Source organism: Manacus vitellinus, unplaced genomic scaffold (genome assembly GCF_001715985.3).
Source record: "Manacus vitellinus isolate BGI_N305 unplaced genomic scaffold, ASM171598v3 scaffold_40_pilon, whole genome shotgun sequence".
Classification (NCBI taxonomy): domain Eukaryota; kingdom Metazoa; phylum Chordata; class Aves; order Passeriformes; family Pipridae; genus Manacus; species Manacus vitellinus.
In genome coordinates this window covers 4919392-5023761 of record NW_021940541.1, presented here as the reverse complement: position 1 = coordinate 5023761, position 104370 = coordinate 4919392, and the positions used below count along the sequence as shown (strand labels likewise).

At 41.8% G+C, this 104370-nt stretch overlaps 1 protein-coding gene across 5 annotated transcripts; it reads right to left on the bottom strand.

The window, feature by feature from the left end:
- Nucleotides 1-21719: 21719 nt before the first annotated feature.
- On the bottom strand, nucleotides 21720-100390 carry FGFR2 (fibroblast growth factor receptor 2). Of its 5 annotated transcripts, none has more exons than XM_018078452.2 (17): nucleotides 100127-100390; nucleotides 84584-84850; nucleotides 83817-83891; nucleotides 76623-76792; nucleotides 70469-70592; nucleotides 52638-52828; nucleotides 49898-50042; nucleotides 47528-47730; nucleotides 39291-39442; nucleotides 36069-36190; nucleotides 35343-35453; nucleotides 34370-34560; nucleotides 31336-31458; nucleotides 30002-30072; nucleotides 28118-28255; nucleotides 27174-27279; nucleotides 21720-23521 (listed from the first exon to the last, which is right to left on the bottom strand). In XM_018078452.2, exons 1-17 carry the CDS (start codon nucleotides 100299-100301, stop codon nucleotides 23357-23359), a joined length of 2529 nt encoding a protein of 842 aa, XP_017933941.1. In that variant the 5' UTR covers nucleotides 100302-100390; the 3' UTR covers nucleotides 21720-23356. The 5 variants fall into 5 exon arrangements, with proteins under 5 accessions (XP_017933941.1, XP_017933942.1, XP_017933943.1 ...); XM_018078453.2 differs by having other exon boundaries at nucleotides 47534-47730; nucleotides 100127-100378; XM_018078454.2 differs by lacking the exon at nucleotides 84584-84850 and having other exon boundaries at nucleotides 100127-100301.
- Between the last annotated feature and the right edge of the window lie 3980 nt (nucleotides 100391-104370).

The following is a 104370-nucleotide window of genomic DNA, read 5'->3' as shown; positions in this document are numbered from 1 at the left end:
GTGCTCAGCATTAAAACACACTTGTTTTAATGAGCCAACCGTCTAGGTATGAGAACACACGACTGCTGAGAGGGAGAAGATAAGACAAAGCACCCTGCTGCATCCCTGACGTAGTCCTGATGGATACTCTTCTAACAAAGCACGTAGCTGGTACTTAAAGCTGTTTATAAACTTTAGGCCAGCCAGTTTCTGCTTGTGAAACAGCCTGAAAAATGAAGCCCAAAGCAGCCCCTGATGCACCGAGGTACTTCAGAGGAGATGTAATTTCAAGTGCACTGCCTTCATTGGTCTGAGATTTAACCATGGAAATACTACAAGACTCTTCATTTAGTCTATGAAAATAACATATGAAAAGTAATTGGTTTTGCACTAAGACAACATCATAGAAATGCAACCACCACTTTCATAGGAACAGGTGTAAAGACAAATGAAATCTATGTGAGTAAAAGGAACTCCCACCTCTGGTCTCACAACCTGAATTCTTCTAAACCCAGTGATCCTCTCACACCACTGTGATGTTCCTGAAGCCAATTTATGCACAGTCCTTCACCACAACAGGTCATCCCATAACCTGCATCTCGTGTTCATCCCCTCAGGCCCTTTGATGACACTAACACCCAATCCCCTGAGCAGGGCACCAGTGGTGACTGTCCCAGTGTGATGGTCTCTCTGGGGTCACAGTTGCCAGGAGAGGGGGATGCCTTCAGGACATGTCACTTGCCCTTCCTCAGCCTTGGATTTGCCAAGTAGATTGGGAGAAACAAAAATCTCACCCACATTTTGGGCTTCTCTCGCAGCAGATCCCAAACTTTTTGCCCCAAAATTGTGCTCTAGGCACCTGCAGACCAGTCCCTTTCCCTTCTCCAGCTGCACCAGCTGGATCCAGCTGCAAGCCTGTGAGGCTGATTATTAAATCTGCTTTTTGCAGTGCCTGTAAATACAGGGTTAGTTAGAGTGTCATCAACATCTCTGGGCAATCCAGTAACTGAAGAATATTTGTTTAAGGTATGTGTTTGCCACCAATTGGGCAAATGGATGTCATCCTTGCTTTGAAGGATCACATTTTTCACTATAATCTGCCCCCATAATTGAGGAGATAAAGTGAGATTCAAAAGTTACATGAGGTGTTTAAGACCCTTCATCAGTGAGCACATTCCCACAGAGACCAACCAAAACCAGTAAGGGACTGGGACCAACACTTCAACAAAATCCAGTATGCCCATCAGCACTGTTTTGCTTTCCTAGACCAATATTCCTTTTTCCAGTAGTCAAAATGGGACTTAGCAAGAACAAACTTGAAAAAAAAAAGCTCCCTTCCTACATTAACTTGTACACAAGAAACTCTGAAATGTGAATGTAAGTGCTGCAGCTGGGATGGTGGAAGGACAAAGGCAGGAGGCAACATCTACCAACTCTGTGGCTTAAAAATCAACCAAGGAAAATTTTCAAAGCCAGAAGCACAAGAAAACCACTTTCAAACCTTGTTTTTGATGATTTTCTAGTCACTGCTCCATCAAACATCCAGGCAGATCTGCACTGAAGCAGAGGTTGCCCCAACCAACAGTAATACTGCACAGTGCAGGGTGCCCTTCTTTCTTTTCCTCCCTGCAACATTCTCATTATTGTTGAAATTTGTGGAACTTAATATTTTACAGCAAATTACTCTTTGGAAGGTGTAAGACCAATCATATGTATATATACACCAAAAATGCAAGATGCAATGACTTGTCACACCACGTATTACTAATGGTAGAATATTTTCTCTGTTTTTTCTGAAGAGGTGCAGCAAGAATTTCAGAGAGATATTCAGTCAAATGAAAGTTCCATGTCTTGCAACATACTTTTCTATGACAGAAGAAAAAGAAAAGAAGAAAGTACTGCTGTACTCACAGCACCCAAGACTGCAGAAGAAAGAAGCTGGCCAAGACCTACATATTTATTTTGTTTTCCCCCACCCCCTTCATTTTTCACTGAATAAAATGCTTCAAATTCAGTGCAAAATATTTCAGCTTGGGTCCTGAAAACTGAAAAATCTCAATTTTCTTTTTTCCTCTCCCTTCTGTTATTCCTTTCTCTCTCCAGAAAGGATGAAATAATATGAGATAGTAGAAATACAAGGAAGTTCACCTTCGTTATTTCTCTAAGATTTTTTAGTTAGAAAAAATTACAAACATTGGGATGCTGTGAAAGTGGGATTGAAGAGACCTGCTTTTAATGCTTAACCTCTAATTTAGAGCATTTTTAAAAGCCAAGTTCTTTATGTGTAGATACCTTTCAGTAAGATATAATCTCTCAAACAGCAGTCACAGAACAATAAAAGAAATATTCAAGCTGATTATTTTATTCAATGAAGTTTTCATTAATCTCTAAATAGCACTGAGGCCTTGGGGGAATAACTTGTTTATTTTTCCATTCATTGTGACAAATGGTTGACTACATCATGGTTCTTGTTGTTGATACTAATAATTTATGTTTCAGATTCATATACTGCTGCTTTAGAAACAATGGGCCTGACCTTTTCAGTTAAGAACTATCAATGAAATAGCAATGCTTATTTATTTAACAGAAAAACAGCCTTGTCTCTAACTTGCTTTGCTCGAGATAGAGCAAGATGTCAGCAGTGCTTCACAAACTGCATTCACATTAAAAACTCAGAGTTACAAGTTAATCTAAATCAAGGTTTGAGTTTTATTCAGAGAAAGAAAAAAACCCCTAAACTGCTTGAAAGATACTTCTGTTATATCAGGGCTTTTCCAAGATCAGCCTTTAAACTGAATTTTCAGCAGCCTGCAAACAGGACTCCAATGATATTTACCTGTGACTCTGAACCAAAATACCAAATGACTTTTCGATTTCCCCATTTAAGATTGAATCCTTGTGAAATTTAAAGGAACTCTAAAATGAGGTCTCATACCTGGTGTCTGTATAATTTCATCTTAGTTGGGTTTTTTTTAAGAAGAAGCAGCAGGGGGACACAAAACACGTGCAGGTTTTCTTTTGAATTCAATAATTTTTTATCATGTTTTCTTTGGTACCTTGGAACTACATTCAGAATGCAGCAGAAAATGAAGAATCATGTGCCAAAACACAATAGAGGCTGAGAGTGCAGGTTCAGAGGCTTTGGAGAGCACTGAGATTTTCAGAGCAGAGATTCAGTATCTTGAAAAAAGAGCATCTCTAGTAAGTAATATAAGGAGAGGCTGCTTTCTCTCTGAGATGAGCCATGAGAGGGGACAGGGACATACATATATATGTGAGTTTGGATCCCCATCCAGATCAGGCTTTTGGCTGTGATACTATTGCCCATACACAGGAGTGGGTAATGATATAGATTATGGTACCTTCTGCAAGTTCATAATACTTAAACATTGTGTTTTGTATTTATGTCCTACCTACACCAAATAAACATAAAAAGAAATAGAAATAGAAATAGAAATAGAAATAGAAATAGAAATAGAAATAGAAATAGAAATAGAAATAGAAATATACTAGATCTGGATTACCTAGGTAGCCTCCCAAGCCAGCCATGTACAAAGTTAAAATTCCTGCATTCACGGATTTATCATGAGCTAAAACAAAACTAGTGCTTTTAAGAAAAAAATATATTGTTTCTATAAATACATAAAATACATTATTATTTTTAAAAAGCAATTTGCAAATAAATCAGAATTAAATATTTAAGGAGCCAGGGATACTGTCACTTTTGGAAACGCTGTGAGGAAAGAAACACCGCAGGCTGGGAAAAACCTGCCCGCTTCTTAGGAAGGGAAACCGTTAAAGTAAACAAGATTCTCTCACTCCAAAAGTATTTGAACAATGGACAGTTTCAGTTTAGCTGCTGAACTTTTGAAAGACTGGGTGTACTCATAGCACAAGGTGTACCAGCCCTGCAAAGCCATCCATCAAACCGAGCGGTTCTGCGTTTGCTGCTTGAGCTTTTTGGACTCCGGCTGCACAATTTTAAATCAGAAAGTGTCAGAGCTCTGGTTTGAAGCCTGGATCTGCAACCTTGAAAGCTGAGTATAATTTCCTGCATCCCACCACCACCATCCCCCGCACCTTTCATAAAACACAAACTTCACTTTTTACTTTGCCAGTGCCCCAAAAACGCTGCAGTGCACATTTCTGGCTCCCAAGGAAAACATCAGGGAGTGGGTGTACTTCCTCAAGATTGTATTGTGCTTAAAGATAAGCCAAAGGGAAAACAAAGAGCACATTATAAGCAACTGGAATAGCAGCTTCTGAGGTTTCCAGTGCTTAAGTAAGTTTAAAGTAAAGTGGATATTAATGACAAACAGCCACTTGATTAGCAGCTCTACCTTTGCCTTTTACTGGATGAATCTGGAGGGGACAGACCTTACTGATAATGCTGCATTTGGCTGTGTTTGTGAGGTTAGTGAGGTGAAAGTCAGTGATGCTGTGGTGCACAGCTACTGTAGGAAATACAGCCTAGGATACAGATATAGGGATAAATTTACCGAGGTTTGTTGCTTTTCCAAGCATTCCAAGAAGGTGGTCCATGCTCCAGGACATGCTCCAAATGGGAGCATATCATGCATTTACCTTCCTTGCATAAAATCTTTCGTTATAAAGGAGTCCAACAGGTTGTTCTCAAAAAAGCTCTCCCACTTCTGATGTTTGCAAAAAGCTTCTGATGCTTGGCAAGCAGAGCATCTTTGAGTTAGAAAAAGCCCTTTTATTTGTCTCATCAAATTCTTTTTGGTCGGTGTTGATATGAAATTGTTAAAAATCTCCATTTCCCTCCTCTAGCCTGCCAAAATAGCAATTAACTGCAAAAGGTGGCTGATTAAAGTCTCAAAGCAACACAGACTTTGGCATGATTTTAGCTTTAAGTGATAGTCTCTGCAAGGGAAACCATTTGTTTTAGATTCCATTTTCTGGAACACACAACGTAAGAGCAGCTTGTAACACACAGGGGAGATTAAGAGCAATGGTTTTGAAAAGAACTATGCACCTATGAAGACCACATTCAAATCTGAGGGTTTTTTAAAGGAAAAAGGAAGTACCATAGAGAAGTATTCAGAACTTTACTATGAATAACTTGGCATCAGCTGAATAATTGCTTATTAAGGCAGCACGGAAATTCAGGGTAGTATGGCTCTAAGGGGCTACTTGGTTAGGAAGTATAGTGACCCTAAAAGAAAGGATAGGAGTTCACCAGGTTGTTTTTTCCCCCAATATAAAAGTTTGGACAACTGTAGAATTACCACTCTGAATGATCTAGTGGCTTCTAAAGGTGAGGATACACCAGGACTGACCTCTGAACACAGTTTGTCAAAGCTGTCCCCAAATCTATACTAGCAGTGCACATGATGTAGCATTTGCTTAGTGACAACAACAAATCAAGCAATGAGAGATGTAGATATTTCTAAAATTACTGCAGAAATACTTGCCCTGAAGCACTCATCTGGCTAGTAATACCTCCAGAGTTTTAGGGTCTCTGGATCCATATTTGAGTTACATCAGGTACATGAAATTACATAAAAGTCATGGAAGTCATTCATCAGCCACTGATTAAAAAAAATTCACATATATTGGCAGGCACAAGATATGAAAACCCAACAGTCCAGAGCAACTGTGCTGCCCTGGGTTCAAATACAGGAAAGGATGAAAGCCCACAAATTGACTCTTATATTTACATTATTTACATAGTCTAAACCAGCACAGAAACATAAATCACTTGTTTCGGTTTGTTGGATTTTTTTTAAATAACAGTTCAAAAATGCAAACCATGAAGAAGAAAAAACCAAGGGAGAATACAAAACCAGTCAAATAATTTGATTACATGCCTTATGATTTCTCATAGTACATTTTATATCTTGTAATTCAGGTAATTAAGTATCAGATAATCCCCACAGGCTCTGCTTTGGCCATAATACAGGGATAATATTGTCACAAGAATGATTGAGAACAACTGGCATAGTGCAACACGTGGCTCTTTGCAGCCTGCCAGGACCCAAAAGTGGGGAAAAGACCCAAAAACGCATATTTAAAATTGAAGGCATAGGAAATGTAAAACAGCCTGGATTTAACTGTGTTGGGAGGAACAAAAGGAAAAACATTACTAATAACCTGTGTTTCAAAGGTCTGCTAGGCTAAGACAAAACCTGACTTTGAGAAGCAAGGTACCACAGACAATGCAAGAAGGAAAGTACTGGGATTAGAAGGAAAACACTTTGTCCCAACTACAAAAATGAGTTTTTGTCCAAACAGTTATCATGGGCCATGCAGGAAGACTCTTTCTTGCCACCACGCACCAGTTCCCCTAGAAAGCCAAAATCACTGACATGATAAAAGATGCTGGATCTATCCTTTTTAGCAAATCCTAAAGAAAACACACCTCTATAAAACAGCGTTTAAATATGGTTGGGTTTTGAGCTTTCTTTGACACTCACTTGGTTCTTTCACATCTGGAAATTTTTCTAATTTCATCCTTTTGGATAACCTCCCATACTCCTAATTCTAAGGAGAATTTAGTACTTTTTCTTAACATATCATTGATACTTTAGAATGATCACATGAGAACTTCAGCCTTCATCAGAAAAAAAGTCTTCTAAACATAAACTCTAAAGGTCCAAACCCCAGAATTTTAATAAAAATTACCTCAAATTTTAGCTGGTCTAGCACATGGTTAAATATTAGGGATAGGAAGGACAGATAAGGGGTTTGATATATTCAGGTTTAGCAATACTGAGCTGCAGATTTAACTTTTATTCTCAGAGTAGATAATGTCAATTTTAACTTCAACACTGCTCAGTTCAGATCCTCATCATGCCATAAGGTAGTGACTTTGCAAAATGGTGTCCTTCCAATAAGTATTCTACTGAAAATATTTATATAAATGAGAATTAAAGTCATTATAAGGCAGTTAAATACCTAAATCTAGTGTTTGGGATTGTTTTGGAATTGGACTATCAGTAAGATTAGAGATAGTATGCAGAAGAAAATTCAGGCTGGCAAACAGAAGCCACACTGGGATTTGCCATAGCTTGAAACCAGTTAAGAAAAATGTCCAAAGCTCACCTTGAAGGCCAGTGGAGAGCTGAGCATCACTGAAAAAGCCTGAAAACTGTTGGTCAGCTTGCTAAATGCAGCTCATCCAATATTCCCTTTACATTTCCATGCACCACAAACATCAGTCTAGACCCCTGAATCACTGTTTTGAGCCTCCCCAGTTCCTCCCAGAGGGATAGTTAGAGCCCCATCTACTCCAGGAGATACATGGACAAGTTCCAGTCAGCTCCCCTAACCAGCCTGGTCAGAGCTGGCAGAGGATTTTAAAGGCATGGCACATGTGCACATCTCCTGTGGAGAAAAGGTCTTTTGTCTAAAGCTCTGCTGCCTCTTCTTCCTCTCTCCAACTATCTGCACACAGCTTTAACTCATGGTGTGTGTGCTCTTTGCACATTTCCTCTGCTTAGAGAAAAAAGAAACCAAAACTCCTCTGAAAAAAAACCCCCCACACCCAACAAAACCACCACTTTTATGGCCATAAGCCAGGTCTTACACTAATAATGAGATTTGTATTAAAACCAGCAGTCTGGTACATAGATTCCTAGTTTCTAGGGTCCTGTGATGTATAGTATAGCCACAAGCTATGCTACATTTGGGTTGCAATACTGTCTTATTTCACAGGACAAAGACTGAATGCACCTTCTCTGCCTTGATCTGGGGGTTCCATTTTGCTACATATTTATTCCAAGTCCCAACATAGAACAGAAATGGGAAAAAGTAGAGGCAAGGATTCAACTCAGAGTATGGAGGGGGAAATTTGAAGTAGGATCTACTCAGGAGAGGCTCACAGGAAGCATAAAGGAATGATCAAGGTATGGAACATCCTCAGGACTTGGTTTGTTAATGTTATCACAGGTTGGTGAACATGAGGTATTAAAAACAAACAGATCCTTTAGCCACGTCAACAGATTCCAGGAAAAATCACCCAAATTGAGCCTCTGCACGAGGCAGATTTCACAGTTCCACACTGCTGCTCGTCCCATGTGGGCAACTCCAGGTTGAGTTAGAAAATATCCACCTCTAGAACCTTAGTGATTCCAAATGTTTTATGGCTTTATGTGAGTAGGATGGCATTCCTCATTTTAACTTCCTCCACGGCAAGAATCAGACTTTTGGACATGGAGAACAGCAAGATTTAGCCTTTAGAAGCTTAAAGGAAAGCAAATTTAGGGAAAAGCCACTGAGAATGGGGCGGAGAGAGACAGTGGTGGTGATTGTTGCACCTAAACATCAGCAGCTCATCCTTTCTCTTCTCAGGTATCCTTGCATGTATTCCCACAGTAGTCCCCATCCCCATGCTCAGCTTTTCCAGGAATGATGAGAAGGAAAGACAATTACAACTGCTAACCTCCTTTGTGAAAGAATTTTAAGAATTCAGGCAGATATTCATCAGAAACAAGCCAGTAAATTTAGTTTGTCTTAGCCATTGGGAAGAGGGAAGGAGAAAGGTCCCAAACAGTGATGTCTCAACAGTTCTTGAAATATAAAGAGAGAAAAAAAAAAAGGGGGAAAAAAAAAAGAAAAAGAAAATAAAAGGACCTGAAGGACACAGGTTTCAAAAATAGCTCACATATTTTTCTATTTGCCTATAGTAAGTACAAACCACAGGAGCAAGTTGAAACCCTGCTTCTTTCTTTGCCCAATTATTCAAGTGAGGTAAAAATTTTCTCTCTCCAAGGTGAATAAACTTCAGCCATAAGTAAAGTCCTGCTTAAATATTGACACAGACCAGTATATTCTCCACTACCCGCTGTTTTGATAGCAATTAAAGTATTAGATAACCAGGCACATGTACACAGCTGGATGAAGAAACCTCAAATTTCTGAACAGCGTCCCAGTTTCAAGAGTCGGCGTGGAGTCAAAATGACCTTTATCTTGCCAGTGTTAACAAATTTAGATTAAGTACACAGATACCAAATTCCTTGCATGATTTATCGACTATGTAATGCTAATTTTTGTGCCCATGCCATTTGTACAGGCTCATTTTATTAGGAACTGTATGCAGCAACGTGCCAGGCATATGGCAATATTGAAGATGAATGGGGTCGTTGTTTTTTTTCTTAGATTATTTCGCCCTCCCCCCACATAAAATAACCTGTGAACACCCTGATAATTGGGAAAGCACACAGTTCACCTTGCAGATCAGATTGGCAGAGGACTCACCAAGATGTTGCAGAGGAGACAGGCTGAGGTCTGGAGCGAGTGAACTGCTGTGAGTGGAGTCCCCGTGGGAAGAAGGAACTGCTTGGATGCTGCCTAAGGGCTGAGACCTGGGTCCATTGGTATTTTTGGGAGAGAGAAAGACAGATGGGAACAGTAAGTTTCATTCTGTAAGTCAGAAAGGAGTGGAAAGGCTAACATTGAAAACACATATCTGTCCTGTTTTATTTAAAGCAATGCTAGGCACAAAGTAATTGGCATCGAGATGCAGGTAAAAGTGAAACTCAGAATATTGCTCTCACTTTCCTATGTTTAAAGCTCTTGTTAGAAGCCCTGCCATAACATGAAATTTAAAACCAAATGTATCTATTTCTAGATGTCCACCAGTAGAACTTCAATTACATTTGTATTTGTCTATGCACATTTACATCTTCCTGTTCAGTGTTCTGAAGAGATTACATTTTCATTTGTAGGTTTAGTATGGCAATGAGGATGGAACAATATCAGTCTTCCTCCAAAAATAAAATGATTTTTAAAGGTTTCTACTTTCACACCCTCCACACATCAGCCCAACATCCCTGTTCACTGCCCACCACGTGCACTGGTGCAGCATTTTGCCATGGTCTGCTAGAAACTGGATTAGTGAAGTCATAAAAGTTATAAAACATAAAGCAAAAATGTGGGTGCAATCACCATCCAGACCCATGCCTGTAGAATGGGATTCTCAAAGAGCCCTTGCAGTAATTAGGTGATTGCACACCACTCACTGCAAAGGGAAGCCTGCCAGATGATCTGATGCCACACTACATAAAAAACCTCCTTGTATTTCAGAATAATTCATCTGACCCTCTCAGCCTTAAAGCCTTTGACACAACACCAGTGTATAAAACCCTACTGAAGCTCTATTTCATGGCATATTACTCTTAAAGAGCAGCAGCAGCACTGTAGTTAAAAGTGGCATATTTAACCATACTCAGAGTGATAAGGAGGGGCAGTAGTAAATAACATTCATATCATGATAAAAATAAGGTTTTTAACTAAAGTGCTTTTAGTAGCTGTCTTTTGTAGGCTGGAATGTGCTGCTGCTCTGACTCTCATTTCTACGAAAACTCAGAATAATTATTTTTAAAATTAACCAAACACAGGTTTGTATAAAGAGAAATCATTGAAGTATACAATTCCCTGAGTACAGCTGTGAGGTCAGGAGGTCAGACACATGCTGTGTGCCAACAGCAAGAGGTTAGAGCGGATTTTTAAATCCATTATGCTCAAGAGTGGGTTCAAAATCATGAAAAAAGGTTTGCTTCTTACTTGATATCCTCACAGCACATAAAAATCCTGAACTCTAAATATAGATTTGTATTAGAAGATAGCCTCTTTTTTTTTATGACAAAATTATTATGTAATCAAATGCCACGACCAGATACCACGAGAATAACTTAATGATGTAGGAACACAGAGCTGGCACAAAACAAAGTACAGCTCACAACCTCAAGGCTGTGTAAATTGATGCAACTTCCTTGGTTATCCATTTATATTTTTTTATTCATTTACTTTGGTAATTCAGAAACTCAATTTAAGATTTAATATGATCTCAGGAAAGAATCCATAACCCTCAAACATCTGCAGTGATGGTCAACTGATCAATACAATGATGGCATTCACATGAATTTCAGCAGAGCACAATCGAGGGCTTGTCCTTAGTGCTGGGATGTGTGTGATAAAATATTTTGGTTGAAATCACTCTCTTCTGAAATGTAGCAATTCAGGATTCTAGCTACTCCAGAAGGATAAAGGAAAACAGATTTACCAGACTGCAATTGGGAATCTCAGCTTCTGGCCTTAGGACAGTCAGCTATTCTAGATATGCACATTTATCTGTTGGTTTAGGAGCTTATTTAGGAGTTGAATGAACCCCTTGACTGTTCAAAAGAATGTTTGAGACAGTAAAGTGCTTGACAGGTTTAACTTTTCCTTGAATGCAGAGACTCCATGAACAGATTACAGCCTGTTTGGATGCTCTCCATAGTGAAACCACGACGGGATTTCTTTTCTTGTATTTCGTTACTGCCCTTCTTTCATCAATTGTTCACAGAGCTGCTAAATACTCTGTGCTAAAGCCATTTTATCTGGCACTGCCTCCCCAGTTGTATTTTCCAGCCACTGCTACCAGGTTGCTGTGCCCCATTCCCTTAGAGCAATACCCACATTTACCATGGATGTGAGACAGCCTGGGGGACAAACCCTCAACACAGCTTGCACACAAGCACACAAACATCATCTACAATAACACAGACTCTCAGCAGTGACAGCAAACAACCTGCTGTAGAGCCCCAGGTGTCCTTTTCCACTCCCATCCCATCACCTGACACCTCCCTCTCCTTTGGTATCACAGCCTTGTCTGCAGGCATAGTGTCCATGCACCTCATCAAACTCGAGGGAGGAATTAAAAATCCAGCAAAAATCAGTTTTGTCTTAGATACCTGAAGCACAAAACAAGTGGCCTATAGCCACTGCAATAATACTGCTGGGAAAGAATAAGAAAAATAGTATGTTTTATCCTCCAATAAATAACTTGCAGTATGATCAGGAGTGACTTAAGAGTTAACAGGAGATAATCATTCCCCTTCTGCATTAAAACACGCTTGCTCCCTCTCCACATCCTCATAGTTCTGAATAGTTTAGGATAAATAGATTGTTCAGCAGGAGATAAAATAAAGACAACACCTTCAAGTTATATGTCTGGTTTATAACCTTAACCATTTACTTTTGCAACTACACTCTGTTATTAATGTTCCCTGATCTCAGTTTGCATGCCGTGTTATATTAAAAAAAAAAAGACAACTCAAGAAAACCACATACCAAAAAGCCTGTCAATATTGTGACAATTGCAGTCGTGGCTAAATCATTTTGGATGCCTCTTTAAACTCCCAAAAGTCCTCGCTGGAGTTTCTTTATCGCTGCTGGCAGAGAGCAGGATGCTTCAGCCCCTGGATGCTTTTAGACTTCTGAATTTGCTGACATTCTCATTGCATTATGTGCCAAGTTTGTATTACTATATCTGTAACTAAAAAAAAAAAAAAAAAAGGTTTTAGGCATCCAGATACCCTGCTGGTCAGATGTGCAATTTGAAAGTAAACATCCAATGAGAAGAGTTTATCTAAAGGCAGCTCCAGTAAGTTTGCCAGTGAACTCATGGTAGGGACACTACTGTGCATATCCAAGATCTCAAATTATCTGAATCTTAACTTCTCCAATCAAGTGTAAATAAAACATGACAAAAATTGTCTAGCAAGTTCAGAATGGTTTGGAATGGGCAGGGGCCTTAAACATCAGCCCATTCCACCTCCTGCCATGGGCAGGGACACCTTCCACTAGCCCAGGTTGCTCCAAGCCCGTCCAACCTGGCCTTGGACACTTCCAGGGATGGGGCAGCCACAGCTTCTCTGAGCAACCTGTGCCAGGGAATGCTTGTGTTTCTTTAATTAGATCTCTGTTTTAGGACAAGTTAAGAGCCCAATACATTTGAAGGAGTAAGCCCTCATTTAATGAGCAAGTCATCCAAAATCTTTCTTTACAGTGTATTTTTCAGTAAGTCTCATTAGAGGAGCCGAGAAGAAATTAATTTCTCTACTAGACAAAGTCATTATTCAGATATGGCAGTAATGGCAAGGATGTTTTGGTGATACATGGAGCTCATAGGAACCCTTCATAAAGCATGGAATAAAAAGGGAAACAGGACTTTTTTGTGCTCTACCTGCATAGCCAAGTGACAGATGTACCAGCAGCAAACTATACTGGTCAGAGAAGGCTGAGCTCAAGTGGGTCCTTTTCATTGCCTGCCAAAATAGAGCCGCCTTGAAACGCTCCTGTAGGAAATGGAAGAATTAGAAGTGTCTCTCTGAATCCTGCTGTTCCAGCTGCTTCTCAGACTTCTGACTTCAAACTACAATCCAGCTGCTGGTATTTTCATTCCAATTAAGTTTTGAGTGTTTTTTAAACAAAATATTTTCATAGAGCGACTATTAAGCGATTTCATCATGATCTGATTTCAAACAACAAATGCTTACTGAACTGCAGAGACAGAGTCTGAGAGATGAAGAAACGTGTGTTTGGAGATTATAAAAATGCTAAAAGGATTTAACTTGGCAAGCAGAAGCCTGAGAGCTCAATTTGACTCAAGGGATGCCAAAGTATTGAGGGCTGTGGTAAACAGTAACCCAGACCTCCTCCAGAAGCTGTCCATTAATAAGGGACCTGAGGGACACATTAGAAAATTAACAATTGGAAAATTTAAAACAAATCCAAAATCCAGCTGAGTGTGTGCAGTGTCCAGGTTATATGGTCAATGCAGTAGCTGTCTTTAGAGGATCACACTGCAGAGACACTGGAAGTGGGGATTTTCTTCCAAAATAAAAGTGAGATGCATTTTTTTAGGAGGTAAAGTGGCAGCCAGCAAGACCAGCATGAAAGCTGTTTGCTACTGCAGCCAGTGGTGCTGATGTGTGGGTCAGGACCTTTAACAAGGATGGGGTTCCCTTTTGGGGAAAAAAATCAAATGTGGGAGAACACACCTTCCCTCCATCAGCTGCTTCTTCCTCTGGTGCTGCTGCTGCAGCCAGAGAAGCTGTGGGTGGGGGGTACTGCAGCAAAAAAGAGAGAAGGTGCTCACAGAGAGAAGATGAATCTTACAAAGAAATGTTCCTCTCAAGGACATGGATTTGGGGTTGCCTTTCTCCAAAGTCCCTCAGCAGCCCTTCTGGAGACAGCAAACTGCCCCAGGTACTGAGCACCCGCAGCAGCAGCTGCTGGATTGGGTGGTCCAAGAATCTGGACCAGAATTGCAACCAGCAAACTTCTTAGCACGATGTGAACACTTACCATACCACAAAATTAGCACAAGATTTCAGAGAATCCAACATTTCTCTATTAATTATGGGGGAAAATCACAATCTAGATGTCCATGGTCTTTCCATCATCAGAAGAATGTCACTGGCTCCCTTTTTCAGAGTGGTGTGCTTAAGTCAAGCATCTCACCCTCCAAATACTCCTTGCCTTTCAAAGAACAGCATAAAGTGGGGATTTAGAGATGGAGACAACTTCCTCACCACATTACTTTGGCACCATGAGAAACTTAATCATGTGGCTGCTGGCAAAAGGCCTACTTTTAATGGCATCAAATACACATGGACTTTGTTGAGACAGATCCTTGTTACTTTTTTATGGTGGGTTTTGAGTGCTGGCTCAAAACAGAAGTATTTTAGGTAATGATGGGCTTGTAAGGAAAAACAAATATGCAAAAATGGATACTGGCCTTCATTGACTATCACACACAGGATTAGGTGCCAGAAACCCAAAAAGGTTTATTAAGTGACCTAACACATAGAAAAAGGAAAAAGACAAAGGCTTATTTTCTCTTTTAACTTTGCTTATTGCAATGGAAGTCGAATCCCTTTTTTTTTCATTGCCAGAATTTTTTCATTGTCAAGATTTTTTTCATTGGGTTAAAAAGCTCTGGGGACATTGCACCTTCCCAGGTGTGTACAGGAATACATTCTTTATCTTTTTTGTAAGAATCGACCCAATATTTGGAGTGCATATGAGCACAGGAACTAATATCTGAATGTCTTTCTCTTTTCATATGATATGAAGAGCACACAGTAATTTACACATGCTTGTAGTTGTAACAGATATAACAATATTGACATTTGTTAATGTAAGCCCAAGGAATAGCAAGCATTTCTCATCAAAGGATATGCAGTGGATGGAAGAATAAAAATTCTTTTTTTTTTTTCTGTTTCATATATATTGTAGCTGCTTTGATGAAAAAGGATCACATGCAATAGCAAATAAATAAATAAATAAATAAATAAATGAAATTAAGCTGCTTCTACCTGATGGTAGTCAACTTCCTGGAAGTCAGTTGGTGGATTATGTCTTTACATAGAAACACTGTGGAAATCAAGTACTCCAGAGTTGTTTAAGGAAGTCTTTACAGATCCAGCAGGGAACTTTGTCATGTTTGTATCGTATCTCTGCTGTTAATTAATGAAGTGGGAACGTTTCCCCCTGAAAAGGAACATACCATTCATGACTGCTGTGCTGCTCAGAGTAAAAGCAGACATTGAGCCTGCAGAAACCAGGCAAATTTAGGGACTTACCACTTTGTCATCCGATGCTCCTTTTACCCCCACTTCTACCCCAGGACCTAAAGTAAACTCCTAGATGCTTGTCTTCCCCTTGGCTCTTTATTTCTTAAAAAAAAAAAATCCCTTTAAACCTTTGTGGGTGTAATTTTAGAGACTGAAAATACCTTGGAAAAACCTGGAAAAACAGCCATCTTTTCTTTGTTTTCACTCCAGGTTTCTCGAAGCCCTGACTCTAATGACGTTTGAAAAGGATTTCACGAGCAGTATCTGGAAACTTCAGCTGAACTGATGGATTGTGCTTAATTACCTTTTGGTTTCATCAATGCAGAGCCATAAATCTACTGCTTGTCAAACAGAGGGAGTTGATTAATGGAGCAATGGCTGACTAGTCGAGTTGCAAAGAAATCTCCACCAAATATGAGTCTTTGAGGATGTATGTTTTTTAACTACTGATCTGGGGTGTACCAAAATCAGGGCAGGAGGTGGTGGAGGCTCCAGCAAGACAGATAACGAACGTGGCTCTACAAAAGGGAGGCTCTGCTGCCTCTTCCCTCCTCATCTGTCTGCAATGAGTGAAAAAAAAGCCTGAGGAAAACCACAGCAGATTTTTCCCCCTCCTTTATTGCAACACCGAGGAAAAAGGGAGCTCAGCACACGTACTGTGTAACTGTGAATTCAACACTTACATACATAGAAAAACAGAGATTACAAGATAACAGTCTGGATCCAAGTGACATCCTTCATACTTAGGGCACTCACTATCCCAAGAGACACCAGGCATGAAATTCTGGAGGGTTTTTAAGGCTGGTTGGAAGTATCCTGAATGTAGCTGTTGTTTCCCAGCTATTAAGCCAGATGAGAATCCAGAGCATTTGCGAACAATGGAGCAAAAAGTCAAATGAGGAGCAAGCAAACGCTGCCAAATAATAAAGGAAAAAAAAACCCACTACTTTTAACTCACAATAAAAACATTTTTTCCTTCACCATTTTTATCTGGTTAGTAACATTTTTAGTGACTCTTCCAGAACCCTGTCATGATTACGTCTATTATGTGATTACTGAACATTTATATGGCATTACCTTCATGATTGAGCAACCTGTAAGGCTGGACCTACAAAAAACCTTGTACAAATCTAGTCTGCATACATAATCAGAAATAAATATACTATTTTGACTGAAAAATAGTATTCAAGGGCTACTTACCTTTAAAGAACAAAACAACAGATTCTTCATTGACCAGCTGATAAGTAAGCATTACATCTCCTCTGACATGAAGGAAGACTTGGATTACATCAGCTGAAGAAGCCCACCATTTATTATAGCAGCTGTCAGGGAAAAAAGCCTTGGAAATTTTAAAGAAGAGGGAAAATATGAACTTGAAAAACTATATAGGGAAATTTTTATGACTTACAATTCTCAGAAACACAAAATGATTGGTTTTTTTCTCAAATCTGTAACCTGAAAAATGCAAACAGTTTAAAAAAAAAAAAACTTACCGAGAGGTAAATGAAATCTCTACTCTAGAAAACTAGTAAGAGGGGGTATTCATGACAGAAGATGCTTCGGGAGGTTTGGATGTGCCAGGCAAGTTGCCTGCCAGCAGTTCTGCTCAAAACCATCAGCAGCTGCACAGGAGAGAAGCACACATGGGGCTGATGGGGAGAAAATGAACAGTCTCATAAGGAAACACCTTGAATTAAGATCCAGTGCCAGCTGTGCAAGTTCTCTTCTCTCCCCTCCTTTCTGGCTGGTGGTAGACCCTGGTTGAAGGCCTCTGTGTGCATCTTCTGTCAGCAGGAAGGTTGCACCAAAAGGTTCCTAGTCTTCAAACTAATTCAGCACCAGCAGAAACTGCACATTGAGGGCTCTGTCCTATCCACTCCAAAAGCAGCTGGTTGAGCAAAAGAACAAGGGCCTCCTTCTGCCACGGGGCTTCACTGCTCTCCTCGTGAGACCTCATCACAGCCCAGCACTTCCTCAGGAGCTTTCGTGCTGGCAAACTGTTCTCAAGAGCTCTTGGCACTTAGGATTTGGCACATACCACTTGGAATTCAGGCACCATGCAAGAAGATGCAGCTCCATTTACTCCAGTGCTGTCACAGTCCCTCTGTCCAGCCCTGGGTGTGGCTGCTCCTCTGAACACCCAAAGCATCATTGCCACTAACTGAATTTAGCCAAACAGCAGCGTTCAGCTGGCAATTTGTGCACCTCTGTGCCAACAAACTTTTGGAAAAGAAAGCCCTGCCTGCTGCTGAACAGCCCTAAAAAAAAAATTATAGTTGTGCCAGGGACACATGTCTAGACAGAATGTTGTACCTCAGCTACCTTCTCTCAGATGTCTTTAAAACAGTCCTTGGCAGTATTGATTTTTTTTCCATAAATTGTATTTCACATAGGTTCCAGTGTAACGGGCCACAGATTTCCCCAGACAGAAGTGACATCAGGGCTCTCATCTGATGCCCTATCTCTACCTTCTCCTTATTGCCTCAGACAATTCAAATGCCACAGCAGAAGAGAAGAGTTGCTCCTCTGCCACAAAGAAATATGAGTCCTCCCTGGAAATCCTTTGAGGTTTTGGAAAAGCTTTCCCAGTAATTCATTAGCACACAGTGCTGGGCAGTGGAAATGGTACCAGGCTCCTTACAAACCATCCCAAGATATCCTGGCCCCTGGCCTCACTCACAGCCTCTGGTGGGAAGGGACAACAGCGGGTGCATCAGGAAAAAGCCTGTCAAAATATTAGTAGGCAGTCTGAGCAATATAAACACCTTTGATACTTAAAAGTGTATTCTTCAAGGAAACCTCATCTTCAGCCTGAACTGGAAATAAAACATTATAAAAGTGCAGTTATTTGCAGTACCTGGATGTCACTTTGGGTTAGTCTAACCATTCTGTTTTGATAAAATCGAAATATTCCATTCTTACTTTGACTTTATATGCTATTGTCTACTATTAAACACCTGCAACATAAAATGACTTCATTTCCTTCTGACAAGATGACTATGACAGGGTCATGTCATTCTGATAAAGTCAAAACACTTCATCTTCTGCAGGACACTTATGCTTTAGAAAGCTTTTGACAAAACAGTGTTTCCCATTGCATAGGAATCCAATCACAAAATTTTTAGCCAGTTGTGATAATCAAAGCAAGCCAGAACCTGACTTTTAACATCCTTAATAGAGGGGGACATCTCCCTTGTTAAGTGCATCACTAAATTGAATTTACTGAACAATACATCCCACTGACGACCTCAACCACATGCCAGTGCAGCTTTCCAGAACTCTGCTGCAGATCTGGGTTTCCTTTGGCCAGTAACACAGATTTGCAAAACCACAGAGAATCTGGAACCATCACAGAATCATCTGGAAGGGACCCCGGAGACCGTCTGGGCCAACCTTGTGTTGGTTATCCAGATGAGGTTATCCACAGCCCTGTCAAGCCAAGTCTGGAATATTTTCATCCAGGCTTCTCTAGGCAGCTTATCCCAGCATCTGAGTGGGCCCAAAGTGAAGAAATTGCTTCTAAAATTCACATAGAAATAGCCTGAAGCAACTGGTGCCTCTTCCCTTGTTCTCTCTCTGCATTCCTGTGAAGAGAATGACCATGTCCAGCTTCTCTCTCCTTTAGGAGTCTTACAGGAAATCTGGTTAAAAGGTAAACCTGGTAAAGGGGGACAAAAAAGAAGACTTGCTCCACAAAGTCTATTGCATTTAAGGTGCTCGGAACATTCAGGACTCCCAGTGACAAAAGCTCAGTACAAAGACACACAGGCCTTTCCAAGCACAAATTATTGGAAGTAACTTATGCCTCATGACAAAAAATTTATTACATTTATTGTGGAAAAATCAATGAAATTTTTCCAATTATTAGATCAAATTATGCAGCTACAGAACTTCCTGATTACAGAATGGACAGATGACCTTTCAAAAACAAGTGTTGGTTGGTTGGCTTTTTTTCCCCCCTTCTATTGCTTTTTTCTTCTATGAATAGCAACTCTTTTACCTTTTTTTTTCCCCCCTCAAGTATGTTAGGCTGCTTAAAAAAAAATGCAAATGAAATTAAAACACATTAAAGTCTCTTGGAGGAGGTTTGCTAAGGGATTTGTCTTCTAACAGTTCTTTACCTTTCCTGAACAGGCATTGATTTGAGCAGCCACTCCCTGGACTACAGAAAATCTCCAAAACTTATTAATGGGGATCTGCAGGACATGACTTGGAGGATGGGAGGAAACATGAAAACCAGCTGCCTGATGGATTTTTCTCAGTGTTGAGCCACAGGAGAGGATGTTTGCTCCAACTGGCAGTGGAGCTTTTAGGGAAGAATTGTTAAAGAGCGTCTTTAACACCTTGATCAAGGCAACTCTTAACTTTCTCTTGGTTTAATTAATTACTTAGAGATCACTGAACCTTTCACTAAAATGATGGTCTCTAAATCTCAGGGTTTTGTACTGCTCTTTTCTCAAGGGCTAGACATGAGAATTACCGGACTGAGCACACAGCTTGGCTCCTGTTACTTCCAGAAACAGAACAGTAAACTTATTTGTCTTTAGACAGATTCGAAACTCAAGACACAGCTCAACTCTTACTTTTGCAAAAGCATAATGAAGCAGATATTGAATGGTATTAAATCATCAGAAAGACAGAACTGATGCTATATTCTTACCTGATGGATAGAGCCCATGCTACTTGCTATATTATAGTAAAACAGTGAAAAAAACCAACAAAATAGACAATAAGAACTTGTTTATGGATTTGAGCCATAACAAACATTATTTCCACATTCATATTTTCTCAGATATTATGCAGAGTTGATTCAAGTCAATATTTTAAGAGGGGTCAAGAAACAATTAGGTGCTGCAGGAAACTGATTATCGACAGAACATAACCCTCATTATCCATATCAATATAAATCCATTTCCTGAAAAAATGCTACTCTTCATTATCACTCCTGCTATTAAAGGCAACTTCATTTTTAGATGAGATAGCAATCCAAATTCCTAACCCTTTCTTCTCATGAAACTTCCAAAGGTAGGCATGGATAAGGAATATTTCCCCTTTGAACAAATTTCAGTGGCAGATTTGATTTTCTGCTTCCTTCTTTCTCTTGCAACTCCACACACAGAGGATATTCTGCTTCTACCCCAAAAACTGAGACCTCTGTGCCCTGCTCTAGAGCCAGGGTTTTCAGAGAAGGAAATTGGTCACCACTCAATGGACAAGAAAGTCTCCACATAGCAGGAAAGAATAAAAATAATCCAAGGATTATGCTATAAAATTAGGGAAATGGTGTAACAGAGCTCAACCAACATCTGTGAAACTGTGAGCTATCACCAAGGTGCAAATCTAACTCTTGGAGAGCTAAAAAACAAACGAAGGAAAAACAAACAAACTGTTTAAAACAAAATCAGGGTAACCAAATAAATGAAAATTATTTAGCAGCACCTTTCACCATGTTTTTCTGTGTGTTTCCATACTGTTATTTTAAAGAGACATCAAAGTAGGAAAGATGCATTTAAATCCATTTCAGTACAAGCAGAGCAAGATTCAAGATCTTCTGAGAGCCTCTAAAAGAACTCTATAAAACCAGAGGTGTGTCATTACAAATATTGTGCTTTTTGTCCAACAGTAGCCACCACTGATGCTAATTAATAGATGTTGTGGGGAAAGGGAATATGTTTCTTAGTGAAGTCAGTGGGAATTTTGCAATTAGATAATTCTTAGTAGAAAAATCTAGTGTTTAACACGAACTTTTTGAGAAAGTTTCTTGGGATTGGTATGGGATTTTTAGTCAAAGCAGAAAGGGACAAAAAACCCCGAAAGAACAGTTTAGTGTCTGAAGAACTTTTACAGCATGTGGTGGAAGACCACATCCAAAACCTCTTTCCTGGCTAACCTGCAGCAACATGCCATAAAGTCCCATTTCTGTCTCAAGCACTAGCTATTTTGGTGTGTCTTCCTTCTGTTTTCAAGTAAAAAAAAAAAAAATAATAATAATAAAAAAACTCTTTCCATGTTGTCTCTTTCCATCTGTCACAATTTTTTTTTACTTCTCCCACGCAAATGGTCCTTCAGCCTCTCCAGTATGAATCAGAAATCTCACTAATTAAAAGGACATAGCCTGACTAAAGAAAAAGAGAACACACTTTATGTCTACATTATGAGCACTTCAAACCATTTTCCACCAAAGACTGTACATATGTTTACTCAAAGAACCCATGCTATTCATGAGTGGGCATTTTACAAGACAGAGGCAAAAGCACTATTCCTGAAAGGATTGCTTTGTAATATAGGATCTATGATAAGGTCAAAAGGAAGCATTTCTGGACGTGTTCCATCACTTGATGTTCAGGAAACCATTTTGTATGACACAAAGGATTAGGAAAAATAAGCTGCATGACATTTATTTTGTAATTTTAACATTAAGATCTGTAGAAACATTTTATTGTCAGTACAAAAGTTAACAGATTTTAATACTTATTTTACCCAATTTAAAAAAAAAAATATTTAAAAAAAAAAATAAAACAAAACAAACACACCACCACATAAAACAGTGTAATTTGCATTCATATTCCATGGCCACATCAGTGTGAGTGTTCTGAAAGTAAAAACACGAGACTTCCGTAAAAAGATACAAACAACAGTGATATTTTAGCAGAGGCCAGTGCTATACCTACTGTTATGGAATGGATCAGAAGGAAATACTGGAGTCAGCATGAATTAATCCCTTAAAAAGACGCTGATATTCCTATGGCAAATTGTCATTATAAACAACTTCTCTCTCTTTTTAACTTAAGTTACAATAGAGGGATAGTCTAAAAGGCAAAAGATCCAGGCCAAAAGATCTGGAACCTATTATCCAACTCAGGGAAGAGAATTGTAGTTAATTTGATGCATGTGCAACTCAGGGTAGAGGCTCAGTCCCTTTTAGAGCAGCATGTTCTGCTATGGTTATAGACAAATTCATGTCTTTCCTTTCTTTAAGAACCCTTTTTAAAATTTTCTTTTTTTTTTTTTTTTTGGTGTGGAATGACTCTGCTTTTTGGCCATGGGAAACCTTGCTAAAGAGTTAAATTGCTAAAGTGACAGGTATTGAGAATAAAAGACTTTCTTGTTAAAGGATTTGGTTTTGATAAGAATAATCATCTGACACTGCAGTATTTAAACACAAATAAATCAAAAGTTTAATTCCCCAAAATTAGTTATATACTGTAAATATTTCTTCTTTTAAGATCTGAAAACTAGTAAAGTCTGAGCATTATATCTACTAGTTCTCTGTGCTGCCTGCATAGAAATGCCATTTAAATTACAAAAACACAACAACCCTATAAACGATTAACTGTTTTGTACATTACCAATTAGTTAATAAATTAATGATATACCATTTTCCCTGAAAGCAAAGTATTTTCCACCCTTGGATGGTGAAAATTAAGAAATTCTGTGTAAGAACAGCATTTAGCAAATAGCTGTTAAAAAAAAGAGACTAATTTGCTAGGTGGATTGGGACATCCATTTTTTAAATCAATACAAAAAATAATTCATTGTAAATATATATAATATATATTTATACATATTTTGAATATATTTACATACATCCAGCACCTATATACTGCATTTTGTGCTCTGTAAGTGTGTGCCAACATATATTTTCTCCAAATATTACAAAATAAACAAGAAAGGCAGACCCCCCCGAGTTTGCCTCAAGTCCAACTGGGTCCATTGTACAAACAAAAGTCTGTTGCAGCTTTTCAGGAAGCCAGAAAATTCCTGGGAATGGGTATCTGGACACAGCCCACAAACATTCTTTGTTGGGAACGTTTCAAAGTTGCAAACGATGAGATTCTTTACGCAGATTCTGACTGCTTTCCTCCAAGCTGGGTTTTGTTGGTTTGGGCTTTTTTTTCCCCCCATATTTCATATGTACAAGCAGAAACATTTAAGATCCTGGAGGAAAGCTTTGGTGTGGTAGGTGGTAGGTAGCTTGATGTTTCTTTATTCCTCTGCATGACTCCTTTTCATGTTTTAACGCTTCCGTTCATGTGCTGGTACTTGGGAAGGCAAGGTTCATAAGGCATCGGGTCGGGAGAGAACACCGAGTCATCACCCGAGGAACACGAGCTCCTCGTGTCGGGGTAGCTGGGTGAATACTGCTCCAGAGGTCCACTGAGGTCCAGATACTCCTGTAACAGAACAAATCAAGTGCTTTTTTCAGACAGCGAGCAAAGCCGACAGCAACACGTCACCCCTGCTCAGATTTGGGTTGATCATCCAGCGGGCAAAACAAAGTAGCTTAAAAACTACACTGGTTTCTGCAAATCAGCTGCATTCAAAGCTGCCTGTTGCTCAAACATCTCCTAAAACAAGGAGCTCGAGCAGAGGAAGAAAAACCAAACCAATAACACGGTATTTTCTGAAGTCCAACATCACCAGCATTAGCTGTGTCAGCGGGAATAAACATGGCAACCACATCAAAAGAGGACTTTTCACTCGCAATGATAAAAATGAAATTTCATCCTAAATAGAACCACTTTTTCTTTAGCACATGGTAGTGATTTGGAGAGGGAAAGACACTTCCAACTTTATATTCCTTTGGTCACTTCGAATATCTGTTTTATATTTCGTGATATTAAATTTGTGTTTAAACACGCAGTGGCGTACGTGCAAAAAAAAAAAAAAGAACAGAAAGAAAAACAAAATTAAACTCACAAGATTTGGGTTTTTTACACTGCATATTTGTGTGTGTGTGTGTGTTGTGTGTCCCAGAGTAGCCATGACCAAAGCAGTCGTTAAAAAAGGAAATATCATCTGCTGAATCCAAGTTTTGGGTTAAGGCTCTTTCGCTAGAAACAACAGTTTTGGCAAGAGAATAAAGTTATTTTTCCCCTTGAAATGTTCCTTCTCTTTCAACTTCTAAAGGCAGCTGCATTCATTTAAATGCAATCTCTTCATTTGCTAAACCACAAGTTATGATCATACTGACGAGACAAGTCTTCCACCTCAGTCAGTATTTTATGCTGTTGTGCTTAGGTTTGGGGTAATTTAGTTGTTTGGCCAACATCCTTTTTTTTTAAGTCAGACATTCAATCATTACCATATTATAGTTAAAAAATGGTCCCCATTTTGAAAGGAGGGTGTGGAATGCAAGTTTTAAAATGCTGAGAAATACAACAGGGAGCAAAAGAAGGGAGTTTGGATCTATTGATTGCTGCCCGTCTGGTTGCCAAGGCTTTTGAAAAATCTACAAGGGTAATTCTGACACGTATTCATGGATTAGAAAATCAGTCCTAAATGACCAGAAATAATCAGCCACTTTTTAGACAGACAGAATGGGAAAGTATCCCAGTATTTGAAGCAAGAGGGCTTTCTCAAGGGCTATCAAGATGTGGCTTGTCATATTAAAAGACTTGATGTAATTCAGTCATGAATTCAGTATGGAAGGGAGGATCCATATCCCCTCTCCCACATCCTTATCCAGTGTCAATGGTCAGAGTCACATCAAGGGGTATAAGAACTAACACCCAAGTTGGCTCCTGGTGTTGATACAACAACACAGCCAGGACACTGACTCTTGGTGACTTCTGCTCATGTGGCTCACGGAAACTTGGGAAATAGGGTCTTTTGGGGAAAAAACCTAACAAGAAAACCCATTAAAAACTCAACAGGTGACGATTCAACACAGAAAAGAACTTCACTATTTAAGCAGAAATAATTACTTGCACAAACACAGAAGAAGATATTATTGGCTGTCCTAGGAATTCTTTAGGTTGTTGGGTATACTAGGTTGACCCTATGTCAAGTGTGATTCTGGGAGGAAAGGTAAAGTGCCACTGTGGAGAGGATAATCAGAAGTGCTGTCACAGCAAAGCATGAAGGACCTCCACTTCTGGAAAACTGTGCAGCTTACACAAAATCAGAGATCTCAAAAGCTATGGAGGAAAATGTTGGAGTTCTCAGGAGACACTGAGATGACGACAAGCTTTCAGGAACGTGAAATGCGCCACAAAGACAAGCAAAATAATTTACTTTCTGTGTCCAGAGTAAATAGGACAAAAGCAATGCCTGATGGTGAAAGATTAGAGGAACAAAGCAAGGGGCTGTCAAGGGGCGATGCCGAAACACAGCAGTGGAGATCTTTAAGGACAAGTTACATAAACATCTGTCAGGAATGACAAACCTATAGTGGATCCCGCCATAGGCCCGTCAGATGGACTGGACTTGTTCCTAAGCTTTTTCCATCCGTTTTTCCTATGATTCTACTCTTAAGTAATTTACATAACCCCAAAGGCCTTTTCAGGTTACCTTTGAGATCATTCCAGGTCTATGAGCAGTACGGAATTGGGAAGGCGAGGTGGTTAAACACACACAAAAAAGAAAGCAAGCAGTATCCTTTCCCAGGCTTAGAATTGCAGCCCAGAACCTCCCTCTTGAATTTGCAAACACGTATCCAGTCCAAGCCACCCAGCAGTCCGCAGTGGCAGCCAGCCCATCCAAGTGGTCTTGTGAAATCATATATAAACCAGGCAGGAAAAGAGGCAGCCAGCACTGGAGGAGGTGAAAATGGTACCAGGACCCAGAGCTGCGTCACCGACTCCATGAGGGAGCACATATTCCTGCCCCACCTCTGAGCCATTCCTGAAGATGCCACTTTTTAGAGTAAGCCTTTAAACCAGAACCAAGATAAATTTATAGCTGCTGCTGAAGCCAAAGAATCTTTTTCAACCACATCTACTGGGCAAATGATGATTACAAAAAAATGGCATCTCTTGACTCGGGTTCTCCGGTCATCTCCATTGCATACAGGCTTTCTTAAAGCTCCTCCAGAATCCACTCTTTGTTTCTCTGATAATTCTAAAAAATTAGAATGTAATGTTGAGAGGCCATATAAAGTGATTCAAATTTTTCTCCTATCCTTCTCCCCTTATGAAGAAGCAACAAAAAAAATCTGAAAATCTCATTTTGAAATGAGTCAAAATGAGTTGTTGCAACTTTCCTGTGTAAGTGCTTTGTTCTTTTTTTTCCTCCCATTATACATATAATTCTTCAGAAGTAATAGGAGTTTGTAGAATATTTATGGGACACCAAGTATTTTCTCTTAAAAGAAGTTTCCACCAAAAGAATCAACGTTTCCATCACTTGTGATTTTCCTCAAAGGTGCATGTGGTTTAGTGATAAGAGAACTGATTCCTGTGTGAATACCCTAATCAGTGTGTTCCTTGCTAAAACTAATAATATCTCAGACCTCTGAAAGAACGCTCTTCAAATAAAACCTTTTTGCATTCACATACCCCAACCTGAAGCAGTGTTAGGCAGGACCTTTGGATAATTGGATGGCTGTTTGCACGTCCCCCGTGGGTCCTCGTTCCCTCCACAGAGAGCTATTTCACTGAACCTAATTCACTCTCAGACATCATCTGAAATCTGCCATTGACAATCTCTCCTCTTCTGACCTACATATCGTGGGTGGGGATCGAACCGAGCCGATAAATGGAAAAGCACCACGGACTCTCCGTCTCTCCTTCACGTGAAATTCACATTGAAACACAAATATTGCCTCTCAACCTCTCGCCTGCAGTCCCTCAAAACATCAAGAGATGCAATAAACAAAACCAGTTTAGTGGTGTGTTTCTTTTTAGTTACATAAATCAAGGCATAATGGCAAGAGACCGAGGATTTCACAGGATACATAGTTTAGCTGTGTGTAACCTCGGAGGACACAACGACAAACAGAACAAGAAGTGAGCTTGAGCAAGATTTCATAATTAAATAAATTCCATCTGCCTTCTGAACCATTTGTCCTGATCAGCGGCTTATGGAGGGGAACAATTTACCTACCTCATTAGTTGTGAGGGTGAGAATCCGATCCAAGTCTTCTACCAACTGTTTAAAAGTCGGTCTCTGTGAAGGCACAGCATGCCAGCAATCTCTCATCATCATATAGCTGCAAGAAATACACATTTGCCTGGCTTAATTAAAATCACGCATCCTCCTCACAAACCTTTGCATACACAGCCCACGTTGTTCTTCACCAGCAAAGCAGGGAGCACACGCAGCCCTACACACGGACCACTCAATTCCCAAACTCGTGCAACACTCCCCTGCCCTCAAAGGTGCTTTCTGCTTCTGTCTCTCCCCAGCTCAGTGCCTAAATTGCCTTGTTTTGGACTCAGTTCTGCAGCCTTCTGTGCCAGCAATCTCAAAGGTACTAAATTACACATGGATCGGTATTTTTTGCATGTAAGGGACTGCAGTCTTTGTGAAGAAATTAAAATGGTAAAATAATTAAAAATAGTTAAGGTCTATATTGAAATACCAGAAAGGGAAAGCACACTCCCCTCATCACCAGGAGATAATGCTGTGTTAACCACCAGGAGATAATGCTGTGTTAACACACAAGTTCCCAGATGTGTTTTTTGGTGTACAAAAGCAGCCTGATGTGCCTTACATATGATCAGTGGTATGTGTAGCATTTATGAATTTTCATGTTAACAATATTAAAACAAATATGGGCGTAAAAACACTGTCAGAGACTGGCTTGCAGATAATTTCTTCTTTTTTCAATAGGATCACAGCAGGGTGTGCAAAGAAGCCTCCTCTTCCAAACATTCCTTGAAATCCTTTTCATATTCTTTCTTTACATATCTATACCCACACATATATCCACAATTTTAGAGTCAAGCACTTCTGAAAATGTTTGATTCTGCTGGGGGCAGCATTAAACATGTGAATTCAGTGCAACTGTGCCCTTCAACCCTGGTACAGCAAATCAGGGTCCTTACAGTTCATTGGTGCAGTTGGCAGGTTTATCCATCCGGTGCCCTTCTTTAAGCAGCTTAAAAAGTTCCTCCACTGGGATTCCTGGGTAGGGTGACCCTCCTAATGTGAAGATCTCCCACATTAACACACCAAACGACCAGCTGCAAATCAAAGAGAAAACTGCATTAGTAGATCTGCCTGACTGCTGGAAACAGAGAATTCCAGTCCCTCCTAGGAGATGCTTAAATGAGCCTCTGCCCAGCTCTGACTGCCCGGAGCAGGACAGCGATCTGGGAAGTACATCAGCTGCATGGACAGCATATAGAATGGGGACTGACCCCAGCATGTTCCCAAACACACCCTTTGCCTTTGTCTGATGTGCTCTGAGCTACTGCAAAGAACTGCATCTTCACAGCTTAATGACTTACAGAACACTCACAGCTCAGCTGGATCGCAATTATGTGGCAGGATATTTTGGAAAAAGCAGGCTGTTCAAAACAAAAATATTTTGCATCACCCTGCTCTTCTTTTTTTTTTTTTTTGTCTTTTGTTGTTAACTTCTGCTAGGAAATGAAGGAGGATAATTTTAAGGCAGTTTTCCTGCCTGCTTGCCTGCCTCATCACGTCTTGCTGGCAACCTGGGGCTCTTTGGCAGGCAGCTCTGCCAGGTGAGTAACAGCACACAGCTTGCACTGGCTCCTGAGCTCCTCTGCAGCTCCCCAGCTCTGCAGCAGGGCATTTTAGTAAACTGTTTGCACAAACTTACAATAATATTATCTTTAGCCATCTTCAAAGCCACCATGGGGCCAAGAGTCTCCAAGGCCCGGCACTGAAATCCTCGTGCTGAGGAGCTCGGACTGACTTTCAGTCCCGAACCAGTGAAGTGGTTTACTTCGCATTCACCTAAATATTTTGCCAAGATGTTATTTTAAAACACAAGTTTGATCCACCCTTAACCTGTGTGTATAGTTTCCTCTGTAAATGATGTAAAGATTGCAGGAAACGCCTCAGTAAATGGTTTTCATAAGGAGAGAGCAGCTCGGGAAGTGCACACGGGTTAAAGACAGAGGAGATACTTCTTATTTTCTCCATCCTGCCTTTTCTCTTTTTAACCCTGCACTGACATGCATAACCTTTTACACCCGTGCTGGGAAGCATCCAGCCCTTTACAGTTAACAGCTTCTCTTGGAGAAATAAAAAACTTAAGATCTTCATCTGTATTGCATAAGAAATACACGTCTACTTCAAGCACAATGCACACCAAACTCTAATAGCAAGCAGAATAAACCCTGAGCAGTTGCATCAGCCAGCAACTCTGTGCTCACATGAAAAGATTTTGGAGTGTCAGAGTCCAATGATTTCCTACTACCTATGAACTACTGCTGGGAAGCAACACCCCTTCTAAAAACCAGCAAAATCTTTTCCAGTATGCCCAGCCTATGTTTTATTATACCTAATCTTAGCACGGATTTTTATAAGAAGTTTTCATGAACTTTCCCTTTTTTTTTTACTTTCTTTTCTCTCTCTCTCTTTTTTTAAACCTGAAGGAAGTCCAGAGTATGTCAAAAGCCAAGCAAATTAGATAGACTCTTTGTAGCTGCACATCCGTAAATAAGTTCAAGGGGGGAAACTTCCGCAGTGACAGAAGGAGGTTAGCATTTTCCACCTTTCATGTGCTTTGAAGCTGGGCAGATTAGTAACAGAGCACTGGTTAGCAGTCTACCATAAAATCCTCACTTTCTAAGGGCCAGTCCTGTTCCATCTATTAATATGTGAAGCAGAATGAAAACTCTTAAAGGTAAAGGACAACAGCAAAATACATTTGAAATATCCCGAACTTTTACAGATACACACCAAAACAACCTCCCTTCCCACCCCCCAAACCCCATTCAAATCAGACCACTTACACATCACTTTGATGTGTGTAAACTCTGTCAAACAGAGCTTCTGGAGCCATCCACTTTACTGGAAGCCGTCCCTGTGAATTTGGAGAGGAAGGGAAGAAAAAATTACAATGGCAGTGATTTCCAGGACGATTCCAGCACCATAATTTTTTTTAAAGATTAATCAATTCTCAAAGAGAAGTCTGTTAATGCAAATCAGCACATAATTTACCTCTAACATATTCAGAAATATTAGTAAAATGTGCAAAAGTGGGGACGCTGTTAAGTTAAATGGATATAAACACTGAAGATAAAATTAAAAGCATTGAGACTTCCCCAAAACATTCCCAGACTGCTTGCTAGGAGAACGATAGGATCAAAACAAAAAATACCATTTTACTACAGGCTCCTTAAAGACAAAAACACCACAATTAATAAACCTCTGAAAACCAGGCCTGCCTGCAAAAATAAATTGATCACTAAACCCAAGAATTTTGTTTTTCTGTTCCTTTTGCAGTGATCCAAAGCTCACAGTCAGAGCTGCCTGTTGCTTTGCACACAAAGTCTGCCTGGAGCTCAGGAACTGTGCTAAGTGTGACATGAAGAAGATTGAATTCCCTCCAGTACTGCTGTAACCGGTTCTTCTTCTGGCTTTTGGAAGTAGGCAAATATTACCAGCAAAATGCCACTAATCACTTAGTGATTTTCATAGACAAGCCACTTAACATGATTGTTAACATTAAGTCATATTCATACATAATGAAGTCTGAAGAACTCCATGAGTTCTGCAGAGTTCCCATCAAAACCCAAATGCAGCTCAGCAGGACCTTAAGAGATCCCCTGAGGGGGTGCAAGGAATTCAAACTAGGCACCAATACCACATCCAAAACGTTTTATCTTCTTGATTTGGAACAGGTTAAACAGCAAACCAGTGACAATGTGGGGAGGACAAATCCATTTTCTCAACCTCTAGCCCCACTTTGATATCACCACCACAGTTTGTACATATCAAACTAAGTACAGGCAAAGGCATGAAGCTGTATGTGGCATCACCACACATAAACAGGATTTTTATTATTAATTTCCACTTATTTCAAGTGGCTGGAGTCAGGGACACAGGAAAAAAAAGTTCTTGGATTTTAGCATTTCTAATCCTATAATATACAGCCTCTTTGCTTATCTTTTTAGCTGTCACTGTAAGAGGGGACAGAAATGCTTATGTCCTTGATCCCTGTTTTCTGTCAGCGATGAAAAGTGAGGCTGCTGTACAAGAAGCCCATTAAGTTTACAACCACAGTTTTGAAATGAATCACTGAAAGAAACACTTGTTTCCAGAGATTAGAAAACCATCCACTTACATTAGTAGTCTTTTTATAATAATCTATATTGTTGATGTCTCTGGCTAAACCAAAGTCTGCTATTTTCATGACATTGTTTTCTGTTACCAAAACATTTCTTGCAGCCAAGTCTCGATGGATACACTGGAAAGAAAGAAGAAAAAAACAGGCCACTGAAATAAACTGCTGTAAAAAGTGAAAGCACTTCCAATGTTTCCAGCACCATAACAAAGTCTCCTTTGCAGATTTAACCTGAATAACAAGGTGGGAAAGCCACACATTGATAACAAGCCCGTGAAATATGATTTTCTTAATTATTGCAATCCATCCCCTCAGCTGCTGTTTCCAAGCTGAACACAGGCCCTAAGCAGTGTCTTAGAAAATCCTGGTCTACTTAAGACTTTTATTTTGGCTAAGGCTGAAAGTTTGGGAGGTGACCCAAATTGTGCCAAGCGATCCACTCTCCATTACATGTGCCCAGGTACAGGTATTGTAGCACTTTCACTACAAATACTGTTAATGAACATTTTATTGTGTTGCTTCTCTTAAATTATATTGTCTTACCAGAGCTCAAACTTGACAACCTGGATCAGTGCAACTGTTCTTAGCATTAAAGATATTAATATAATTGTAAACTAGATGTCTAGGGTGTGTATATTTACTTCAACCATGAGACTGTAATAATTTAATGATGAAAAGAAGAAAAAAAAAACCAAAACAATTGGGGCTTGGCTGTTTGCTTTTAAAACAGCCTTGATACTGAAACTAAACATGTTATCTCCTGAGAGATGTTTCCTTATGTCACCACTACCCTGACACTGAAAGGACTCTGTGGTTGCTCTGGATATTACTTCTGTTTAAGTAGCATTATTAGGGTTGATAGAATGTGGCAGTGGAGCATGGGAAGAAACGTGGCATTTGGAATCCCACCAGGATATTCTGCTTATTTTCAAGTTAAACATATATTTTTCCCGCCCTCCTCAGTTTTGGGTCACTCTATGTTGTACTCTTTATTTCAGTGTGTGCACAGACACGCTGGACCAAAAAGCCACTACAAAAAGCAACACAACAGTCAACTTCTTTCTTGCATTGTAATTTGCCCCAGGAATCTGCTGAGATCTCTTATCCCACATGGGCCAAATGAGCCTGTGAAATTTTTGATCCTCACTCAGTTAAGCCATGGGGAACTGCCAGGAAAATCCTGCTCCAGCAATGCCTTCACGTGCCCAGGACCAGACAACAGTAGATGATTTCAGCATCCAATCAGCCCTCTAATTCAGCCTCAGCAGTGCTATGGTAGCAGAGACAACATGGGACACCCTTTCTACTTTCAAAAGCACCCAAACAACTTTGCAAATGGGATATTGTTTCGAAGTAAGGCAAAAGTATTGTTGCCTTGTAAGGCAAAAACTTTCTGTAAAGGCAAAAAGTAGGTGCACAAACACCATCTTTTTTTTTTTTTTTGAAGTCTCAGTGAGACATTTATTGGATTGAAATAACAAGAACACTGGCCTTCTCACAGCTCCTGCTTGATGGAAATACCGTGAGAAGACCAGCTCTCTTATTATTCCAGCTCAGTAAATGGATCCCTAAGGGGAAAAGGACTCGTGAAACACAAACAGAAATGGTGGGATATCTGAGGCACCGGAATGCACAGTTCTGCTCCGTGCTGCCTTTGTTTTCCCTCTGCCTCACACTCTGGCAAGTTCAGCACAGCACCAATCAAGTGTTTTTGCAAAGGAGTTGCACCAAGGATGCTGTGTGTCCATCTGTGTGAGCACACACCTTCTTGGCAGTGTCCTACAACAGCACCATTCTCAAGATCTGCCAATCAAAAGATTTATTTTTGCCTTTCACATCAGCTCTATTTTCTTGAGACATGGCTCAGTGCCAGGCAAGAGTTTCATTAATCTTAGATGGAGACATCCTGAGATGTGTCACCTAATCAATACTCCTGCTTACTCCATTGGAAGAGTTTTGGTGTCATGCACGTCACCCTGTTGACCCTACTACGCTAAGATTTATCTTTTCAAAACAAAAGAATAAAAAGCAAAATTAAACCTAGATTCCCTCTCTCCCCCAACCTCTACAAGTGCAGAAAAAAACAGTAACAAAATCATGACTCCACGCAACAGGAATGGAGAGTCACTCTCAACTCTGGTCTTCGGTTAAAAACAACTCCATGCTTGGGAGTGGGCATGACTGGAAATCAGTATAAATCCCACTAACCACTCCACACCCTGCAGGAAGCACTTATCATCAATATCTGCTGCTCTGGTTTAACCATTGGGTCCCAAACACCACCCAGGGTATTCATGACTGCTTGTCCACCAAGCCACAGTATGTTTACAGAGTTAGTTATACAGGGCTATTTAAGGTTTCATAACTATAATTTAATCAAATTACTGGTTAAAAAAATAACATTTGAAGACCAAGTTTAAGAAATAAGTGTCTGGGGATACGACAGGATAAATAAATTCTTTCAACAAGCTTGCTCTCCTGGCAAACACCAGTTTAAAGTAAAGTGCATAATTTAAGTGACTAATACACTCCATTTATTTTTGCCTCTTCTGTTGACTATTTTTGCCCTGGTGTCTTGGGCCTTCTTAACTCTGCCTGTTATTATTCTGTAAATCCTTTCAGTAACTGAATTCATTTGTTTTACATCACTGTGTGAATGGACCTGGTTGATTTGACTGGAAACAGAAGGCAAACAGAGCCTGCTGTCTCATGGGTGGAGTAATGTGACTTGTGTAATCAAGTGACCACCTGCGCTTATGAATTCAAACTGCAGATATGCATGCAATATTTACTTTAAATGATCCATTCCGGGCCTCATTTTAGCAATACTGTTAAACAAAAGATGAAAAACTTAAAGTGCACGAATTTTCCCACTGATCTCCGTGAGCATGGATTATGCAACTTGTTTGAGAAAGCTCACTCTGCCAGCAAATTCTTGAACACAGACGAGGCGAGAACAAAACTAAACCGGAAAAAAAGCGCCCAGGAAACACACGTCAGGTGCTTCGTGAGGTGTTTGCTGAGCTCTACCCACTTTTTGTGAAGCCAGGTACTCCATGCCTCTTGCCAGCTGGTACGTGCAGGACACGAGGTCCTTGAATGTCATCTGCTCCTCTGGCACCCTGTTGATGTCAAAGGAGTACTCCATGCCCGGGGGGCGGCGAGCTCGCAGGTACTCCCGCAGGTTCCCTTTGGAAGCATATTCCACTATCACGTACAACGGGCCTGGGGAGGAACAGAAACGGGGGGAAAAGGGGAGTCAGGTCCAAGGGGAAAAGGTTTTTTTTATGTAAAGAAGTTTTTTTCGGCGTTCTGTAATAAATTCACTGATTCAATAAATGTCACGCGGGGAAATCAGTAAACACCATTTGAAGGGGAAAAGAAAAAAAGAGGAGGTTTGGACCTGGTGAAGTGACTGGCCCAAAGCTCCACAGCAGGATGGTGGCTTAAAGTACCTAAATTACAATACAATTAGTGGCTTAAAGAACCTAAACTTTGACCCCGTGCCTGTTCCTTTCAGACCACGCCATGTACTGAAAAATGAACATTTTCAATCAAAAAACATAGTGAGATCTCAAACACGGGGAAAGTGCTCCTTAAATTTTTTTTTTTCATTTCCAGAGTCTTATGCCGTTCTGCACGGCTTTACGTGGCATAATTAGCTTTCCTGGACTAAAAGTGTTCGTTTCAAATTCATGGGATAAAAGTTCTCCTAAAGCAGGACTGACTATTCAGAACAACAGGCGTGGGTAAAGCCCCTGCAAAAGGTCATTTGTTCCCTACAGCAAAGGATTAGAGAGTTTTCATATGATATAGTACCCCTTCTCATATTAAGGCTACAGCTATAATGAGACACAGAAGTTAAAATATTGCTGTTAAGCTAGAGAAATACCTAAAAATCCCATCACTGCATGACTGCTTCCTTAAAACCTCTCGAAAAATTATGATTAATGAGACTTTCGCAGACCCGTTGGAAAGTCCTGGTTTGCTTTCTTTTCTCTACTTACCATCCTGGGTACAGGCTCCAAGGAGATTGATGATATTTTTATGCTTCCCAATCATCTTCATCATCTCCATCTCTGACACCAGGTCAGACAGATCTTTTTCTGTGGCATCATCTGTAGAAGAAACAGGTTCAGTTCATATTTTCTAGCATGCCAGCCTGAACTTAACTAAGGCTCAGCAGTTGGTGTAAAAGACACGACTTAAAATGCAGAACACATCATATGTTATACAAAGTCATATGTTATGTTTTAAATAAAATAGTATCAACCTCTTTGATGGACTAACCAAGTCCTCAGTGTTTAATGTTAAAAGGCAGCAGAGCAATATCAGACATAAAAAAAGCTGTCTTTAGCTATCAAACCTCCAATAACTACACGTCTCCTGCAAACTACCCTCACAATTAAATTCAAAATAAATAGGCACCAACCACCTGGACTGAATGGGGTAGGATCTACACATGGATAGCCTCTGACATGAAATAAACTAAAAGCAGAGAGACCCACACGATGTTAATACATCTCCTGGCTCCTAAATACTCACTGCTCAAGATAAACAGGCTGTCAAGGGCGCAGATTTACACCCCAAACTGCTGAAGGCTGAGGTCAGCTATGTGCTCTTTGACCCCCCCCACAACGATGACAGAGTTCAGATGCCACAAAAGAAACTTTCTGTGGATATGAGAACAGCCATATCGCCCATTCTGATCCCTAATCACCCAATTTTCTTACCTTTCAACATCTTCACTGCCACGGTCACTGCTTCTTTAGGCCTGTCTTTGTCAATCCCCACCGCTTCGGCCATGACGACCTGCCCAAAGCAACCCTCTCCCAGGGGCTTGCCCAGCGTCAGCCTAGAGGTGTAAACAGCAGATTAACACACAGCAGCTGGGCAAGGGATGCAGCCAGTGAAATTCCAGGGCTAAAACATAAAAAGCTTTCGGCAGCTTGCAGCAGCACGAAGCGTTTATCACATGGAAACAATAAGGCCCCGGGCCCGCGTTGGTTTTCGTGGGCGCCCGAGAGTGTTTTCTTAGGGATGGGAGAGCACCTAGAAAGGCACATCGGTCACCAAACCCAGCTTTCAAGCTCTCCCTCTCCTTGTAACAAGAGGCTGTACTCGATGGCTTGCAGGGAGACACAGCATGGAGGGGCAGAGCTTTCAGAGAGCATCAGACCACGGCTGGAATTCAGGAGCAGCCAGCAACAGGACAGCTTTTCCTGTCACTGCAGCACGGCCACTCATCTTCATTTTCACATGGACTGCAGGGACGTGGAAGAAAAGTTTCTTTGTGTGTGTTGCCCTGTGGTTGCTTTCAGGCAGCTGATGACTGATAATATTAATACAGGTAGAACCATGATTATTTATCAGTTAGTACTAACTTTAAGAAGTCTCTTTAGGTGGCTTTGAGAAAATAACACCTTTTGTCATGGACAGTTCTCTGAGAAAGTTCAGAGTTGTAACTTTTGCATAGAAGAACTGTAATTTTGAGCCTTCTGACAACTGTTCTGGAAATTGTTTTATTGATGGAGCTGAGAACTACGTTAAGGGTGCTGTCAAGAGCAGGGGAATGTTTTAAATATGATTAACTCTTGTGACATAACAGCACAGTGCACACAGAAAGGAAAATCACACACACTGTCAGGCAGCTATATTTTAGCTCAAAATCCATATTCTTGCTTTTTGTTTGGGGATCCTTTGCCTAATGATCTCTTGTGCCAAAAGACACAGACAGCAAGTCAGTTGACACCCAGCTGTGGGTAATTACAGCACCCTTTTCTTTCTAGTGGCTGATGGGGTGGCCAGACAGAAGATACCAGAAGGTACCTCCTGCCTGCAGCTCCTGGGCTTAGCTCATAGAGGGGAGGAAGAGACTGGGGAAACGAACTGAGTTGTAATCACAGCACCAACATAAAACTTCTTTAAAAGGAGCAGTCACTAAGTGGGCTCTGCAGAGTGCATTTTGTGTGGCATTTACCTGGTAGCAAAACCTGCTCGGCTCTGACAGAGATGTCGACCTCGACTTCATGAGGAGAAAGATATAGAATAAAAAAACAAACTTCAAAGCCTCTGGGCAAAATCTTTTTTGTTCCAGCCTAAGTGCTTAAGGGCCAGATTTGGTCTCCTTTACGATACCATCTAACACCCAGAACAGTGCTGTGCAGGAATCAGAGAGGGTGCTCAACGAGTGTGATGCTGCTAATGTTACCCAGTGTAGGGGCCAGATTCAGACAAACATTTTCATAAAGAAGTTCTTAAGGACTTGGCTCTCCATGGTCAAAAGCAGGATTTACAGATGTGATACATGGACTCATGGTTAAAAGCATGGACTTCTGTCCTCCACCGTGAAACACAGCGAGAGGTTGTCAGGGCATCAGCAGAAGAGTGTTAGACCAGGGCTAAGTGATCTGAAATCCTCACCTATCTGCTCAGGCACAGGACAGAAGTCAGAGGTGGTTCCTCCCAAGGGCAGCCAGCACACTCTGTCAAATATGGGCTTTGACTTGGTGAGAATTCCTCGAGCTGTTTTGGATTGGTTTCTAAGGCAAATGCGAGTTTAAAAAGGTGCAAAGACTGAAGGGCAGCATATGCTATGCTGAGGTCATCCTGCATTTTCTCCAGAACTAAAATTGAATTTAGGATCTTGGCAGAGAACAAACATTTGCATTGGAAACTGGTTAATTTATGTGCCATTGCCCTGCTAGGACCAAAGTAACAAACCCCTCATTGTGTGCCTCCTGCCCCCCAACCTAATAAACCGCCTCTAAATAGCCTCCTTTCATTGCAAATCTGCTCCACCTCCATTTGTGCTGAACGCTGGGTTTAAATGTTTAGCAACTCTAAAATTTTCCGCATTTAGTGTATCCCCCCAGGGTATGGGCTGACAGAAGCACACAGACAGGCCCCCACTGTTGACTAGAATGCTGCAGGTGGCAATTACAGCATTTTACACTAGTTTTCAGCTACATCAATAAAACAATTTCCAGAACAGTTGTCAAAAGGTTCAAAATTGCAGTTCTTCTATTCAGAAGTTACAATCCTGAACTTTCAAACAGAACTGTCCATGATAAAAGGTGTTATTTACTCAAAGACACCTAAAGACTTCTTAGAGTTAGTACTCACTCTGATAAATAATCACGATTCTACCTGTGTTAATACTCTCTCTCTTCTGCATGTCTTTTTTATATTAAGAAATATGGTTACAGTTTTAATTATATTATTCAAAAACTCATTTTGTATGTTAGTCAACAGACTTTGAAGAAAATATTATGTAGCCACATGAATATATCAGAATTCAGTGTGTTCTGCTTGAAACCTAATACTTTTAAACCACAGAAGTTGTGCATACATGCACACAACATGCAAAATGTTGCCCTAAATCAAAAATCATCATCTCCATTAAGGCAGGTTAATGCAAAATCAACACCAAACCCTAGCCAGAGTCCTGACAGAAAGAAAAGGTTGTCTAACAGCAAAACCTAGACTTTCTGTATCTCCTACATGATATTGTATGACCTGTTTTTTAAATATTAACCAATTAAGTAGTCGACTAAGAAACGTGGTTTTGTGTTCAGAGGTATTGTTTAGGGAAAGCTTGACTGCCCTTCAACAATGCTTTTATGTGGACATTTTTCCCAGTCTAGATTATACCTAATCTGAAATAGTCACTCATTTCCTAACAGAGGAGTTACCTTTCATCAGAGTATCTGAAAACCCACAAGAAATCTGAAAATATAATCAGAAGGACAGGCAGAGAAAATTTAGCTACTATTTAACCAAACTGATTCCAGGTTATTTAATTGAATCTTGATGTTCAGAGGAGCTTCAGGTAATTGAGATTTTTCTTTAAAACTAAAGAAACCCTGGGAGATATCAGGAAAGATGCCTCCTCCTATAATAGGCTAGGTTTTTCAGACATGTGTAGGTAGTGCCAAAGGAAACGGGCTACATACTTATCTCTTGGAAACTCCCACTTTGGATCTTCTGGCAACTCGTATTCCGAGACTCCTGCCAGCATGGGGGCATCAGCAGTGGAGGAGAGGCGGGTAGTTATCCTCACCAGGGGCGTGTTGGAGTTCATGGAGGAGCTCGAGTCTGCAGACACCTGGTGTTGCAATGCAAGGTGCAGGAAGAAAAGAAAAGAAGGCAGAGATGTAATCTCGACCCAAAATCTGAAAACCACCAGTACCTGATACCAAGCCAGCTCAGAACCATGGTATTAGGAAGTGGTTGAATCTACAGTCGTTTTTCCACTGCACTGCTCTCTCATTTACCCTCCCTTGTAAGCACAGTACTGACTGATAGCTGCCAAGGCTCTAAGTCTGCCCCACAGGTCAAAATCCAGCTAAGTTTTACATAAATTCACTCAGAATATATTAATTTGTTTATCAAATTAAGATTATTTTTTTTAATCAACTGACAGCATTTACATCACCACCCTCAGATATCTAAGTGGGCAGCTTATACCATAAGCAGAATTGACCAATAAATTCTCTTCTTCCACTCACTTCTAGTTGCCCATGTCACCATGGCTTTTCCCACACAATCAGGTGGGGGTGGGTGTCTTCTCCCAACGAACAAGTGATAGGAGAAGAGGAAGTGGCCTCCAGGGGAGGTTTAGATTGAATATTAGGCACAACTTCTTCAATGGAAGGGTGGTCAAGCTTTGAAACGGGATGTGCAGGAAAGTGGTGAAGTCACCAGTCCTGGAGGGATTTAAAAGACCTGCAGATATAGCACCTGGGGTCATGGTTTAGTGGTGGACTTGGCAGGATCTTAAAGGTCTTTTCCAACCTACATGATTCTATTATTCTATATTTTTCACGTTTTCAATATTAAGAACATGAAGAAGCTATTACAATAATTGGGGGATACTTAAGTTTTCAATTAACCACATTCTTAATTAGAGATTCTGCAGGCAACGTGGAGAAGAGGTCCTAAAAATAATTTAATGCCCGATGTTTTGAAACTTTGGAGTGTGATTTCTCATCAGCCCCAACATTTTCCTTAGAGCAGCAAAGGCACTTAATGATAAATGTACTGAAAAAGGAGACAGCTGTTCCACCTGTGTAATTTTGGTGTGAATGGTGTGAACCTTCTGTAATGCTCTTTCCTCAAACCTGCAAGCAGCAGCCTGTCATCTGCTGACTTCAGAGTTTCAAGCGAATACTAACACAAAAAAAAATGCTTGTATTGCCAGTCTTCCCTTCTTTGAAGTGTGAATCCTCCTTCTCTCTTCAGGCCAAGCCCAAATCCCGTGGCCAAGCTGGGCTGCAGGTTGTTTCACAGTGACATCTCTGGTACCCATCCTCACACCAGGCAGCAGGAGGTTCTTCTCTTGGACCCTGCCCAAGCTGGAAGCCTGGAACACCAGAGTAACTACCACCCTCATCACCTGGACTTGACTTTGACACCACACTTGCTCATGTAAAATGTCACCAGGCTACAGTTTGGTTCCATGGGCCTTATAACTAGATTAAAAAAGCAATTATAAGCAAACAGATCCTAACAGCATTCAAGTGCAAATCAGGGAGACACAGTGATATGGACACAAAATCCACTTGTCTCTCTGACATATGGGAAGTCCAACTTTGTGGTTCCTTAAGTCCAATTAAGAATTAGTGTCTCAGCCCACAGAATTATTTGAGCTCCTCAGAATGGGACTGAAAGGTTTTTGTAAGTCATGTTGTTACACAGAGTATTTTGGCAAGACTAAGGCTCTCAAATTTCTCATCACAACTCTCACCATCTGCTTTGTTTGTGAGCTCTTTTTGCTGGTAGACATCCTCAAACCCATCTCATTAAACGTATTTGTCTTCTTGACACAACTTTCTAAGATCAGAGATTAAGAGCGGAAAGGTTTCATTGGGAAGAAAGTGTCAAGGATAGCCATGAGAAAATTAATCTTGGTGACCAGATTTGCAGCTGACAGACCTTTCCTGGCATGAGAAGCAGCTCCTGCAGGCAAGATGTGGTGTCTATGGAAGGAGAGAGTCTAACTGCACAAACAAGGCCACCATTCAAAAAAGAGAGGTGGACTGCTTCCTCCTCATTCATCCCACCAGCATGAATGATAATATTGACTTTCAGGAAATATAAGCACCTGGCACATTCCTCTAGGAAAATAAATCCAGTGACCACTTGGGATACAAACAGAAAAGTACTATTAAGGCAGACTATGGAGCTCTAAATAAATCATAAGTGAATACTGAACGGAGTCCTTCCAGAGAGATGCTGCCATGGCCAGTCTGCAGAGGGGAACTCACCTGCTGGACAAACCAGCATGAGAACCAGGGCTGGAATCAGACTTCCTTTTTTTTTTTTTTTTGCTCATTTTCATTATTTCATTACAGTTTAAAAATGATGCTTCACAAAATGAACCAGCTCAGCACAGAGAAATGTGCAAATCTCTATGACCAATGTGGCACTTCCTCTGCCCTTACCCCTGACTTTCCTGAATTCCATTTTTCTATTACTTCTTGTTTCCATTTTTTCCATCTCTCACCATAATCCTATTAACACTCTATGACCACTTCCTCCATATTTCCAAAATCTACCTCCTATTCTCCAGCCATTCTACCAAGATCTTTATTCAAGTTTTGATTATTATTTCTTCATTAACATTGCCTTTACTTCCATACCTGTCTTTGCCATTATAGCCATTGTCTTCAGGGACATCAGGAAGGCATGAAAATCAAGCTAAAAAATTTAGATTATATACCTTACACATGAGGAATGGTTCAAAATATTCTGGGGTCTTTTATTTTTTTCATGAAACACAATAATTGTATCAGACAATTATTTGGATCTCTTCCAGAGTTTCATCTTTTCACTAGCTCTACATTCCCCATCCAACAGTCTTAGCATGGGTAAAGCCTATAAATGTAAACTTGCAATAAACTAAAACACTCCTTTTAACATTTTTGCACATTTTTACTTCACAGAAGAACTGGATGATGGGCCAGAGATGCTGTAGGTAACCAAAGTGCATTAATGTGGATAGGAATGATGAGAAATCCAGAGGAACTACTCAGTGTCTGGGAGAAGAAAAATGGACTGTACTCCCAGGGAATATTCTTCTGATTGATTAACTGGAGCAGTACAAGGAGTTACAGGAGCTCAAGGGCTATAAAAATCTGCTCCAAAAAAGATGAAGCCAACACAGTCTGGCCTGTGGTTGGAGGAGATTTTCTATTTCAAAATGGCCTTTCACCTTTCCTGCAATAATAAAGAATTAACCTTTGATCCCATCCCTTAAGCATCTTTTTCACTGCCTTAGAGCACACCATAAAACAGGGAGGAAAATCCTACCTATTCCAAGGTCAGTAGGCACGGTCAATTGTAATCTACATTATACATTTAAGTAACAGCACATAGAAAGCCTTTTTCCAGCCTGCCACTTGCAACACTGCCCTCCAACCCCTTACCACGCAGGTTAACCTGATGCAGGTGAATTAGACACCTTCAAGGTCCACTCAGCACGTGTGTGACACCTGTTTTAAGTGATGACACTACACTAAAGAGGTATTTTGAGTGCTTAATTAAAGCAAGGCAGGCAGAAGTCAGCTTGAATGGAGCAGAGCACTGAAAGACCTATTATGGTATATGTTAACCTCAACAGGAAGGCAGCCCTCCACCAGAAAATATTCTCTGTGTGCTTCCTTTCTGCTTTTAGGAGGACAGAACTAAGAACAGTACCAGCCTCAGATAGATCTTTAGCTCCATATCTGCTCTTGGGATGGAGAAAAGCCCATTGTGTCCAAACCTCCTGCATCAATGCATGATTATATCCCCATTTTAACAACATATTTTTCCTTTGGCTGTGTTTAATCAGCTCTCAGTTAATGCTTTACAAGCATTTCTAAGCAGCAGAGCATTTAAAACAAACAAATCTTTGCTGGAATCTTTAAATGCCATGTGGCAAAATCAGCTGCAGAGCAGTGTGTAATTGTCTGTAATTGATTATGAAGGGTGTTTTCCTCCACTGATAATTCATACCATGTCCTGAAGCCTAGTTCTGGCTCTCGGGCTGTGAGATTTTAGCAGCCATGCAGTGATTTCCTATAATTGTCAGTCTTTGTGAAGGCTCTGCTATAAAAGTTAATCTGAAGTCATATGCATATATGTATATGTATAATTAGTAAGTGATGCTGGTAGCTGCTGATAGAAACAGTCCACCTGAGTGACCAGATCTAGGAAAATATAAGGCTAAATGCACTACACAGAACTGAGTAACCCTAATGTTAAGTACTGATGTTTAAAACACATGCACCACCCCTGCATGAAAAGCTCTCCTTTTGAAACACCTCCACACAAAATAAAGTCCTATGAGTACTACCAGGCAAGACAATGGTTTCCATATAGAGAAAACCAAGGATAAAGAAAAAATAAAATAGGTATTAGGGTAAATAGTTGTGTATTAATCTTTGTATTTCACAGTCTAGTCCTTTAAATAAATGATATTTTCACAGCTCAATACCAGGAGAAACACTACATGACTCTCTCCTTTTCCCTGATTACTTTTCTTCTTTCCAGATTCCAGCTGCCATTATTATTTTGAATTATCTATTATCGTTTTGAATTACCTATTTTGCTGGGTGAGCTCAAGTCTTACTTTAAACCAATCAGCCTTTGTTCATCACAATTATGCTCATTGTATCTTTGTGAAGGATTAGACGCAACAACAACTTTAGACATAAATTAATGGGAATGTATTTTAAATACTAAGCATAAAAAGATCACTGCTCTCTATTTAAGAAACATACTTGAGGGGGTCCAAATTTGACAGATTGCCTCTGGTAGCCCTAATAAAACACTCTAGTGATGACAAACACTTGACTTTGACTGGGCAAGTCACAAGGGATGGGACTGTCTTTTTGCCTGTTTCAAGTATAATTTATTTGTTAAGAGAAAGCTCTATAAAGTAAAAGTATATCCTATTGAAGGCTACAATTTATCTTTCGGTTCACTGAACCTGTCACTTAAAGCCTGTATTGCAAATCAGCCTGTGAGGTTCAATCCTACAAACACCCTCACAAGCTGGTACCTCCCTGCAGGCCATGGCCAACACCAACAGGGCATTGCAGCTCCCTGCTTGCATGGAAAGAAAAGGAGCTGCTTGCTGGATTTCCCAGTAAAAACCTGAAAACCAAGCAGCAGATCCTGGTGAGGCTGAGGATTGCAGGGGGAGGGAACTGATAATTCCTGACTTCATCACGACCCTTCCTGTGAAGGCAAAAGGAGCCGCCTTTTGGCAAGGGAAAACCACGCCTGCCTGTGGGGAACGATGAAATCCTGCAGTGGCTCAGACTAAAGAGTGTAGGGGAATCCAGGCCTGCAAACCAAACCACATGTAGCTCAGCAAGACTCTTCTCCTGCTCAGACAGGATGGCATCAGAGCCCTGCAAACGCCTCCTTGTGAACCAGGATTATTTTCATACCCGTATCCTTAGGGAGCCTGACCCAGCAGCAGAGAGCTTTGAAAACAATATCAAGAATTTCCCAATCCATGGCCTCATTTCTCTGGAATTCCAACAAATCCCATCACCCAGCCCTGGAACTCTGGCCCATTTTCACAGTCTACCTGCCACGAGCATCTTCCCTGCTCACTCTCACCCATCCTCCCAACTCAGCCACTTTCTCTATTCCTCCCACACACAGCACAGAGGCAAGGGAGAACCTTCTGGGATCAACAAATAAATAAAGGTTCAGTGACAAAACCCCACCAGGCTTTAAATACAACTCTCTGAAATACAAATAAACTGAAACAAAGTGAACTTGGTGGTACAACAAAGCAGAGTTGAATAATCCAGAAACAAACACACCCAGCAAATAAAACAGGGATTATTTTTCAATTCCTCATTTCTGGCAACAATTCTGAAATCCAAAACCAGCTTTAAGAGATGCAGAAGCTAAACAACTACTGCAGCCTCAGTACCAAGGAGATGCTAACTAAAATTTTAGGAATCTTCAGTTCTGACAAGCAAGTCTTCAGTGACTGTTTGTCTCGTCCTGCCTCTGCAACCTGACCAGTGAAATCATCAAACCAGAAACACGGATTGCTCGTAACACAGTAGTTACATTTTCCTCCATGAAGACAAAAAGGCAGAGAGCCCTTCAATGAGAAGCTCCTGTTAACAAAACAGCACTAGGAATAATTGAGAGTAGTGGAATTTTTGCTCAGGGGTTGAAACAGCATTTGCACTTTCAAATACAAAACAGTTTTTTTTAAAAAAAAATTATTCCCACTTCTGAAAGCAAAATGCCCTTTCAGATAAGAAAACATAGAAAACCAAAACAGATAAAACCCAATGTGACAAACACGTCGCAAGACAGTTTGGTTTTTTTCCCCTCTGTGAAAACAATAGCTTTGGAGAAGGTCCTTATTGCATCATTTAATGATAAACAGCTAAAGTGAGGGCAGTGGTTGGCACTGCTGTCACATGAAGTGAAATAACACTGCCCCCTGAGGAACCATTTCCCACTGACACAACTGAGCTCACACCACAACTGAGGTACTTTTTATGCCCCCAACTTATCTCTGAGTCATCATGATGCTTTTATATTCAGGCAGAAATCTAATAAATGTCTTCTATCTGAGCAGCTGATATGGATCTCTCTCTCTCTGGCTAAATACACAACATTTGAAAAGCCTCCTTTGTCCAGAAAGATACACAGATTTCTAGCCAGAGATGTGTGAATTGAGCTGAGGGCTCCTCATCACTCCTTCTGATACAGAGTCAAAAGTCCCTCTCCACCCTAGTGATATTCAAGCAAATGAGTAAAATCATGAAATCCCAGAAAAACAAACAACCCAAACCAAAACCCCCAAAGTGGCCAAGAAAGTCAGAAAAAAAATAGGAATTAACACTTTTGCTCATAAAAGAAACCAAATATTTTTCAGATTGGACGAAGTTCATGTCCTCCACTTTAAGATTTTGTAAAATACTGCATTCAGAGGAAGAAGGCTAAAGCATTACTACTCCCTGGTATTTTTAACCAAGGAGATTCAGGAACCATGAAACATGGGTTCAGTAAAAAGCAGTACTGTTCAAAACCTCCCACTCTGTGTGCCCGTGCATCTAATTTCAAACACCTACGCACACTGAAGAAGGATTTTTAAGGTACATGACAATGACAATAGTCTGGACAGGTTGTAAAAACAATCTGCAGAAATTCTGCACCACTTATTTGTGGTGCTGACAGACCCAAACTGAGCCCTCATCTCCAAACCCCAAGACCAGAGCCTGGACCCAACCCTTCTAGATGGTCCCTATTTTGGATTATAAGGTGAACCACAGCCTCAGATACCAACATCCCCCAGTCTTGCAGGGCTGAAACCTGAGGGAGGATTTACTGGGTGCAGAGGTCTGTTCTTGAAGATCTACTGCATGAAAATCAAAACCTATTAATCTCCAGCTTCTAAAAAACCAAGTCCTCCAGGAGAGGATAGCATGTGGGAATGGAGGCTGTTTTTTCCTGTGATAAAGCCAAAGTCCTGTTACTCCTTCAGCTGGTTTGTTGCCCGTGGTGTTGCCCTCTCCAGAAATGCTCGTTGCCAGCCACAAACAATCACAAAACATATTTCATGCAATGATGTTGTGCACCTTTTAAGTCTGACATTTGCTTTTTGTTCCTTGCTCAAAAGCATCAACATCTTAATCAAACTGTCCAAGATCTGATATAGTATCTCCCCTATTTTTACTTTACTGTAGTCTTTTTTCTATTTTGGGGTGTTCTCTGGATGCTTAGCTATAAAATTCCCTCCCCTCGGTCTTCAAAATCCTTCCTGAAAAGTACCTCCTGTGTCTGGTACCTAGTTACCACAATAATAATCACCTTAGAAACATTATAAATACACAATTAAACAGGATTATGTTCCAAAGTCCATTAAGTCAGCAAAATTTTTTCCATGGACTTCAATGAGCTGTGGGATCGGGCCATAAAATACTTTAAATATATTTTTTCCATCTCTAGGCTGTTAATACAGAACCTACCCCATTTTTCACATTTCTCCCTGCCCTGATTTCCTCGCCTTGAAAGACAACCACTGAGCTGAGGATGCACTTCCCACCCCCGTCGCAATTTGGTACATAACACTTGTTGCATTCCCCTTTCCATAGCTTTCAGGAGGAGGATGTGCTGGCTGGGTTGTTTGGTAAAAAGTTTTTTAAACTCTTTATCTACTTTCTGTTACCTGTCTGCGCAGAGGGATTCGCTTGGTCAGCTTGTGGACGGCGGGCTGGCTGCTGAAATCCGGCTTCTTGGTGGTGTTCCTCATGCGGCACACGACGACTGTCAGCACCATGCAGGCAATTAAGAAGACCCCTATGCAGTAAATTGCTATTTCCAGGTAGTCTGGAGACGTTGGGTATTCCTTTTCCTTCTCAGGAGCTGCATTGGAAGTTTTTAGGAGGGAACAATCATGCCACAGGGTTAGCACAGGGCACAGGCATGGTCGCACGTGGAACGAGTTGAAATGGTAAGACATAATCAGTTCCTGCAGTGACCGTGTGACATTCAGGATACTGTTAAATGTTTAGGCCATCTTGCAATCTGAGAGTAATTTCTCTTCCTAGATCACTGCTTTGACTTCTCAGTTTGCCACTGAGTGTGAAACTGTGTGTCTATGTATACACATATAGGCATATACATGTGTCTGCCTACACATATATATTGAAATATTGCACGATCAAGCATAATTTTAGGGGGTGGAAGAACTGTTCAAACTGGGTTCAGCTTCATTTTTTACTGGAGTCAAACTTCTAAAGCACTATAATTCTTTTGAACCACACAAAAACATAACTAAAGTTAAAACATTGAATTAGCTAAACTAAAAGAAAAGTGTCTAAATTCACAAATAGACATTTCTGCTTGAGTCTGCATTGCTTGTTCAACCAAAATTTTCAGTAGCATCTCAAAATACAGAGGGAAGAGAGGATGACTCAGTCCCTCATCATGTCTATACACTCAGGGGTTTCAAAAGGGTTTCAGGACCTGGCTGTCCAGCTGCTTAACCTGTTGCACCTCATGTTGGATGCCCAGCTTCCTTGAGCTCCTTTGAGGAGCCCAGTGCTGGATTAAAAAATCATAATTCAAGTGAAAAATGAACAGCAACATGTTAATGAATCAGTCCTCTTTTGTGAGGACTGTGTATTTCAAGTAACCTCATCAGTGGTTACTGGTCTATGAGATTAGATTTTAGTGGGAGTGGTTCTACCATAGCTGTTACTCTGATTGAAACCATTCTGAAATTATCTCCAAGACAGTTATATGTGCAAACACTGTCCCTAAACCCTTATCTGGGATTCAACCCCCAGATAAACAGCATTCCACAGCAATCAGTGGTCACTCCACAAGCAATGCACGTTCAAGCCGAAATTTTCTTGTGCCTTTCTAGGCTTATAAAAATACTTTGGTCAAGAAAATTGGTTAAAAAAAAAAAATGCTGTTCAAGCACTTGCAAAATGCAAACACTGCTAGCAGAAGCAAGCTCTACACAAACACTGCTCTGCCTGCTTGGTAACAGACCACACAGGCTTGGTGTTCACTTAACAGTGGGATGGAATCAAGCTGCATTGTTGAATATATTTTTAATAAAGGGTAAGAAATTATCTGCAGAAAGTGGGCCTGTTTAACTCCCATACGATGAACCTCAGCAATACGCACATGCAGGTTTCGTACCTCTTACTTAGGATTAATTAATAAATTAATAAACAATTAATAAATGTTAAGCACAAGATGACCCAGCAAACCTCAGGTGGTTCATGTTTTTTCAAAGGAACTCCTGAAGCAGCTGCCAACAGTTATAAACGAGAAAATTTGACCAGTGTCAAAACCAGCTACAGTTACATCTTCTAACAGCTGATAACAATTTTCAGGCAACAAAGCACATTGATGTTTGTTTCTTTTAAGGACAGAAACATCATCAACACCAGAACAGCAAGACATGCTTTGCAGCAAAAGCAAATGACTACTTGTTTTCTTAGAGCATGCAATGTTTAAAGATGCACGGAGCCGATTCCCAAGATATGGAAGGCACTGCTTCTGTACGTGATCCGTTGGCATTGAAATTAGAATTTCCAGATTTGCATGACAGGTAAAAGTGAATTTAAGTACACTGAATAGCTCAGGTATTTTAATGAACCAGTGGCCAAATTGTTCCAGACTTCATAACAAACTGAATTTCATCCTCTTGAAAAAGTTTACAATGATTTACGTGCTGATTTTCAGTTGTCTCACTGAAGCGCTAAGGAAATGCAGTTCCTTAGCATTTCTGATGAACATTTAACAGATTTTAAGAGTAAAAATATTTCAATAAGTGCAATAGCCACACACTCCACCCCCCCTTTGGTTTTGTTGTTAGATTTTTGGAGTTCCAAATACACGACGAAACAATTAATTGGCTTGAGACAACCGTGTTTAAAAAACCAAAATCATTGTAAAAGTGCCTTTTTTTTTTTTTTTGAGACAGAAGCTGTGCTAATTCTGCAGCAATCAACAAGGGGAGGAAAAAAAAAAAAAAAAAGAGGAAAAACCACAGAAAGAGAGCAGTGTATACCTGGCAGAACTGTCAACCATGCAGTGTGAAAGGATATCCCAATAGAATTACCCGCCAAGCATGTATACTCCCCAGCATCCTCAAAAGTTACATTCCGTATATAGAGAACCTCAATCTCTTTGTCCGTGGTGTTAACACCGGCAGCCTAAAAAAAAAACAAGAGGGAAGCAAGAGAAAAAAAAAGCTAGACACTGAGAGAATTGTTGTGGATAGGGAGATGTGGAGCCACGGGGCTTTGCACTTTGTAAAGGCAGAGGTGGAGAGATGCAAAGCTCCTTTCCCCATCCACAGTCCCTCATCCAAAAGGCATTTACCAACAGGTCCCAGCTCACCTCAGAAAGTAATCAACACCCTTCACCAGACCTAAACTCACCACCTAGACATGCATGCAATCAAATGACATGGAAAAATTAACCCACAAAGCTTTTTTTTTTTTCCTTCTTCTTTTTTAATAAAAGAAAGTTGAAAGAAAAACAAGGAGAAAACAAAGTAGGACAGAACGTGGGGTCCTTCACATGTAGATACCTGTTTGAGAGGAAAGAATTTACTATAAAAACATACTCTAAAAGGACTAAAAAAAAAAGGTGTGAATTCTGCTCCAAAAGACACAACTTAGTGTCTGTTTTAAGCACTGTATGATCCTTGCATCAACCAATGCACTACATTTTTGTGTAGCAACTACTACTGTGCGCTGTGCAGTGTTACCAGATGTCATTTTAATCTCAAGTCTGGTAATATTTGGTAACATTTGCTCAGAAGCACAGTGGAAGGTATCTCGTGTTCAAAAACAATCAGTTGTGGCTCTCACAGGTGAGAGGAAAAACAGACTCCAAAGGCTCGAGAACCATGAGATGGAAATAAAATACATTTTTCTATGTACTAAAGCTTTAAAAAAAAATATGCATGTTTTTGGGTTTTTTCTAGTCATCTTTCAAATTTGCTAAATCTCTGTCTTGACAAGTCACTGTGCAGCAAACCAAGGATCAGTGATTATCCAAACTCATACAAGTGGAGTAAATCTTAGATCTGGAACTTCCCAGCTGTCCCAGATGGGCACACCAGGGCACCAGCACCAAGGCCTCTGTGATGGAGATTCGGAGAAATTAATCTTTGCTGCTTTTTGTCTCTTGTTCCATTCAAAAATGCTACTTTGAAATAAATGATGAAGGAATAAATACCCTTTTACCAGACCATTTTGAAGTAAATTTAGTTGTGAGCTGTAGTCACATGGTTGCCAGTCTTTATTATTACTGCTGAGTAACCACCAGCTAGTAAGAGGTGAGTAACAACTGGAAACCCCTCCCAACCCTGCAGAGTCACAGGTGAGGTGGGAAACTGTGACTAAACTGACCTGACCTGTGCTTTAGTGGGTACTTATATGAACATTTAAAATAAATAGATAAATAAATAAATAAATAGATGTACACCTATGTGTGTATATGTATAAATAAATGTACACTAATTAGGTTGTAATTCCATTATTCAGTGTGAACCCTACGTATGAACTGCAAGGTATGCAGAATTAACACCAAAACTGGACATAAACACACAAACACAAAGACACCAAAGAGAGAGAATAAAGATCAGCATCAGAAACCAGTGCTTACGGTACACACAGAATATTGTGGGAATTTTTCCATGGCTGCTGGTGTAACACCAGTTGCATCACCGAAGGAGGATTACACATATACCACAAGGCCAGAGAGTATCCTACAAGCTGCCTGCAGTCTCCCAAAGCACCATTTTTTCCAGCTTCTACATCCAGCTTGCTTTAAAAAACATTGTTACCTTGTACACTTGGCAGAACAGAGAGCCAGGCAGACTGGTTGGCCTCCCCTATATAATTGGAGACCTTACAAATATATTCTCCAGCGTCCGCCTCTGTCACATTGTACAGTGTCAGCACTTCAGCATTGGAACTATTTATCCCCGAGTGCTAGAATAGACCAATAACACAGGAGAACAATGTCACTGCTGCCCAAAACCCACACCAACCTGTCTATGGTCCCACCACCAACACGTCACAAGAACAAGGCTTCCACTTCAGACAGGGATCAGCGTCAAAACATTGGAAGTTTGGGGTTTGTTGAGGGGTTTTTTTGTTTGAGTCTTTTTACGTCCAAAGCATCACGTGAAAAGTTAGAAAACAGCAGCGTGGGGGGAAAAAAAAGCACCTGGGCAGGTACACTGGCTGTTGTGGAGCAAGAAGGTGCAGAACTGGCTGTCCTATCTGCCAGCACACTGAGCTTTGGCAATGCCAGCTCGGAAAACTTTAGGGTTTCCTTGGTCAGGCTTGCTCAAAATGCCTGCTGGCAGGAATGACACTACTGATACACCAGTAAAAAACCAGACATCTCTGCAGGTTCAGCATCCAGATGATCCAACCCTGCCAACAAGCTTTTGGCAGCAGGTGCCACGTTACTTTGAAATAAAGGGGCTGAAGAAATATGAAAGAAATGGAGTAGATTGTCCCAGGTATGTTTTGGATGCTTTCTACCCACACAGCAATATCAATGATGTTCTTTAAGAGGGTTTTTAACTTTTTTTCTGAATAACTCACGCCTGAAACATTCAGAGATGAAGGAAGTTTTACGGAAGTAAAAAAGAACAAAATAAGCTGCACAATTAGCATTTAGCCAACCAAATGATACTGTTTCATATGTAACACAAACGCTTCCACTTTTCAAAAAAAGCTCAGAACTCAAAAGTCCTTTAAAGAAGGGCACCTGCAGAGCCTCACCTTTAAAACCTGAAGGTAGGGCAGTCCATCCGGCCCGTATTTACTGCCATTCCTCTCCACATGTTTTATCCACTGAATGTGGGGCTGAGCATCGCTGTAGACTTTGCAGACAAACTCCACGTCCCCTCCGACCACGGCGGAGGCGTTTGCTGGGAGCCCAGCCTGGAGGATGGGCCGGTGCGGGGAACGCTCTGCAAGAAACAGAGGGAGAGAGAGAGAAAGAGAGAGAAATAAAGATGCATAAATAAGTGGAGCTGCCAAGAAAACTGTAAGTGAACTCGAGCCAAAAAGCCCTGTAAGCCTGTTGGCTGACTCCTCCGAAATAACACTGCAGCCAAAACGTATAACAAGAACTGCAGTTCAAAGGAGATGATGACTCGAGCGCTACACTTGTAATTTAAAGAACAGCCATCTGGGGGGAGGGGAGAACCCATGCTTAAAAACTTTACACATTATCCATAGTTTCAACTCAGCAACGATTAAGTAAAAGATCTCCTTTTTTTTTTTTTAAATGCTGTTGTAGTAATTACCTCTGAGTTCTAAAACTTTCTGATTCGACTAAATCTTCGCGAATTAAGAAGAAATATTATAGATTAATTTCAGAAACTGATTGTTGTGCTAAAACAAACCAAAGGGAATTTCCCAGAACTAGCAGCAGAAGCCTGAAACTCCTTGTGCAGGATGCACTTACCAGGCAGCTCAACCTTCTAAAATACTCTGACCAGTTCCATCACTGTCACTGCTCTCTGCTTTACCCAGACACAGCAGCAGAAACACTAGTTCTTATTCTGAGCAAGACACAGGGAAATACAGAACTCCCATGTGAGCCAATACAGCTTTTAATCTATGCACTTGTAGAAGCATTTATCAAATATTTTTGGTCAAGTTCACATTACTGGATATACTGATTGCTCCCTGGACCACCTGGGTGCCCAGAGAGCCACTGCAGCCAGCATTCTGTGGATGCGATATAAACAGCCTTTGGGGAAAGCACTGATGGGACCTTGTCCTCAGCTCTGGCATGGAGGCAACTTCCCATCACCCTCACTAAGCCTGGTCTAACAGTCACCAACATCTGGACAGTGGGCAGCACATGAGCCAGCTCCCCAGCCTCCAGGGCCACCAACAGCCCTTCTCTGCTGGACGAGGCAAGTGGGGCAAAGCATAAAAACTTTCTCTTAAGTGATGCCTGAAAGAAAGGTCCTCAAAGTGACAGCTCTGCTTAAGCAAACTGCTCTGTTACCCAGCGAGCAGGAGGGACAATGCCACCCTGCCCAGAAAGCCTTCAGACAGGTGAGGTTCCATCAGCCTCGCTGGGAACTCACCACCTTCTTCAGGCAAACTTAATTCTGTCCATTTCTTTTTATAAAAATGCAAAGTTAATACTGACCTACACATACTTTCAGTCTCTTACGAGGAGCAGCTGAGGGAGCTGGGGTTGTTTAGCCTGGAGAAAAAGAGGCTCAGGGGAGACTTAATCACTCTGCAATTCCCTGAAAAGAGGGTGTAGCCAGGTGGGGGTCAGTCTCTTCTCCCAGGTAACAAGTGACAGAACAAAAAGATGTGGTCTCAGGTTGTGCCAGGGAAAGTTTAGATGGGACTTTAGGGAAGATTTCCTCACCAAAAGGGTTGTCAAGCATTGCAACAGGCTGCCCAGAGAGGGCACTTAGAATTCTGTCGTGTGGATGTGACACCTGGGGACTGGGTTAATGGCTGTACTCCATGACCCTGGAGGGCTTTTCCAACCTAAAGGATTCTACGAATTAGAAGTGAAATGCTCACTGCCCAGCCTCAGCTCTCCGCTCTCTCCTGCTCCAGGAATCCTTTCAAAGATAAGTAAAAAATAGCAGACCTAAATGTTTATTTTTGGAGGCTATATTCTGTGAGAGCTTTGACGTTACGAGCCAAATCAGCTGAATTTCAAATCAAGCGTTCCTTCTTAAACATACTAGTTTCCAATAAATTGTTTCACAAGCAAACATTGTGAGCATAATAGCAAATAATGATGCCCATTGAACAATGGGATCTTTTATACAGTCCAATATATTTGGCATGCAGCAAACATCTACTGGGAATTTATTCACTGAGGCTATGCTGGCAGCACACCACAGAGCAGCAGTCTTACTTTACTTGTGGCAAAAGTGCATTTGTGTTGCAAGTTACTAAATTATTCCATGGCTATGTGTGTCACTTGCAGAGATCTAGGAACAGTTTCACATTTTTAATCTGTAAATTACAGTAGAACATATAAATTAGTATTTTACAGTTCTGGAGAGAACTTTTAGTTTCTCACCTTATGCTAAATAAGCTCTAATTCCATCTCCCTCATTCCTTCATTTGGGTACAAAACCAGCAAGCAAAAATCTCTCTTTAATAGAAACCTTACACCATCTTCCAAAACTTATTACAGCTGCCTTCGGTATAAAATGAAACCTTAGAGAATGTTATTTAAAATGTTTTTTAGAAGTCAGTAGGCCTCATGTTTCATTTCTCCACATCAGGGTTTGATTTCCTTTGTGACCTTATTCTCTGCCCTTAAACAAACCAGAGAATGAGGCCTGAAACATCTTGGAAAAGTTCCTACTATGCCAGCATCAACACACGAAATGTGTTTAGTTTATCCTGATAGCCATCAATGATTTAATCCTTTATTGATGACTGTCAAACATTTCCTCTACCAAAAAAGAGGAGGCAAAGCCGAGAAGTAAAAGCAGAGTTCTTACATTCTTAGTCTCAAATTCCTTTTGAAAAAATTGAAGTGTGTGCATATGTATAGGTGTATATGTATGGATGCTTGTAGAATTTCTTCTCTAAGGGTAAATGTGTTAAAAATAAACTTTGTTTGCCCTCCAACACACGGAACAATGATTAATGTTCATCAACTCTCCCACTTGGGCAAAGGGGAATATTCCTGTGCCCACACAGAAGAACATCATCATCATCATGTAAATACAGCAGGGCTTCAGGACAAACCTGGAGTCCAAGGACCACAGGAAATAAACTTGGTATTGTGGAAAATAACTAAATATGAAGAAACTTCCACTAATTACCAATTACCAGGTTTAATTCTGTACAGTATCGTAGCTTGGAAACAGTAATTTCAGGATGTTGTTCTGTCTTGCCTACTTCTCTGCAAACCCACACAAACCTAAGGACTCTGCTAAGCACAGGTACTGTCAAAGCCATACTCATAAATCTCACATCACTATTTAGCATTTAAAATACAAGCTGTACATTTGTAAGCAGATCTCATCACTCAAACAGCTAGTTACACTAATATTAGATGGAAACAGCATGTTCTTTTTTACTAAAGACTAGCAAAGGAAGTTGAGGTTCTCTTTAAAAAAATCTTAAAGGTTGGTAAAACTAATTTTATCATTACCTAATAATTACAACCAGGATCATCACTAAAATATAGTGACCACATACATCTCTAGTTATTTAACTCAAACAATACTTTTATACAAAACAAGTCGGCAACCCATGTCACAGCTCTGTAGCCTTAGTGATTTCAATATTCCCCTTGTTCATTAATATTGAAGAACCACTTCAAGAAATAAATCCTTGCTTCCTGAACACTGAAATTTCAGTGTTCTAGTCTCACATTACAAAACCAAGTCAGAAAATCCCCCCCAGCGTGCTTAATGCTGGATCCCACCTTAAGAGACAAACACCAGCTTGCTTTCTCCCCCTGCAGCTTAGATACAAAACCAACATCATCCCCATTTGAGGAATCAATTATTTACAAAAGGCAGAATGGAAATGACTGCTCACGTGAGGACTATCACATTCAAGGCTACAAGCACCTAAATTTTACACCACCATAAAAGTGCCCAGGGCTTGAGCATTTCTGCTCACTTATCTACAGACAAACAGACTCGCTATCTGAGGAGGCAACAGGACACAGAGACCTTGCCCAAAGGCTTAGAGGAAACTGTCATTTAGCCTGTTAATGTTAAAACTTCAGAATACTTTCCTCCAAGAGATAAAACTACAGAGAATCCAGGAAAGCTGGAAAACTCCAAGTTTCCAAAAAAACTGGCACAACAGAAGGAGCTGCCCAGGAAGTTTCAGCTCTGCAGGGCACACGGAGATGGTGGGAGCCTGTCCTGCCACAGATGACGAAGGCAGAAGTGACTGGGAATGACTACTGTAGCCTACACACTTAGCAAGGAGTGTTGAGAACTGGCTATTGAAGAAATTGAAGCCCCCAAACAGATGATTCCTACAAAAGGGCATCATCTCTCTCCCATCCTTGGCTTTATCTCCTCCATTTTTTTTTTCCTGACCAGCTGCAGCCCACAGAGAGGGGAAACCAGAGAGGAGAGAAACAGGAAAAACTCATGATGCAACCATATGGGGTGAAGACTCTGGGGTATGGAGGTGGGTCACAGGGCCCAAACCCCACGTTTCACAGCCAAGAGAGACCAGAAGACACGATCCCACCGCCCCAGTCCTAGCACAGGATGGAATGACTGCAGGAGGAGAGGCTGCTCGCCAAGCACACCCCCGGAGGGAAGATGCAGGGCAGGGTTTGCTGCTGTCAGAGGCCCAAGTGGAGTGTATTGTGAGTGAAAGAGTGGCTCTGCTGCGACTGGAGTGCCTTGGCAGGGAGAGGGGACAATAACCCCGGAAGGGGTGAGCTCCGGGACCCTGGCGAGGCCAAGTCTCCTTAGCAACCTGGCTGTGCCAGGGGCTGAGAAGAGCTCCGGGAATTGTCTCTCCAGGCCTCCTTGTCACCCTAGCACAGACAGTTCAGGACCTTTCACGGGAGCTAAAAGCCAGAACCAAAGCCCATTGAAGTCAGGGGGAACACTCACATGGAATTCAATGGGCTTTGCATAAGGCATCCGATTCATTTAAAAAAAAATGAAAACTACTCTTATTTTCTCCTTTTGAATGTGCTTGTTTCCTCTCCTTGCAAATGTGTGATTCAAGTGCAGGCTAGGAAAATAAAAGCTGAATAGCAAATGCAAGACCAAGCACGAGTTCTGGGGACAACAGAGACATCCTCAGCTAAGGAGGGGGAGAGAGGGAGAAAAAGGTTACCTAATTCTTTTCCACAATTTTTAACTAGACACATTTATCAGAGTCTTTAATACCAGTTTTGAAATGTTACTGACTTCTAAGGACTCATCTTGATGGCTGCCACTGAGAAGCTACACAGGGATCCCTCAAACGATGACAATCAATAGCCCCTGGTGGAGTTTCTGTGTATTCAGTCATCACTGAATGAAAAATGCAGTGGTCCCAGCTGTTTCTCTATTAAATGAAAACACAGACCTGCCATGCCCTCTTCTTCACTTGCACTGGTCAGCACAGCACCTTCAGCTCTAGTTGCTTATTTTGTCCAATTCCAAACGGGAATTCCAGCAGCAGCCTGGACCCTATTTGGTGGAAACACTTTCCACTCCCAAACACCTTCCTTTGGATCCTGCAACATCTGTTGCTGTGGAAGATGCTAAATATTCTGTAAATTATGGGTCTCAAAAGCATCCTACAGCATTTTAGGCCAGATTGTAATCACAGTCTCTTGCATTGGCTTTGGCTTAGCCAAAAAACTAAGCTTGACTGAACTTGTAAGATTGACTCTTCAGCCTTAAAAAAAAAATAACCACAACCCTTTCATCATATGCTTGGACTGAAATATTCCTCTCCTGTGTTCCATCTTCACTGCTGATGGAGGAACATGTCAATATATGGCTCTGTCCCCAGATTAACTGCAGGTATCCTCTTTTATCCCACAACATCTGGGAATTCCCTTGGGAGATATTTTAGGGATGTACATGGTGGGCACCTGACACCTCATGCCACCCAACTGACCCACGGACCTCATGGAAGTGGGAAGCCAGTGCTGTCACCCATCTCTGGGACACCCAGAGTCCCCTCCCCGTGCCCTCTTCCAAAATGTATCTGTGGGATTACCAAAACTGCTCCAACAAAAAGTGCAGTTCTACAGTAACTTTTCAGGTGATTTAACCTGGAGGTGACATGAAGGTGAAATCTCTCTCAGGTACAGCTCAGCTTCCCACAGGACCAGTGCACCTCAAAGCTGAAATATCATTTCTTCTCAGAAGAAATGTCACTAATGACCATTTGAGTCACAGTCTGGGGGAACAGCTCTCTCTATCTCTGCAAGCCACTCTGTCTCTGTGCTCCCTTTCTGGCATCCCTTATGAGACTGTACATGTATATACTATTATTGTTGGCTCTGATGATGATTTTGGTGGTGTGGACACCTCCTACTGAATGAGAGCACTTATTAAAGCCACAGGGCCAGCCACAGGATATCAGTCCCTGATCACTACCTACTTGGGCTAAATATCAACTATTAAAAGAAAAGATTATAAGGTTATCAATCTTTCACTGTTCAGTGAGTGAAGACCTCCAGGTTTCTATCCTGTGCTAGCTGACAGCAAAGGAACCAGTTTGCAAGGAGAAACACAAGTACCACCATCTTTCACGAAAGATCCCATCTACACGAGCTGCAAATCAGTTCACAAGCACTCAGAAGCTGGATTAATTATTGCTCTCTGAACTAGAGAGCTTTTTCTGAGGTGAGTTCCAGGAACAACTCCACGAGGAGTTGCATGAGGAACTGCAACTCAGGTTTCTCTATAAATCCAGCATTATCCAAGTTCACACAAAGGACCCAATTTGAAACTACACTTGCTCTCCATACCCCTAGGTGGAGTGGCATAGGAGGGGTCTAACCAAACAGATGTCAGTCCCCACAGGAATTTCCTCCTTCGAGGTAGCTCTGTACACACGGGCCAAGCTAAACCTTCGCTTCCTCTCCCCAGCACAAAGCCATTGCTTATGGGGGCCTGTGCTCTATGAAATGCTGGAAGCAAAACACTCCTAACTCCACTCTTTTGCTCCACGGTGTGGAGGAGTAAGGCTGAGTGCTGGCTGCTCTTTCAAAAAATCAGAAACAACCAAGCAGGTGTAGGCAAAACACCTCTGCTAATTAATGTCATACGCTAGATACACCCGAGCCAGGAGCTGAGCAGCTTCTACCAGCTGCACGTCAGTTTGGGTTTCTTTCTGCATAACATGAAGCACTGCATGTTGTTTATGGCCAATTCAGAAGTGCTGCTGAACTGTCATGTTCTATTTATAAGTACATAGATACACACCCCTCAAATCATTGCCTCCTAGGTAATTTATACACGATGAGGTAGTGCCCGCAGCAAGTTAGGGACAGTGCTCTCTTCCTAAACCCTGCAAAATCACAAGATGCTCTAAGGCTAGAAGGAATAATGTGTCACTGTCATAAAACACTAAGAGATAAAGACCATCCCTGGCAAGAACACTTGATAAAGAACAGGGGCCTCTCAGGCAGACTAATAGAATAGCTTACGGATCAGACCAGCATAACCAGCACTGATGATATCACGCCTTACAAATTTTGGCATCTTTTACCCATGGGCATTAGCCAACAAATGTCCATGCTGCTCAGTGTTCCAGTACAGCAGGAGTCTCCATGTATAGCATTTCCTATTGGCCCAACACTACTTGAAGAAGCCACCTCAGTGGCCAAGAGCTCAAAGGGATATCGCTGCAGCTGGAGCTCCCTCTCAAGTGAACCTGGCACAGGGATCTGCTCCTGCAGATGGGAGTGAGGGGCCAACCTCCATAACCACTTTCTAAACTCCCTTTGTCCTCTAATTTAGAAGCCTCATATAAACTTGAGGCATTTCTTTCTGCTGCTGTGTCACACACTCCATCATTGCTAACAACTGGGCTCCAACACCCAGCTCTGCTCTGGTCTGTGGACAGTACCCAGACAGCAGGGAACCAGACTCCATATATTCCCTGATGTCACTGAATACTTTCTCAAGAAACTGAGAACATTGCAACACTGACTATTTAAGAATTTTAATGCTAAAGATTAAAATTTTGTCCCATACATCAGAAGCAGACCCATTTGCTACCCCACAGTAAAATCTCTGCTGCCCCATCCAACCTCCTCGTGATACCCAAACCCTCCTACTCACCAAGGCCAGCCAAGTAAAAGGCAGTGCCTTTTTAAAATCTTCACAGAAATTAATCAGGTATATTCAAACTCTTTGTCCTTGGCTTCACCACCTTCACCTCCAGTTTTAAGTAATGGCACTGTTTCTCAAGCAGGCACAGCTCCCACTGATGTTATCCCATCTGTCTCCTTGGATAGCTCTACAGCATACCTTCAGCTCACTGTCCTATGTGCATTTTAGCTAAAAATCCATCTTTGCACACCTTTACAGCAGAAGTGCATCTGCACACCTCTTTCCCATATGGCAGCAAGCCGGGGAAAAGAAAGTAAGCAAGACTGACTTATTTGGCTTGATAAAAAACCCACTGATGTCAGTGAAAACAGTAGGGGTGGGGGGAAAAAAAATCACCATCAGAACTAGTTAAAAGCTGTTCTTTCAAATCACATGTATATCTGAGGGTTAAAGAGACAAGAACGTTCAGCAAGCCCGGGGCTAAGGCAGGCAACATGAATGTTCTTGTTTTAAAACATGAAATTATCAACAGGGTTTTGAGACCAGTTTGTCCCTTAAGCAAAGCCCTATTGTCAGGCTGACACAGCATGGGTTTCATCAGCCCCGTGGAGCAGAAAAAGTCATTGCAGCCAGAGTTGTACAACAGTAATCTTGAAGCTGCCTTGCAGTATCCCTCACACAGTGCAGGCACATAAGCAAAAGCTTCATACATGTCTGAACAAAGGGCAGAGAGGCCTTATTTTAGTGTGAAAAACCAACGGAAACAGAACAATGAGGAGCTAAAATTTTCATTGAAATTCTTTTCAGTGTACCCTAAAAGAAAAAGGCTACGAGAGACTATGAAAAACAGCTTGTGACTTCTCACAGACAAGTGGTAAAATTTTATTGTTCTGGTTGTTTCCAGAGAATGCATTAATTTTTACACACAGAGATATCATCCTTTGTACTGTGCACAGCTCCCAGCACTCAGCTGCTGGATAATAAGCAGAGACAATGCTGGGTCCAGCATCTCTGGACTGGGCCCTCCAACAGGCTCTGCCAAAGGTTTACTGTATGCCTGGCAAACAGCATCTCTCCCACAGGGATGATGTCCCTCTTCCAGCTGCAGTGGGTTTAACTCACCAGCGCACCCAGTGATGCCATAAAACACACAGGGGGAGTTATTATTTCTGTTGTTATTGTGACCCGACTGCACATTTTTCATCCTCCAAATTTCCTTTCCTGAAAACAGCTCTGCCTTTAAAGTAAAATGGAAAAGATTATGTAAAGCTTTAAAAGCCCTCTTGTATTTCTATGCTTCCCCCCCCCTTCCCTTACACAGCACACTTGCTCTATTGAGCAATGCAGGTGTGAAATTATTGGAAGGACTGCGGAATTCGCCGTTTCCCAGCTCCCTGCCAGGCTGACTGACCATAACCACTGTGCAGGCTCTTGGGGCAGGAGAACCTCCAGCACCCAGAATTTCAATGATATCTGCTGGGTAACCCTGGCTCAGCCTCAAGACATGTCTGTGTCAGATCTCACTCAGGCTTTGGGCTTGTCTTCCCTGCTGATGAAGTTTGCCATCACGTGGCCCCACGTCAGGAAGGGAGACAACCCTCCCTCAGCATCACATTCACTTCTACAACACACAATCCATAACCTCTTCTAAACATTGGACCAGATGCTGAAGACAACAGCTCTTGGGAAGACCCTGACTATACACATCCACCATTATATTTCCAATAAATCCAGGTAAAGTTCTCAAGATGCAACAGCGTTCAGAGAAAGCACTTAGGCTGGCCACGCTTGGACACAGACTTCATGCTCCAAAACAAGGAAGTTTATCTGTTAACTTTCTGCAGTTCTTGACCTCTCTTCTTGTCCTGCTTCTGGCCAGGGTAGAGTTAATTTTCCTCCTAGTAGCTGGTATAGTGCCGTGCTGGGATTTAGGATGAGAATGATGTTGATAAGACACTGATGGTTCAGTAGTTGCTGAGCAGGACTGACACTAAGTCAAGGACTTGTCAGGCAGGGGGCACAAGGAGCTGGGAGGGGACACAGCCAGGACAGCTGACCCCAGATGACCGAAGAGATATTCCAGCCAATATGTTGTCATGCTCAGGGTATAAACAGGGGGAAGAGCTGGCCGGGAGCTGCTGCTCAGGAACTGGCTGAGCATCCATCAGCTGGGGGTGAGAAACTGTTTTTCAGTTGCATCACTTGTATTTCTTGGGGTTTATTTCTCTCTCTCTCTTTTAATTATTTTCCCTTTTTGTTATTATCATTATATTTAAATTATTGAACTGCTCTCATCTCAACCCACGAGTCATCTCACTTTTACCCTCCTGATTCTCTCCCCCATCCCACAGACAGGAATAAGCAAGCAGTTGCCTGGGGCTTAGTTACCAGCTGAGGTTAATCCACAACACTTCTGCACCCCCATTTTCCTGCCTTTCAGCAGACACTCTAAATGGACTTCTTCCTACAAAGCAGAGAGCCAGGAATACCATCACCAGCCTCTGGCTGAGCAGTGCCAGAGCTGCTTTCTGAGAAAATGCCACTGAAGAGTGGGGGTGGGGAAGAAGGGGGGTCATTTGTTGGAATATTCCTCCAAATTTAGACACAGGTATGTTCACAAACACTGCAGGTAGTACATTAGCACAGGTATCAAAGGCAATGCACATTTGAAACCAACTGGTGCAATGAAATTTTGTTGTTCTGTAATGCATATAATCTAACAGTGGCAGGAAGGATGCTGCAGATATAAACAACTAACCAAGGCATGGGTATTCACTTGTAAATGCAGAATACATGAACAACTGATGCTTTGATCACCTAATCTGTGATGGTGATTAAAAATCCCTAAAAGTGTACATAATTCTAGACTTTCACAAGCATCTTGTAAAAATAGTAGACTGCCTTTATCTCCAACTAATATGGTCATGTTGAGTTCTTCCCTCAGCTCAAGTTCTGACAGCACCAGTGTTTTACTTTCATGAACAGTTAAAAATTTCAACTTATTCACACTACCTCTAAAAGAGCAATTTGAAAAAAGTAAACTCAATATTTTATGTTTACAGAGCAGTTCAACACTCAAAAGTGTTTAACAAACTACGATTTTGAATGTGCCTTTTTTATGTTTAAGTGGAACAACTGCTGTTGAAGCTGCACCATGAGAACAGCAGCAATCCAAAGATGACCTGATGGCTTAAAATGCTCAAAACCCTGCAAATCACAGCCACCTCTGGATTTCAGGTCACACAATGGTTTGCAGAGCAGTGAGAGGAGAGGATACAACGCAAATTGTTCTAAGTGTGACCTGTTGGGTTTTTACTGGACACAGAATTTCACTGTGTGAAATGAATTTCACAGAAATTTCACAGAATTTTACTGATTTTTCCATGCTTTGGTCCTGTCAGATCTCTCACCCTCCTACCCATCTCACTCCGACAACCTGACCTCCCTAACCCTTAATGATTTTTTCCTCTCCTGGATTGTAAATACCATCCATGTCCCTCTGTGCTACATCTCTTTTAGTCCCAGTTTTATCCCCAAAATCATCAGTGTGGTGGTCTCAGGATTTATGTCACCCACCACCATTGCAGCCAAAGGGTTGTCCCACCTCTGCCTTTCCTCTCATGCTTGGGACAATAAGAAGAAACATAGGCAGAACCTCCTCACTAATTAGACAGACATGATTAATAACCTCGTGTTTGCCTTTAAAATGGTCCATCTATCTAATCTGTACCAGTTCCTTTGCAGCTTTTTTGTATTTTTTTATAAGATTTATACCTTTTTATTTTTAAGAGGACATAGCTTTACCAATTTACTGCCAATTACACTGCCATTTCTTTTCACTAATAAAATCGTTAGAAAAGCCTGGATGAGGTCAAAAAGCCCCTCTTATTAGGCACAGACATTGCTTTTGACATATGCCAACTGCAGATTTAACAAGGCACCAGTCTTGTTTGCATCTTCAGACAACTCCTGCAAATTCCTACTTGCATTTCCACGAGTAGGATACTGCGCAAATTACAAGGCATGATTAAAAATTATAATAACAGAGCTGAAACAATATCCTGCTCATCACTCATCAAAAGAAAGAGAAATACCTGCCTTGGGGCTGTAATAAGACAGAAAGTGGGACAGGGAGACCAGTCCTCCCCAGCAGACTCTGCAGGAAGCATTCCAAACATGACAAATTCACTGTTCACCCAGCAGATGAAGTAATGACACTAGTATTTGTCCATAAAATGTAATTTAGCCAGACTACTCCAATGAAATCAGAAGCTTTAATGCTATAAAACCACGGGGTTAGAATATTTTTACCTTATTAAGAAAGCAGGGGGGGAAGACCCATAAGCTTTTATTTTCCCTTAGGTGAACCATCACACTGTGGGCTTTGTTTCCAGGAGCAAACCACCACAGCCCCCAGCACCGAACAATTTGCGTAATTCCTTCTCAGATGCACACACACCTTGCCAAAAAAGCCTGGTGCCAGGTGTAAAGTCCACACACTTATCAGTACACTCGATAAAACCATCTTCCCCCTCGGCCTAACCTGAGGGCAAGCACCAGGCTGGATTCCTTCGTGCCTCCTGTCCCTGTCTCATCATGTCCCGCGCCGGGGGTGAAGACATCAAGCCAAAGCTTGTCAGTGTAAAGGAGCCAGTCAACAACTACAGGCACATCTGCCAGAAAAGCAAGTTTAGGCTTGGTTGTAATACCTACACTTCACTCCTGCCAGACATCAGTGATGCAACGTCCCAGGCATGTATTTAGCTGGTGTCAGTTCCTTTTTCGTGTGTAACCCGAATCCTAAAGGCACCTCTCTGGAAATTAAGGAACGAACTGTAGTTAAGTCGAACTAATTCCGAGCTTTATTTCGACAAAACAAGGCCCAGCTAAAGGCAAACAACAATACATATGTTTTTATGAATTAAGGGATGACAAAATGGAAACATGTCTTTTAAAAAAAAAAAGTATGTGCTCATGCCATGTTCACAGCTAGAGACTGTGAGAGCACATGAAAACCCAAAAATAAAACTTGACTAGAAACAAAGGCAAAAGTTTCCCCTTCTGCCTAGACCAGGGGAAATAAAAACAGTGAAGTACCAATAGCAAAATGTCGATTCCACTTTAATCAGATTTTTAACAACGTGCTATAAAAAACAAGGATAAAATTCATCCTAGAGCTCTAAAACCTCCAAGAGTTCAGAACAAAAGTGCTTTTCTGCACAGCCCATCAGTAAAATCACTCATACATGAGATTTCTGAGGCACAAGCTTTAAACTGAGAGGTATTTAAAATGCTTTCTGGATGAGAAGTTACTCTCACACTGGTTTTATATGAAAATACGAATTACTGCTAAGGGACAACTGTGTTGTACTCTGCCACCCCTGGAGCTCACTCCTCAGTAACAAGAGTCAAAGGCATGGCTATTAGGCAAATGGAAAACTGGTCAAAGCACAGCTAAACTGGTTGCAAAAGGACTTCTTTAGAAAAAAAAAGCAGCATTTGTGGCATGTTCATTTTCATAGTAAACAGCAGGGTCATCCTATAGATTTTTGGAAGATGTGTCGTGCTATAGCAGCTGCTTACAAAATTCAGTAAGTGAGGTAACATGGGGAACTTCATCTGAAACCAAACCATCTTTTGTCTCCCTGGATGATGCCATTAAATAGGGCAGAAATGGCTACCTGCACTAGGACTGTTCAAAGCCCAACCTTTCTTCCTTTGCCGTTAAAATACAAATTCAATTAGTTCCTCCATGCTCAAACAGAGCTGCCGCCGCTGAAATTGTACTCCAGCGATAATTGCAATCCAAGAGTGATCTAATTATATACAAGTCTCAGTGGCTGCATTCCCACGTTGCTTCCTGCAACCCGGATTCACTACAGTGCAACTCATAAGTGAAAACCACATCGTTTTTGTTCCCTCTCCCTTAAGACTGCACGACTTTATATACATTTAATGAGAATGGAGTTAGTCTATTAGTAAGCTTACTGTAAAAATGCAAGTTTCTACCTACTGTTAAATACAAAGGAAGAGAGAGGCACTTCAGCTGCATGTAAAAAACCAGCTGATGGGCTAAACCATACAAGGGAAAGAACATTCTTTTAATTAAGGTACTGGATTAGGATTCAAAGACCAGCTTTACTTTTTGGCTCTGTCGCCAGCTTCCTGTGTGACCCAGGGCAAGACATTTCATCACTCTCCAGCTCAGGTTTTCATCTCTAAAATGGACAGTGACATTTCCTTCTCCCTGCCCTTGACGCATTTCAGTTGTGAGCAATTACTGTGCCCTGGCACACTGCCTTGGACAGTAAGTATCTGATATTAATTGAAGCCTCTGGGTAGTACTCCAATAAAAAAGCTAAAATCGAATCCTCTCCCTTTCCCAGCATCCTAAAGGAGTTTTGTATGGACACCATTTGCCACTACTGCAATCAAACACATTTAACCCCCGAGCAAACAGCCTACTTAAATCCCTGTTTGGAAATGGAGGAGGAGGAAGAAAAAGGCCATTGATTGGGGTATCCCAAACATTTAAAGAATAACTTTGTCCAACATAGAACATCCTGGCCAACTTGAACGGGCCATTCCCTGTTAACACAATCACTGTGCACAAGTATCCTGTGCAACAGAGAGGCTGCCAATGACTTGCTGCTTTTTTCTTCTGTGTTTTCTATTCCCATTGTAAAAAAAAAAAAAAAAAAAAAATTAAGTGCAAGAGTTTTGCCAGGTTTGTAAGTTTGAACAAGACCATCTGAGCTGACTCTTTAAAGAGTTCTTGCAAGTAATTACAAGGTAAAAACGAGAATACTTCACACCTACATTCTGACTGAAAACTTCTCAGCCCTGCTGGCTCCAGGCTTTTAATTGTCAAAAGAGTTCAAGGTTTGGAAAGTTATTGGCATATTCCTAACTAGCATTGTGTCACTATTTGGCACAATTTTTCCTGGGATACCTCCCAACTCTGTGACATAATCAGAGGGTTCTCTACATTACACCATATAGTCAGATGCTCATGTTAGTGTAATATGTTACCATGTTTAATACCATTTGCTATTACTTACACTTAATCAGCTCTGGAACCAGTTAAACCATATAGGAAAAGTAATTTCAGAGGCTTTCAACTGACAGTTTTCTACACAGAACTTGACCTAAAATTACGACCTGAAGTTTGTAAGATGCGGTCTGCGTACGCAATTGCCTCTAAACAAACATTCATAACTCTCCACGACCTTGTGGGAACTGAAAATTCATATGAAAACAGAAAAAAAAGGCATAAAATTGACTCTGTAGAACTGTCTCCACTAGAAAAACTGTCAGAGTTTCCCCTTCTGGCCAGCCTTAATTTACTGCTTCTGCAATTTTATGCTCCACAATTACTGCAAGCTTTCAGTCACACAGAAATGGCTGAGCTCTCAAACATCAATCCCCATTTAGTTGAAAAGTCCCAACATGGTGTCTCAAGAGACTCACACTAAACTCAACCAAAGTATCTTAGGGTGCACCTTCCATACACGGGTTTGCAAAGTAAACTATCAGTTACACCCTTGAACTCATCAAATTAAATGAAAAAAAAGTAGTAAAATCATTAAATACCCAGGACTCCAAAATGCAGGTGGTGACTTGCAAAAGTAATTTCTGGACTTCTGGTTTCATGTCTCAAAGGACCCAAGCAAGGTCCTCTGGGTGCCATCAGCTGGGTACCCAGCACCTCAAATCACTAGTCACTTCTGAAAAGCCTCATTATTTACTTTTCTGCCTCTCTATAGGAAAGGACTAGACATTTAAATAAATGACATAATCCTTACTACCATTCCATTCATTCATGCAGGTCGCTATAATTTACTGCAAGAAAAAATAAACTTCTGCAAAATGTTCCTCAATGTAAGACATTCAGAAGGCTCAAAGGGGGAGAGGAGGTGAGAAGGCTCCTGACAAATATTTGCTCAAGTGACCGCATCACCCATGAACACATTTGCTTGGGTGAAGAAATTTATGGTCAACAAGAAACATGCCAGAGTGGGATGGGAAAAAGGACAGGGGGGCAGAGAAAGGGAATTTTTAACCAGTTTCATTTCAGCAAGGACAGGCTTTGAGTGGAGCCTGGTCCCTGGCAAACCCATGGCAGCAGCCTGTGCCCTCAGTGAGGTGGTCAGCAGAGAACCACATCATGCAGAACACAACTTCCCACCTCCTCCAGCAGCCGTTGCTGCTGCACCCTCCATAAACTTTGTTTAAACAAGTTTTCAAACAAAAAAATAGCTCTGCCAGTCGCTCAGTTCATCTCATCCATACCCATAGCTCACTCTACACCAAGGATGACAAAAATATCGCCAAGGCTATGAAAATCCTCACTGCTTTCAGCGTTGACTACCTAAAAACCAAGTAGAGGTGAGCTGGGTGGTTCTCCATAGGCTTAAATGTATGGGCTCGTGGTAAGGCTTTAGTCCTATGGTAACCCCATCACAAAATGATCCTTCTTCCTCCTCTGCTCCACAAAGGCTGCCTCTCCCCAGCATTTTCACGGGGAACCTTTTCCTTTCTTGCTGCCTGAGAAGCTGGCATTTGTTTTCTTTTGGATTTGGGGGTTTCCGCAGATTTAAGTGGCCTCAGACAAAATAAGACACTACTTTTAAAGACCATCCAAAACGACACAAGGGATGCATTTTCACTCATGTAAAACCAATGAAGAACTAGGGAAATGAAAATTTTGTCACTGTTTTAGTCATATAAACCCAAACTCACATTCTCCACAGGGAACGTATGGAGTTGCGTCAGTCACCAGCCAAAACCAGCTTACAGTAATCAAATTAATTTTTGCTTTCAATACTGATTAATCAAAAGCTCTATTCACGGAGCTTGTGACACTCAGATCACCTCACAAAGCTGGAGAGAGCAAAGCCCATTCAAGACAGGCTTCAGAAGCCGTAGCTCAGATCCCCAAAGGTCCTGCCAGCAGGTCCTATTAGAATCCATTACTTGTGGACAGAAATGCCTTCAGAGTCAATAAAATTGCTCACACCCATCCAGGCTAATCAACAAGAGCAGAGGTGAACAGAAATGGTTTCTGAGATTTCAAGCCCTAATTTAGCTAAGCACTTAAATAAATATCTGCAAGCCTTATTAAAGTCAACAGGATTTGGGTATTAATAAGTTAACATTATTAAGCATGTGTTTAATAGTCCTGCTGAATCACAGCTTTGCTACTACATAAGACTTCACACAGCTGTTTAGAATTTGTCCTCAGGTAAAACACTTCTCCACAATTTTTATCATCTGTGTTTCAGGGACTGCTCAGAGCCCACACAACAGGCTACAGTCAGATCTCTCTTAGACTGCTGTGAATTCAAAGCACCTTTCCTGAAGCTCCAGATCTGCTCTGGCTTCACCAAATTCAACATCTAGCTTTTCATTAAAAAAAACAAGAAAAATCATTTCAGCTATAATAACAGCAATCTAAAGGATTGCTCGACGGTTTTCATAACCGCAGTTATTAAAACTTGTGTTAGTACAACTGTGAAAGTAATAATTAAATTGTAATACCAGTGATTAAAATTGCATCAGCATTTCTTATTTAGTTGTCATGGTAAGCCTGTAGGTGGATATTAGACATGGATATTACACCTCTGCCAAGGCATGGGCAGATTAGTCCTACAGACACGAGTGAGACGGGTGAATATATAAAAGTTATGTAGCAATTGGCCGTGCAGTGAAATCTTATCTTTGGAGTACTGTGAAATCACCTCCAAAATTAATGAAAAATGCACCAGCTTAGTTCTAAATGTTTTAGTGGAGGAACTCATCAGTGAGAACCACTGTGTTCCACGTGCCAGCTGTACTCACCCACCACGTCGAGGTGGTACGTGTGGTTGATGGAGCCGTACTGGTTTTCCACGATGCACGTGTAGTTCCCTTTGTCTGACGGGACCACGCTCTCCATGATGAGACTCCAGTGCTGGTTACGGACCTGGGGGGTGGAAGGAGAGATGTTTGGATCTTCACTAGCACAGCTTCACCCTCCCTGCCTCCACAGTTCCCCGAATGGTTAAACCCTGTGTAATCCACATCTAAAAGCCTCTTCTGTGCTCGTTCGACCGTTCTGGACACTGAAATTATTTATGCCTGATCTGGGACAGCATTGCTGCAGCACTGAAAGTTTCCACACATTCTGCTATAAATTTCCCTGCCCCTGCTCTGAGCACTGTACACATTGGTGCACTCTCAGCCCTGCTGAGGATGGCACCAATTAGCAGCACTTGTCGTATCGGACTTTACCTTTCAATCCACTCTAAAGTGAATTCACACCCTCAAGATATTTCCCATCCGTCTCCAAACAATCATCTGATAATAATTGCCCACCAGCAATATAGGATGGATATGATCCCTTAACATCTACGTCTCCATCTTTCCCTAATAGCTCAATTACACACCTCGTGTTTTGGAGAAACAGAGTACCAAGGAGTGATGTTTGGCATCCCTCCCCCAGGCACATGGAGCAGACAGACCTCTTGCTGCTCTGGGGTACCACAAGAAAGAAATGAAGATGCTGCCTCACGAGAAACGCCTGAAGGAAACACCCATGGAAAGGGAGCATAAGGATATACATTTATCTCACGCAATCCTCCTCAGACAGAATGCATTAAAAGTGCTGATTCTGTTCCCATTTGAACTCAAAAGGAACACTGGCACTGGTCTCACAGAAAATAGGATCCAGCCCAACACTGGAAGGATACAGAGTCATCCGGAACACATATATTTCCTGCATCATAAGTTGGCTCCCAAAATGACCTTCTGCTGGCGACCGACTAATCCCTTGTTTTAGCATTACATTTTTGACAGAGCTCTCAAAAAGTTTAACATCATGTAGCTGTAAGGTACAACGTTTCAGTTGCAAAGTACATATTTCAGCAAATGGAATAAAGCACAATCTGGTACAGTCATTTTAATCAGCCAAATGGAAAGTAGTAATTCAGTGCAGAACACCAGGAAAATTTATGGACCATTCAGTGACACTTCCAGGAACCATACATTCTTAAAACATCATTACAACCATAGCTCTGAAATCCTGCTTCATGCCTGACTATTGTGTAGGTCCTTATCCAGCAGGAAAAGGCAGCAAAGGGCTGCATCCCAGTGCCAAGATCTTAGCCCTCACACTTGCTGGAGGTAAAAGTGCCTTCAGTTCAAAGCCTGGAAGAAAAGTTCTTTCTGCCAGGGGCTCCTGGCTTTCCTAGTTCCCCCAACTAGTAATTAGCTCAATATCTCAATATTACTATTATTGCTGAGTCATGGGCTAATAATATTAGCTAAAGATTGACCATGAGGGCTTTGAAAAGAGAAGAAAGTACAGACAAGACTCCAGCAGCAGGTGAAGAACGTGGGTGTTAACCTAATGTCAGGGCACTGTGTGACACAACCTCAAAACTGCCAGACCTGACTTAAGGCCTCTCTCCTCAGCCCCTCCTTTTGATGGCACATGTGAAAACTGTATATTGATTTTTCTTCACATTATGAAGAGCTAAGGAATAAGTTCATAAAGTTAGAAAGAGTTTATCAGTGTTATTTTAATGTCTCGTCATTCTGCTAAGCAACCTTGAAAGTCATAATTTGGGTCAGGAAGAATCACTGTCATGAACAACTGGCAAATAACAAATACAACAGCAACATGTTTTGAACATTTTACTTCTTTATGAGTTATTTTGAAGGAGACATGGTCAAAGTGACCTGAACTTTTGCCATTACAAGTTAAAACACACTCCTCGGAATCAGAACAAGTGTTTTTAACCGATTTGACTGCAAAACAGGAAGAACAGATCATGGTTCCACAAAAGTTAAAACAAAATAAAAATTAGTAACTACAAGTCATTAATTTGATAGGAAAACACGAGAAATTGTTTAGCATTCAATAAGAAAACGTAACTAGCTTAATGACACAAGTGGATATACCGGATTGCAAAATTAAAAAGTATTTGTGCAATTCCTCTTCCAGTAACTCCAATGAGCAGAGATGATATCTTTATAATGAAACAACAGCTTAAGCCACTTCAGTTTAAGCTAAACAACTGTTGTAGAGGCCCAAAGCAGTTGTGACACATTGTCACACAACTGGATTTATGCCATGGCTCTGGATCCAACTAGATTCAGCTTGTTGGTTTAGTGCTTTCCAGAAACAAGTGCAGCATTGCAAAGCACAGACAAACTCCCCTTTGTTGGGGTCTTCTGCCCTCTCTTTTTTTTCCCTATCGCTCTGCAAAACCCATTTTCATGTTTTATCTGTGCTTCACACCCAAAAATGGTACTTCATCTGCAAAAAGATTGAGATAATAAATATAATCTCAACGTGCTTTTTTCCTAACCAGTTATGGACACTTCCAGCAAATTACTGACACGGTTTTTTGGCAAATTTTCTCCATCAAAATTTTAACCGATTCTTCCAAACAGCTCTCCCAAAGATTAAATATTTAAACTAGATTTTCAGTACCAAATTCATGCTACTGCACCCTTAAGATATAGCTTGGAGGTTGGAAACTTAAACTGGAATCAAAATGCCAAGAAATATTGGTGAGAAACCGAGGAAGGGGCAAGGAATTTTTCACAGAAACATTTCGTTTTTGGAGTATCACATAAAAAATAGTGGACAGCTCTGTTTAGTCTTAAAATATGTGTCTTCATTGAATAGATAATGTCATGAAAAGTTGCCACTTAGTTAAAAATTAGTAAAAAGGGGACAATTTTCAATAATTTCAATAGAAAAGGATTAGAAACCACAATACAACTCTCCCTAAAATCAGCACTGTTCAGACATATAGTGGCACTGCTCAGAGAAAGAGAACAACTGCAGAACATCCCTGCAAAAGCCATGGGCTTGTGCAGTTGTTCCTGTAGTCAGAATTTTCCTTACTCTGTATTTACCTGGTTGAATTTAAATGTGTGTAAGACGACTGCAGTGTTATCAAAATGCATAGGTGAAAACACACACCTGTTAAAGCTTAAACAGTAACAGCTGATAGAAGTACATTTGCTTTCTGGGTGGTGTACAGGAAAGTAAAGGCTCCTCTGATCTCTCAGAGAGGATTTAGATTATTACCTTCAAGAAAGTATAAAATACCTTTAAAGGCACACGCAAGAGCCATCATCGCTTCAGAGACAGGTATAAAAAAAAAGACTAAAAGGGATTTAGACATTCAATAACTGATCATATTCTCCTCACTGTAAGAAATTTGGGCCTATCTTGAAATATCATAAAAGGATTGATTTTGAAATTCACCACCCAGAATTAGTCACGGTGGAGGAATTTCACTCTGGAAGCTATCTTGGCCAGCACATACACCCTCCTGCTACCCTGCCTGAGTGCAAATTGACTCAAGACATTCCTAGTCAGAGGGACAAAGTGCTACAGGCCACTATCTGATTCCGATAAAGACAATACAAGAAGAGATTTCTCAGCTCAAGGCGGCAGGAAAGAGGTGGTTGGAGGATTAGTGGAAAGCTTCACGTTTTCTTTCCCTTTGCTTTGTCCCTTCGGCCTTCAAGGGGATGATTGTCTCTTCCAAAATGAGACATCAGATATGGCCAGGTTTGGTTCCAGCTGTTGTAGTCACCCAAAAAGTATTGTATCTCCACAGGAATGCTTTACAGAGAGCAACGCCCAGGCTCAAGACAAACTCGCGTGCAGGAACTGTCATGGGTTGCTGTGATACCTCCCTGAACACAGACCAACACAGACAGACTCAGTCCTTCCTGGGGATTCCTTCCTGAAAGGTTTGTTGGTATAGTGGTGTCAAGAAAACACAATTCTCTCTTTATTCTGGTGTAATTTTGAATAAGCCCACAGTGACTTCATTATGTCCCTCTAGTAAGTTAAGGACACGGGTTCCAGGAGCTCTGGGGGCCTCACTCTTCAACACCCATTCACTGGAAACAAGCTTCCATCTTAAAAGGTGACTATTCAAAATGACAGAATATAGAATATGTAGAGATTTGGTAGAGTTGACAATGATAAGTAAATCCTACCAGATAATTTAATGTATTTCTGAGCAACAGGAAAGCCTAAAACCCTCAGCTGTGTCACCTCTTTTTTGAGTTTAGACTAAAGAGATGTAAGAAGTTACAATATATAATTAAAGGTACAGACTTCACTAACCCAGCTGGCTTTAGACACAGGCATCCATGTTTTTTTCCCAGAGTACACACATACCTAGGAAATTGTACACATTTAATACATACGAAAAAAAATTTAACTTGTGCCACTTAATGGGCACAAATCTAAATGATCTCTCCCTAACAGAGGACAGCAGTGCCAGCATGGAGCCCCACAGGGGCTGATTTACTCTGCCAAAGGTCACCCTCCAAAGCAGAGACCAGGTACCTCCATCCTGCCTCTCCAGACACACATTTTCCTTCATGGATTTCAAGAGTGATATCTGCATTTCCCCTTCATAAGATGCAAAGTGTTAATAATGTCCTAGTTAGTACCAGAGCAGTTACTGTTATTTTCCAAGACAGGATTAGTTTGGTTGGGTTTTTTTCTTTAATTGGCTTTTTGTTTTGTTTTGTTTTTTAAAAAAGCACTGAGAAAGGCAAAAAATCACTGAACTGGAGCCAATTCGTTAACACTCTACAGCGTTATGAAAGGCAGAAGGTGTTGCCAGGTGTACACTCATAACCAACAGTAATTTATGGTGTAAGCAAACATAGATGGAAAAGTCTACTTAGATAATTAGCGTTCATGCGGGGAGATTTTCTGGGCTCCGCTCTCCACTAACACAAATGCTGGAAAAACTGACACTTTCTGCAGTAAATCCAGAGAGAGAAGAAAGGAGACTGAGGCTTGTCCTCCTCTGCACTGGAAAACAGAGGGGTTTTTTTGCACCAAGCAGCATCTGAATCAACAGCACGCAAAGCAATACAACCCTTGGCTCAATCAAGCTGCACCCCAAAAATACTGCAATCGTGGGGGTAAGGCAGCAGGGGACAGGGGAGCTCAGGACTCAGTCTTGAGCTCGCCACATTGCCTGACAAAAGTTAACTCCTGTCTTAATGACCATTACAAATTGCTCTGAGCAGCTCAGCAGGAGTTCTAGGCTGTGCCTTACAACCGTGACACGAGGTGACTGCCTTGGAAACTTCTCATCTTTGGAGAGAAGTTGCTGAGGTGTCGGGGAAGTGAGCAAGCCGCTGACAGAAGATCTGCAGAAGAGGTTCAAGTAACTCAGAAATGCAGGGCAGGGTGGCGAGTGCTTGGACAGCAATTTGCCATCAAAGTCACGCATTCCCATTCCTTGTGAGGAGTGGGATAAGATGACCCAACCCTGACTTCTGACCTGACCCAGGCAGATACCAGGAGGTTAAAGGTCCGTGCACTAACACACAGAGCAAGCTGGCCTCCCTAAAACTCTCCCTTAATCAGTAACCACCAATTTAGAATAAGACATCTAATCTGAAGCTGCTTAAAATTCAAACAGACCCTTCCAAGTAATTGCTGCTACTTTCCCTCAAACTCTTCTTCCCATTTCAGTTTCACAGATCATAAACCCTATAGAAAATAATAACTTTTGACTTCCAACCCTTCCTTTATTAAGCTCCCTACACTAACCAGAGTGAATGGCCAACAATGCAGCTGAAAATGAACAGAGCAAAAGAGTCTTAACCTGCTCTGTAAAGTTAGTCTTTAGTTTTCCAAATAACTCTCTATAAATAATCCTTAGCTGCACTGCTATGCTACAAGCTTGAATTTCAGGAAAAAAAAAAAAAAATACAGAATTGGTGCTCAGTAACCGCCAAAGAAACCACCCACCCTTCCCCAGAAGAAAACAACTACTGTTTTTTGCTTCCACGTTTGATCCCAGGCCATTAAAAGGTTTTCTGTCGACTTCAGCAAGTTCTTAAGTTTGGATTTTTTTTTGGTTGTTTGGGTTGGGTTTTTTTGGGTTGTTTTTTTTTTTTTTACAGCTTTGGTCAAGAACAAAAATTACAAACCCCCACCATGAGACCTTACCTTATACCCGCCAATACGATGCTCTTGCTTAAACTCTTTCCCGTTTTTCAGCCACCGCATGGTCGGTGTTGGGTTTCCCATCGCTGGACAACGAAACTTGACGGTGTTGGCTGCTGGCACAGCGTGTAGCCTCTTCTCCATTTTGTCTGTATGTGTCCAGTAAGGTGCCCCTGTTTCAAAGAGACACATCCAGAAATGTCAGTACTTGGAAACCGAGGCCCCCCTCCAGCCGCTTCCGCAGACAAAGAGCTTCACACATTCATTGGAAGCACAGTTTAGCAGGAGTTCCCAACAAGAAATCATGTTACAAGTGTCAACCAGAGTTTTGTAAAGGGCTCAGTCTGCTGCTATGAGTATTTAATTCATGACAAAATTCCAATAATTAGGCACAGATGACCTTTGTTTTGTGTATGTCAAGTAAGACGGAGGGACCAAGTTTTCATTGGACACTTCTGACCTCAAGTTGAGTTACTGTGAGTGCTCAGCAAACTCTGAATTCTTGGACATCAGAAAGGAAGCCAGACAGAGCAGGACAGAAGACCTGTTGGAAGCATCATCCTTCAACTTTCCCCTTCTTTTAGAAGGGGGATAAGCATACCTACCTGTTGGACAGCACATCAAAACTTACAGCGTGTGATGCCAAGGTGAAATGTGCTGTTACTATCACTGAAACCACTGAAATATATTTACAACTGGAATATATTTCTGAAATCTTAACCAAAGAGGAGGAAAAAATGAACAAAACTCAGAAAAAGCATTTATCATTTTGCAGAGATTTCCACTCTAATGAGCCTGTCAAAGCACAAACACTCAGTGACGTCCACAAACATGGCATGAAATGAGTGTGTCTCTCTCAGTCCAGCAAATTGATCATTTTTCCCAAACCCTGACATGGCTCTCCTGGCTCTCACTTCCTCCTTGCCACGCTCTGGCCCAGCCTGTGCCACCATGAACAGCATGAGAAGCACATGGAAAACCCCTCCCTCATCCAGGTTCTTAACTGTTTGTTATGTAGCAGTAGAGGAAACACAGCAGAACAGAACATACAACAGCCCATCCTGTTTTTACCCCCACCAAGAAGTAAATTTGGACCGAGACAAAGGTTATCCCATGCTCTGGATCCATGAACCACTTCAGCTACATTTCACAATGTCTTCGTGCCATCGCTTCAGTCATCTCACCATAGCAGTTTAAAAAGTTAAATATTCAAGATCTGTTTAATAGTAGGAAACATTAATTTCTTTTACAATGGAGTTTTCCTGAAGCAAATCAGATTAGTGTGGAATTTTTAGGACTAGAGTGGTCCAGAAAAATAACTCCAATTCTCTCAGCCTTGTTTCATTTCCTTCATTAGCAGCCCAACACTCCACTATAAATAAACTCTTCCGTTCCTCAAATATTTATAGCAGTTCTTACAATCAGTGCAAACTCACAAATCCTGCTACCCCCCTCTCTAAATAAAAATACAGCTGGACAGAAAATACAGGAATAAATCCTTTAACAACATCTCTCTCAGTATAAAGAAAACATTCTAAAAGCAAGTCTTATAATGATGCTAGAAACGATAAGTGTTTGGGTTTTTTTTTTTGCCTGAAGTGGCAATTAGTGTTAAAATTAATGAAGTAGAAAAGCAAAGCAAATTTGTGCATGTAATCAAAATAGAAAATCAGGTAACTATTGAAAATTTAACTGCAACACTAAGAAATTGTTACACAGACTAAAGTGAATTAGGGATGCAAGGAAAATCACTGTTAACATTATTTGCTAAAAGCAGGATCACATTAAAACAACAGAAGACTTTAAACAAAGCCAACCAGAGGAATTAACTACTACACAAAGGCCAAATTACATTAGAACAGGCAAAGGCAGAATTACATGCTGGTACTGATGGATTAAGAGGCCGTTTTCTGTGGACTGCTAAACATCTTCCACCGGGCAGTGCAAGGCAACCACTTGCTCCCACAACTCCCACAAAGGCAAAGCAAACTGGGGCAGGTCCATGACAGTCAGCCATCCACACAAGTTATATCAGCATCTCAGACAGGGCAGAGGGCTCAGTTCAGACTCCAGATGGGTGATGCCAACCCAGCAACTCCGCAGCCAGCACGGTCACCTCCCATCACATCCATCACATGCACCTTCTCACAGGGACAGGGCATAAAGAGCTTGGATGCAGCTGCTGGCAAGCACAGCCTCTGAGCCACAGGCTCCAAAACTGGCCCATGGCAGTGCTGGGTGGACCAAGCTCTGGGGAAGCTCCCATCGGGGTGCAGACTGGGACCAGAGCACCAGTCAGTCAGGATACAGCCACCTGCAGCCCCCCAACAAGGCTGCTCCATGCAGCCAGGTTTCTACCACATTATAGTGCAACTCATCCTCTGTTTTTCTCATAAATAACTATCCTTTCCATCAACCCTCATCCTTTAAAAATCTGCCCCTGGAAAAGCTCCAGTAAGACTCACACTCAACAAATGCACAGAGAGGAAAATCTATGGAAGAGGTGGGTACAGAAAAGAAGCCAGGAAGATGCAGGCATGAATGAAGCAGCTTGGTTTTGTACCACAGAGAGAGGGGGAAAGCAAACAGATCAGACTAGGAGAAACGATTCTGCTTGGAAAGCTTCCCCTTGCACAGTCCTCAGCATAACCTGCAGTGCTCCTGAATTACAGGTCAGCTTGGAGAAGAGCATGCAGACATCACATGTGGAAAGCACCATCTGAAAATGCTTTAAGACATCTTAGGTTTTTCTCTAGGAAGCAGCAACACAGACTGGGCAGCTCCTCAGTAGGTTTAAGGGAAAAGAGGAAAAGGCAGCAACACCCACTAACAATCACAATCACTCTCCATTTGTGCTTTCATGCAGTTGATCTGATTAACACACAGCATTTCTCTTTATAGATTAACTCATCACAACCTAAAAGCACCTTTTTATTGCTTCTCTTTTTCCTTGAGAGGAAAACCACCCAGATTCACTAAAACCAATAACAAACATAGTTAATGAGTGGAAACCACCAAGTGCTGACTCCTCTCACAGACCATGTCTATCACATCCCATCTTTGCCACCAGGACAGGTGGAAGGAGGGTAACACCGCTGCTAAAAGTTCACAGTAACAACAGGGCAGACTCCAGCATGGAGAAGTAACGAGCAGTAGGGGAACGGGTGGGAATTCCTGATTGCTTTTAGAGTTCTCATTAGTGAAGAAAATATCCTGCTGACCCACACTGCACTCCACTGCAAAGACATTACATCTAATCAGCCAAATCTCCTGCATGTGAAATTGAAATTAGGAAGCCCAGGGGACCACTTCACTTCAGGACTCTTCAATTTTTATTTGGACTTATCTAACACAAAGAAATACAAAAGTAGTCAACTCCAAGCTTGCCTGACAAGCACCTCAAGCAGGCAATAGTGTGCCTGAAGTGACCACATCAAACCCTCCAAGGTTTTAAGTACTATTGTATTTGACCTTTAATTAAAAAACACTTCTAGGCAACATCCAATTTTTGCTGCTCCCCTGAGTGGATTTCCACTCTACAGGATTTGATGAATTTGAACCTTGTTTCATCCTTTCTGAAACTCTTCAAGGCATGAAAGGAACAGCATGTGGATTACATTTAGATACTTTTTGTTCTTGGTGCCAATTTACCATTGCTTGGCCCAGAAGAAATTGTTTAAAGGGCGATAAGAAAAAAAATGTCATAAAGCTTCCAGTCGCCTGACTAGAATTGAAGGCAGAACAGCAACATCTTCAGGGCTACCCAGGGGTCTACAGAATAAATTAGCTGGTGGATTTCATTGCAACCATCACAACAGCTGCTGCTTTGCCAGCATCAAGTCAGGATTACAGAAACCCCTTAAATTAGGGTTACCTCTTAAAATCATGATGAGGACGAGGCAACAAGCACTAAGCATGGCTCTTCCACTGCTGCCAGAATGAACTGATGGTGATCAGCCCTTAGCTTTGTAAAAGCCAGCTCCAGGTCAGTGTCCTTGGAGATGACCCTCCAGAACCAAGCTAAGGCACCTCTTTAGGGTAACAAAGGGGAAAACTTGAGATGCCAACAAAGGCATTTTGTGGAAAGAGGGGACTCTTTTGCAGTGGAACCAATCCTGCACCTTCCCCACCAGCACTAATCCCTTCAACAAAAGCTGGAAGTAATAAAAAGCTATTCAGGATGCAGTCTGGAACAAATCTACCACAGTGTTTTTTTCAGACAGTTAAAATATCTGTCAAGCTAAAAGGACACCAAACACAGAGTGAAATCTGCTGTGCATGCCTTTTACTTAAAAATACACACAGGGCAAATGGTCAAATGCACATGTGTACACACGAGTGCCCTCCTCTCCAGAGGGTGAGCTGCTCCTCACAGCTACCAAGTCACAGCCTCCACTGACTCCAGGAACAGTTGCATTTTCTGGGCAGCCTTGAAAAATTGACTCTAGATTTCCTCAACAGCCTCTCTGCCTGCATTTGAAAACCTTGGCCTCTGGAATTTATATTTGTAACAGAGGCAAAGAAAACAAAACAGCTTAAAAGAATACTTAGCAGCATAAATAAAACAGCTCTAAAAGCTTTGTTTTAAATATGCAGGAATGAGAATGCCAAGGTTCAGCTTCCTGTGGAAGGCACTACAGCCATTTCCTGCTTCATCTCATCATAATTAACGTGCCAGGACAGCTGGACTTTATCAGAATTGTTTCATCAAAAAGCAACAACCTTTGAAGACTATGGTCTTTTGTTTCCATCAGTAAAGGCATAACCAGGCCAATTTCCATTGCTTATCCTTAATGATCACAGCTGTAATTTGTATGTAAATTATCAGTTAAATCATTTGAGATCTGCAAAGCTCAAATCATGATTCAGGAAACACTTAAAGACTTCTCTGAAAGAGCAGCAACCAGGGACCCTTGTGAGGTCCTGGACTTCCCCAGGCTTTACCTCCCATAGGTATGAGGAGGAGGTAAAGGGGCATTTGGCCATTGGATACATTGCCTGCCCCACAGAAGGCTCAGAGAAGACTTGGGACTACCCCACAGCTCCTCATTCACTGTTCAACCTGCCCTGTAACACAGGATCTTAACTGAGATGTGGCCTTTCCGATGGGATATAAAATGTGTAAGAGGAACAGAAGGCTTAGAAGACACACGAGCTCCAGTGCTTTACAAAAGCACCACACCAAGTCCCACCCCTCACTTTCATACAGCTCCAATCTTGCCAAATCACAGCCCTCTTTCATCAACCTTGTATTAATCCAGAGTTGCCATGATGCAACTTTTCATTGAAAACAGACTTGGAGGGATGCGGTGCCACGATTGTTCTCCCGGTTCCAGCTCAGAGCCCGGCAGGAAGGCTGTGCTGCTCCCTGCATCCTTGTATGAAGCCCCAGCAGACTGTGGGCACCTTGTAAAGAGCAATCCAACGAGGACTTGTTTGTGCAAGGCTCTGCTAAGGAGCAATCCATCTTGCTGCAGCTCCCTCCCTTCCGCTCTGCAAGTCTGCACTTTCCCCGCCATCCGAGATGTTTGAACGCTCACGCTCGAGAGGCATCTTTCACTTGGAGCAGGGAAAGTGTGACTGACCCCTGCTGCAGCACAGCCCCCCCACCCTGGCAGACGGAGACTGTCACCGGCCTTTCACCAGCTCCTGAATCAAGATTGATTAACAGCAGCTTAAAATGATAGCTCGTCCTACAGGAACGTCGCTAGCGTCAGTTCTCCCTCGCACGTGGAAGGGCAAGAATCATTATGGCACCATTACAGAGCACAGTTGCCTTGAGATCACATCCTTTACTTCTTTCCCCTCGTTATACCTACTTCCAGAAGCCATTTGTGCTCACAATGAATCACCCAAGCCGTCACACAGATCAGAAGCACAACTGTCACTGAAAATAATGCAAGCCGCTTTCTGACCTACGTCAACAATGCTTTAAGAAACAGCAGACATTGGAAATGTTTCCTAAAAGGAATTTCTACCCATTATTCCATTTCAGGATTGGTGGGTTTTACCTAGACAACTTCTCCTAAAAGCAGTGTCCTTTTCCAAACTCTCCAATTATCTCTGCCACCTCATTCCTTTGTCAGAGCAGCCTCCAGCTGCCCAATATCAGCCCCTTCCAGCAGCACCTGTGAATCAGCCCGGGGTTAATCACACCAACAGATGGCAGGGGCCAAAAAGGCAGCTAAGAACTTATTTTAAAGAGCATCTAATGTTTCACAGCTTCAGACCAGCAGCAGTGGTTCACAAAAGGAACTAACCAGGGGAGCCGCAGTCGGGCTCTTACTTTATCACCTGAAGGTACAGCACAGCTGCCAATTACTGATCAGGCCGAGGAGCAAATACACGACCTGGCTACTGCAGGCACCTGCTGACATCTCCCATGAAGGATTTCTGTGTTTTGGGTGTTACTGACTTTACAGAGCACCAGCACCAGCAACCCACCAGCCACCGAGGGGATTCTGCGACAGCGCAGAGCGGCACAAGGAACCAATATGAATTTTACATTCTCTTTTCTTTCTTCTTAGAGGCTGCTCTATTTAGAGCCTATTAATAGCTTTCTGAATTCTCCAAAGGGGCTGACGTTTAACATTCAGATAGGTTTAAGATTCTTTTAGCCCATTTTCATCATGCATAGGTAACATAAAACGTGGGTTTAGCGCTGAATTGCTTTCTTTGCAACAAACCTTGAGGTCCTTCGCAGACAAAAGAACCTCACTGTCTCCAAATTCATTCTCCCCAGAGAGACCTCTGCCAAGATTAAGGATTGAGGGATTTGCTTCATTACAACTTATTATTTTTAAAGTTTCCATACCACCTTTTAACAAAATGAGCTGGATCTTTGTTTCTCCTGTTAAATTTCAGCTCGGGTTCAGGGCAAGTTAGTTCATCTGTGAGAGTCTAAACCAGACAAAGACCAATCTCCAATTCAGGAGGAAAGGAAACTGCAGAAATGCCAGGAAGGAAGGAGAAAAGAAAGTACAGACCAGAAAAGCACGTTCAAAAGAATATTAGTTTATTTCTTTGTTTCAAGTTACGAACTACACGAAGCAGAAAATGGAGAAGGACAAAGATACCACTATTTGACAGCACATGCAGTTAACAATCAAGAAGCTCTGAAGACAGGAGTGCAAGAGATGGGACATTATTTTCCACGTGGATCTTGCTAGTGACTTCTGGCAGTTCGCTGTTACTTACTCATCTGGTTGCTGTCATTCACAAAGTCCTCCGACCCATCATTGTCGTCTTCATCATCCCCAGAGGAAAGAGCATCTGCACATTAAAAATAACCAAGTCTTTAAACCAGCCTAGGTTTTTTTTTACAGACAAAAAAACCAATAAGCTACATCTTAGATTGTATATCAAAGAGAACAGATCTCATGTTAGTTGTGCAGAAGCTAGAGAGAAAAAAGAAAATCCAGCCACAAAACGTGCTATTTGGTATAAAACTGTAACAAAACTAGCTAATAATCCTGAAATGCTGCTAAGTTTCCCAAGGGAGCTTGCTAACTCCAAAAATTTCTTTCCACTTGCAACTTCAACTTTTGTTAAAGACATTCAGTTGAACAGAACTGAGCATCTCCAGAACAATTTGTCTCTGAACTTAAAGGATGTAGGACATCCCTTCTCCTCTTCTGATGCAGGGGGCAAAAGCTTATATTCATTCTACTGTCTTTATCATCAGCACAGCAACTCTGTCTAATTGAATCCTGTCACAGTGGCATAAAACAGAGAGCTCTTCAGCAGCTGTTAATCACTACAGAGCCCACGAAGCAAAAGGAGTATATACAAACTGAGTCCATTTCAGGGTCAGGACAAGGAGAAAAATCCCAGTAACGGCTACAGAACTCAGCTTAACTCACTGTGCCCAAGTGCACTGTTTCATGTCAGATCAAAATGTGTTTTTATATCACATTTTACAGCTTCTACATGCAAAAAAACACACCTATGTTTAACTCACTCACCTGTAACATTTACAATGAAGTACAGAGTATCACTGTCTAGGGTCCTAACAGCAGTGCAAGCATAGAGGCCCGAATCTCTGGCTGTAGCATCCTTAATTTGTAAGTACTCCCCAATAATCACTGTCCTATTGTCGGGCCCCAAAGGGACCCCATCCTTAGTCCAACTGATCATGACGGCGTCTCTCAATTGACAGCGCAACTCAAGCGGTTCTCCTGGAAGTGCTGAGTAAACATCTGGCTGAGAGATTTGGTATTTGGTTGGCGGCTCTGCGAAGGTGGAAGGAAAGGAGGAAAAAAGAAGAAAAAGAGAAGGGAAAGGAGAGAATTTCCAACAAAAGTCAGTGAAGGCCTTTCTCATCCACGGAAATCAAGTTATGTTAAATTAAAAAAAAAAAGTTTAATCCAGATTAGCCCAGCAATCTGTCTTGTTAAACTGAGCCATGTGCAGGTGTGGGAGAGGCTTTATTTTTCAAGAAGTTAACCACAGACAAAGCTCATTCAGTTTTGATTGGTATCTTGCATGTGCCTTGTCCCCAGTGCCACACAAAGGCATGACCCTCCTCATCAGACACAGTAAACTGACCCTGGGAAGGTGAGCACTGCAGAATGGGGGGCTTCAGAGAACTTGGAGGAGCAGGAGGAGTTCAGAAGGCAAATTCGGTTTTACATCTTAGCATTTGGGTCTACAATTCAAATGAATAATTATCTCCCCCCATCTGATTTTATTTTAAGTTGCTTTTTTATTTTTAAGCCTGAGAAGTGCTCTTTTGAAAGGAGAGGATGGCCAAAAAAAACCCTCACTAACTAAGCTAATAAACATAAGTTCCTATACACAGCATATATGATGTCTTCCATTTTTCTCCCTGCACCCACCCCAAAGTCTCTACATTAGCCTTCTACACTGCCAACTCTTTTCTCTACCACAGTAACTTTTTTCCTTTCATCTTTTTATTTTTGCTTCATTACTTATTTCACAACCTCTCCCAAGTGGAATACAGCAGAAACTCGGGAGCGCAAGCGAAGCTTTCAAAGTATACGCAGCAGTTCAAAATGAAATGGCTCATCCATCAGCTCCCTTTTGTAACCAAACAACGAGAAGAATGTCAAACCACAGCCTTTTTCCAAAAAAACATCCTTGGAAAACTACATCTGCCTATAGTTACTAGAACTTCATCACACACCCCCCTTCCAAGGCTGGCTCTCAGCATGGGGAAAGGAACTGCAGCCCCGGGCACTCCAGACAGTCTCCGCAGTGCAGTGGGAAGGCTCGGCACACCTAGGATGAACTCAGGCTGTCCCAGATATAGGCACTGCTCCTGCCACTGGATTCTCCCTACAAACACACTGTCCCTCTCCCACGAGCCTCTTGGCCTCGCCAAGGGTGGCAGGAATGGTAAATAAAGGAAAGAAGCACACGGGCATCTTCTGTTTGCTGACGGGGAGGGTCACACCGCACAGACAGCTGCTCCCCGCGCACATCCCTCCCTGCACAGCCACCAGCTGTGCACCACTGTGTGCACACAGCAATAAAACACACCTCTGCCTGCTTGGGAGTCTGGGGGAGTATTAAAAGAGGTGAGTCTTTGATGTCCACCCTTCCTTCTAAGGATACCGAAACCCTGAAACCCGTGTTCCCTGTCCTTGGGGCACAGCATTGGCATTTCTTGTGTCACGCCTCCAACAGAGAAGTCAGAAACAAGCACCACATCTGAGCAAGCCTGTGCATGGGAGCCTGGAAACGCTGAAGTTCTGTCAGTAGTTGAGTTTTGTGTAGGAAGTTGGACTCTTTGATCCTCATGGGTCCCTTCCAAGCCAAACTATCCTATGATTCCGTGAGCACCAGAAGTGACCACCACAATGGGACACTCCTGCATTTAAATAATCGGGTTATGTTCATGGACTTGAAAACAGCATGACCAATTTCTCTTCCCCACTCATCCTGGAATCATGTAATTTCAGGGACGTGCCCTCTCAGACCTTATTCTGCCTTTTTTCTTAGGGCAAACACATTTTTTCAAACAACAGGCGGGTCACCTGCATCACACAAAGATGGCACATAAAACCATTCAACCACAGTTATGTAGACCGTAAAGATTCTTGGATTTAGAGCTTATAACAAGGTCTCTAAACTTTCTAGCGTGCAGACTTACATCTCAAAGTTTAGGACGAGCTCCAACACAGATTTATACCCCTTATAAACTAATTCAGTCTTGCTGATACAGTCACGAATCCACAGATCTGCAATGCAGGTGTTTCACTGATTGCTACATTATGCTGTTAGAAATCTAATTTCCAGAAGGAGCATGAGCTCCTTTCTACATATATTTTGTAACAGTAATGAGTATATTTGAGTCTGCTTGAGATTTCTTTTAATTAGATTTCACTGTCAAATAAAAAAAAAAGGTACCTGAAGCCAGTTACCTAATTTACTTTGAAGTTAATAAGACTCCTTTGTAAAGCTCTACCTGCAAAGAAAATTTCTTGCACAGAGTTTACACTGTGCCAACAGTGCACTGGAGTCTAAAACTGTCTTTGTTTAAACTTTTTAAAAGCCACCTTGGCTGACAATAACTCAACTCTAAGTGCATTAGAGGCTTTTGCTGAATAGTGCCAGCCAACTCACAGGATGGTCCCATAGGCTGCAGTGTGCTCTTGGGCAGATCAGTTGTTTACACACAATTAAAAGGAAAATAATTTTCTAACCTCAAATCCGTGATTTCAACTCTTTTTAAACTATTAACCCCAAGTTTACACTGAGCCTTTCAACATAAATCCAAATCCAAACTCAAGAACAGTAATCTATTTCAAAATTACAAGAAAAAAAATTCTTTTTGCAAAGAAAATAGTATACTAAAGAAATCAAGTTCCAAATAGGTATTAGCATTTGATAAATATTATCTTTCTCTATTTCTTTACCTCTAGAGTATCAGGGAAGATGCAGCAAAGTGTTGTCATGAAATAATGAAGTCATGTTTGGAAATTGTGAGTTATTTCAGGTAAGCCTTTGTGTTGCCAAACTAGAATGTAGCAGCACTTAAGACTGTCACTTTTTATAATGTTTGCCTATAAACTTTTTCCAGTGTGGGTTTGAAATGGTGCCCAAAAGCAAACAAAGAACAGGTGGGATTCTGAGGCACGAGTCCACCCAACAGCTTCACAGAGAAAATCAACCCCTTCGAACTGTTAAAAAATTCCCAGCAGCACACAAACAACCTGCTCTGCAAAAGTTAACTCTCCCCAGGACTGCATAAGGATTTTTACAGTGCTCTGAAATTTAGGCACAGATTTTGAACTCATGTCCATGCTGCACCATCAAATCAATGGCTCCCCTGAGGCTGACAACAGGATTCTTTCCCTGTTTCCACACCTGGAGACATAAGGCTGTGAGTTTGCTCAGCCATCACTTGTACACATCCTCCAGTGTTTTCAGCAGCATCCTGAACTTTCCCTTAGTGAAAATAGCTTGGGGGGAGAAGGAAGAGATTGCCCTGCAGAGCCTGCAGCACCAGGCAAAGCTTGATGATCTGCTATCACATCCATGCCCCTCCAGCCCTCTTTGGAGCTCTGCCTTGGAATGGGATCCTCAGCCATGGCCAGAAGCCTGTGAACCAGCCCTTTGCTTGCTTTGTTAATTAGATATAAGGAGGAAGGTTTTTTCACAATGAGGGTGGTAAAACACTGGCACGGGTTGCCCAGAGAGGTTGCCCACAATGCCCCATCCCTGGAAACATCCAAGGCCAGGCTGGACAGGGCTCTGAGCAACCCCATCTAGCTGAAGATGTCCCTGTTCAGTGCAGAGAGGTTGGATCAGATGGCCTCTAAAGGTCCCTTCCAACCCAAACCATTCCACGATTCTAAGGCAGTACAGGATTCCTTTCCAAGTAAGTTCTCCTGTAAACCCTGTAATAATGCCATTAGCTCCTCCTGCAAAGGTGCACCACCTGATGTGAATTATACCTTTCTATCACCCCTTAAAAAAAAACAAAAAAAGCAACAACTGCATGTGCAAAATTTCTAGGGGTGTTCTGAAACGCTGAGGGACAGAGGAGGGCACGTTGCTTCTGCCATTGTCTGCTCTCAGCTACATCCTTATTTGTAATAGTGGTGCACACGACGTATTTAAACTTTATAGGTGGAGCTGTTGAACAATACTGCCACTGAAAACCAGGCTGCTGCTAAATAAACAGCTGTGAACTTTTTCTCTGCCTGCTCATGCAGCCTCACAGCATGGTTTATGCCATCCAGGCATCAAATGAAGTAAAGACTGTTTGTACAAAAGCCATGACCACAATAGAGGATGGGGACACTCTGACTGCTCTACCTCAGATTATTATGATACACGATTGTATTCCAAATCATGTTTCTGTTCAGGACTCGGTCACTGAGAGATTTATACTTCCTTAGGTTTCAAATTATTATTATTTTTCTCCGTTTAATAAAATGTTAACAAAGAGCTGCTTATCTTAAGTCTCAAGTCATTTAGTTACTTAGTTACAGAGCCAAATAATTAAACGATCAGCTAATAGCTAACCCCAGCAAAGATTCTCACACAGCTCTGCAGAACACAAAAGCCTCAGACCCCATCAAGCCACTTTCGCTTCAAAAGGCTTTAGTAAATAACTAAACACTCACCACAGTGTGCCCAGAAGGGTCAACAGACCTGACCTGTCAAGAATCCAAGAGGTTCTTTGCAAAACTGAATGTCCCCACAGGGAATGCCAGCCTGCCAACCACCACCACTGCTCCTGCTTCTCCTACCCCCTGCTCATGGCTCTCCTCTCATTGAGGAAAAGTCCAGCAAGACCACACTGGATGAACAACATGGAATGGGGATTTCAAACGGGTCCCAAGTCAGACCCAAGGCTTTATGCTCTCTCCAGGAGGCAGCCCAGGTATCACCAGCCAGGTCTGCAACCTTCCCTCTGCAACCACCCCTCCCACCTCCCAGGTAAAAGCTGGTGGGATTCTCCTTTCATTTACGTTGGCAGGCCAACAGTAAGTAGCTCCATGTCCCCTTCTGACAATGGAGGATAAACTCAGACTGCAAAAGGCACGGCCACCAGTTTAAAAATGCAAAGAGTCAATCCTGGCCATGGTGACTATCTTCCATTAGCCAACAGCAAACCAAAGCCACAAAGGCTAAGCACGTCTCCTAGCACAAAGGGGGACAAAGCAGTGTTTGCAATTCCTCCATCTGCTGCTCCAAAGTCACTGGATTCCTGCTGTCCTATTTGTGCTGTGTTTCCGTCATTAGCTGCCAGCTCTGCCCAGCTCTGCCTCCGCCAGGCACTGTCAGGAAGTCTCTGTTCTGATAAAATACTTTCCAAATTGCTACAGTTCCTCCTATAACATTAAACAACTAAATGATTTTTTTTTTTTTTTAAAAAATCCCTTGTCCCTGAACAAGACCACAAAGAGCAGGAATTATTTCCCCCCTCCCATGTACAGAAACATTAATTGTTCAAATCTGATGAAAAACATTTAGGCTTTGCAGAAAAACTTCAAACACAAAGCATCAAAGAGCTATCCATGATAGCTCCAAACATCAACATGTGGCAGATTCTAAGTCCTCACCTGTTCCTTTAACACAAGCTCCTGGGCTTCTCTTTGTAAAAGCAGCAACTTCCACAAAACAAAGTGCCAGATTCTCCAAAATATATTTTTCCTGGCATTGTCTTTAATCTTGTTATCCTTATAGAATAAGGAGCTAGTCACGTGATGGGTAAAGAGATGAAACCAGACAGGAAAAAACCTAACGAACGGGAATAATCCTCTTGCCTGGAAGTGAACATTTGCAAAACAAAGTTGCCACATCACACATGCCTGGTGCTCCAGCAAGTGCAGAGCTTCCAGCCACACTGACCTGCTAGAGCTTGGACCTCCAGCATCATGTCAACTCCTATTGAGTGCTACATATACCAAGCTCATTAAAAAAAAAGTGAATCTCCTCCAATTGCAATAACTTGCCAATGTCATCACGGGTAAGGGAAAATATTACACTGCACTATAACTTGTTTTCCTAAGCTTTGAAGACTTAGAAAAATAAAAAGTTCTGGTGAGCAGAAAAGCATTTTGCCACTTGCAGGATCCCCTGGCCAAGAAAAAAAAAACCCTCTGCATACGCACCCAAAAATGATCCCCACGTGGTTACATCCATCTGCCTTGTGTCATGCTCCTTGGCAGAGGAGCAACTACAGAACTGCTACTCCTTGAGGTGGCTACCCCCAAGCCCTGGCTACAGCCACATGGGCCCCACTGCACTCAGCAGAAGAGGGCAGTGGGAGCAAACCTCATAAGTGGGAGCAAACCTCATAACCCTGTAATGTTGGTTGACACAGGGTGAGGTACACGAACTGTTTCAGCCTGGCTTTGACGGCTGCCAAGCAGTTGGGTTGATGTGCCTCACTCCCCCCACCATGGTTAAAGGAAGAGGACTCCTTCTCAGAGAGAGAAAGAAATTGTACTTGTCGAGGCTTCGTGCAGAGATTAAAAATTCCTCCAGCTTGTGGCCTGCTTGCTCCTACCTGCCTTTATAGATGGGATCGTTGAGTTATGGCTGCACAACCGCCCAACGTGCGTCAAAAATGCCAAGTATCACATGCTCGTGGGCTTGGCTGTGTGCTTTGTGCTTCTGGAAGCCAAGCCAGGGAAGACTCGGAGCATGCCAAGTTCAAAGTAAACAGCAGAGAGACCAGCGAGGCCACCTCCTGCTGCTGGGAACTGCCCGCGACTTCTTCCTGTTTGTCCCCGTTCTGCATCCTCTGCTCCTGACAGGACCAAGACTTCTTTACACAGCAGTCACCACAGGATTTATCTCTCCAGATATGGGACAGAGCAAGAAACGGGATGACTTCTGCACAAAGACTGTGTAACCATGGAGGGAAAGAACACCCCCAACCCTGAGAGGCCACACCAAACCCTCTAACGTTATTGTGCTGTCTTTTATCATTTCATCAGGATGATGAGGAACTACAGGCCATCTTCAGGATCTGAACGTCTGGTTCCAGGCACCAAACCTTGACTATTTCTGTTCAAGTCAAACTCCACCATCTGCCTAAAGTAATAGTCTCTGTATTAAGAGAACTGGGGAGTACAATAAAAACCTAACACACGTGTAACACAATCTCAAAAATAATTAACTACTCCTCAAACCCATTACAGAAGAGTCTTCTCATGTAATCTATTATACAATACAAAGGGGAAATATATCACCTTTTGCCAGAACCTCAAATGAAAAGCTGAAAAAAAAAAAAAAAATTAATCTTCTCTCTCAAAAAAGCAGAATTCAAAACCAGGACCACTTTCTCATCGTTTCTTTCAGCAGCAGCAAAACTTCAAATCTCCTTGACTGTATTCTGCACATAACCAACTGGCAGAGTAATTTAACCAAGTCTCATTGTTCAACCCACCCTTATAGTCTGCTTGGGAAAGGCTCCATAATAAAATATACAGCCTTGGGAAAATGTATGAGCACGTATATTTGGTCGCAAAGGGTTTTTCTTGGGTTATAATTTTCTTGCATCTATTCCAATCCGTAGCTTTTTTTGAGGTTCTTTATTTGCATTTCAAGAGCAACATAAAACCATAACAGAACATAGCATAAATCCAAACATAAAAACATAACCTTTTTCTTCCAGGTTTGCCAGAGGCCACACTCAAGACTATTACTGCTCAACGTGCAAAAGAAATAAATTACAACTGTGAGGTTAAAAATTGCACAATTCAGTGTTGCAGTGTTAGTTCTGGATGCAGAGAACTTCTCTTCGGATCCCCTACAAGCAAGTCAGCAGTTGTTTCTTTTGTACACGGTCCCATTTTTACTTGACTATACAAATCCCCTTAATTTTAGCAGCTCATCTGGAAGTCTCATCTTGCCTGTTCCCCTGAAATTCATCTTCCCCCACTTCCTAAAGCAGGATTTGAAAAAAAAAGTCACTGGAAACAATATCCCAAAAACATCCCCTTAGCACTTTTGAAATTCTTATCCACAGCACACATAAACCGTGGAATATTCTCCAAATACTTCGAAGCTTCAAGGCATACCAGGCTGCCTTTTAGCAATATTTAGGCAAAAGGCATCATAACTTGTTTAAGTCCAGCTCCACAGGGAGGATAGTCTCTAGTGGGGAAAAAGAGCAGCACAACAAGCCCCGAAGTGAAAAGCCAGGCTGGCTCTGTGCCCTTCCAGGTGGAACACAACCATTTACACAACGCTTAATTTTAACTTGCAGACACCCCCGTCACTCCTGACGGTAGCAGTGGCTCCTGGGCACTTTGCCATACTAATGGAAGATGGTTCAAACGCTTCTGAATTGTTAGGAGAAGGGCTATTACCAAGCAGTGCTTCACTGCAGATTTATTAGAGAGTCTCCACGTTAATCCTGCACGTCTGAAATACCTGTGCTACCCTGCTGAGTAAACAATATCAAAGAAATCTGGGTACTTCGCTGTAGTATCTAAACAGGATTATTTTTCCATGATCAAACAATGTCTAACAGAACCAAGCTGAAGCACAACTCAAAATCTGAACTGGGGTTTTAAAATTATTTTTACGAACTGCTGGGTGGCAATCAGAATTAGAAGTCATATTACTTTCCTTGAAACAAATTAAATATTGCAACACTGAGACACTGAGCAGGGCACTGTACAAACTTGCAAAGCCAGTCTCACGAAGGCAGGCTCTCCTTGCTGCCCAGCAGCAGGTCCTGCCAGCAGCTCACCCATCCATACAGCCCATCCTAAAGGAAGCACAGCATGAACCTCACAGAGCTTTTCTACCCCACGACTTTTTATTATACCTGAAAACCAAGTTGTCGCGCAGTGCTCTGATCGAGTTCTGTCCATACAACCATAATTTAACCTGCAGACTTGTCCTGGTCTGTGCAGTCCACCAAGGCACCCCCAGCCACAGCATCCCACTCCAACCCCGCTCAGAAACAGCCACAAGCCCCCTGGGAGAAAGCCTGAGGTAATAACTACTGTGCCACAAAACTCCTTTCCAAACAGAAACTCGTGAAAAGAGATTTTTCTCCTCCCCAGCCAGCTTCTCATCCTCGTTTCTCTCCCTTCCAGTCCCCCAGCACACTGCCCCTTCCAGTAAACCCTCACAGACACAAGCTGTTCCCTCGGAACAAAGGAATTTTCCCTTCTTCCCTGTTCTTGTGGCTTTGGTACTGTAAGGCACTTTGCTAGACACAGGGTAATGTCCCAAACTGATGAGCAAGTTCTTTGGCGGGGGAGGAAAAGCAATAATTACACACAACTTGCAACGGCGTGTGAGGAGGGGAATGAAAGTAGGTCAGATCTCAACTCCTCAGCTTCGCTGAGGTTCACCAAATGCTTTCACTTAGAGCCACTTCAAAAATACAATTAAAACAATAACAGCATGGCAAGCACATGAAGTGGCACCATAGAATTCAGCTTTCTGTCCCTTCCCTCGATACAGATATTTGTGTGGTGACAAGCAGCAGAAAAACCTGAACCAGCAGAAAGTGAAGCCCATAAGACACATCCCTACACCAGGTGCTGACTACTCTAGTACTCAGAAGTCCAGGAAAAACAAACCCCTAAAAAAAAGGTTTTTTTGGAAACAAAACAAACCAAACCAACCAAGCAAAACAGCACAGGAAAACCAGGAGTGATAATTAAGAGATGGGAAAGGACAACCTGGAGACGTACTTAATTGGTTTATGAATTATAAGCTGGTTTTAAAAGTTAAAAAAAAAAAAATCCACATTAAAAAATCCACTCCTCTTAGTGAACATCTTGTTTTGCAACTACCCTTGTTGGGAAGCACAGTCCCCAAGGAGCAAATGCCAACACAGATCACAGATTTGCTGACGCTCCCGACTCCGATTGAAACCCGAAGGGCCAAACTTCCAGAACAGCTCAGCACTCCCAGCGCACGTTTCGTAATTACAACAGGAGCTGTTGGCTGCTGCTCTCCTGAAAATCTGGTCTTTATTTAAGATTCGACTCCTACAAAGTTGCTCCAACTTCTCTTTCAATCAGCTCACAAGTCAGTTTAGTCCCTGGTACTACAAGACGGCATCTCTGATTTGGGCAGCACGCTGTGCCAAAAACTCCCAGGAACCACTACAGGCACACACTGCAATGTGCTGAACCAGAACTCAAAGGTCTGAGTTTCAAATCAGTTCCCAAATTGCTGTGAGGATGATTTTACACTGGCAGGCCCCGTGCCAAACCAAGCATGGCCCCGTTTCCCACCACCACCAGTAACACAAGCAGCCTGTCCTGACAACTCTGCAGAGGATGCTCCCACTTGTCCAGTTGGGATGGAAGAGCACAGCATGTCCCACTGCCACTGGGGAACCAAACCCTCAGTCACACTGGTGCAAAACTCTAGATCTCTCATCATTTCATGTTTTGGAGTCTTTTCAGCCTGAATTTTGCACTTCTTTAACTACGCTGAAATAAATTTTCTCTTCTAGTCAAACCAGGTGTGCTATTACAAGTAGACAAGATGTAACTTGCTTAAGTGGGTGATGGTTCTTCTAAAAACATGGATTTATACTGCTCAGGAGCGTTGCTTTGAACAAAGTCCCTGTTTCACTGTAAAGCTTCAACCTTGAGGACTCTCAAAATGTTTAACACTTAAAAATCTGATGCTTCCAGTAGAAAAATGGATAGTTAACTATTTTTCCTGCATTCCCATCTGATCCTAAACTAAATATTAATTCTAAGAAAATACTAATCTTTGAATGTTTTTGTTTAAAGCCAAGTGATCATTTCTACTGAAGCTGGGGAGTTGGATATAGACATATGCTCGCTAAGAGCTGTGTTATGGTTATTATTAAAACCTCACTATGGACTATTGTCCATCGTCTCATGAGCACACAACCTTCCCTAAGTGGAAATGTCAGCATTTTCATGGCAAATTCTGCTTTCAAAGGTTTGTAACTTGTCTGTAAAAAAATTTACTATGGCCTGAAACTTGTTGCAAGTTCTCTGCCAAGGAAGAACTATTTTAAAAATTAGGAAACTATGCATTTGTTGGAGTCAGCCGCTGGTTTAGGGGTTTATCTATAAAAGTGGTTTTAAAAAAAAAAAAAAGGATAAAAAAACCCTCACAACTCAGCATCTTTGAAAATCTTCTGGCTCAAAAAAAAGAAATGAAAGAAAAATTACTAAAGGAATCAAATTCCTAAAAGTTAATAATTTTTGTACCCCTTCAAAAAGCTGTGACTGTATGGTAGATAAACACAAAACATCAATTATTTCTGCTCCTTTGCAAAGTAGTAGCCACACCAACACACCAGCTCCCAGTGTCTCATCAACACCGACTGTAAATAACAACCCTACCCATGCCCAATTAGTTTGCAGCTCAAGACCATGCCCCTGCTAAAGCACTGCATATTTTAAACACAGAATGGACACATTAAGACTGATTTAATCCGGCTGCCTGCACGATTCCCCAGAACCTCAGCTGGCAAATCCTGTACTGGGCCAAATAACTTACTGAACCGGATCCCTGAAAGGGCATCCAGCCCTCACCCGAAGCTGTGGGGATGTCACATTCCTCCCTAATGGGCTTTCATAATTGCCCTTCCTTAAAATGAAATTAAAAGTAAAATAAAGTAAAAAGATAAAACTGATTAGCTAAGTCAGAGTTGGCTTTAATTATTAATTTGACTTGCAGATATCAAAGCCACCGTTCTTGTTAAAAAAAAAAAAAAAAAGTCAAAACACAACAGTAACAAGGAAACCCTGAGTGAACTATTTGCTTTATTTTTTCCTACCAAATTGGAAGCAGCATCCTGGTGCTTCTACACTGCCTCTGTCCACGGAAGATGATGGCTGTGTAGGGTCACCTGTCAGCAGGGTGGCACTGGCTGCAGAGGATCCACGGGGGCACCCCAGGATGGAGAGCACCCTGCTGCTCGTGGGACAGGGGACATCCCATCACCACTCATCCCTCCTCCACATGCTGCAGCCCTGTCTGCTCCTAAAATCCCACACCCTCATCCAGGCAGCTCACAGAGGCTAAAAGGGATCTCCAAGTGGACTGTGCTGACCACTGCGGCCACAGGCGACGTTCGTCTTTTAAGCACTGCAAACATTTTACAAAAATTAAGGTATTTTGCTCATATTATCCAGCATTTTTACAAACAGGAAGCTACTGCGCTGAAAGTGTTTATATTTGTATGTTGTTCAAAGGCAGAAAATGCCTGTGAGTGAGTTAAAACCCAAACGACAAGTTGTTACTCGCTTTGGACCCCACCATAAACACTCCGTCACCCACCAAAGGAGGTCTCTCTCTCCTTCCCCGCTGCTCCAAAACACAAATCTAAGGCCATTTTGAACCATCGTGGTTTTTCACAGGACACAGAAACAGCCTTGTGGAAAGCTTAAATTAATCTTCTGAAATATGACCTAAATTAAAAGAACCGAAACACAATGTCACCCCACCAAGTGGGTGCTCCAAGGACAGTGTCGAGGCACTGCACTTGGGGGGGAAGAGACCAAATTAGCTCCCCAGCAGAACGATAACACACAGCCTGGGCAAGGGAAGGTCAAGGGAGAGCTTGCTATTTATCAAATATATGTCTAAACTAATTATTCAGTTCACAAAGTAACCCTTCAACCCATGTGTGCGGTCAGAGCCCTTGTGAAATGCTGGCTATCATCAAAGGTCCTCACAGCCTGGGCACACACAGACACACACAGAATGGCTCCTTTGTACACACTGAGGTGGATTTATGTCTAAGTTTTAAAAGCAGAAAGTCTTTATGCTCCCCAGGACAAAAAACATATATGTAAACACGTGATGCAAGACACGGTTTGATGGCTGACAGTGCCCACACTAACTCCTGCAGGTCCTGTTTCTGCTCACACCGAGGAACAGCCTCGGGTTTTACCACCCCTGCTGAAGGAAAAAAGCACCACACTGAGACCCACCACACCCAGGGTCCAGCCCTCAGTGAGCACCCACGATACCAACAGTATCAGTCACAGCGGCTCAGTGTGCCATTCTCAGTGTAAATACCTTCATATGGACCAGAGTCATATCCAGTGGTCACAGATGGATATTTATTTATTCAAGATTGACTGAAGGGCTGACTGCCCTGTTAGATGAATACTGCTTATACTAAAGCACATACTTAACCAGAGACTCTGAAGAAAATGACTGCAAATGTCCCTAAAGTTATGTTTAGCCGAGAAAAGGTATATTCTCTGTTACAACCTAAGGAACAAACAGCCACCATCTCAATTCTTATTAATGTTGCAAACAGCTTTTCCAATATTCTGACTCACTAAGACAATAAACAATAATAATAAAAGCATCTAACATACTAAAAGAAAAAAAAGGAAGACTCAGGAACAGATCAACATGTGTCACCAAAGGTCATGGCCCTGTTGACCTTCTCAGCTGGTATGAAATGTCATAGCTCTAATGACTGCACAGTCAGCAGCCCCACTGAAAATTTACATTATTAGAGCACCTGACCCCCCAGATTAGCTGTGGCCAAAATGTTTTGGCATTTATTAAATTAAAAGAGAAGTCTGCTTTGTCTTTGAAGAGATTATTTGAAGGGTTTTTTTTTTTTTTTGGTTTTGGCTTGAAGAGTTTGTGGGTGGCAGTGATAGAACCCAGAGAAGGTGATTGTGTAAAAACTTGGTTTTGTTTTGATTTTTTTTTAAAAGGGGTTTAACAAAGCACATAAAGGAGGTTTTATTTCCCAAATCTCAGATATAAATCCCACACAATTCCCTGTATTCTGCAGCATAAAAGCTCTTATTATGCCATTAACTTAGAAGTGCTTTCTGATTTTTTTTTTCTTATTTCTGGTAATGATTTGGGTTCTCACATCTAAAATTGTTTCATGTCAGTAACATTCCTGCCCAGGGAAGAAGTTTTAAATCCCTTTTAACAATTTACTCTTGGATAAAACCCAGATTCCACCCCCTCCATATTCACCGTGGAAGAAACATATATTTTTAAAATGTGCTTTCTAAGACAATAAAATCTATTCTTTCACCGAAGAGTTGAAAAATTATCAGGCATCATTCAAAAAATATTACTCTTCTTCCCATAAAATACTCCACCAATTCTGCAATCACATTCTTTCTAACTTAACCCTAAAATTAGGGGACCTCACTACAAAGCTAGTCTGAGACCAGAATTATTCATGATTTTGTCATTCCCCTGAAAAGCCAAAAAGGCACCAGATGTTCAATTAACAAATCATACAGCAAGTGGTGGTGAGAGTTGGGCTTTTTTTTTTTTTTTTTAAATTCTCAAGTTACCTTCAAAAGAAAAAAAAACCAAGATCTTTGCTATCAACAATCTCTATGGCTGACAGATGACAGTATTGCTATACTTTATGAGTTCTTTTCAGAAATGCTTGCTAGGGAAGAGGGCTCATCATCTCTAAATAGTTCATCCCCTGCCATCAATAAAAATGTACTTGGAACGGACTCCAAAAATGTGTTAGCTGGTGATGCCTATTTTTAGAGGCAGTGGATAGAAACAAGTAAGTTTTGTGTGAAAAGATATTAAATAAAAATAAAGTGTATTCGTGGACATGAGCAGCAGAACGTGTAAAGGCCAAGTTCTCTCCAGCAAGCTTGTCAGACCAGAAATGCTCTACGGACCACTATATCAGCTGGAGAGTTATTAGAACTGCAATCACTTCCCAAAAGACAGGTATAACCTTATGAAGGAAGCCTCACTTGCTCCCCCCCAGGTGCTCAGAGAGCAGCAAAGATGCAGCACAACACTGGAAAAACATTCTTAGACACAATCAGCTCACGACAATAAAAAAGCAGCCCTTCCCTAGCCCTTCAGAGGAGAAAACCACTTTGCAAAGCTTGGGGAACAGATCAGCCCAGAAGAACATGCCAACAGGTGCAGGCTCCAAATAGGAGATTTTATCCAAACACCTCTTCCAACGTGAAGGTCTCAATTAGCCTTTGACAGTAACAAACTTGAGCCCTTGCTATTCAGATCTCAGCATTTACACTTTCAGGACCTGCAATCCACACATGGCACCGACTGTGCCTGGATATGAACAGCGAGAGAGAAATTTGCTCTAAGGGCAAACACCACCAAAGGTGCATTTCTGCAGAGTGCCTGGCAAAACTAAACACTCAGGCCACACGATTAAAAACTAAGTTCTTTGGACTTCTCAGGTGAAGGCAATGACAAAGACACGCAGCCACTCATCCGCTGCGTTCCTCGGGACAGCGACACGGAACACGTATGCAAGTGCAACAGGCTGCTTTCCTTAAAGACCCATTCCTGAAAACTTCCAGCCATGCACTTTGATTGTACAATGTGATGACAGTCCCAAGTGAAATCACTGACACCACTTGCTTGCACAAGAATAAACAAACGAGTGCTTGTACAAACACAGCCCATGTGAGAGAAGGGAGAGTCAAAAACCACGACTCTCTCTCGAGGGCTCATCTGTTACTTGCCTTAGATTTACCCAAGCACAGATGATGTTGACTTCTGTTTCAGACGTTCAAGCATTTAAAATTAACTCCTTTTAAAGAATTAAGGGTTCTAGAGTGATTTACCTTCGGGTTCCACCGTGGTGTCTTCAACAACTAAATTAAATGAAGGTCGAGCCAGGCAAAGTCCAACCATGGTGACCACCACCAGGCAGATAAGGCAACCTGAATCCCAGCTGACCATCTTTTTAGAGTAAATTCTTGGTCCATTTCCATATCTCCATGTGGACTTTAATCCCATCTGAGCACCTCTAGGGAAGCATGGAGAGAAAGCTGTGCCTTCGGCCAGGGTAGTGCCTCCTCCCTTGGAACAACGGCGGCTGCTGTGGGGAGGAGAGAGATTTAACACTGTCAGCAGAAACATCTCACAGCACACACCAAAAAACTTCATAAAGCCTCGAACAGAGAGCTGAGGTGAGAGGGAGGGGAGGAGGAGGACGGGAAAAATAGTTTTCCAGCTTCGAGAATATGTGAAAAGTGAGTGACTTTTCATCTTCTGTTAGCAGTTTCCATCATCACCTGAGGCGTAACCAAGTCCTCCTTGTTTTCACGAAATCACTTCTCAGCACATATTTAGAGAGCTATTTTACTGACAGAAAAACATACAGGTTTTAAAAAAATGACAGGCACACACATGTGCAGGCACATAACCTGTAATGCTACAAAATTACCACAATTATACAAATTATGTTCTTGTTATTGTTTGAAGGTTTATGTAAGTTTGCCTTGTTTTTCATTCCTTCACCTAGGCGGTTCTGCAGCCAGCTGAATTTACAGGAATTCGGTAATTTTCCACAAGAAAAACAGTTGAAAAATATACTCCTTAGACTTGGAAAAATCTGTAAAACTTTATTTCACCACAGGACTTCCAGCTCCCCTATGGATGTACCTTCTCCTGACTCGGTTCAGTGTCCTTTTAAAGCCGAGCGTCCCAAACAAGTGAAAGGCTCTTATCTTCACAGTCACACTGGTTCACTGCACCACGTTACAGGCAATTAAAATCTGTATGAAGTATGGTACAGATTGCAGTTTCATGGGAGACCTGCCCAGCATCATTTTCCATCCATACATGCCAAGCTGTGTGGACAAACACTTCTTTTCTCCCTCTCTCAATGATGCTTATTGATATATATTTTTCAACAGCCTGTTTTATTCACAGCAAAACTAATTTCAATTAATGGAGTCAACTGGTAACCCAGGCATGGGCTGATGGGAGAGAGAAGTGGCAGAAAAGTATCTGGCACTCCCTTCAGGGGACCCTGTTGCCACCAGACTCAGATGCCAGGTGAGGGTCAGAAGAGCATCCTCCTCACAGGGTGATTTAACAGCTCAAGCAGAAAATTAGACCTGATTTTCCGCTTCAAAAATAAAAGATGGTAAAGCTCAGTAGATGGATAAAACAAGTAACTGCAGCAATTGCTCTCATCTGGTCAATGATTCATCTTAGATGTGATGAAACCCAACTGAAACTTAGAGAGCACTTGGCTTGAAGGGAAAAATAACAGAAAACCTCTTTTTCCCTCCCGACCTGACGCTTAAGAATTTAAAAAGGCAGGGAACGTAGAGATAAAGTCAAACTCCTATAAACTCCCTGTCATTTGGATGGTATGGTATCTCAGCATATAGAAACAGGGACAAATATTCTCCCCTTAAAAAGCCAACTATTAAATAGCTGATTCAGATTTTATTAGTCTTTTGCTACCTGCTACATACAAAGCTCACAGCGCTAAGGACAGGAGTGCTGTTGAGGCATCTTTTATCTTGGGTACTATATAGAGTAACTTCTGGAGTCAGCAGTAACAGATTTTAGATGACTAAAAATAAGGCACTCGGGGAAAATAATTAATACACGGTATTCCAGGTGAATCCTTGATACTTCAGGGCAAGGTTTTTCACCTCAGCTGGTATCACCTCAAAGCTCTCTCCCTGCTTTGGGAGATTTTAGCACGGAACGAGCATCTCAGACCACAAGCTAGCAACTACTATTAAATCACCAGTGAAAACACCACCAGACCACTGCATAAACATTTGCAAAGAGCTTGCCGAGCCCTTCTCTAAATAAGCACAGAGCAGGTGTAGAGCTGAAGGGAGCTCTGTCTCTGGGACCCGTCTGTGCCTGGGGAAGGAGCAGAGCAGCCCCCCTGGATGCTGCCACCCAGCTCAACCTCCTGCCCCACCCGTCTGGCAGCCACGGCTCTGCAGCTCAGTTTATGCAGCTGTAAAGTGGGTAGAAACCCCTAATTAACAGGCTGGATGTAATGCTGATTTAATTTCCATACATCATCCTGTAAATTCTGCTTAAAGGACTATTCTATAATTGCAAAATTCAATCATAATTCTGCAAAAAGAAAACATACCAGAATGCAAGCATATATTCTAGACTCCCAACAGCTTTAGTTCCACCGAGATTTCTGCTGTTTCAGATTTGCAGATTACATAAAATGCCACTGAAAGCATGTTTATGGTTCCTACCCTCACCCTAAATCCTGAAGTGCAGCACAAGCCTACTTGGCCACGCGTCTCCTCACCTGAAGATTTTTGCTGGCTTCTGCACCTGAACATCTGCCAGCAGAAAGAAGGGACTCTTCATCCACAGGGCAGCAGAACACTCAAAATTGTAGCTTGCAAAGGTGCAGCAAAGCAAAAATCAGAGCTCTGGACCCATCCATGGAGCCAAGCCACTTTCTACCACCACAGCAGTGACTGGGGTTCGAGGACTGCCCTTTCCCAAAAGGAGTGAAGTCCGACGAAGATGAAAAACCAAATTCTTTTCATAGTTTAATTGCCACAGTTGCTGGGGGACGAGTCTCTGGAAAGACCTCCTGTGCTGGATAATTATGTACCTCTATCTCAATGTTTGGAACACAGCCCCAGCATGCTTTTTGGCCTCCACAATTCTGGCTTCCTGACTACAATACCATAATCCCTCCTGGAGTCTCAGACTCAGTGAAAGCCACACGTAGTGTTTATTTTTCCCCTTGAAAGGGAACTCTGTCTCTCTTCTCAGCCTACACTTTGGGGAGGAGTTGTCAGCCCCCAATGATTGATGGCTCTCCTTGCCACTCGCTCATCAACTCAATTTTCACCTCGTCATATACCTGCCCAAATTTTCTTTGCCAAACTGACAAGCATGGGAAAGCAGACTGGTTTGGGAGCCCAACCAAATTCCTCCAAGCTGTACTTCAGTTTAAACACACTCGCACACACAAACAAGTAGTACTTGTTCAGCAGTGGCATTAATTAAATTCAATGCTCAGTGTTCTTTTTAATCTACTTCCATTGTTGTTTATAAGATGTTTATCACTCCCCAGGGAGAGCACAATTTGTAGAGTATGTTAACCAAATCAATACATTGCTTTTTGTATAACTTTTCAGCATCTTTCTCTGTTAGGCAGGGAATAGCAAAACCTGAATGAAATATGGACCTTCCCTCCACAAAGAAACCTCAAGCGCCCTATAAAGCCCAAGAGCTTCATCAGAAAAATCCAGGTAGACGAAACTTTAAAGCTTCACACATACACCGTATACACAATTCCACTGGCAGGGGAATCGTGTATTGACAGAAATTGATAGAAATACACAAGACCATAAATATATATATATATACACACACATATATATCTAACAGGACTCTTCATCACAGTTCAATCTCCGAGTAAATCTGCGCATCACAGCTATTAAACATTAATTCTGGAGGACTAATGGGAACCGGCTGGCAGCTTCACTACTTTTTCATTGTTTGAACTTCTTTCATTTGCTTTCCAGGACTACTATCCTGTTTTTCTCAAGTCTTTTGCCACCAAGAGATGGGGGGGGGTGTGGAAATCTGCATTTTAATTGACATTCCAGAGAGAGAGAGAGAAGTCCAGAGGCTGCTGATTGCTGTCTATTCAGCCCAAACAGGCTTTTCAGATGAAAATGAGAAAAGGCTAGTGGAAGATTTACAGGGATTTGGTACAAAGGAGACAATGAAGTTTTAAATGTTGATAGCGTTTCACACCAAACGCATAATGAGTCCCAGTTTGAAGGGGCCGTTTTGCATTTAAATATATATTTCATTGAAGATTTCTCTCCCCCCTTATCCCAGGCGGGGCGGTTCTGCCCCTGGCCCCGCAGCACTGGGGGCAAGGACGGGCTGCCCCGGGTGGTACCTCTTTCTCAGCCCCTGCTGCCCGTCCTGCTGTCACCCCTGGAACCATCCCCAGAGACAGCCGTGAACCAGCGGGAACGGGCAGGGGGAAGGCAGGGAAACAGCGGTGCTGCTCGGGCTTCCCCGCGCACCGCAGCGGCGACCAAGCGACGGACAAACC

Excerpts from the sequence above, each read along its gene's own strand:
- FGFR2 (XM_018078452.2), bottom strand. The coding sequence starts at position 100,301 with ATGGGATTAAAGTCCACATGGAGATATGGAAATGGACCAAGAATTTAC. Across the intron at positions 35,454-36,068 it reads GGCAGTGAAGATGTTGAAAG|ATGATGCCACAGAAAAAGAT; the intron begins GTAAGAAAATTG and ends TTTCTTCTACAG. Across the intron at positions 31,459-34,369 it reads AGTACCTGGCTTCACAAAAA|TGTATCCATCGAGACTTGGC; the intron begins GTGGGTAGAGCT and ends CTTTCTTTCCAG.